This window comes from Mytilus trossulus, chromosome 12 (assembly GCF_036588685.1).
Source record: "Mytilus trossulus isolate FHL-02 chromosome 12, PNRI_Mtr1.1.1.hap1, whole genome shotgun sequence".
Taxonomy (NCBI): domain Eukaryota; kingdom Metazoa; phylum Mollusca; class Bivalvia; order Mytilida; family Mytilidae; genus Mytilus; species Mytilus trossulus.
This window is the reverse complement of record NC_086384.1, coordinates 36,127,301-36,271,479: the sequence shown is the minus strand read 5'-3', so window position 1 is coordinate 36,271,479 and position 144,179 is coordinate 36,127,301. Positions and strand designations below refer to the sequence as shown.

Genomic DNA, 144,179 nt, shown 5'->3' with positions numbered 1-144,179 from the left:
CAATATGCCTTGTATTTAACCTGTGTATAAGCCTTGTTAAAATAAAATTCAAATGTCGAGACAATGTATCGTTATTCTATATATATTTGTGCAATACAAATTCCATACATTGAAAGCATTTTCAGAAAATTACAAATATGTGTACAACCACAAGCTATAAACATAATCTTTACCTCAATAGAGATTTGACTATCCATATTGTTCGTGCAGTGCTGAGGGAAACTACTGTTGAAACGTGTTTCCGATGAAATGTTGCCAGTTCTCACCATACATACGAGGGCTACACTTAGGTTGAAACATAACGCATTTTGTAACGTAATGCCGACAAAAACAAAATATGAAAGTATCCAACGTTGAGAGCAGATGCATGGGATATCTAATAAAGTAAAAAAGCAATATGATTGATTCATTGGTTGATTAGTGATTAACTCCTCTATCATCACTACTGGATATTTCGTGCCGTTCATATTTTATTGATGGAGGAAACCGGAGTGGCCTGAGAAAACCACAGACCAGAGAAAAGCTAACAAAAAATATAGCAATATGATTTGCTGATATTTAAACATAGTTTTATCTCCTACCACTATTTATACATGTTCCATCATGCCATAACTGCTTAATCTTCATTTTTAATGATTTTTTGGAAATCATGTTCCACTGATGCAAGACGTCGAAACCTTCGACATAATTTATATTTACCGCAGTCTAGGATAATGCATAAATATAATGTGCGACTGTTGCAAGTTAAAATGAGTTATTTCACGTTTAAAGACTATGCAGTATATAGAACAATAAACAAATGCAACATAAGTAGGAAGTTTAGCTAGCTATAAAACCAAGTTTAATCACTCCTTTCTTCAGAAAATACCTCTACCAAGTTATAGATATGACAGTTTTTCACTCTGTTGTTAATAATCTTTGAAAATGCTAGAACACACCCGTGACATCGCGGGTCCGTGACTGAATTAAAGTATAAAACTATGCATGAGCCTTACTTTAATATTAGTATTGTCATCTGATAAAATCATGCCGATTATAAGATATACTGTGACAGTTTTCTCTGCTTTTAAATCCTTCTGTTTAAACCCGTCGAACTGGAACTTATCAATTATTGGTCATGATAAATACTAATTATTTGGAAAACAAAAGGCCCTGGAATGGAGTATTTTTTAATCAACAGCATTGTCCTATATTAGTTATAAATTAAGTTGAATTCTTTGATTCGCTGTTTTACGTCACTCATGCCCGCTAACAATAAACTATTGGTATCGGTATCGGGCTCGACCCGGAACTTCTTAATTATTGGCAATTTTAATTACGTGGAAAACAAAAGGACCTGGAGTGGTGTAATTTTTAATCTACACCTTTGTATTATATAAGTTGTATATAAAGTTGAATTCTTTGATTCGTCGTTTTCACGTGATGACGGCTGACAAATTGGACCTCGTAATTATAGTATTATAGATTTTTTACCAGTCAATATATATGACCAAATACCAATGCTACATTTGTTCTGCTGTTGGACTATTAGTCCCCGAGCTCGAAGGTATCACCAGCCCAGTAGCCAGTACTTCGGTACTTGCATGAAAATGTTATTAAAATTTGCTGTTACAAAATATTATAAATTAAGGAATGTATCTCCCTCATGCAAAGCTCTAATTCCTTTCACGGATTTGGCTATACTTTTTGGACCTTTTGGGTTATACTATGTGCACTTCATCTTTTATATAAGCTTTGGATTTCAAATATTTTGGCCAAGAGCATCACTGAAGAGACATGTATTGTCGAAATGCGCATCTGGTGCAAGAAAATTGGTACCGTTAATTTATTGTATATACGGATTGATTGATTTATGTTGCTTAACGTCATTTTGAATTCCACTTGCTTTATTGTGTCGCCAAAACGTAGTTACTCTAACGTGTGTTGTACTGGTTATCGGTTATAATGATATAATTATTGAATGTTTGTGGGATTTTTTACCAAATCTTTTGTTAGAAATTGTTTTTAAATATTTATCATATAATGAACTTTAAAAGGTTCATTTAGAATATTAACAAATACCCAAAAGTATTATCATCAGAAAAATAAGAATAAAATTATCTGTTCGAATATGTTTTAAGAAAATCGTCACAGACATTGATGATTCTCTTGTCGACTAGATATTTTTTCACATGGACCAAAATTCCAATGACGTAGTCACAAAGTGAATTCCAATAATAAGATTTTATGGAATATTCAATGTGGAATTCAAGTCATCAAAAGAGCTTTAGTATTTACAGGACATAATAACATTTCTTTATTTTGATAATCGTTTATAAAAAGAAGTTTGAGCATGCGCCAAACAGAAATGACAGGTTAAACGAGTCCTCCAAAAAAATGGGATATTTAATATAATACTATAAGAAGAATATTTGTATATAAACATGATAAAGACAACAATAGTATACCGCTGTTTGAAAGTCATACATCGATTGAGAGAGAAAAAATTAGGGTTACAAATACAAACTGAGGTAAACACATAACTTATAAGAGGAAAAAAACAAAACAACGAAACAACAGAAACACTTAAGTGCAACAAAAAACCAAAACGACAACGCAACACACACAGAAACGATATACAGGATAACTATTGCCAATTTCCAGACTTAGTACAGGGCATTCTAATAAATAAAAAAATTGTGGGTTGAAACTGTAAATGAGGTCCACGTTTGAGTTTACCGTAGATGGGTTTTGCAAAGCGTTTACCATTGCCATACAAGCGGAAACGTAGGCTAGCCACAAAACCAGGTTCAACGCACAATTTCTTTTTTAACTTTGTGCTAAGACATTTAAATGGCCATTGTTATATTTAAAGTTCGTTTCTGTGTGTGTTGCATTTTAGTTTTGTGTTTTTGTTGTGTCGTTGTTCTGAGAACAACGACACAACAAAAACACAATACTAAAAAACAAACATAAAATATAAGATGAAAATTTCCTCTTATATTTTATGTGTTTTCCTTAGTTTTGGTTTGTATCCCGGATTTGTTTTTTCCTCAATCGATTTATGAATCTGAACAGCGGTATACTACTGTGGTCTTTGTTTACTTATATTATGTATTTCCAATAAAAAAAAAATATTCTTACCTTCATGCCTGGAAGATTCCATAATCGTCATTTCATCTGGGAATTAAAAGTTTAAAACAAACAACCTTATTTATATAGTAAAACATATCAAAAGGTTATGTAATTAACTAAAAAAAATGAAACTTGCACGTTATAAATTTTTTGAGTCCGAAGCACATATCAGAATTTACCTTTCACAGAAACGCTCAAAGCTAAATATTTAAAAACTCAGGATGCATATAACTAATTTAATCAACCGGTGGTGATATATGTTTCCTTTGAAGTACTTATAATTATCTTTTCTGTATGAAAAACCATTTTGTATCCTTCAATTCCACTTTAAGATTGTCATAAAAGATAGTATATGAGTATCCATTTGTTCGTTTAATTTCAAATTATATCCTCGATCGTGACCGCCCTTGAAGCGACTGATAGAATGATAAGTCGTTACACGGTTTCTTCCTTATATGGTCTTAATCCAGAATTCGTGCTCTTGCAATGTTATGTAATCATTTTGAAAGTAATTCATTCTCAGTTGAGATATGTGACACTGTTTTCCGGCTTCGTTCGGAAATTCATTTCAATCTGACATTAAACCTCAAATATGTATTTGCTTTTAGTTTCAGAATTCCAGTTTTATTATTTTTATTACATGGGTAAAACACATTATTTTAAAGGTCTGGAATTGTTAAGAATATACATATATATACATCGATATGAGTTATTTAAGTTAAGCAGCTAATGCATAATTAATTTAAAAACATAATCCGTTATTTTCGGCGGACAATTAAAAGCCAAAGCAAAAGATGATTTCAGTTGGTATTCGTATAGTTCAGTAATTTGGCTATATTCATTTTGAAACGATATTTTACATTTCCTATCGTTCTTTTCTTCCAAGCGGGTGACTCACAATGAAGTATAAAGCCAATAGTCTCAAGTGATGAAAGCATCACTTCAAAAGTTTTACGAATGTCATGAGTTAGTCGAACGTTGAGGGATGTCTCTTTCACAAATGACGACGGATATTTTCCAGTAGTCGTATCCACAGTCCCATCCGGTTTTCCTCGAATGTTACCTACCGAATTATCACCATATTTAAATAAGCATTTTGAAGGCAACCACACGTACAGAGAATCTGATATCTCCCACATATTTTGTTGGGGTTCCTGTTGCTTAGACTAGTTTTCTACGTTGTGTTTAATATATATCGTTTATTTTCTGATGTTTTTTGGAGGATATTTTGCCTTGGCACTGTAAGTCTTTTAATCTACTTATGAATTTGAATATCCCTTTGGTATATTTTGCCTATGATTTGCAGTGTATAGCGTCTGCAATATAAATTTTTGAAAAATATTTCAAATGCATTCAGAAATTTTGTTGAAATGTTCAGTTAATAACAAGGAACCTCGATACGACCTTTTCAAAATTCCTCTAGGGGTAAATGAATAGAAAGACAATTTAGTGTAAAAGGAGAATGAAGAACGTTTAAACATAAACTGCGATCGGTATTTTTTTCAAATATCTCAAGACATTTAGATACGACATAATCTAAAACAACCATTAATGAGTTGCCTGACATGGGAAAGCAAATAAATATATAGCGATGGATTTTTTTATTTTAATTTTTGTTTAGATTAATACCTTTTTTTCCCCATTTTTATCGATTAATTGACTAACATATGGAAGCCATCAGAATTATGTTTACATTGAAATATGAATATACAACTGCAAATATTTTACAATAGTATGTTGAAACCAAGTATTGTGATATCAATTTGGGATGGCGAACACAGAAATAGTAAAAAAGAAATAACAAATATCGATATCATAATAGATATTAAAAAAGTGTACAAGAAAAAGTCTAATGATTATAATATCCAAAGTGATTTGTTGTCAGACAACAATGTCAAACGAAGTCCTTTACTTCTTATTTAGGAGTGTTTCCTATTTAAAAAAAAATTACCAACATAAACTTTAAGTTTCCCCTTTACACGCATTATTGAATAACATGGAAATGTCAACTTTGTACTTGCTTCCGAAGCTGCACAAAACACCTAATATACTGTAAATAAATTTTGTTCATGGATTGCTAAAAACTTGCATATTCGTTCATATTTGATTTCGTGGATTTGCCAATCTCTGTAAACAAAGCTTATTAAAAATAGGATATTCGTTGAACATTTCAATCCGTGAAAACACACGAAAATTGGTATCTAACGAAAGATAATGAATCCACAGTTCATAAATTTATTTCGTCTTCAAGCCAATGGTTAACTACTTAAGTGTCCTTTCTACTTACTAGTACACTTGGTGAAATCAAAAACCCGTTTTATAGTGTTCAAATATGGCATTTGAAAAAAGTAAAAACAACTACTTCCGGAGTATCAAAAGTCCGTTGGAATAAATTGCATGCTCATATCAGTGATTTCGAATATATATTTTTATTTAAATTTGAACCAACCGTTTTATCAGAACAAATACACTGGTTATATAGCAGTTTGACAAACACTTATTTTGATCAGTGAGAAGCTTAACATTCCCTTAAAAACACAACGTAATTAAAACGTTTAGCTGATTTTACAGAGTTATCTCACTGTAGTGTTAGGTACCACCTTTAAATTCTAATTTATATGTTCAAACTCTTTTATTTCATTTTAGTAATAACAAACAAAAGAACTATGTCAATAGGACCAGCTTTGATACGATAACTCTATTTGATGTTTTTATTACATAGATATCATTTTTGTTTGCTATGGAGATTCCGTATATTCAATGATGACTATTAAACTGGTTCACACTTATTGCGAACCTGTTTCTGTATTGATACTAGTTACAAATTATGACTAAAATCAGCAAACACTCGTCGAAAGAACATCTGATAAAAAGTTTAATAACACTTTAAATATTTGAATGATTTATTGGCTCTTAATTATTTTTTAGTAGCAATAAACAAAAAAACTATGTTAATTGGACATGCTTTGATACTATATATGCCCTTGAATTTTTACTAGATAACATTTTTGTTCGCTTTGGGGCTTCCGTGTATCGTCAGATTATCGGAATTCCAATGGGGACTAACTGTGCACCATTTATCGCGGACCTCTTTTTGTATTGTTATGAGTTACAATTTAGGACAAAAATAAGCCCAGACCCATCAAAACAACATCTGATAAACAAATTTAATAATACTTTTAGATATTTGGATGATATTTTGGCTCTCAATAATGACGACTTCAGTATGTATATTAATGAAATTTATCCTGGTGAACTTACTTTAAATAAAGCTAATACTAACAATGACCACTGCCCTTTCCTCGATCTTGATATCTATATCACTAACGGAAAGCTCAAAACTAAAATTTATGATAAAAGGGATGATTTTTCATTTCCTATCGTTAATTATCCGTTTTTAGATGGTGACGTTCCCTTGTCACCATCTTACGGTGTTTATATATCTCAACTTGTACGATTCGCTCGTGTATGTAACAATGTTTTAGATTTTAACGAGAGAAATTTATGCATTACTGAAAAATTATTACACCAGGGTTTTCGATATCACAAACTAGTCAAAACATTTACTAAATTTTATCATCGGTATAAAGACATCATTCGTAAATATAGCTCAACATGCAGACTTCTTATACGTTCAGGTATTTCACATCCATTTTTTTATGGAAATATTCTTTATAAAAGGTATTCACCTCATAAACTTACAAAACCTTTGAATATACTTATTAAGAAGGGATATAATTACGATACTGTTGTCAAGTCATTAAAGATTGCATATTTTGGCGTTAATAGTGAGTCACTGATAAGGTCTTTGCGTCGGAACTAAACACATTTGTTCTAAAACAGTTGTTGGCATGACACGGGTTATGTTCTTCTCATATATGTTATGATGGTATGATACTCCCCTAACGGGAAGGATAGTGCCTGATGTTCATATGATGAAATCATAATCTTTCAGTCAGTTTAATTGAAGTCTGGAGCTGGCATGTCAGTTAACTGCTAGTAGTCTGTTGTTATTTATGTATAATTGGCATTTTGTTTATTTTCTTTGGTTACATCTTCTGACATCAGACTCGGACTTCTCTTGAACTGAATTTTAATGTGCGTATTGTTATGCGTTTACTTTTCTACATTGGTTAGAGGTATAGGGGGAGGGTTGCGATCTCTCAAACATGTTTAACCCCGCCGCATTTTTGCGCCTGTCCCAAGTTAGGAGCCTCTGGCCTTTGTTAGTCTTGTATTATTTTAATTTTAGTTTCTTGTGTACAATTTGGAAATTAGTATGGCGTTCATTATCACTGAACTAGTATATATTTTAAGGGACCAGCTGAAGGACGCCTCCGGGTGCGGAAATTTCTCGCTACATTGAAGACCTGTTGGTGACCTTCTGCTGTTGTTCTTTTTATTTGGTCGGGTTGTTGTCTCTTTGACACATTCCCCATTTCCATTCTCAATTTTATCTTAATAATGAAGACTTTAGTAGTTATACTAAGGACATTTATCCTGCTGAACTGGCTTTAAGGTAACACGATACCGAATGACGTTACGCCACGAGTTATCGTTCCTGACGTTATCGGATAACGTTCACACATTCAAGCCAATGCATCAGGTTTTGCAATCACAAAGTGATAAAATTATAAAAAAAAATATTGGGTATTTATGTGACATATTAATGGTAACTTTTTCTGGATACTTGATGGAGTAAAGGAAAATAGTTCCGGAACGGAAACGATTACTGTACGGAGTTTGACTAATGTCCTGACAACCTGACAATGTCCTGACAGAAATGAAAATGCAAATTACTTTTTTTATTATTGGAAGGATTAACCTGAAATTTGCAACCAAGCAAGATGAGAATTTATATTTAATAAATAAAAGGAAAAAAAAATGAAAAACATATTTATAAGAGTTAGAAAACTTGCCCTGATCAAATTGACTTTGCAACTTCTTATGTCCTGACAGCTATGAACCAGCGATTTTTTTTAATTATTAACAGGATAGACAAACTCTATACCATGGCAGATTAAAACATTTAAAACAATAATACAAGAAAAAAAAAAACTTGACCTGACCATCTATATCTTTACCGTGACTAATGTCCTGACCGATGTAAATTGTTTATAACTTTTTTTTCTTTGAAGGATCGACTTCAAAGATATCAAGGAAGATTCTGACACAAAATGTAGAGATATAAGAAACGGGTCATTTAAAAAATAATAATTTAAGAGTTAGAAAACTTGACCTTAGCAATATCTCGACTCACGGGTAATTGTTGGTACTACATCTATTAATTCGTGTTAAAATGGTCGTCAAAAACACCGCTTGGGCAAAATGGAAAAAGGAAATTTATCTGGATGAGAATACGGATAAAATTAGGCGATAATGCACAATACAAGCAGACTTTGCAACTCATACAAAAATAGTGTGTTTGTATGGAATGTTAAGAAAGTGGTTTACTTGGTTATTTTGCCGAATATCTTACTCTATGTTCCAGTAAAAAAAAGTCTCTGAAATTCATTGTTCTGTACAGAGTAAATCCGATATAGTTTCGGAAATATTTTGAAAATAAAGTGCTAGATTTGTAATCCTATAGACCAAGTCTACACGGGATAGACAGCAGCATCGGAGTGAAGCCTGAAAAAGTTAACGTAGGCTGATAAATTCATGGGAACTTGATTCGGCCAAAATAAAATGAAAAAAGCAGGTCCCTTTACAGTCTGATTAAAGCCATCCCCAACAACCACTTGATTTTCGGGGGAGGGGGGGGGGGGGCTATGGATTTTTTTTCTGGACAAACTTTTTTTTTTGCATTCGTCGAAAGACAATTTGGTTTTTTGGCAACAAGTCGAAAACATTTTTTTTCTTTCAATTTTAGCATTAAATATAGTTGCAGCTGAGGATGAAACAATCGTTTTTTTCTGAGGGTCGAAAACAAATTATTTTTTTCTCCAAACACTGGATACAAACTTTTTTTTTCAAAAAAAATCCATAGCCCCCCAGAAAATCAAATGGTTGCTGCCTTATCGTCGGGAAAAGCCTGAGGAGTTTCAGTATTAAAAGGAGTTTTTAGAACAAGCATGCAACTTCCATGTAGATCTATATACATGTAAAAAAAGAATTGTATGCATTTCTTTCTGTGGATAAATATATTATATAAAAAAATTCATATACATGTATGTATATTGTAATACTAGTATAAAATGTATTAGCATGAGCTTTAGAAACACGATGGTAAGCGAGACTAACCGAGCTTTCCAATTGTTTCGTAGCAAGTGCAAAAACCTTTTATAATTCTGACAATGTATATTGCACATAGTTGCATATTTTATTTATATCTTACAATTTACACCCAAGGCCTATGGCGAATAGGGATAACAGTACGGTCATTTGGTCTTCTTCCGACCGACAGTAGAATGCTTCCAAAGCGAGGCGTCCATTTGGCTGTGCGGGATGTATTTTTTATTGTTAACTGCGTCTTGAACATGCATAAAATATTTGCCACTGGACGTAAAGTTACCAGCAATCAATCCTACATTTCAAAATCGCCACTTGAAACTAATAGAGCACGCACCATCATATTTTTTCATCCGTGTAAATTCGACCGTCAATCCCACACTTGCTTCAGGTTTAAATTGTGTACCTGTTTTTTAAAGGTGCGCATGACGTCTGAATTTTCTTATTTTTTTTTGTTCATGACAGGTTGCTTGATTATTATAAAGGCCCGCAGAGTACAGACTCCGGGTAACATCTCCTACATGTGGAATTTCAAGCTTGAACTTTTATGTTTCGCAGTTTGTGTTACTTATAAAGAATGCATACTAGGATATGATCTCAAGATTGTTTTATAAAAATAATTTTCCACGAATGACAGACTGTTGAACTAATAGTGAAATTTTGCATACAGTTTGCAATGTTTGTCCGACTTGCTGAGCAAGCAACTCACACATTTACACCACGCAAAGTACACTATACTAATGTACAAATGTACCTAGCAAGTCAAGAATATAAGTTTTGAATTTTTTTTTAGTTTCGTTATTTTATTTATCATGCATGAACTATTTGCCACTGAACGTTGAAAACCCCATCAAAAACAGAGCAATTATATCACTGTTAACTGAATCAAATTTTTAAAGTCCTATTTTTCTGCATGGATGAAGCAATGACACCACCATTGTCACAAAGGATGGAGTGAAAAACTCAGTAATTCAAATGAATCACACGTAAAAAAAATCATGTTATTTTCACTCGAATTTTACAAAAATATGAAGGTATTATGCTCGTTAAGTGTAAAAATCAGACGAGATTAATGTTAAATTCACGTTAGTGAAATTTCTCTGTGCAGGACGAAATAAATTATATTAGTAGAATCTCATATCACTAGGAAATTAACGGAAACCTGACATGGGAAACGAAATAAAATAAACACCCTTCAGATCCCGACACATTTTGTGTTTTCTATTTCTCTTATCTCTGAGGAGAATAACGTTACATTCTGTATTCAATAACGTCACACGTTTTCGGTCAAATTCTAAGGGTATCAATCAATTTTGAAGCCATTTATCTCAAAAACAAGGATGGTGACATATGATTTTCTATACATGTATGAATTCAGTTTGTAATTCTGAATATTATGTTAGTTTTTTGTTGTTCTCCGTATATAAGAACATAGCCATCCATTGGAAAATCTAAAAAGGTTAGGCGAAAAACAGGCATTTCCCCTATATACCTATGTAAATTTGTCGCCCAGATCGACGTTTTCCAATGAAAATACCAAGAAAACAAAAATGGTGACCCCCATTTTTTATTACATATTTCGATGTAACTCGGTACAAAGAACGCGTTTGCAAAAAAGTTTGGAAATCGGGAGATATGCCATTCGGTATCGTGTTACCTTAAGTAAGGCTATTACTAAACACAAACACTGCTTTTTCCTGATTCGCGATTTCTATATCTTCAACAGGAATCTTGATACCAGAATAGACGATAAAATAGCTATTGTTTTTTTAGCTCACCTGGCCCAAAGGGCCAAGTGAGCTTTTCTCATCCTTGGCGTCCGGCGTCCGTCGTCGTCGTCGTCCGTCGTCGTCGTCCTGCGTTAACTTTTACAAAAATCTTCTCCTCTGAAACTACTAGGCCAAATTTAACCAAACTTGGCCACAATCATCATTGGGGTATCTAGTTTAAAAATTGTGTCCGGTGATCCCGCCAACTAACCAAGATGGCCGCCATGGCTATAAATAGAACATAGGGGTAAAATGCAGTTTTTGGCTTATAACTCAAAAACCAAAGCATTTAGGGCAAATCTGACTGGGTAATATTGTTAATCAAGTTAAGATCTATCTGCCCTGAAATTTTCAGATGAATCTGACATTCCGTTGTTAGGTTGCTGCCCCTGAATTGGTAATTTTAAGGAAATTTTGTTGTTTTTGGTTATTATCTTGAATATTATTTCAGATAGAGATAAACTGTAAAAAGCAATAATGTTCAGCAAAGTAAGATCTACAAATAAGTCAACATGACCAAAATGATCAGTTGACCACTTTAGGACTTATTGCCCTTTATAGTCAATTTTTAACCATTTTTCGTAAATCTTAGTAATCTTTTAGAAAAATCTTCTCCTCTGAAACTGCTGGGCCAAATTATTTGAAACTTGGCCACAATCATCATTGGGGTATCTAGTTTAAAAATTGTGTCCGGTGACCCCGCCAACTAACCAAAATGACCGCCATGGCTATAAATAGAACATAGGGGTAAAATGCAGTTTTTGGCTTATAACTCAAAAACCAAAGCATTTAGAGCAAATCTGACATGGGTAAAATTGTTAATCAGGGGAAGATCTATCTGCCCTGAAATTTTCAGATGAATTGGACAACCTGTTTTTGGGTTACGGCCCCTGAATTGGTAATTTTAAGGAAATTTTGCTGTTTTTGGTTATTATATTGAATATTATTATAGATATAGGTAAACTGTAAACAGCAATAATGTTAAGCAAGGTCAGATTTACAAATAAGTCAACATGACCAAATGGTCAGTTGACCTCTTTAGGAGTTATTGCCCTTTAAAGTCAATTTTTAACCATTTTTCGTAAATTTTATATATCTTTTACTAAAATCTTCTTCTCTGAAACCGCTGTGCCAAATTGATCCAAACTTGGCCACAATCATCTTTGGGGTTTCTTGTTTAAAAAATGTGTCCGGTGACCTGGCCATCAAACCAAGATGGTCGCCACGTCTAAAAATAGAACATAGGGGTAAAATGCAGTTTTTGGCTTATAACTCAAAAACCAAATAATTTAGAGAAAATCTGACATGAAGTAAAATTGTTAATCAGGTCAAGATCTATCTGCCCTGAAATTTTCAGATGAATTGGACAACCTGTTTTTGGGTTGCGGCCCCTGAATTGGTAATTTTAAGGAAATTTTGCAGTTTTTGGTTATTATCTTGAATATTATTATAGATATAGGTAAACTGTAAACAGCAATAATGTTCAGCAAAGTAAGATCTATAAATAAGTCAACATGAACGAAATGGTCAATTGACCCCTGTAGGAGTTATTGACCTTTGTAGTCAATTTTCAATCTGCTTCCTTTGTTTAATATTCACATAGACCAAGGTGAGCGACACAGGCTCTTTAGAGCCTCTAGTTTCAATTCCTATTGTTTATTATCCCGTTTTAGATGATGAGGTTCCCTTGTCACAATCTAATTTTGTTTATATTTCATCACTTGTTCGATTCGCTCGTGTATGTAACAACGTATTTGATTTTAACGAAAGGAATCGCAGGATTACTGACAAATTATTAAACCAGGGTTTTCGATAATACAAACTTGCCAAAACATTCACTTAATTCCATTAGTACTATAACATCAGTTGTAAAAAAAAAAAATTTATCTGATTTTTAATGATTATCATAATAATTCTTTTTTTTTTCAATTAACCATTTGGACAATGGTGTTTAAATAAACATTATACTAGATCACTTCGCAGTCTAATAATTTCTATGACACAAGTTAGACCAATAACTTGTTAATTTTCTCACTTATATAGAAACAAACATATAATACGATTTATAATTGAACCTTTTTTTTTTTTATCTTAACGAGGGTGTTTTTAGGAAACTTACATTTTTAGCCATGGCGTTGTCAGTTTATTTTTGACTTATGAGTTTGACTGTCCTTTTGGAATCTTTCGTCCCTGTCTTACAGAAATAAACACATGCATATGTATGTGCCTGTCCCAAGTCAGGAGCCTGTAATTCAGTGGTTGTCGGTTGTTTATGTGTTACATATGTTTTACATAAATAAGGCTGTTAGTTTTCTCGTTTGAATTGTTTTACATTTTTTTATCGGGGCCTTTTATAGCTGACTATGCGATATGGGTTTTTTCATTGTTGAAGGCTGCACGGTGACCTATAGTAATTAATGTTTGTGTCATTTTGGTCTTTTGTGGATAGTTGTCTCATTGGCAATCATACCACATCTTCTTTTTTATATCGAAAATTATTTTCTAAACACAGTTGAGATTCGTTTTATGTCAACGTTGCTTTATTTTATTGAACACTATTTATGTTAACAATTTAATTAGTGTACACCACAGCATTAAATTTTCTTGATATATTTGTAGGACTCTTAAGTGCGATGAGGACGCTTTAGTACGATGGTCTACACTAAAGTGCAATGCTTCCATATGTTAAAGTGCGATGGTTCGCGAAAATCTAGACGTTAGAAACCGTAGTTTGATAATGACGTTACCAGTCGCTTATACAAATACATGTTGCATATTCCGACAATGACCGAATTTTGTATTTTTAATTTTCTATGACAAATGTAAGGGAGGTTGACGTATTATTGGTGTGAACGACAATCTTCAACAATTATTCAAATATTCAATACGCCCCGAACTGTTAAAAAATTTATTTTACATGAAATATAATATTTCCAAAACATAAATATCCTTTATAGCAATTTTTACTCGGTCGAACTTGTTAAAATTTAGAAACAATGATCACTTCAGCCTACCGGTAAATTGTAAAGCCTGTCACATATGTTATACCTTAGCATATAGCTTTTGCAAAAAAAAAATTAAACCTCGATGTTTTAATACTTTGAATCTTACCCTTTGGATCATTGCACTTAACCGTGATACACCATCGTACTTTAGCGAACAAACAACCATCGCACTTAAGCGTGCGACACCAAACGCACTTTAGCGGAGACTATCGCATTTTAGCGTGACCATCCATTTTAGAGTACCATTGCACTTTAGAGTCCTACATTTTAGATACAGGGTATTCTAGGAGAATATATAATACGAGTTAAATGATATTACATTACAGGAGTCATTCTTATTTATCCGATCATGGTTTTTTTATATTGAGATTTAAGTTCAGATTGGTAAATAATCATGTTAGTCATGCCTGCGACGAAAGTCGCAATATGCGAGACATATGTATTACATCCGATGGCGGCATAACCTGATTATGTAAAGCTTTATTTTCAAGCAGCTAGATGTTTCATAACTGTAAGTAGATACCTTATAATGTTATGAAATTATCATCTGTCATATGTTTATTGTCCTTGACCTTATTATTCTGGTTCAGCAACTGCCTGAAAAAAAATACCGGTTTGTTTTGTAGGGAAACTTTCCCGTATTATGAGTAGTAGAATAACTATATTTGGTAAAAACGTTAGTTGCAATGCCTACGTTTCCATCATACACGAACCCAAGACCTCGACCTAATTTCATCGATCAGTGATCAAGGTTAAAGGTACATGATAAGGTTCATTTTTTCAGATAATATAAGCAGTAGGTCAACTATGTTGTGTATGGAATAAAGGCAACAGTAGTAAATCGCTGTTTAAATGTCATAAATCGGTTGAGAGAAAGCAGATTAAAACCTAGGGACACACATAAATGTAAAAGGAAAATTAAGGAACAACAGAAAAACTGAAGTAAAACCAAAACAATCGCCAATTTTCATAGAAACGGACTATTTGATAACAATTGACATATCACTGACTTGGTAGAGAACATTTTAAGAACAAATAGTGTACTGGACCTGGTTTTGGGCTAATCGCTTATATGGCAATGTTAGAAAACAGAAATACAGTATTGACAAACAAATGAAAACCCAGCACAGAGAAACGCATATTATTAAATAAATAATATAAAAGAACATTAGTAACATGTAAACTGCAGTAATTATAAGGGGTAAATGTCAAACTGACAGGTTTCTTCTGACCTTGACCTAATTTTCATGGTTCATTGGTCAATGTTAATTTTTTGTTTTGGTCTATTTTTCATTGTGGCTTTCAAGCGATCAACTAGTCTGCCGAATCAGTTCGTGCGGGCTGGTGTGCGTGTCTTAGCTGATTATATCTTCTTAATAATATGGTAATAAACACGGCAAGAGCTGCCTACAAATGCATCTTTCTGATTAGTTTAAACATTTACACTTATTGTATTGCATTAGGGAAAAAATTGCCACCGACTTACTTTTATACCATTTGCTGGGGGGAAATATGTATCTAGATGATTTCATAACATCTTACTAATGACTTGTAGTTGATTAATATTTCATGATTTTTTATTTATATTTAATCTCCTATGACTTATAAATGTGTTATTACCTTTTAAATTGTCTTGATTAATGTTAAGTTAAAATGATAGATTTAAAACATGAAATATAATCCTTTACTAACAATTCCAACTGCATAATGAGCAATTAGAATTATATTATAATAGTTATTAGTAGGGTATTTGTAATTAAAGTATAAAACAACAGTGATACAGACATTGGTATAAAATTAAAATTTCAAACACTGTACTAGTTAGTTTAACTGAAGTTGACAAAATTAGCCACTCCAGTATCAGAATCTATGATAATAGTTATCAAATGTACCAGGATTATAATTCAGACGCGCGTTTCATCTACATAGTCTCATCAGTGTATTATTTTTAATTTTAGTTTCCATTGTACAATTTGGAGTTCATTATCACTGAACTAGTAAATATATTTGTTTAGGGTTCCAGCTGAAGGACGCCTCCGGGTGCAGGGAATTATCGCTTCATTGAAGACCTGTTGGTGACCTTCTGTTGTTGTCTGTTCTATGGTCGGGATGTTGTCTCTTTGACACATTCCCCATTTTCATTTTCAATTTAATAAAGCCTATAAAAAAAAAGTTATAGATAAACTCATCATAGAAGAGCATTGAAGACCCCAAGTAGCAATATACCAACTTCATCTGCGTATGATTAATACATTTCCCAACTGAAAAGATATCATAGAGAGTGCAGCTGCTACTTAGAATTTGTAAACGTCATCAGTGTATGACCAAATAATTAATGAAATGAACCAGGCTTTTACCAAAGTATATAAATAAACTCATCATAGATACCATGACTAAATTTTGTATATACGCCAGACGTGTATTTCGTCTACAAAAGACTCATCACTGACGCTCAAATCCAAAAAAGTAAAAAAACCTAATTAAGTACAAAGTTGAAGAGCAGTGAGGACCAAAATTCCCAAATATTTTGCCAAATACAGCTAAGGTAAACAATGCCTGAGGTAGAAAAGCCTTAATATTTTAAAAATACAAAATGTTGTAAACAGTTAATTTATATAATTACTGTTTGATATATCGAGAAAGTGTGTAATATATACGGTTCGTACTATAACAACTACAAAAGAACTTTTTCATCGTCGTCTTTGTCAACCACTATCAATAATAAAAACATTTTCATCGTTGTCTTTGTCAAAATACTATCAAATACTAAAACTTTTTCATCGTCGTCTTTGCAAAATACTATTAATAACTATAACATTTTTGTAGGCATCTTTGTCAACTATTAACTACAACACCATTATTTGTACGTCTTTGATAGATTTATTTGCATGTTTGTTTGGATGTTTTTGTCGGTTGAATGTAAATGTACACATTTTTGGCTACTGGATACCAATTATTGTCATATTCACATAATTTCTGTTTCAGTTCCTTATCTAATTTTGTCAATATAAGGGAACAAATATGTCAAAACTAGAATCATTGACTTTTTATGACTATGATAAGCCTTTCCAGTATAATTAAAATAATAATCAGCAAGAAAGATATACAAATAGAAAATAGATAGGTTTGACGACAACAATCAATCTTTTTTCCCAGACGTTTATGTTTTTGAATATCCTTTTATTTTTTTTATTTTTCGTGTATGCGACTTCAGTTATTCCCTTCGTTCAGACACCCCATATATATGGTCTACGTTGGCACAATATCGCGTAATAGTTTTAGTTACATACTAGTAGTGTGCTCGTGACCTAATACGGTTTATCTGCGGTCATTATTACATCAATAGCAAACTATGGAACGAATTTATCTTACCGACTATCTTTACGAGTGACATCTAGGCTAGTGACCTATCGAAATGAGCAAGTCTGTAATACTGTTAGCATTAAGAAACTACTTCCATTGATCCATCCTACAAACACAGATGCCAACAATAACAACTTGTTAGGTTTAAATGTGTTTAATGAATTTATTTCAATCTTAGTCATGTAAGCCTCGGTCACACCTTACCGGATAGCCCGAACGGACGCCTAACGGATAACTTTTGTTCAATCCGTTCATGTCCATTAGACGTCCGTTCTTATCCGTTAGACGTCCGTCCATATTCGTTGCATGTCCGTTAATCGTACGTTATATCCGTTGACGTCCGTTCTGTCCGATAGAAACTTTGAGCATGTTCAAAACTTTGAACGGACGTTAGACGTCCGTTTTGAACGGTACTTGTCCCTTTCGTTTCCGTTTTGTATCCGTTACGTGTCTTTTATACACCCGCTGGAGGTCGAGAAGATAAATTCACCAACGGACCTCTACCGGACGTTTAACGGATAATTAAAAACGGATGTTGAACGGATGAGAAACGGACTCATACCGGACGTATAACGGTTAAAACGGATGATGAACGGATCTGAAACGAATAAATGCCAATTGAAAATTTCGCGTCAGAAATGCCAATTGTTGGGGTGCGGAAGAAAATAAATAGTTCATGTAGTTATCGGATACATATCTTAATTTTCATTTTGAAGCGAATAATTATACAATTTTGGCTCTTATGTTCAATCAAAACGTACGATATCATATATATGAGCATCCTTATAACAAAAAGCATTAAATCTATATCATATCATTCTGAAATATACCTTACACATTACATTTTAACTAATTTGATACAAAACAAATCAAAATAGCAATTCAGAAATACAGAATTAAAAATAAAATGAATTGGTACACATGCGTTTTACCTAAAATTTCCCAAACCCGATACGTCATCATAGCTTCACATATTTTTGCTTAAGGAGCAATGCATGTCTATTGATAAGGAAAACCTCGATTAATCATTGATTTTTTGTCATATTTCGTGTAATGTTTTGTGCAAGATAATCTAGCTTTACATCTTTTATTATCTTGTAATGGTGTTTCTTTACTCATAAATTTCATTCTGTTCATAGAGTTTTTTCAAAGAAAACCAGCGTAGAAAATTAACACAGGTAAGAAATAAAGATCAATGTAATAAATCAAATATGTTTGTTTTCAAAAAGTAAAATCACAAAAATACTGAACTCCAAGAAAAATTCAAAGGCAAAATCAAATGATAAAACACATCAAACAAATAGACAACAACTGTAATATTCCTGACTTGGTACAGGCATTTTCAATTGTAGAAAATGGTGATTTGAACCTGGTTTTAGAGCACTCAACCTCTCAATTACATCTTCAACGATGCGTAAACAAAAAGACACAATTAGTAGCATTGTCATAATATTGGAATAGTAGTCATAACTGAGTCACAATATCAAAATAAACAAATGAAAACAAATATATAGCAATACTTATGTAACCTTATAAATCATATACATTTGTACAAATCACTTGTTCTATTTTGATAGTTGTACTGTGGGGTAGTGCAACAGTCTGTCATACTTTTTCACACTATCTTTAAGAAATGTTTATCATTTTGTTTTTAACTTTAAAACTTTGTATTTTCCTTCTTATCAATATTTTTCGGTTTTTCAATATTAACTTCAGTTTCATCTTTGGCCCATTCTTGAACTTCGCCACTCGCCAAGCATCCATAAACAACAATTCCAAGCAGGCATACTCCAGCGCACACATAAAACATGTTTCTCCACTCTTCAGCTGTATCCTACAAAAATAAAGTACGTTCAATGTCACACCTAGTACTAAAACAAATTAATCTTTGCAAAAATCTTTTATAGACTTTCTCAATGTTTACGGATGTACTCAGGTTAGGATTTGGAATTTGGGTCAGATGTTCGGACTCCTTCGCGTTTTTCCTTACGATACAAGGTACAATATTACCCCATAACACCCATTTATCTATTCATATAAGACTTAATAGCTCATAAAAAGTCCTTCTACAAAATTTAATCAGATTTTGATTTTCTTTCTTTTGATCTGAGACCCAAATAGTACCAAATGAATGCAAATACAAGGTAAAAGTCCGAGTCAGTCATACTTTATAAATTAGATATTTCGAAAAGGAGCTCCATAACCTATGAATATTTTTAGATTAATATTATCCTTAACTAGTACTCTGCAAGCTTATAGAATCAATTTGAAATTCTTGATTTATCTAACTTTACGTAAGATCACCTAGTAAGTACATTCTTTAATAAGTTAAACGTCTTTCTAGGTATATATGCACGGTATATCGAATCCAGAACCTCTAAACACAGTCATACTGAATATTTCCTAAAGTTTGATTCCTATAGATATACATAAAACCACAGTTACAAAAAAAATAGACACACAATTAAAGTTTTAAGACTGCTTAACATATGCATGATATATATGTAAACCATTGCAATGGAAGTGGTCTATGCACGATCCGCATGTTGACATTCACTTTTGCATTTTTGTTTAGGGTATAACGAACTTGTCTATCTTGGTAGTGTCCTTTATAACAGTTGAACTAGTTGCCATGTATTTGTGTGTGTATTTGCTACCTTTACATGTTTTATGAAAAACTTTTGCAGTATGTGTGTAGTTATGTGTATACAATTAATTGAAACATAGTATTCCCAATATCAAATTATCGAAACATCCGTATTTTTTCCTTTTTGTTCTTTATCATATATAAGTGTTACCATATAACTTACATTTGGTGTTAAAATACTTGTTACAATTGGTGCCACCATGCCAGGAACTGTAGCTAGTGTATTGGTCAGCCCAAATAAGGTGCCTGCATACCTATAAGTACATGTAAATTTTGTTACAGAAAATAAATCTCTTGCAACATTTATCTACTTTTTGTCTTGGATTAACATAAGATTAAGTTTTAAGATAGATAAAATGGTATAATAAATTATGTTTAAGAATGTAAAAGATACCAAATTAACAATAATTTGAAACTTATAAATCAAAAACAAACTGACAGCGCCACGGATTAAAGAGCTACAGACTAATAAAGGTAGATATAGTTTGACGACGTTTTAATTGCATCAATCAAGTAAAAAGATGCAAATGAAACACTGTAGATTTACAAACAAAATTCTGATATCTATCAAAGCAGCAATATTTTGTTTTCTTCAATATTTGTGTTTACAGATCTTATGTATTTTTTAACACGACAATCGAAACATGTTCATATGAAGTTAAAGCTTGATACACAATTTTATTACTTACTTTTGGCCTATATCTATATTGTTAACAAGGCATCCAGCATTGTGAAAACCAGCAAACAGAAAAGCTAATGACAACAAAACCACAGCAATTTCACGATCTTCACATGATGTGAAACCAGTTCCTATAAGAAACACTCCACTGCCAACAAAACCTGATAAAATAATGCAAAAACATAAGAATAACAGACTTTATTTTAATTATCATAATTGAATGACTATTATTTGTTTTGTTATTTATGAAAGTATATAGCGGAAAATCAAGAGTAAACCTTTCTAAAAACGTTTTTAAATTAAGGTGCTCCTTATTAACAATGATCCTGTTTTTTGTAAAGATTTTCATAAGAGGATTTGCTTCAAACAAAATAAATAGTCCGCACGATCATCGCTTTACCACTCAAAAAATTAATAAGAACTATTCAATTCTTTCACATCGATAATTATATTTATATGCTACAGCCGTGATATAGAAAAGGTTTCGTTTCTATACCTATTCATTGTTGTAAAGTTATCCACGGGAAAAAGTACCACAAAAATGGTGATTTCACATTAACAAAAAAACAACAGAAAATCCATAAAAACGGACAGAATGAAACGCTATCAATTATCGGATCAGTTGACAAAATGCCGTATTCGTGACTAATTGATCTTTGAACGTTCTCGATTGTTGTCATCTACCCAAAAGTGCGATTTTTTTCATGAAAAATAAAATTCCGGTCACATACAAAATCACTATTATATCTTTTTTATAACTTTATATATATATTACTTTTTACCTAGACAGGAACATAAGCGTCTTATTAGTGTAGTCGAAATTAAACTTCTTTTACGAAGGAAATCTACTAATTGGCTGAGCAAGAAACCAGTTGTTACTTGGCAAGCAAAAGGCAATGACGATAAAGCTCCATTCTGAAATGCAAACCATAGTAATTTGGTATGAAATATTAAGAAAAAATTTGATTACGCCAAATGACTTGATAAAATATGTAATGATATACAAAACAAATACAAAATAAGATTTTCATTAGCGCTAAAGAATTTATTTTTTTCGGATTTGTTATACATAAAATAATAAACATCGTAAACGAGTGGTCTTTAACATAATAGTTTCTCAACAATAATGTTATTAACGGAGACAGCTTAAAATAAAACCTAAAAATGTTAGAAGATACATCATGGACATGACTATATTACAAGAAGTCCAAACAAAGAAATTCAAAAATGTATTGCTTTGAATATTCAACTGAGCTCATAGTTTTGGGTTTTTTTTATTTTAAAAATAATTTCCAAGTACAATTTATCATTTCAACATTTTGCATGCCAAGTTTAAAATAAACACAGCTTAATATAAAAAATGTTTCAATTATTTTTCGCTTAAAGTTAGATAAGAATTTTGAAATACTCACACTTTTTATATCATATTTTAAAACTGTCTTCATAAAAATTGGAATACTTGTTACTAATGCATATAATACCCAGTTTACACAAAAGTGAGCTACGAGAATTGCGAGAAATGCAGGATTTGTCGCAATCTGACACCAGGGAACAACAGCAGTCTGAAAGGAAAAACATATACATGATGCATAATCAAAACGTATCTGAGTAATACTAATTTTTATAATTCAGAACAATTATTTCTCTTAATCAGAGGTTCACAATCTGAATAAAGAAGATACTCAAATCGTAATCTTCGTGTAACTATAATATTTTTTTCCGAAAGCTGATATGGCCATACTCTTGTTTAGATCATCACTTGAGCGGTTTTGATTTTCCTTTCAAGTGCACGTTTTGAGAGTATAAATAGATATAGGAAGATGTGGTGTGAGTGCCAATGAGACAACTCTCCATCCAAACAACAATTCAAAAATTAAACCATTATAGGTTAAAGTACGGCCTTCAACACGGAGCCTTGGCTCACACCGAACAACAAGCTATAAAGGGCCCCAAAATAACTAGTGTAAAACCATTCAAACGGGAAAACCAACGGTCTAATAAAGCCTTGCATACCATTTGTTTCTATTATGACCACTCAAATGACGGAAACATAATTTGTGTTCAATGTCGAGGATGCCAGCTTTTTGTGTCATCTGACAGCCTACTAATACAATAAAGGCAAAAGACGAACAAAAACTAAACACTGCATAACAAAAAAAGCAAAAACGACGAAATGAAAAACAACAGTCTCGAAAATCAACATATCGAATTTAAAAACTGAGCAACACTAATCAAATCAAAAACCGTGATTGAACTTACGCTAGAAAAATAAATAACTAAGTAGGAAGACAAATATTACCCTTTTGCTTGTGTCAAATTGTATGTTTGATTTGATATAATTTAGTTCTGCTTTGGAAATCCATTTATTTTGGTCTGGTGTATCGCGTGCAATTAAAAACCATGCTACAGCCCACAAAACGGTTAATCCACCTGTAATGATATATAAAATATGATTATGATCGACATTATCTTTCGAATGTTTTAAGTGACGTAACAAGACATACGATGTCATACTGCTCCGTGAAATATAGATCAATGAGGCAACGGATACTATGTTACACAAAGAGAATGGTTGTTCATAAAAAGAGAAACAGATTTGATCACTCGTAAGAATTGGACATCGATTATCATGATAAGATTAAGATTGTGAAAACAAAAACTCCAAGGCAAATTCAAAAGAAGTAAATCTTTAAAACTGATCAAATCGGGGGTTAAACCTTGCTTTATTTTTCTTTAAAAAAAAATCTCAACTTAATAGCGAAATGTCTCGTATCTCTAGAAACCACGTGCACATTAGTTGACTAAACTGAAATTTTGACATTTTGAATGAGCAGATACTTATGAAAGACGATACATGTATAGCGGCAGACAACTACGGGTCTAGGTTCCTTTGAAAATCACAAAACCAAGTTCAACCCACATTTGTTTCTTCTAAATGTCATGTTCCAAATCAGGGGTATGGCATTTGTTATCTATTTGTGAGTTCTATGTATGTTGCATTGTCGTTTGTGTTTGTTGCATTTCAGTGTTTCTGTTGCTTCGTTGTTTTCACCTTTAGCTGATGTGTTTTCCTCGGTTGTAGTTTGTAACCCGAATTTGTTCAAGCAATATGTGACTTTTGAACAGCGGTTTACTGCATATACAAATGTCGCCTTTGTTATATGGGGTATCAAATCAAATATATAAACGTGCACTGTGCATAACAAAACAATAATAAAATGTAAGCATTGCTTACCTGTCAAGTAGAAAATGGATCCCCAGCCATTATCAAAGCCATGCTTACAAAGGTAACCGGATGTTATAAATGACACCACAATACCAAATGCCACTCCTGTAACAGAGTTACTCAATTTTTCAAAATGGCTTCAAATCGGAATACTTATTTTCTAATTCTTAAGAAAGCAGAGTCGTATATAAACAATATTCGGTGTGAGCCAAGACTCCGTATTGAAGACCCTACCTTGACCTGTAATAGTTTACTTTTTACAAATTTTTACTTGGCTGGAGACACGTCAAACCATCACAACAAGGCAAACGTGTGCAATTACTATAAATTGAAATATTTGTCAATCGTCGTTTTTTACTTGTGAAGGGATGATTCCTGTGGATTTAATCAGTCAGGAGTATTTTTTGACCATCTTTCTCTTTAAATGTTGACATTCTTAACTTTTGATAGCTGAACACGCCTAGTTCATTATTTAACAATCTCGAACTGAGAGTTTAAATTGACGGTCACTAAAATACGTATTAAATGTGGTTGAATAATTGACTTGCAAATCCCTAATGCATCGCAAATGTTTTGGGGCTTATCTTGACAAAATTTGGATCAAACTGAAATCTTATATCGAGGTATTACTTCAAAAATTCCAACTATTATTGATACTTGAAACAGAAAGATAGATCCTTAATGTGTGTCTAAATAGTAGATTATGCTCCTTAACGTATTGACTGTTCACTTATTATTAGATTCAGTTTTTAATGTTATATGAGATAGTTTTCTTACATATTTAAACTTAAAAACCATAATTCAAATGCAAACATTGAATTTATAACTTTATTTTCATTTTGTATTTTGTTGTTGTAATGCAGAATAGAAGATTAAAGTATGACAGTAATTTACTTAAAAACCAATAGCAGATTTGAAAATAAGCTTTACTTTTTTGTAATTTTGGTGAAAATTCACCTAAATAGGACAACAAATTAGATTTTATAAAAAATCTTAGTTTTTGGATGAGAATTATATAAAAAATAAATAAAAAGACCAATATTTCGCTGTGATTTCAGAATGATTGTAATGTAAAACCAGAAGATGTTGGTCGTCCCAAATACCAAGTTTAACAGTACTTTAAAGCGCTGATTATAAAAATTGCTATAGTTTATTATTGTTCGGGTACAAAAACAAAACAAAAATAGAAATACAGCGGCGTTTTAGGAAATTATAACTAAAAGTCCTGCATGGAACATTCACAAGCAGTCTCTAGGACTTGTTTTGAAAATATACACAGCAAAAGATCTTTTTTAACGCATGGAGACTTAGAATTAGATATACAACTCACAATACATGTAATATACAAACATGTTTATTACCTAAGCATGCAAAAGACGTCAGTTTGCTCTTTTCAAAAAGAGGTGCCCAACGACCAATAATTGAATTGCCAGAAGGAAGAACAACTCCCTGTAAATAAACCAAAGTTATTCATTGTTATTGATCAAAGAATTGAAACGAAATATAGTATATGCAATCAAAATAATTAGTCAAACAAGGACAAAAACATCATAACTTTTAAATAAAAAGCTATATATTGAGAGAGTGTATTAAACTTTATATATTTGATACGAAAATGTCAATCAAAGTATATATATATAACATAAACAGACAAAAAGAATTGATTTTTAAAACTTCGACACTGTAAACAAACACCACCAACCAAATCTTTTATAAACATCAAAAACTAAAGATTTTGAAACAAGAATGCTCTCACAATACGAACTGACATTATACAGAAGGTTAAGCTGCTTCCGCTACTTTCTCCATAACAATTAGCAATAACGTAAAAAGAAGAAAAGACAGAAGCCTAAAAATGTAATACAGTCGTGATAATTGGAAACTGATAATATGTATGAAATAATAGAAACAAGCTTCGTTTGTTAAAATAATATTAGATTTTGACAATCTATAATGCCGATGATTGCTAAAAAACTAACTTTTTCAATGAAAGAACTCGGTAAAGATACTGGGCTTTTAATGTTGTAAGGCAGACGCACATTTCATGTAAAAACAAAACTCATCAGTTACGATTGAATAAACAAGGTAAAGAAGGGAGCTGAAGAGCATACTATGTATTAATACTCACTGAAGAAAGTCCTAGGATAACACGTGCTACAAATACTGCATACACAGATGTTCTGGCACAAACTGGTGTGACAAGTGAGCAAATACCAGATATTATCAAAGCAATGCCAAAAACTCGTCTACCGCCATATGTATCTGACAACCAGCCTCCAATAATTTGTGTGCATATGTACCCATAGAAAAAGGAGGACAGTAACTTTGCTTGAGTCGATTTGTCCCAATCAAATTCTGCATTCTGGAAATATAAAAAGATTTGACCAATGAAATACTACTACATGTACTGCTCAAAACTGGAAGTTTCAAGTAATGGTAATAACCTTTCATGGTAAACTAGATCATAATGGATCATTTAGTTGATAAAACGTGACACAAAATACCAAAAATGCAAGTGTCGTAACTTCAGCTTAAAGGACGAAACGGAAGGTGAAACCGTTTCATGTTTTCGCATTTACGTCTCCTGTTTAAATGACAAAATAGCCTTATCTATCTACCATTGTATTTTTTTCAAAAATGATTCAAGTTTTCATATTAGATCGTTTCTAAATTTCGTCGACTCTATCATTTTCCAGGGATGTCAAATGTGAAGCAGGATCTGCTTTCCCTTTAGGAACGCCCGAGATCATGATCACCCCCAGGTTTTGGTGGGATTCGTGTTTTTAGTCTTTAGATGTCTATGTTGCGTCTTGTGACTATTATTTGTCTGTTTGTCTTTTTATTTTTTAGACACGGCGTTGTCAGTTTATTTTCGATCTATGAGTTTGATTGTCCCTCTGTTTTTGATTTAAATTCTATTAAAACTTTATAACAACTTATATACATGATATATGAGATTATCAAATATGCTTATACTTCTCCGTTTTTTACTGTTATGTTAAATATGGCAAATCCATTTAACATCGGTAATGAAATGTGATATTTGTTTTTACATTTTTCAATGTTAATTGTCAGTATATCTGTCGAATTGAAACCTTACATGAAGATATTTTATTTATTGTTATTTACTATTACCATCACGTGACAATTACATACCAACATGTGTAGAGTTACAAATCACTATGCTATACATTAAGACAGTACCTCAATAGGAATTTGGCCATCTATGTGTAACTTGCAGTGCTCCGGGTAACTATTGTTTACACGAGATTCCGAAGAAATGTTACCAGTTTTCACCATGCATACTATGGCCACACTCAAGTTGGATCGTAAAGCATTTTGTAACGTGATGCCGATAAAAACAAAATATGAAAGTATCCAACGTTGAGAGAAGATACACGGTACATCTAAAAAAGCAATAGAAATAGCAAAATGATAATGGTAAAAGTTTCGTTCTAACCAATATTTATACATGTTTGACAACATAACCGTTTAAATCACTTTTAAAGTGACTCTTTGCAATCATGTCCAACAAATACGAGATATCTTCACTTTCGACTTGATTTATAAACATGATAATGAGTTATTGCATAATTTAGGTTTGCCTTACGCTGCCTTAGTATAAGAATTCTATATCGCGGCGATAGCAGTTTTAAAAGTTAGTTTTTGACGATTAATGCATATTTACAATGGGTGGTTGTTGCATGTTTTAACTAGAACTATCTACCTTTAACCGGATAAAGTATTAATTTAAATACCTGACATTGCAAATGTGCTGCACACACTGATTGATAGACTGTAATTAACGTAATTTGCATCACATTTGATTATAAAATGGCGTCAATGCAAGTCGTTATTGATGACGGAGCTCGAATTACATGTAGATAACCACAAACTGAAATGCATGATATGTATGCGAAATATGTCAGATACTTTACTCAAGTATCAGTTCAGCAGTAAGTCCAGTCGTCCCAAATAGGATTAAGTCATTAAGTCAGTGATTTTATTAATATTTGTTTATTATATCTATTTCCGGTGATCATCTTTAATTTTTTTTATATTAATATAGGATGAAATTCAAAATATCAAAGGTGTTTATGTAATTTATACCTTGCCTTGTGTCACGCTGTTGCGTATTTGTATCGTACGTTGCACTGGTTTTCGATTAAAAAAAATTGACACTGATGAAGCAAGGGAAGGATATAAAAATACAATTCAAATTTCCATTCTTTTGATTCAAATGGTTCCCTATCAGTTCCCAAAACAAGAAGTTGTTATTAGAATAATTTTGTATCATCCATGTTAATATAAATACTAAGAGGTAATATAACGTCACAATTCAAAAAAATCTCTGTTCCAAGTTTAAACATTTTTTTAAGTTCTGCAGTTTCTACTACTAAATTGGGCATGTACAAATCTAAAAAGGTGCAGTATATGCTAAATACGCATTTAATTGGCTTCTTCAATACAACACCTCCAGACTTACATCCTTCTAGTTTTTATGAATATATTATTCTGTTGATTGAAAACAAAAATTTACTACAAAAGAGATGATTTCAGCTTTCCAATTGTGAACTTTCCATTTCTAAGTAGCAACATTCCGGCAGCACTTGCATACGGAGTATATATCTCCCAATTGATACGATATTCCCGTGCTTGCATTTCCTATCATGATTTTCTTGATAGAGGGTTGCTGCTCACAAGGAAGCTATTAAGAGTTCCAAATGGTGAAGTTGAAATTATTCCTTCGTAAATTGTACGGACTCCATCACTAGTTGGTTGATCCTTTTCGGAATTACTGTTACACAAATGATATTATTGTGCGAAAAATATCTGTTTGTGCAATGGCTTTGCTCATATCTGTTATGTCAAAAACGTCAGTGCTAAAATGCCATTTTTGTCCGATTTGACCATTTCGATATTTGTGATAACGTAAAACATTTGTAAAAGGAACAACACAAGAAAAAATCTGTAATAAGTACTGAGAAACATTAACAATGTCATCAAAATAAACATAACATCGTATGGCTTGATGGATAGGTGAGCGTTACAAATATGTTTAACCTCGTCACATTCTGTATGTGACTGTTCCCAGGCAGGAGCATGTTGTTTATTGGTATATGTCATTTCATGTCTGTCATTTTGTGTTTTGTTATGTTTTGGTTATAAATCAAGCCATTTTATGTTTGAACGATTTCTTTTTGTCATGTCAGGGTATTTAATAACTAACTTTTCAGTATGTTGTGTTTAATGTCGAATAATGTGTATTGACTTTCATTTGTTTACGCCCGCGCCTTTTTTGTTTTAAAGTTATCTCATTTGCATTTCAACTTATCCTACATTGCTTTTGTATTCACGAATAAATAACAAAAAATGTGTATAAAGTGATTCTATGTATATCAGGTGCTGAGGGGTTGTTGAAATTAGAATACTTGTTTTGTGATTTTTTTCCAGCCACCTTTGTGAAATTGAAAAGGCTGTCATAAAAATAAAACATAACAATATGGTAAATTAAAATTGATAAATTACGTTTGCCCTAAATCGTTTAATTTAATTTTCATTCATATTAAATGTATAATTTCGCAATTATCCAGTCAACCGTAAGGTTAGTATGCGCATCTGGTGCAGGAAAATTGGTACTGTTAATGTCATTGTACATGTTATGTCAATAGCTGGTTCTTTAAAACAAATACATCATGTGTTACGCATATAATTGTGTATATAAGTTTGTGTCCTTTCTTTTCGAATATTTCAGGTCTCCATAACTTCCGTCTTTACTGTAATATCTCAAAAGGACAGATTTAATGAAACAGTTTCTCGTGGGAGTGTGTCTGATACTTGGTCCGTTTCTGTGTGTGTTACATTTTAGTGTTGTGTCGTTGTTCTCCTCTTATATCTAATTCGTTTCCCTCGGTTTTAGTGTGGTACCCCGATTTTGTTTTTTGTCCATGGATTTATGAGTATAAACAGCGGTATACTACTGTTACCTTTATTTTTCAATTTCCGTATTACTTTTACAATTTGATGTTTTATTTTGTGATATTTATCAAAGCGCACATTAGTGAATTCCTTTTCAATTCCTATTTTATATTCTTACCTTGCTTGGAAGATTCCATCATGAATATTCCATATAAAAATAAAAACGTAAAAAACAAACAAGCTTATTTATATAATACAACATTTTCTCTTTTGAAATATTATGTAATTAATTACCACTGTAATTATATCCAACTGGCCGTGATTAATGTATCTTTAAAAGTAGAAATGATTATTATGTTCCTGTTAAAACCATTGTTTAACCCCAAACTCCATTTGAATATTGTCATACGATGTAGTTTATTTTTCATATATTAGCATATTACAGTTTAAATCATTTCCACGAGCGTGATACAACTGCAAGCGACTGATACGGGATATGTCGTTTAGATGTTTGTGTTTGTCTCTCTCATTTATTTTCTTTAGGGATGGTGTTGTATGTTGAACATATTTTTTTTTTGTTGTTTCATTGCACACTGGTATCTAATCAACAATTTATTGTACTAATATGTAAACATTTTGGTAATAACGCTTATCATTTTCGATAGTTGACATTGTTTTTATTTTATTTTTTATTTAAATAAGGCATTGAAACTTTTGACTGTCGGTTCTCTTTCATGTCATATTTATAGTCATTTGGTATCAATTTGAAATCAACACACTTGATATATCTTATAAAAAATTAATTTGCCTGGTTTCAAAGTTTCATTTTAAAACATTTTGTTTTATTTATGTTTTAACCACAAAACAATTGTTATGATACATGTACCAAGTATATATGTAGGACTCTCAACTGCGATGGTAATCCGAACCGCGATTGTCAGTCTTAATGATTTTATATCGATGTAGATGTAGATGTCAATGTGTATGTTAGACAAAAGGTTCTAACTTATGTGCGATTGAGTGTCACATTTTCTAAATATATACCCGTCAACAGACAGACAGACTACCTGTACATGTATTACAATTGAACGAGAGAGGAGAAGAGAGGATTAAAGAACAGATAAAATGGTAATGCAGAAATATTTTGAAAAGTTTTTTTATTGTCCCAATGATTGTTTAGCTTCAATGGCATGATGATGTCATCTATGGGAAAATTTAATTTAATTGACGTGTTACTTTTTTACCCTATTCTTCTTATATCTGGTTTAAGCAGCAATTGTAAGCTTAATTAATTTTACCTTTGCAATTTGGTTTTCAGTTTTTGTTTTACAGATGACGATTGATATGTTCCATTTGTCGTATTCACAAACTTGTCCCTTTCTACCAATGTAGCCTATCGAATGGAATTATCTCCGTACTTACATGAACAAAACGACTAGTGTCATACGTGGAGCAGGATCTCGTTACCCTTTCTGCTGATTACCTGAGATAATCACGGATGTTTTAGGGGTTCGTGTGACTTCTTATTTGGTTTTTTTATGATGTTTTAAGAAATTGTTTTTCGTCTTCTTTTTTCTATGATGTTTTTTCCACTTTAAAGTTTTTCTCGTCACTTTTTTAGTTACTATCATAGACCATAAGCAATGTTAATTTGGCTAAAATGTAATGCACGCACATTAATTTCATCGATCAATGTCTTTTATTTTATAAATCATTGTTCATTTTTTTTTATTGTTAAGTGCATGGCATTTCACATTATAGTCACATTATAAACTGCAGAATAAAAGAAAGACTTTATTATTGTGTAAATGCTGGGTTAATGTTGTTGTCGTTTTGGCACATTCCCCGTTCCCATTCTCAATTGTATTCTTAATATTGATAGAATTGACATAGCGTAATTGCAACTTTATATTCAAAAAGGGGAAGTTGCTGATTTTAAAACATGTGTATATGTTTAAATATGTTAATATATTATGCAATAGAATAAAAGTTTTACCAATAAAACGTTGTTTGATAGAATTGGCAAAGATACTATGGAAACATTTGACAATGTTAGAACTATGAATTGTTATTGTCAGTTAACATTTTTTTCTTAAATGCATGGAATATTATCATTGTCAGTTATCATTTAATTCAAGCTGTCAGAATGTCTTATATATGTTCTTAAAAATTTCCCGTTTGCTCAATATTTCAAACATCACTTCGTTTCAAATTTCTAATGACATGCATTTTTGATAAATTATTGTAATAATAACATATTGTCTTTTATTTTGTAGAATCTAAAATAGCATCCTCAAAGTATGAATTATTAATAACCCTTGGTTATAAATAAATGTGTTAATGCACTTATCATGTATATGAACATGGATTTAATAGTACACGTAGAACCATTCATATGATAATTGTCTTGTTATTGTCAAGTTTCCCATTCCAGGATGTGACTTTAACGTTACAAATTTCCGTTATCCATATGTTAAATTTATAAATTACCTAACAATTAAATTTTGACACACTATTTAGCATGTTAACATGGTAAAGTATGTATAAATATTGTTTAAAGGATGAATGAAAAAGTTTATCTGCATCCGATTGAACCTAGATAGTAGCCAGCTTGATGAAGCTGCTTTTTTTAAAGATTCGCATAGTTAAATGAAAATAAACAAAAATATTGAACTCCGAAGAAAATTCAAACTGGAGAGTTCCTTATCAAATGGCAAAATTAAAATCTCAAACTTATCAAACATATGAAACGAATTGATAACAACTGTCATATGCTCTCTCATATTCTTTTTCATGTATGGAATTTCTGATTATACCTGTTTTTAAAGCCGTCTAACCCTTTCACTTGTATGACAATCGCATTATATGTTATTATGTTGACAACAATGTGTCAACGAAACACAGACGTAATAGTAACAATTGTCAAAATTTGAGGTACAGTAGTCAACATTGTGTTATAATCTTTATCACTATAAAAACAAAGTTTTACAAATTTGTCAATAAAGAAACACAAATATTTGCATGCTTATTGATATGGTATTTTTGTGATTTTTCTTTTAACATCGTTAGGAAATGTTATGTTCTGATATCTTGATATAATTGATCTTTGTACTACATTTACTCAAATTGACTCTTTTGTTATTTTATATTAAGATGGAACTTGTATATATACCAGCTTTGATTATTTGGAATATCTTCTTATATTCATTCTTACTACATTTGTATAAACTTCAAGATTTACCTGTTTTATTAAAACCGGGTTTTTTTTCTTCTTCAAAAGTTATAATTTTCGAAGGGTTAAATATTTCGCAGTGGTGTCTTGCAATTGCTTTGTTTGGACTTGTTTGTTTGCTTTTTGGCTTTGGATGTTTGTCCCTAATATGTTATTAGCTGTGCATTCGCTTTCAGATATCGCAGATCAAATTTGTTCGTTCATAGTGTATTAATTTACGTTTTTTTGATTGAGTTAAGCCTGCCAGTTGATATTTTATCGTGTGTTTGTCTATGTTGTGATGTTATGCTATTGTTTCAGAAAAAGGGAGAAGGTTTGGTACCATTAAAACGTTTAATCTCGGTGCAAATGTTTGCACCTGTCCTAAGTAAGGAATCTGATGTACAGTAGGTGTCGTTTGCTTATGTAATTTATACGTGTTTCTCGTTTATCGTTTTATTATATAGATTAGACCGTTGGTTTTCCGGTTTGAATGATTTTACACTAGTAACTTTGGGGCCCTTTGTAGCTTGTTGTTCGGTGTGAGCCAAGTCTCTGTGTTGAAGCCGTACATTGACCTTTAATGGTTTACTTTTTTAAATTGTTATTTGGATGGGGAGTTGTCTAATTGGCCCTCACACCACATGTCCCTATATATATTGTACATTTTGCATTGTAATTGTTATAGGCACTAATAAATATCAATCTATATATTTGTGTATATATATGCTGATTCAAGTTTTAAAGTATTATGATTTCATGTCCAAGAAATAAATATTCACCGAAAGATTTTTAAGCCTATTAAACATAATTAGAATTATATTTGTTTGAAGTAAAATTTGTGCGTGGTACATGTAAATACAAATAAGGCGCTTTGCTATGATCAAATGGACCGTGAAAGATATATCAAAGACCCACATTCGGAAGCATACAAGAGAACGATGCTTGAAATCTTATTAAACTCAATAAACTATTGCTTGGTGGCCATGGATGTTTTACGGAGACATTGTCACATATGTAATATATACTTCTTCTAAATACATGTGCGGTTTTTCGTAAATTTTTTGCTCTAAACAGTTTTTTTCTTAAAATTGATTGATACTGGTATGTTAGCTGGTTAATTATTGTAGCATCATGATCAGTGCCGGACTTGTAATACAAGCAGAAGTATAGAGAAACCCTTGCTTTATTATCTTTTCTGTCATGTCTGTTTTGGCCACTCTTACTCTTTTCAATAAATAAGTTCTTATCAGAAGAAGAAAACGTTATATCTGAACTTTTCAAATTCAAATACTGAAAACAAAAAGTTAAGAAACAAAAAATAGAAAACTAGGGTTTTGTGGTTATCACATGTGCTCCGGAAAGATAACAAGGTTCTGCTTTACATATAGCATGAAAAGTTTCGATTGATTACGAATTGAGTGCGATTCCATGTTTTGGAACAAAATCAGATATCCTCTTTTTCATGCAAAATATAATGTTTAGATTACTTTAAACTATTTTTAAGTGGTGTTAATAAAAAAAAAGAATTAAATGGATATGTGACCAGCTAATAGCATTTCAAGCTCTTCAAAGTACAGATGTTGATTTCTGTTTTTTACATACTAGATCAATTAGATATAACAAAACATCAAAGTCTGGTGACGAATTAATACTCAACAAATAAAACTATCTACAAACAATATTTAAGCGCACTATTTCTTGTAATTTTTCTGCGTGTTTTAAATCTTGAATGTAGACATAATTCTTTAATACATTTTGCTTATTTGTTTAATGGCTGTTGTGTCGGAAGAATTTCTTATGACCCACTGCCATTCACAGAAATCTGCAAATAGTTATCAAAGGATTATAATTTAATACGCCAGACGCGCGTTTCGTCTGCATCAGCCTCATCAATGACGTTCATATCAACAAAGTTATAAAGCCTAACAAGTACAAAGTTGAAGAGCATTGAGCAAAACGTTAAGTTAAAACAAAACATTAAATTAAAGAGTGAACATGTAAAAACATAAATGAGTACTGCATATAGTATGTGTTATACATTATTATTACTTACTTTACTCCTCACAATACACAATACATCGTTCTCAGCTTGGTGGCTATATTCAGAATAAAACCCCTAACTATAATCCAAAGATGAAGTTCGTGTTGTCCCCTTGAGTGAATATATTCTGAGCAACGGAAAATATCATAACGTCTGATATTTAATTTTGAAATCCCATGTTTTCTCTGGATTTTTTTTAAAGATCTGTAAAGATGAAAACAGCCAGCATAAGAGCCAATCCGGCAGAAAACCATGCAACATTCAAATAATCGTCCAAATCGACAAACACAACTTGACAAATTGTTTTACATCATCTTAATCCTTGACATCAAATAAAAAAAATGACCAGTTAGTTTTTCCCAGAATCGTATTTATTTTTAGTAACAGCCTCATTTGCATAAGTATGTACATTCATAATGAAACCAAGTGAATATCCAACTTGTTTGTGCCTTTTAAAAATTACCCTGAAGCATATTAAATGGGGTTGTTGAGTTTTTAAAGTAATGTCAGCTGGAACCCATTCATTTTACTATGTTATGAGCAATACAAATTAAAATTTAAACGATTTGGCACACTGCCAGGATCACGGGCACAACAGTGGTGTTTGTATACATGAATTTACGTACTTTTCATTCGCTTCCATCTTGCAAGACCCATGCCGGATGTGTTTGCAACTTGTATCGGTTTAAATTATTGTGTATGTTTTATATCAAAACAAAATATTAAGCTTAGTAAATGACTAGTATAAATTAATTTATGCCTTGGAAGATTTTAGTGCCCAAATTGACAAGTTTTGATTCTGATTTTAATTAAATTCTAAACACAATTGGTAATAAAATGGCTCATAAAATCATTTTAAAAAGTAAAATCAATTTGTTTAAAACATAAAATTAGACGTTTTTGTACTGCAAGTGCAAAATTCAATCAATTGTCTGAAACCAGAGAGTAAATCTGTTATGCTCTTCCATTAACTTATCTTTACATCATGAGTCTTTTGTAGACGAAACGCGCGTCTGGCGTATATACTAAATTTAGTCCTGGTATGTATGATGAGTTTATTCACTTCAATTTTGTATATGTGAAATTAGTAAACCTGTCAACGGTGGGGACGAAATGAATCATAAAAAAATGGTATGTAGATGGTTGAAAGTTATCTTTGTCACTCTATCTATCATTTTAGCAAGAAAATTTGCCTTTACAAATTTCTGTTCTAGGAATATTTAATGAATGATAGATTTACAATAACTCATTCCTTTAGGCACAATTTAATCTTTCAGTATCCCTGTCCCATTACACATCACTGATTTTTGAAATAGCATTCGATGAGAATATATCTAAGTTCTCGCCATCTGGAATCCATGTTTTTCACTTATTTACTCCATTTTGAATGAAAAACTTTGTTTTTCAAGTGGACCATCAAAGCACCTGTTGTTACAGTCGTCTGAATGGTAGCGTATCTTTATGAAATTCTTCTGATTAGGATTTGTCTAATTGTCTGACACAAATCTAAACTCTCCTAATACACACTCAATGAAAGCAACATCTCTGGACTTTCGTTACTGAAAATACTGAAAACATAGTAATAATTCTGAAATATGGAGTGTACAAACTGACGAAGACTTACTAGTATATAACATTTCTGTTTCTCTTCACAATAGTTCCAAGTAACTCTTAAGCATTGTTATTTTTTTTTTATCTAAGTTCAAATATAAACGTACCAAACCTTTATCAATCAGCTATTGCCATTTCAGGCACTGAACTGAATTTAAAAAAATTTAGATTACTTTATCACAAAACCAACTGATTATAAAGAGCACTTCACAAATTCAGCCATATATATATTGACGTTCTAAATACGCTTCTATCATAACTTAACCATCACTAGGAGCACCATATTTGTACCGTTCTCATACCAATATGCAACTTTATGTGATAAACATTCTGTAAAATGTAAGGATGGATGGATGGATGGATGGTTGTTTAACGTCCAGTGGCAAGTCAGATGCATATTCAGGACGAGAACATGATAATGATAAATGAATATTAACCCCGCTTTGTACTAGACCGACACGCTAAGCCGGATTTTTAACGTGCTAGCTCACAAGGTAACAGTTCGCAGGAAGACATGTCACCTTACCCGGACACATTATTCTGACTCCGGGCCGACCAGTCTTTGCTCTAACTCCTTAATGCCGCGTGCTTGGCGGAGAAGCAGCAAATACCAATTTTCAAGTCTTTGGTGTGACCCGGCCGAGGGTCGAACCCACGACCTACCGCACTCGAGGCGAGCACGCTAACCATTACACCACCGAGGCGGTCGTAAAATGTAAGGAGCTGATCACAAACCGAAACATTAAAATCAATATAGCATTGAAATTGTTTGTCTTAGGATGTTCTTAATATAAATGTTGACCTTTACAATTTACAAAACGAAAATATTCAGATTTTAATTAAAACTTTCATAGATATGAAAAGATGTGGAACGAGTGAAACATATGCAAATGAGACAGCTCCCCATCCAAGTCATGATGAATATGTTATATATCTTTTTTTATTGTTAAAGCTTTTCTAGATCTGCAACTTTGAAATTTTCAAAGTGTACTTGTTTTCTAAACGTATTAATTCATTTAAGATAAATAATATTTATTAAATATCATATAAATCTGTTTATCTCTGACTTTGGAATTGCAACACGTAATGGATTAATCACAAAATCAGCATTTTGAAATAATTATTGCAAATTTCAAAGAAGGTGAAAGTCCAAATGAGTTACCTAAAAAGGCTATAATTTAGATATGCAACTTTAGAAGTCTTTAGCAACTTAAATCCATTTTATCCAAAGGGTATGTCCATGTGACCATGCAAATGAAATAAGTCTACAATAATGTATCTTATCTTTTATCTATTATTGCTGGATTGATCAGTGGGGTTAACTGCTTGTTTCTGCGATTGGTATAATGTGTCCTCTAGTGCCCAAGTTGAATGCTTGTAATATGCTTTGGTATAGTTTTTGATGGCGTGGTTTTCAGCTTGTATTAATATTTTCTCTTCATCAAAATTTGATGCTAGATCACCACTCTCGTTCTGACGAACCGTCCTCCAAACAGCTGAGATAAGTTTATTTCTATTGTTATATCCAAGAGATAAGTCCAGAAAATTAAATTTAGGTAAATAAAATGCTATTTTCAAAACCATTTCTGCAGTTTCAGTAGAAAGGTGAGGAAGGACTTCAGAATCAAAGGTAGATATAACTTAGTTTCCGTTACTCTAGAGTTTAACGGATCATTCTGTCTTCAACTTTGCTTGCCAACACTAACATTTTTCAAAGCAAATTAAAGATGTTAAAATCAACGTTAAAATTAACAGTTGAAAGTTGTCGTCATTAGTTTGATGATGTGGTGTTGTTTAAATGGTAACTGCTTCAGTTATTTTATCAGGCAAACTAGAACATGTAGCGTCTCAGTCTTTATCTAACGCATTTGCATATACGTATGCAGAAGAAGTTCATCTTCATATTTGGCAAGAATGTCTATCATAGTTTATGCAATAATTGCACTTGTATGTAGCATGCTTTTCAGCTAAAGGTAGGACTCTGAATGATTACTTTATAGATTTAGTTCAATGTATATGAGATGGCAAGAACAAGAACCCGAATCAAATCTCACGATACATAGATAAATCTATGCATAATTATGAGAACTGTAAATTCGGAGAATTGTATAATTCGGGGAATTTTACCTACAATGCGACAAATTACATCAAATGGAAAACCATAAACCTTATAGGTTAAAAACATGTTGATGTTAACAAATAAATAACACAGTGTCACGTGTTAAAGTAAAACAAATACATGACAGTACTTACGTACTACTAATGGATATAAAAAGAGTATGTTTGACCGAAAAAAAGATATAATATCTAATAACTAATTGAGATATCTTAATATATATTATATAAATGAACTTTAAGTAATACTAGTATGTATCTTTTAAAGTAAGCAAGATACTTAAAATATTTTATCATTTTCAAATTAAATACAATATATCATAATTTGAAGAATAGAAAGATTTCAAAATTAAGGCAACAGTAGTATACCGCTTTTCGAAATTCATAAATCGTTTGAGAAAAAAATTTCCAGGTAACAAACTAAAACTGAAGGAAACGCATCAAATATAAGAGAACAGCGACACAACAGAAACACAACATTAAAATGTAACACACACAGTGACAGAAACGAATTATAATATAGCAAAGGCCATTTTCCGGACTTGGTACAGGACATTTTAAGAAAAAAATGGTGGGTTGAACCTGGTTTTGTGGCATGCCAAACCTCCCGCTTTGATGGCAATGTTATATATAACATTAAAATGACAACATTACATGACAGGACTACAATACAAATAAATAGGAGAAAATATAGGACAGAGAAACACACGAATAATAGCTATCAAAAGGTACCAGGTTTAAAATTTAACACGCCAGACGCGCGTTTCGTCCACACAAGACTAACCAATGACGCTAGGATGAAAAAAACTTTGATGTAGACAATATTTCTCATACCAACTACTCAGCATTTATTTACCTACTTAAATCACGATCCTATATCTTCACCATTGTATTTTGGGCCATACAACTAGCAAAATACCATAAAATGTTATTTGTCCGGCTTGTCGGATGAATAGAAATGTTTGACTATTCGTCCGGCTAGCTGGATGAATACCCATTGCCTACTTTAAATGAACTGATGTGACCTTGAAATAAATAAAATAAATGTAAAATACAACTTTTAGAAAGATACATTGTATGACAACTCGTCAGCACTTTGATGAATATAAACGTCGCAGCATCACAAACAGACACTACATAATTTTATTTTACATATGAACAAACTGATGTAGACGTCTAATTAAATTAAAGTTCGAACTTTTATTCAGAGTTTTAATATTATCCTGAAAAGTTGAGCTAAACATATTGATAATATTATAGAGTTCGTTTGTTACGCAGGTTCAGACTGTCTGAAATGAAAGAGAAAGTCAATTTTAGGATCGTGTATGAATTATTATCTAATAAATAGATTTTATTATTTTCATGTTTTTGAAATTTTGTAGGATCAACGAGAGGTGAGTAAGTAGATTTTCACCTGGACGGACGTGTTTACATTATGTCCTGGAAACTCGATCTCATAATGTCTGATGATGGCAGTGAAACACACCAACAACAGCCCATATTATCTGGTGATATCTTTACCATTTTGCATTTGTTAGAACACCAAACCGCCGACTGGGTTTCATCAGCTCGGAATGGATGTTACAAACTTACAGTAAAATGGACACCTGGGACGATAGCGGAAAGAGAGAGGTCGACATTACCACCGAAAAAGAAGTCATCAAAGGTCCGTTCGGAAAAAAATAACCGCAGGCTGAGGGTATATTGGGCCAAAAAGTCTGAGTCAACTGCAGAGATTGGAACTCCTGCTCAAATGTTAGACAATGACTCCTCAAAATCTGATGAGCTAGGCAATGCCGCTCAACCAATAGAAACAGATTCGGCAATGGACGCACCGGCTGAGCTAATCTCTAAGAAAGATGAAGCTCTTCCACTACCAACAGCCATATCATTGCCAAAAGGTCCCGCTTCCTCTATTGGTGCCGAGGGTACATCGACAACTGGTAGAGAAAGAAAGGAATGCTGCAAGCACAAAAAGGGGGAGAAAATCACACAAAACCTTCCACAAAAGACTTACCTGATAGAAGTGAAAGGAGAAACAACAATACTGAGAGCAAATTGTGACACATTAAAACAACCAGGACTGACAAAGAAACACGTCAATGAAGCCTTCTATAAGGATGTCAAGCGAAGCAATGACCATTGGTTAGATATCAGAGATAAGAGGAACTTTCTCTACTCAGAACAGCGAGTGAAAGACATTGAAAAGCTAGCTGAACAGAATAACTTGTATTTGAAATTATTTAAATAAAGGGCGAGATAATCCAAGCCCTATTAGATTGTTATATATATTTTTTTTCATTTTGAACTTGCAAACATTGGTCATAAATTCTGTGTTTAATATAATTTAAATTAACTTTAACATAATTAAAGTTATTGATGATATAAGACATTCCAAGTCCATTCAAAAGACTCTTGACCTTTATGACCCAAGGGTTTGAATCTACAGATTTAGTGAATATATCATATTGCCAAACTTCAACTTCATCCTACTTACCACTTGGAACTCTTGGTTTGATAGCTTAGTAACCCTCTATGAAGGAAATCATAATAGGAAATACAAGCCCTTGAATATCAACTGGTATATATAAACTCCGTATACAAGCGTTGTTCGAATTCTGAGACACGAGAAATGGAAAGTGTACAATTGGATGATTGGAAGCTTAACACTAGAAAAAGTAAAGATCCAGAAATGAACCTTGATACACTCCACTGACCATTGGAATTTGACTAGATATACTTACCCCATGATTGTACCTCTCTTTCAAAACCAACCTGTCGCATGTTGTTGTTAAAGAAAGTTGAGACCCATTTCGAGAAATGTCCAGCTTCCTTAAGATGTATTTGTGAGGAGCTTAACTGTCATATTCCTGGCTACAATATTGATATTGCCTTGATAAGATTAGTGGCAAGCCACAGGTAACAATAAGAGCCAGTATCAATTATTCATTTAAATGTTATTAATAAAGCATTTTTTTTATTAGGAATTATTTTTTTAATATTAAGATTTTTTTTTTTTAATATTAGTAATTGAATTTTTAATATCAGAAATTGATTTCTTTAAAATAATATTAAGAATCAAATGTTGTTTTTCTTTGTTAATGCTAGTTATATATTTTAGAAATTCATTTTTCTATATTAGCATGCCATTAGGGAAACAGATTGCCATTATTCAGTCTCGGAATTTTTAAAACAAAATTTGAGGTTAAGTTACAGTAAATGGGCGATATCATGCATATCGTCAATTTTGGCAAAATTGCATACAACTTTACTCGTTAAACTACAAAAATATACTACAAGTTGTTTCATACGTCGTAACTACAATCCCCTTCCCTTTTCATGAATGTGACCTATTGAATTATACTATACCGGGTTTGTAATAACATGAGCAACACGACAGGTGTCACATGTGGAGTAGGATTTTGCTTACACTTCCGGAACACCTGAGATCATCCCCAGTTTTTTTGGTGGAGTTCGTGTTAGCTTAGTCTGAACTGAGTTTATGTTGTTTCTTGTGTACTTTTATTTGTCTGTTACAGTTTGTCTTTTTCATTTTTTGCCATCGTCACGTTGTCAATTTATTTGTTTTTTCAATGGTATCTCAATTTCGTCCCCCCTTTTCAAGTTTGTTTTAACTAAAAGTCTTAACCTAATGCATGTATCTCTGTAAATTTCTGGAGATATGTAACATGAAAAGCATACGAAATCGGCAAAAAAGTTCCAGACCTGCGTCAGGGAGTCATCATATTCATCGTGGGACGTCAATATATGAGTTACCGTAATATAATTTAGAGTCGAAATTTAAGTCTTCTATTTGGCGTTACTACTTTGACGAAAACTACTGTATGTTATACTAATGACATAACATTCCCTGTTACATGTAATGTGATCGTGGACGCGTTATATATACTTCATGGGCGTGAACTTTAATACGAATTTCTCACGTGGAATTTCTTAAGATGAGGTTCTCCAACCTTAAGGAGGAAGATTAGTGAGAAACTAATTCAATCATCTACGATACTTTCCCCTGTGGGAATCCTACCTTCATCATGTTTGTTAAGTTTACTGTCTGAACTGTTTAAACAGACTTCCCACTATGTTGTCATCTTAACAGATTTGAGATGATTTATGCAGTTCATTACATTTTATAGATCAATTGTTTATACTACACGGTAAGGATATTTTAAAGCGCAGAATGTAAAATTTCTGATTATTCAAAATGGCCGCTGGTACACGCCTGACCACCACGTTGGCGTTGAGGATGCTATCGCCGTAAATCGTCCTCAAATTCGCATCGGTGTACTCCTACAACAGTTTATTTGTTGCATATTATGCAAAACAAAGCCATCATTTTGATTCAATATGAATGTCAGTAACAGAGTAAGGAAAAGCAAGTTTTATAGGGTAACAGCATGTTTTTATTTTACCAAACAAAGTAATCTCAGAGTAAAATACGGTTTTAATGATCATATCTATCTTGCAAAAAAATACATCAGCTAGAGCAAGAAAAATACAATTAGATTATTTGAAGTGAAGTGCTTTTGTATTATTTTACTTCCTACTTAGTCCAAATAATTATGACGTCTTGAAAGGCTATTATAATTTTTTTCTTTGACGGCTTTAATACTTCGTCTTGAAAGGCTATTATAATTTTTTTCTTTGACGCCTTACTTCGTCTCGAAAGGCTATTATAATTTTTTTTCTTTGACGCCTTACTTCGTCTTGAAAGGCTATTATAATTTTTTTTCTTTGACGCCTTACTTTGACTAAGTAAGGCGTCAAAGAAAAAAAATATAATAGCCTTTCAAGACGTCATAATTATTTGGACTACTTCCTACTGTAAGCATACAATTTGGTTAAAATTTTACCGTGATCTATCAAAATCTGATTTGTTTAAGTGTGAAATAATAATTGTTACTGATGTTTTTGGACTAAATTTAATGTGATTTGTCAAAATCGGTCAATCTTTTATCCCCTAAACTAGTCCAAGATTACTCTGACGTCCAACGGCTATTTGCCAGACAAGCTGGGTCCGTGGGACGCCAGCTTCCTACTGTAAGCATCCAATTTGGTTAAAATTTTACCTTGATCTACCAAAATCTGATTTGTTTAAGTGTGAAATAATAATTGTTACTGATGTTTTTGGACTGAATTTAATGTGATTTGTCAAAATCGGTCAATCTTTTATCCCCTAAACTAGTCCAAGATTACTCTGACGTCCAACGGCTATTTGCCAGACAAGCTGGGTCCGTGGGACGCCAGAGCTTGTCCCATATCAAAAAGTGGATCTTTGTCCACCCAAAATAGATGCGCTACTTTGTCGCTTCTAGTGCAGACTATATTATATTTTTCACCTCCTTTATAGGAGATTGATGTTTAACATTTAGTAGCCAACCACGATTTTTCACCTCCTTTACAGGATATCGGTATGAAGCATTTAGTTCCAACCATGTTATAATCGGAAGCTCTCAGACATTTAGATAAATTGCATCGTAAATGATAGACAAGGTGTTACATTATGGTCATTTGCATAAATCATCACTGTTTTCTCGTGGTCACGTGATAATCTTTGAAAATGAAAGGCAAAATGCCGAGATCGATGGGTCATTGTGAAAATTGTCTTATTATGAGAAAATAAAGGTTAGCAGGTAAGTGAAACTTACAAAAATGAAGAAATTAATGAAAAATAAACCGATTGATGCCTGATTTAAATAATTCCAAGGCCCTCAGTCGTCACAAGAAGCGACGAATCAGCGCATCCATTTTGGGTGGGCAAATATCCACTTTTTGATACAGGACTAGCTCTGATGTCCCACAGCCCCAGCTTGTCTGGCAAAACAGCAGTTGGATGTCAGAGTAATCTCGGACTACCCCTAAACATGCATGACATGCTAAAAGAAAGTCTTCATTTTATTGTCATTTACCAAAAAGTTATACTGTTTTGCAAGAATTTTTACCTGTATTTGTCATGATGGTACCCCAATCACCAAACTCTTTTTTGAATTATGTTACTATTTTTTTTTTATGGCACTCTGACATAGAAAAGTCAGAATTATCTGAGAGTGTCTAAACATAACGGTCGCCCTATGCGACCAGATTTTCGTCAGGGCAAATATATTTTTCATCCTGTTCGCCAAGCTAGCAACAAATAATATTTTGCATTGTATCCTCCAGCTGGCGACACATAATATTCATGATATTTTGCATTGAACATGTTGAATCCACCAGCTGGCGACAAATAATATTTTGCATTGAATCTATTTTCTATCCAATAAATGGAAAAAGTCACAGGAAAAAAAGTCACAAAATACCTAGGAAAAAAAGTAACAGGAAAAAATGTCAGAAGAAAAAGGGTCGCAGGAAAAAAGTCACAATATACAATTTTGAGTAAAAGTATGTTGGAATGCACATGAAATAGTCGCTATGTCCATGCATGCAATGAATAATTAAACTGGAGTTTTTTGGATACAATTGCTTTCCATTAACTTATATGCGTACCAAATGACACAGCCCCTAAAACCACTAATGTAAAACATGTAAAATAATAGACCAATTTCGAGTTCATCTGTCACTGGAAAAAACTTGTCAATTATACACACCTTTATGACGTCATTTACCAGATAGAGGGGGTCACCTGTATCCCTGCACTATTTACATTCATCAAGCGTCTTAGTGATCATCATTGTGTAGGATAAACTAGAAATAATGGTTGTTCTGTAGGTACTTAATGACAATTCCCTAATGACAGCAGTGCTGGTTGTCAATTTTGAGAATTCAATTTGCCGAATAATTGGTACAATATAGAATTATAGTTTTCCAACCACTCGCTCAACATTGGAATGGAAGTGACGACGCCCCTAAACGCACAAATGACGGTGATAAAGACGCGTATAATTGACGAGTTTTTTCCAGTGATGGATGAACTCGAAAGTGGTCTATTAAAACAAGAAAATTCATGATATCTAATTTGTGTAAAAATTATGAATAGAAAAAAAACAAATATTAAATATACATGTATATAAATTACACTGCAAAAATACAACAACATTAACCAACTGTTAATTAGTACTTTGTTTCAAAGCTGTAATCTGTTTTATTTTTTATACTTTCAGATTTCATGAACATGAATCAATCCAAGATGTCTTCATTATCTTTAGTTTTTATTGGTACATTTTTATCATGATCATGTCCTTGAAGATGGAAAATCCTTTCTTATTCTAAGGATATTAGTCAGGTAAATAATACTGATTGCAAAACTAGGAAAACATTCTAAACATTAATTATAAATGATATGAGCAATTCAGCCCTAATTAATTACTGATAAATCAGCATGTGCTATACTGTCATGTAGTGTTGTTCCGATGATCGGAATAAGTCGGAAATCAGTTGGTTGGGCCTTGCGATGTCGATAATCGATTGGGATTTTGTTCAATCGATTGTCGTTTTAAATTTCCGGACCTTTAGCTTGTCAACTTCCGGTCTGTTTTACGGTTTGCATTTTATATGCGCAGTCAAACAATATTAACCAGTCGATGACAGTAACAATGTCAAACATCCAATAATTAAAGAATAAACCAATTTCCTTCTTTATAAACGTGACAAAAGCATTTGCAGATTGATGGAAGGTTATTTAACATTAATAACTTTGTATGAAATACTTTCTTTCATTACCGGTACTTGTTACTTGAGAGCGGTACAAATCATTCTGATTTTAGACAAAATAATTTCGTTGCTTCATTAGAACGTGTTGCAAATTGCCTTTTAGAAATGTTTATCCATGTGTTGCATCAAAAACGTCATAATATTCCTTTCCAAATTGTTTGCCAAACATCGTTTATTGTTGTAAATTTTCCGAAATTTGTCCGCCATTTATAAAAATATAAGAATCACGAATCGGATACGGTTCAACTATGTAATAATTCCGCATTCTTACAATTATAAGTTCAGACGTACGAATGACACAATTGACAGAAATTAATGATCACAAGAGTGAAAAAAAGCGTTCTTCACGAATTAACAGACAATGGCTTAATACCCTTTGTATACTGTATATCTTATAATGCAAATGCATTATTTTATTTTTTTGTGTTAATTTTAAATTTCTAAAAATTAAAAACTTTATATATCTTTTCCTAATTAGAAGCATTCAAATGTTCATACAGCTATTAGGTTATTGAAATTGTTTTGTGAGTTACACCATTGAAATTTAGAAATGTAAGTGTCACTGTTGGTTATAAATGTTGTAATTATGAGATAAAATATGTTCAATATGAATCTTGATTCTTATCAAGACATTTCATTGTTTTAACTGCTGAATAGATAATTATCAAAGGTACCAGGATTATAATTTAGTACACAAGAATATGAAAAGGAAACAAAAGATCAAATATGAATATATAAACTCTGCAATGATATTGAATGTACACCATGTACACATAAGACATGTACAATGAGACTAAATACATGATTTCCTTTAAAAAAAAAGGGCAAGGTATTATGATCCGATTATAACCGATAGTCGGTTGGTTGCTGTCAACCGATTGTAATAGATAATCGGTTGGTAATTTCAACCGATTATCCAACACTAGCAATGCCTACAGCCATGACACTGTCATGGCTGTAGGCATTGCCTTGTTGATTTAAATCGAGAGTTGATGTTGCTTTTCAAACAATCCTATAAGCATTAAGCAAATAATAGTCAATCGAACAACAATCAAATGAATGTGAAAATTTTGGTTGCTGTACATGTGTATAAAACTTCTATTTTTTTTATTTTTGAGGATGCCAAAATCGAGAAGAAATTGTTTCGGTCTTCCTTATCACAGACGAAGACGAAGGGCAAGAAATCAGGTAAATACTCACTTAAATTTAATGAAATTAGATGTAATACATACAAGTAATTTTATGATCTCAATTTATCTTGTCTCTTTGACACATTCCTGTCCATTTTCAATTTTATATAAAGACAATAATAGTGCATCGACTTGACTTATTAACGATATAAGAATGAGGCTAAGAAACGGGGAAATGCGAGGCTCTGCTGACCTTTTTCTTGTTTCTGACTGAATCCTTACATCGTTGATATGACAAGTCAATGCACTATTATTGTCTTTATACATGTTATACCATGTAAACTGCAATTTAAAAAAAAAAGATTTTCAAATGTTGTTTAGTATGTTAATGTTATATATTTGATTTAAATATTGGAAAAAATCCCCCTTCAAAAAGGCCTCCAATCACACAGGCGGAGAAATATTCAACATGATGAAATGTACATAACATGTTAAAAACCACAATCGATGATGAAAGAATGCGTTTGTAAAAATACTAAAATATCAACAATAAACATAAAACAAAATTATTTATAGGTTTCAAACAAAAATATTAACAAGTGAAATATTATGGTTTTCTAAAAATTGTAAAAGAAACATGTTTTGAGTTGTTCAACGCATCGTTGTTTACATTGGTAGAACAGGTTGAAGAGGTCGTGTGAGTAATTAAATATAATTTTGTGTATAAGACATAGAAATATACATTTCAACGCATTTTGACTGCTCAAATAGAACGAGTGCAGTATAAATATAAGTATAAGGTCTAGTACATAACTTTCATCATTTCAGTAGTCAGTCACTAGGTCTGAGACCACAATTGTCGTCCCTTGATTTTCATTGTTCACAAATATAGTCCCTAGTCATGCTAGTGTTGACAGTGGGTTACTTGCCATAAAATTGTATACCCCTTCCAAATTTATTTCTCCATGTTTAATGTCTCAAATTGCAAGTAGGGAAAAGGAGGGGGGGAATTACACTGTAAAAAATTTTGGGTCCAGAATTTTAAAGCTCCAGCTGAAAAAGGTTTAAAATTAGCAATTCGGAAGCTGTCAAAAAATTTCAAGATACCCTAAACATGGGACCAAATCTTTACTAAATATGTTTGATGGGGCCAAATATTTACAAAAACATGTTTTGATGGGGCCAAATATTTACAAAAACATGTTTTGATGGGGCCAAATTTTTACAAAACATGTTTTGATTGGGCCAAATCTTTACAAAACATGTTTTGATGTGGCCAAATCTTTACAAAACATGTTTTGATGGGGCAAAATCTTTACTAAACATGTTTGATGGGGCCAAATCTTTACAATAACATGTTTGATGGGGCCAAATTTGTACAAAACATGTTTGATGGGGCCAAATCTGTACAAAACAAAATAAGAAAAGAAAGAATAAACTAGTATCTCAATTGTTTGTAAAACAATTGAAAGGTCTTTCCTGTAAAAGTGATGATTTCATAATGTACTTTGTACGACCTTTCGTTTGATATACGACAAGCATACCTTCTGAAACTTTTTACTTTTATCACTTAATGACCTCATCCGCCTACATTTTTGAGATCGGAATTATTATATATGTAACATAGAGTAGATGAGCTTTCATTTGATATGCGACAACGCCATATTCTAGAAAGTTTGATTTTTGCACTCAATAACCCTATCTTACTAATTTTTGGAGGTCAGGAATTTGCTATTTGAAATGTACACATCATGACCTTTCATTTGATATACAACAACCCTACCTTAAAAGAACATTTATTTTTTGCACTCAATGACCCCATCCAACTCATTTTTGGGAGACGTCAATTTGAAATTTGAAATGTTCGCTTTATGTTCTTTCATTCGATATGCGACAACCTTACCATCTGAGAAATTTGAATGTTTGCACTAAATGACCCCACCCGTCTCCCTTGGATGAAAAGGGGGTTTCAAATTTTCATTTTGAAGTAGAGTTTATTAAGACCTTCAATTTGATATATCAGATGACCCCATTTGACAAAGTGCAAATAATGATGCAATATCAACTATATAAATAGAAATTATGAAACTTACAAAGGCAATGCAAAACATGAAAATTTCAAATTGAATTTTTGGTGTTTTCTTCCATGGAATGTTCTTGGTATTTGGTCAAACATATAACTATGTCAACCTCTTCAATTTCTTAAACATTTTAAGTGGTAAGCTCTTGATGATTCAGAAATACATGCCTCCGCTCGCAAAACTTAAAACTGCATTATCTCTAAAACGACAATAGATATCTCAAATCTGTTAAATAATAAATGATCTACAGTTAAAGGACAACATTATAGAAAAAGAATTAAGACAATTTTAAAGTTCACTAAGGTCTCAATTAATCATCAAATATATGATGCAATACAAAACTTGAGAACCGGAAGTCGTAAAGACATGGGACTATCACCATTCAACTCAGGACCACTTGACCTTTTAAATATCACAAGGTCAAGGTCATAGTATATTGTGAAGGTCAAGGTGAAATTTCATCATGACCTGACATTGACCTCAAATTGAAGGTCTTGAATTACTGATCATCTTTTCAGTTTATAGTAGGTTGATATCTGTTACCTTTAAAAAGATATACACAAAATACTATACTTTTAATAATCATCCTGTTGTAACTTTTGAACAGACGGTCGGACATTTTTGGGCTTATTATATAAAATGTAGAGTTCGTCGAGAGGAACATTTTATACGCTGTATGTAGGCAGCAAAGTCTTATCGTTTTCCTAATATGTAAGCTTGAAATTGCAGCGTAATTTTTTTTTGCACTCTGTGACCTTTGACCTTGGGCGCATATTGAAGGTCACATGAATTAAAGATTATTGGTGAAGGTCCCAAGTCTCTACGACTTCCAGTTCTTGAAATAGATTTTTTCAAAAATTGTATACAATTTTTCAAGGGGAATAACTCCTTATAAGGGTTAATAACAAAATGATTGTATATGTTCATTAACATTGCCATCTGTTCCTGTACATGTTGCCGTTTTCAAATCGATTCTATCTTTAACATTTTTTGAGAAATGATCAAAGGAAAGAAATTGTTTCAAGGGGAAATAACTCTCAAAGGGGATGATGAAATTCTATGCAGCCTCATATGGTAATACATCATGATGAGATGTACCTATTGTCCAAATAAGATCATGATATCTTTAAAAACAACGAGGGGGGGCCATGTTGAAAAAAATCAATAAAAGGGAGATAACTTCTAAAGGGGATGATGAAATCCTACACAGCCTCATCTGGTAATACTTCATAATGAGGTCTACCGATGGTCCATATTTGGTTTTGATAACTCCAATAGAAACGAGGGGAGGCCATGTCAAACAAATGCTGGATGAAAAAAAAAAAAAAAAAAAAAAAAAACTAGTATCTCAATTGTTTGTAAAACAATTGAAAGGTCTTTCCTGTAAAAGTGATGTTTTCGTATTGTAATTTGTACGACCTTTCGTTTGATATAAGACAGCATACCTTCTGAAACTTTTCGCTTTTTACACTTAATGACCTCATCCGCCTACATTTTTGAGATCGGAATTATGATACTTGGAACAGAGTAGATGAGCTTTCTTTTGATATGCGACAACACCATGTTCTAAAAAGTTTGATTTTTGCACTTAATAACCCTATCCAACTAATTTTTGGAGGTCGGGAATTTGATATATCAAATGTACACATCATGACCTTTCATTTGATATACAACAACCCTACCTTAAAAGAAAATTTATTTTTTGCACTCAATGACCCCATCCAACCAATTTTTTGGAGACGTCAATTTGAAATTTGAAATGTACGCTTTATGTTCTTTCATTTGATATGCAACAACCTTACCATCTGAGAAATTTGAATGTTTGCACTAAATGACCCCACCCGTCCCCCTGGGATGAAAAGGAGGTTTAAAATTTTCATTTTTAAGTAGAGTTTATTGAGACCTTCAATTTGATATATCAGATGACCCCATTTGACAAAGTGCAAATAATGATGCAATATCAACTATATAAATAGAAGTTATGAAACTTACAAAGTCAATGCAAAACTTGAAAATTTCAAATTGATTTTTTGGTGTTTTTTTCCATGGAATGTTTTTGGTATTTGGTCAAACATATAACTATGTCAACCTCTTCAATTTCTAAGACATTTTAAGTGGTAAACTCTTGATGATTCAGAAATACATGCCTCCGCTCGCAAAACTTCAAACTGCATTATCTCTAAAAGGACTATAGATATTTCAAATATGTTAAATGATAAACGATATACAGTTGAACAACAACATTATAGAAAAAGAATTGGGACAATTTCAAAGTTCATAAAGGTCACAATTTATCATCAAATATATGATGCAATACTAAACTTAAGAACCGGAAGTCGTAGAAACATGGGACTAGCACCATTCAACTCAGGACCACTTAACCTTTCAACTATCACAAGGTCAAGGTCATATTATACTGTGAAGGTCAAGGTGAAATTTCATCATGACCTGACATTGACCTCAAATTGAAGGTCTCGAACTACTGATCATCTTTGCAGTTTATAGTAGGTTGATATCTGTTACCTTTAAAAAGATATTCACACAATACTATACTTTTAAGAATCATCCCGTTGTAACTTTTGAACAGACGGTCGGACATTTTTGGGCTTATTGTATAAAATGTAGAGCTTGTCGAGAAGAACATTTCATACGCTGTATGTATGCAGCAAAGTCTTATCGTTTTCCTAATATGTAAGCTTGAAATTGCAGCGTAATTTTTGTTTGCACTCGGTGACCTTTGACCTTGGGTGCATATTAAAGGTCATATGAATTTAAGATTATTGGTGAAGGTTACAAGTCTCTATGACTTCCGGTTCTCGAATATAAATTTTTGAAAATATATTTTTAATTTCTAAAGGGAAATAACTCCTTATAAGGGTTAATAACAAATAAATTGTTTATGTTTATAAACATTGCCATCTGTTCTAATACATGCTGTCATTTTCAATTAAATTCTATCTCTAATACTTTTTGAAAAAAATGCAAATAAAAGAAATTGATTCAAGGGGATATAACTCTCAAAGTAGATGATGAAATCCTATGCAGCCTCATATGGTAATACATTATGATGAGATCTACCTTTTGTCCAAATAAAGTCGTGATATCTTTTAACACATTTTGGGGGGACCATGTTGAAAAAAATCAACAAAAGGGAGATAACTTCTTAAGGGGAAGGTGAAATCCTACAAAAGTTCATCTGGTAAAAGTTCATGTTGAGGTCTATTGATGGTTTAATTTTGGTATTGATAACTCCAATAGAAGCGGTAGGAGGGCGAGCCAAACAAATGCTGGAAGAAAAAAAAGAAAAAAAAACATTAGAAAAACAATAAGGTCTTTCCTCACGGAGAGGAAAGACCTTAAAAAACTAGTATCTCAATTGTTTGTAAAACAATTGAAAGGTCTTTCCTGTAAAAGTGATGTTTTCGAAATGTACTTTGTACGACCTTTCGTTTGATATACGACAAGCATACCTTCTGAAACTTTTCACTTTTTACACTTAATGACCTCATCAGCCTACATTTTTGAGATCGGAAGTATGATGTATGTAACACAGGATAGATGAGCTTTCATTTGATATGCGACAACGCCATGTTCTAGAAAGTTTGATTTTTGCACTTAATAACCCCATCCAACTAATTTTTGGAGGTCAGGAATTTGATATTTCAAATGTACACATCATGACCTTTTACTTGATATACAACAACCCAATTGTAAAAGAATTTTTTTTGCACTCAATGACCCCATCCAACCAATTTTCGGGGGACGTGAATTTGAAATTTGAAATGTACGCTTTATGTTCTTTCATTTGATATGCGACAACATTACCATCTGAAAAATTTGAATGTTTGCACTAAATGACCCCACCCTTCCCCCTGGGATGAAAAAGAGGTTTAAAATTTTCATTTTTAAGCAGAGTTTTATGAGACCTTCAATTTGATATATCAGTTGACCCCATTTGGCAAAGTGTCAAAAATGATGCAATATCAACGATATAAATAGAAGTTATGAAACTTACAAAGTTAATGCAAAACATGAAAATTTCAAAATGATTTTTTTTGTGTTTTTTCCCATGGAATGTTTTTGGTATTTGGTCAAACATATAACTATGCCAACCTCTTCAATTTCTTAAACATTTTAAGTGGTAAGCTGTTGTTGATTCAGAAATACATGCCGCCGCTCGCAAAATTTCAAACTGCATTATCTCTAAAACGACAGCAGATATCTCAAATCTGTTAAATGGTAAATGATCTACAGTTAAAGGACAACATCATAGAAAAAAATTGGGACAATTTCAATGTTCACCAAGGTCACAATTAATCATCAAATATATGATGCAATACCGAACTTGAGAACCGGAAGTCGTAGAGACATCGGACTATCACCATTCAACTCAAGACCTCTTGACCTTTCAAATATCACAAGGTCAAGGTCATAGTATACTGTGAAGGTCAAGGTGAAATTTCATCATGACCTGACATTGACCTCAAATTGAAGGTCTTGAATTACTGATAATTTTTGCAGTTTATAGTAGGTTGATATCTGTTACCTTCAAAAAGATATACACAAAATACTATATTTTTAAGAATCATCCCGTTGTAACTTTTGAACAGACAGTCGGACATTTTTGGACTGATCATATAAAATGTAGAGCTTGTCGAGAGGAACATTTTATACACTGTAAGTATGCAGCAAACTCTTATCGTTTTCTTAATATGCAAGCTTGAAATTGCAGCGTAAATTTTTTTTGCACTTGGTGACCTTTGACCTTGGGTGCAAATTAAAGGTCACATGAACTTAAGATTATTGGTGTAGGTCCCAAGTCTTTACGACTTCCGGTTCTCGAGATACAATTTTTCAAAAATTGTGTATATTTTTTCAAGGGAAATAACTCCTTATAAGGGTTAACAACAAAATGATTGTATATGTTTATTATCATTGCCATTTGGTCTTGTACATGTTGCCGTTTTCAAATCAATTCTATCTTGAATACTTTTTGAGAAAAATGTAAAAGAAAGAAATTGCGTCAAGGGGACGTAACTCTCATAGGGAATGATGAAATCCTTAGCAGCCTCATATGGTAACACATCATGATGAGATCTAACTTTTGTCCAAATAAGGTCATGATATCTTTTAAAACATTTAAGGGGGGCCATGTTGAAAAAAATCAATAAAAGGGAGATTACTTCTAAAGGGGATGATGAAATCCTACAAAAGTTCATCTGGTAAAAGTTCATGATGAGGTCTATCAATGATCCATATTTGGTCTTGATAACTTCAACAGAAAGGGGAGGAGGCCTTGTCAAACAAATGTTGGAAGAAAAAAAAGAAAAAGAAAAAAAAACATTAGAAAAACAAAAAGGTCTTTCCTCACGTAGGGGAAAGACCTTAAAAACATGCGAAAAACAATAAGGTCTTTCCTCACGGAGAGGAAAGACCTTAAAAATACATATATATATACATACAGCAGCAAACAACAACCACTGAATCACACAAAATGACCTTAGATTTCCTCCGAATAACCTTTTGACGTCGAGCAATAATCACCTTTTAATTGTGACGTCAATTTTTGGGAATTGTTATGTTTCGGGAACCTGTAATGGCAGACAAATTTGCATTCAAGTGTAAATACGTCTTTTGAATAGGCATGCACATGTATACAGATTGGGTGAGGTTAACCATGTTTGGCAGGAACGGGTTATGTTCTTCTCATATTATATGTTATGATGGTATGATACTAAACCCCTAACAAGAAGGATTGTGCCTGATGTTCATATGATGAAATCATAATCTTTCAGTCAGTTTAATTGAAGTCTGGAGCTGGCATGTCAGTAAACTGCTAGTAGTCTGTTGTTATTTATGTATTATTGTCATTTTGTTTATTTTCTTTGGTTACATCTTCTGACATCAGACTCAGACTTCTCTTGAACTGAATTTCAATGTGCGTATTGTTATGAGTTTACTTTTCTACATTGGTTAGAGGTATAGGGGGAGGGTTGGACCCAGCCGCATTTTTGCACCTGTCCCAAGTCAGGAGCCTCTGGCCTTTGTTAGTCTTTGGAAATTAGTATGGCGTTCATTAGCACTGAACTAGTATATATTTGTTTAGGGGCCAGCTGAAGGACGCCTCTGGGTGCGGGAATTTCTCGCAACATTGAAGACCTGTTGGTGACCTTCTGCTGTTGTTTTTTTATTTGGTCGGGTTGTTGTCTCTTTGACACATTCCCCATTTCCATTCTCAATTTTATTGCTTAATGCTGGCGCCAAATTCTGTGTTTCACCCTTCAACAATGACTTAAACTCTTACCATATAGTATTATATTAACATGATCATGATAACATGGATAAAAGGCTAGCAAATGTCCTATGTTAAGCAATACTGTGAATTCAGAAATTATGTGATGTTTTCATGTAAACAAAATAATTTAAATTCCCATTATAGATTTTGTATATGAATTTAAGAGGATTTTTCTCAACATTGCCAAAATTAAAATAGCATTTTAGTCTGAAAGAAGAAATTGCAGTGGTAAATGCATGCAATAATTTCTGAATTTACATTATTTTAATGAGAAAACTAACTGCCTGATTTATTTACTAAACAAAAAACAAATATAATATATACAGCAGCAAACAACAACCACTGAATAATTTACAGACCGCTGAAAATGGGACACGCATTAGCAGAACGTGTCAGGGTTAAACATGCTTGATGGGGCCAAATCTTCCCCCTTAATCTTGGACAGTGGTGTTACATGTGTGTAACAGTTCCACATAAACAAGCCTATAAAAAGTTTAAATTGGCTTTGTGATTACTGTGGATTCATTTGTATTCGTTGGATACCAATTTTACGTGGATTTCGTGGGTACAGGGAAACAACGAATTTAAATGTTCAACGTAATGCATATTTTCTAAAGGAATGCATGTGAATTTTGTCAAAACCACGAATATAAATATCCACGAATATGCAAGTTTCCCTCTGTCCACGAAAATTGGTACCCACGAAAATAAATGAATCCACAGTATTTTAGTTTTTCTTGTTTGATTTTTTTTACATTTGTCATTTCAGGGCCTTTTATAGATGAATATGTGGTATGAGCTTTACTCATTTTTTAAGTCAGTATGTTGACCTATAGTTGTTAATTTCTGTGTCATTTGGTCTCTTCTGTTCTTGTGGAGAGTTGTCTCATTGGCAATCATACCACATCATTTTTATATTGATGTTTATCTTTTGTATTTTAAGCTTCAGCAGTTAAAGTCGTCGAGAAAGAAAGCGTTGACTTCTGCAAAACCTGAGGAGTTTACTGTTGAAGTAGCTGATAGTGGTGTTGTCATAGGAACAGGAACAATACATGATTCTTATTGGTCAGTAACTATTCCTGAAGATGGCAATCACTTTGATGGAGATTCTAATAATAGCACTACACAAGACATTTTTAAAAATGAACATACTAATTTAGAGTTAGAAATTGATGTAGATGAAAATTTGGACAACGAACATTGTATACAGATAAATGATGAAGAAGAAAATAGTTTTGAAAAAATAAATAAAGAAGGAATTGGTTCCAAAGAACATAGTATTATAATAGATGAAGAAGAAAATAGTTTTGAAACTGTTCAGTATGTTGGAATTGGCAATGAAATGGTTTCATCTGAGAGCAATGAACTATCCAGAGTTATTTCCCCTTCAGCATCATATAATGATAACAATTACACCACTGTTCAAACTGTTGGATTATGTGAAACAGTTCAATATGATGAAATTGGCTCCGAGATGGTGTCATCATCTAGCAATGAATTATCTAGAGTTGTTTCCCCTTTATCATCATATATTGACGACAGTTGCAACACTGTTCAAACTGATGGAATAATAAGAATAACTGGAAACGAGGAAAATAGTTCTGAAACAGTTCAATATATTGAAATCGGCTCTGAGAGGGAGTTATCTAAGAATAATGAATTATACAGAGTTGTTTCCCCTATTACATCGTATATTGATAACAGTCACAACACTTTTCAAACTGATGGTGTAAGAATAACTAGAAAGGAGCAAAATAGTTTTGAAACTGGTCAATATGTTGAAATCAGCTCTGAGATGATGTCATCAGGGAATAATGAATTGCACAATGTTGATTCCCTTTTTCCATCATATAACAGCTATAGTGCTGTTTTATATAACAATAATAGTTACAACACTGTCCAAACTGACATAGGTCAACAGAATTGCAATGATGTATCAGAGAGGAATGAGTTAGGGGGAGTTATCGCCCCTGTTACATTATTTAACAATAACAGTTACAACACTGTTCAAACTGATGCAGGTCATCAGGATTACCGTGATGGATCAGACACTGATAGCACTGTATCAAAAGATTTTGTTACTGTCAAAGTTGAATTACCTGATGGAACTACCGAATTGTTAGAAACTATTCCAGTCGAAAAGTACCCAACAGTTCAGTCTGAACATGCTGAGATAGACTTGTATGGTTCATATACTGACAATGTAAACAATCACAATAATAAGATTATGTCCGAGTCAGAATTGTTCAGAATAACACACAATGTGAATGCTATTCCTGATCAGTCAATGGCAGGAACATCAATTCAATCTTATATTCCTGCAAATGATCATGTTCAGTTTGAGGAAGGTGATGAAAACTGTAAGGAGTGGGATATTGGAATGCTTCCATTTGTTATGGAGACGATGAAGGAACAAGAAAATACACAAAGTAATCGTAATGCTAGGCTTTTTTTTTTTAATTTTCAAACATATTTTTTTAAAGGCATTTTAATTTTACTATCTGACTATAAGAGTTTTTTTTTAACAAAACATGTACATCAACTAATGCATTACAAATCAAATCAAATATTTATTGTCATATTAAATTTGAACAGTAAGTTTGTGACAAATAATGTAAGCATACACAAAATACATTTAACAAACAAAACCATACAAACACAAAAAGAAAAAAAAGGAAAACAATATCGTTTTTAGATATAAATATATTTTATAAATAAATCTAAAGTCCCCTGTTCCAGTTTTATTCTAATCTACAGAAGTAATGTTAATTTATGATGACAATTTTTAGTTCCAGAAAGTTATCAATGTGATTAATGCTTAGAAATTCAAGTCACAAAATGATGTTATACTTTTATTATTACATATATAATTATAGTTCCAGTCATATAAATTGGTAGCCTGGTGCATGTGTAGTGTAACGTTCAGTTAGACGTCACGATTTTGGCATAATGTATAAGATTTTAAAACTCTATTTTAGTTATTTTCCCCTTGGAATATGTTTACGAAAATTATACCAATCGAAAGAGAATCATTTGTAGATTAATTTCATCTGTTTTTTTAATCAACATTTGTAGATTAACACTTACGTTCCAAATGTTAAAACTCGGCGACGTTTCCGATATTTATACGCGGTATGAAAGTTAGACAGCGTAAATTTAGAGCGATCTTGAGTTCTGACTAAATTTGCCACCTTCGCCCGTTTGTTTACACATTTAAAATTAACATAAAACGGAAGCACGTGTTTTAAGCTTTATTTTCGTATAACTTTCTTGAAGATAGTATAGCTGTATAAAAAATTTTAATTTAAAAAACAATTTCATTTAAAATTTTCAATATTAATTTTATAAAAGTTTTTGATGAAAGTTATACGTGTAAAAAATTTAGAACTTGCTCTTTCCAAACAGTAACTAGTCAAAAGATGCGAAACTAAAGCGATACTGACTTTACTTCGTTGAAAAAAGGTCATGACCTTCAAAATTTTCTGAAAGTCGATAACGTTCCAGATAAAAATGAATTCGATTTCTGTAGCCGCAGCGCAAATAAATGGCGTGTTTAAATCAATAGAAGACGCGTGTAAACGTGAAAACATAGGTAATTTAGCACAGTAATATACGGATAAATGTTTCTTTGCTAAAATAAAGAACTTACGGACAACGATAACATGAATGAACTACGTGAACAATTTGTAAACAATATGAAAATCAAATTTCACTTTCGATTTTACGCAATTCTAAAATAAACATAGTTTCCAGAAATCAAATAAAGTAGATATTTGAAATGAAACTTGATTAATTATTAAAAATAAAACTTCCCATACGGTCAAGAAAAAGTGTGATCTAATTTTTATATACAGATATAATAATGAAATATAAGGCAATAGAGGGGGGATGGGATTTTTTTTCTCAATAAATGTAGGTTCCTTTTCATTGTTTTTTCAGGGGAGTATTATGCTTTTCTGATAAGATATTTAAAATAAAAAAAAGATTTCTGCTTGATAAAGATATTTAAGAGAGACAATTTAATATCCTACTCATTCCTAGTGTAAGACATGCAAGAGGGGTAGGGGATTTTTTTTCACAAAATTGTAGGTTACTTTTTTTTATTTTTCAGATATAAATTATGCGTTCGTGATTCAGTTAAGAGATATTCTTCGATACGAACAACAAAATATACAAGAAAAGTTACCGGGTCTTCTTAAGAAAGTAAACTCAAGAGTAAAGATACCAAGTAAAATAAGTGATTTGATAAGGAAGATAGAAAACAAGTTTGATAAAGCAAATACAGAAGAATTAAAAGAAAAAGTTTTAAGAGAAGTTCTATTGTTGTCAGAAGATTCAACTGTCATAGGAATTCATTGTTCAAAATTCAGAATTTTTTCAAATAATTTGTATAGTTTTGTCTGTGATCAAGTCACAAATGGTGTTGTATATGAACTTGAAAAGTTTCGTAGCTCAAATAATTACACTTTCACAGAATTAACAAAGTGGGTTCATAATATAGTGGGGCTTAAAAGCGAAACTTTTTCAGAACATGCTATGCGTTACTCGGTTAAATCTTTATTAAAGAATCGTTTAGATATGAGTAGAAAGGGCTATAGCTTTTCGGAACAGTTTTTGAATGAAACATATACATACCCAAAAATGGGTACTGATAAAGCAAGCTCAACAGACAACTTGGCAGAGGGTTGTGACAATCCTAAGTGTTCAAAACAGAAATTAAAAACAATAAAGTGCTGTCAACAAATTCAAAATTTAAATTACCAACTTCAACATGAAAAAGAAGAAGTTGAAGAAGAACTTACACAAGAATATAAGGAAAATCAGCAATTATCTGATCAACTAAATAAAATCATAAAAGATAAAACAATATCAGACAAAGAACTTTCAGACTTGAAACTAAAATATGAAACTGTTATTAACAAACTTCAAAAGTATAATACTAGGAACATTAACAAAAAAATCCAGAGAAGAGACACTAAATTAGAAACAATAAACAAAACTTTAGCAAATGAAAAAGAAAAATCTTCCTTTATGGAAGAAAGCGTAACGCAAAGAGAAAAAGACATCATAGTCTTAAAAGAGGATAAAAGAAATTTACAAAAAAAAATATCATATCTTAAGTCAAAACCAGAACTTTTTGAAAATAAACACAATGAAAATTTTTCTAAGTTGCGCGATGAAAACAAGGAACTTCAAGAATCAAACGCCATCCTACAGGAAATAATTGAAGAATGCACAAAAATACCTATTTTTAAAACCAGAAAAGATGGGTCGCGCGAGTTTTGTGATGAAATGAAAAAAACATATATGGAATTAATATCATTAGGTGTAAGCTGTAACATGTGCAGCAATGTTATTAAATCAGTCATAAAAAATATGACTGGTCAAGAACTGCATGATATGCCAGAAGTTACATTTGCTAAAAGAATGGCTCTGCAAGCTAATTTGATGGCAAAATTTCAATTGGCAGATACTATTTTAAGCAAGGACTCTGAAAATACGTTGCAGTTTGATGGCACAAGCAAGTGGGGGGAACATTTTTTTACTTTTGACATAACAACTTCAGAAAAAACATATTCAGCAAGTTTGATGGACTTAGCAACAGAAAACAGTGCAACACAATTAGATGCAACAAAAGCATTGTTTAATGAATTAGGTGAAATTTATGTATCACTGACTAATGAAAAAAATCCTGAAATATTAACAAAAGTCATCAGCAAAATGGTAAAAACCATTCATAATACAATGAGCGATAGAGGTCCAACAAACAAACCGTATGTTAAGCTTTTTGAAGAATGGCGTAAATCATTATTACCCAAAGCTTTAGAAAACTGGGAAACTTTAAATGAAGAATGTCAGCAATCAATTATAGATATTCATGATTTTTATTGTGGATTACATTTACTAACAAATTTTGCTGATTATTCTAACAAATCATTGAAAAAATTTGAAGAAATTAGTACAGCAGAAAAAATTGGTATGAAAACTTTATCACAATTTAGTAATTGGGGTACAAGGAGTGAGTCTGCTGCGCAAAGATTAATACGCTCGTGTTGTAACTTATTGCAAATACATGGTTGTGAAACTGCGGGAAGGCCACAGCAATTTAATGCCTATTTATTTGAAAATGGTTTAAAAAATTATCTTGTACCTTTCCGTGGGAACAGGTTTAACATTTTATTTCAAAATGCAAGAGCAGTATATGGTCATTTGACACATATCCAAGATTTTATTGAAATGTATGGGACAGGTAATAATCTGTTACTATCTGTGAATGCTGACATTGAATCCAAAATTGCTCTTGCTGGTGTTAGAGCTCTTGGTTTAGTTGATGTCCATATCAATCGTCCACTATGGAAACTTCTTGATTGTAATGATGTATCTATAACTGACATGTCACAATATTACCAAAAGTTACATGATAGTATTTCAAATTTAGTACAAGATTCTTCTCCGATGTTTGATGAAAATTATCAAATGTTTGAAAATTACCCTCCTGAAAAAGATTTGTTTGGTTTCTTTGCTTTACATGCTGTGGAAGAAAATAACGAAGAATTGGATGTTTTAACGACACAGGCTTTAGAACTTATATTGGCCAGTATTTTAAGCGTTATTAAAAGGCAGTTAGTTGATCACTTAACTGGAGGGAAGCATGCTGATCCCAATGAGGATTTGATGCTGATTAGTCAATCTGTTCCTAAAACAAACCAATCAAATGAATCAAATTTTGGTCAGTTAGACAGAATTAAAAGATTCAAACCTAACGCAACCACGGCTCACATTGAAGGAATGGTTTTATATGTTAATAATAAAACTTCTGATTGGCTTGACACGCAATGTAATGAGCCTGATATTATGCAAAAGGTTTCGAAACTGTTGCCAAAATTTATAGAAAAGTGGCGACAAAGATCCAAAGATATAAAAAACAAACGAATTGAAATGTTACAAATAAGAGCCGAGGAAATCAAAAGAAAGAAAATGAAAAAAATTGCAGAGAAACAAAAGATAATTGATAACATATTAAGATATGGACAATGTAAATCTGAAACTGATGTAAAAAAACTTTTATCAAAATTTAAAACTTCACATCTGAAATTAGTTGCTTTAAAATTTCAGTTAAAGTATTATAAATGTGTTTTGTGTTTTGAGGCAAATAATGTGTTTTACAAATTTTCAACTGAGGGAAAGGCATTTAGTATAGACATGTTAAAAAACAATCTTATCAAAATTATTCAAAAATATTCCTCTAATATACATGTTGGTGTAGACATTGATTTGGATGTCCCTAGAAAACAAGAAATTTTAAGACCATTAACAGAAAGAAACAATTTATTAAATTCAGAAAAGGACAATTTGAAAAATGTCAGGGTTGTGAAAAAACAAAGCGCAGTTATAAACAAAAATGGTCTACATAATTCGAACAAAACGAGGAAACGAAAGCTTGAAAATGAAAAGGAAGAAACTTCAGCGGTTAAAAAACCTAAGAAAAGCCGTGATGTAAAAGTCAATACAAATATATCTTTTATTAGTAATTACAAACATTTTAAAGTTAATCAGTGGATTGCTGTAGCAGGTCAATCAGATTGGTATATAGGACAAGTTGACAATATCTTATCAGAAGAAACTGCTACAGTAAATTTTATGGAACGTTCGATTACAAATACATGCACATTTAAGTGGTGTTCACCACCAGCAGTGGAAACAACTTATATCAAAACTGTAATTCATTTTGATTTTGATAATGAAATCGGACCAAATGATTCTTCTCTTCGATCATGGAAGCTGGAAAAAAAATGTTTGCAATCAATCACTACAAAATATATAAATTACTGCTCTAGTTGTAACTAAATGTTCAAGTCTTGTGTTTTTGTTGATAGTGTTGTGAAGTTCTTCTTACTCACAGGTCTTATTTATTATAAATTATTAATAAATATTTGGTAATTCAATTTTCTGATTTTGATATGCATTTTTTTTTAGGTTTTGCTTTGAAAAGAGTATTTTAAAAAGGTGACAATTGACAGTACATGCACTATCACAAAAACAAATATATACTAACCAACTGCATGTGCTTTGAGAATATACTTTAACAATGTTAAATCATGAAAGGAAACATTCAAAAAGTCATTATAAACCAAAAAAAATAAAAAATTCATATATTTGCAAATGGACAACCATCTACCAGAGTCAGTGACAGAGATTTATCCGCATACTGATACAGCTTTCAACAATAAGCAAACTCAATACAACAATTGTATCAATAAATGTCACTCAGTCAGTGTTTCTTATATTCTAGCTGTTTAGATTCATTAAAGATGTATGACGATTTGGTCGTAACAACTTGATTTTTTTTTACAATTTCAGAATTTATACTGTTGCTATGGAAACATAAATACATATATTATTATATTTAATAAGCATTTTTAATTCTAAAATTAACATAAAAACAGTGCTAATGTTTTGTAGTTACAGAAAAGTTTCCACATTTTGAATTTTATCATTTGAGAAGAAATTTTCACAAAAATTCGAAATAATGCTTTCTGTTGCCATGGTAACTGAAAATTTTATAATCAAATATTCAAAATTAACAGCAGAAATTGAACCTCTTCAATTGTTTTATCAATTAACTAACAATTCCTATAAAAAAGCTGACTTATGTAGATACTATTGCAAGTTAAAAGCCTTTAAAGCAGTTATTTTCATTTTTTTCTGTTTCGTTACCATGGTAACTATGGAATTTTTTTCAATTTCAATACAAAAAAAATAAAAAATTCTTATACTCATTTAAGGTTCTTATATTTTTTTATATGTATTTAAAATTTTACGTCAATTGGTTGAGGCATTAAAAAGTTCTGTTATTTTCATTATTTGAATCTTGCTTTTTTAACTGTTTTCAGTGCCATCTTACTGTATTAAAGTTATCATAGAAACGGTCTAAAAATACAACATATTCAACACTTTCAAAATGTCGTACCTCAAAAACTATACATCCAATCTCCATGAAATAAAATGTAGGATATTTCTATTTGAAAGATCTTACTAATGCATTCAAGACAATTTAAATATGACCAATGAAATATTTGGCTGCACCAGGCTAAAATTGGAGTTATCTTCCTTTATCCAAAATTGTAGTTGAATAAATTACAATCAATGCTTTATTTGGATTGCAATATTTGATTTTATTTACCACTGATAAATTAAAACAATCTTTACACTACAGTGCTTACAAGCACTTTGAGTAATTAGTGTTTCTGTTGAAGTGTATTTGTACAATGAGTTGTTGTTTTGTTCAATGGATTTACATTATTTTTGTATTTTTTCAGGTTTACTTGACAAAAATATACAAAAGGCCAAAAAAAAGAAAGTCCATGAAGCGAAATGGAAAGCTGGTATATGTAGTTCTAATAAGTGCTGCCCAGGATGTGATACTTATAATACAAATTATGTACGGAAGCCACCGAAAACCAAAAAGACAAAAACTACTAAAACTGATTCAGGTAATTAATGATTTCTTAACATGCTTAACTAAATTATTTGAGCCATGTCAGATAGAAAATCGACCTTTTGCAAATGCAGGAATACAGGTACATTTAACATACTGTGATTTTGAAACATTTAAATTGAAAATGAAAGATGATTTTTTATCTATTTTGTCAAGTTTGTCATTGTTAGAAAGGTTCTTATATCAACTTAATTTTCCGCTTAAGCGAGATATCAATCTTGTTTAGATCATTGAAGATAAAAAAAAAACAAGGTAATAACATGAATGGTACACAAAAAACCAAGGTAATAACATGAATGGTACACATAAACAAGGTAATAACATGAATGGTACACAAAAAAACAAGGTAATAACATGAATGGTACACATAAACAAGGTAATAACATGAATGGTACCCAAAAAACCAAGGTAATAACATGAATGGTACACAAAAAACAAGGTAATAACATGAATGGTACACATAAACAAGGTAATAACATGAATGGTACACATAAACAAGGTAATAACATGAATGGTACACAAAAAAACAAGGTAATAACATGAATGGTACACATAAACAAGGTAATAACATGAATGGTACCCAAAAAACCAAGGTAATAACATGAATGGTACACAAAAAACCAAGGTAATAACATGAATGGTACACAAAAAACAAGGTAATAACATGAATGGTACCCAAAAAACCAAGGTAATAACATGAATGGTACCCAAAAAACCAAGGTAATAACATGAATGGTACACAAAAAAACAAGGTAATAACATGAATGGTACACATAAACAAGGTAATAACATGAATGGTACACAAAAAAACAAGGTAATAACATGAATGGTACACAAAAAACCAAGGTAATAACATGAATGGTACACAAAAAACAAGGTATAACATGAATGGTTCCAAAAAACCAAGGTAATAAGATGAATGGTACACAAAAAACCCAAAGGTAATAACATGAATGGTACACAAAAAACCAAGGTAATAACATGAATGGTTCCAAAAAACCAAGGTAATAAGATGAATGGTACACAAAAAACCCAAAGGTAATAACATGAATGGTACACAAAAAACCAAGGTAATAACATGAATGGTACACAAAAAACCAAGGTAATAACATGAATGGTACACAAAAAACAAGGTAATAACATGAATGGTACCCAAAAAACCAAGGTAATAACATGAACGGTTCCAAAAAAAAACCAAAGGTAATAACTTGAATGGTATCAAAATAAAAACAAAGTTGTTTACATTCATGGTACAAAAAAAACAAGGTTATAACATGAATGGTACCCAAAAAAAACCAAGGTAATGACATGAATGGTACCACAGAAAAACAAGGTATTGATTTAAATGGTACTAAAAAAACAAGGTAATAACATGAATGGTACCAAATAAAACCCAAAGGTAATAACTTGAATGGTATCAAAATAAAAACAAAGTTGTTTACATTCATGGTACCAATATACAAAGGTGTTAACATTGATAGTACTTACCAAAAAATACCAAAGATGATTTATCATTTAAATGGTACAAAAGTACAGATGTAAGGTAATAACATTAACATGATAAATGGTACAAAACAAACAAAGGTAATGACATTAATGGTATCTAAAAGTCGATCGTGATAGCATCAACATGATCAATATCTCATTCGTACTTATATTCTTTATTAGCTTTAGGTGAGGAGAAAAGTCGGAGTCCAAGCGGTTATAGACGCAAATTTCCTATGGAAAGATGTGATTTTTGTCCTATGGTATTTAGAGGCGCTTGGCCAAAATATAAAAAGCAAAATCATATCATCGCTGAACATTGTTCGAAAGGTTTGTATAATTACCTATTGTAAGAATAATCCTTAATTTTTTCATTAAATTCCCATAAGTAAATGGTATTTTGTATGTATTGGCATTTTTAATTTTCACTGAGGTTATTCAGCCCTGCACGAACAGTAAAGGTTCATTGTCTTTCAATGTTTCGCATAAATATATAGATTCCACAACTGCAACAAGTGTATTACTATATTTCTCCACTCCAGACAGTTAAATTTTAATATTTAAAGCGTGAGGCTTGCCAAGCATTTTGAATAATTAAAATTTAACTGTTGAGAGTGGAGAAATATTGTAATACACGAGCTACAGTGGTGGAATCTGTTTCTCTTATGATTTTATATCCTTACTTTCAAAGATTTGAGGAAAGTTGTGTACTTTTGATGTGACGTCATCAGGCATGGTCACCTTTTTTCATGACATCACATAAAGAAAATTCAGAAGAAACAAGAAAATTTAACGTCACAATGAAATGAAATTTTTCACAAGGGAGGAGAAATATTTTTCTCACACCTGTAAGGAAATGTGAAATAGCACAAAAAGTAGAGAATATATTTTAAAGTACTGTGGATTTAATTATTTTCTGGGTACCAATTTTTGTGTATAAAGGAAAACTTGTATGTTCTTTGACATTTAATTTCATGGTTTTGCCAAGGTCTGCATTCAATTCTGTAGAAAATTGGACATTCATTGAACATTTAATTTCATGGTTTTGCCAAGGTCTGCATTCAATTCTGTAGAAAATTGGACATTCATTGAACATTTAATTTCATGGTTTTGCCAAGGTCTGCATTCAATTCTGTAGAAAATTTGACATTCATTGAACATTTAATTTCATGGTTTTGCCAAGGTCTCCATTCAATTCTGAAGAAAATTTGACATTCATTGAACATTTAATTTCATGGTTTACCAATACTGATGAAATCCCGAAAATTTGTATCCAACGAAAATTAATGAATCCACAGTACTACTTATTGCCATTACAAAATTTCAACATTTTATACATACTATCAAAACAGCATTGAGGCTCAACATTATCTCTGTGACAACATTTTGTCATATCTAGTTAATATATCAGTCATCACATAACTTTGGTGACACTACACATCACCTATATCATTTGATTAGAAATGCACAGGGGCTTTTAGGAATCAATAAAATTACTTGAAGCTCATGATAACAAAATCTTTGCATAGTTTAGTATACATAAAGAAAATTATAATATCAATAGAACTTGTGAAAAAATTAACAAAATAAAATGTGTATATTGTCCCTTTAAAACATGTAACATACAAATGTTATCACAGTATTTTGATATTTTAGCATGCAATAACGACATGTTTGTTATTTTTATGGCCCTGCAACAAGATTGTCGGTGCCATATAGTTTTACACTTGTCTGTAATTCCGTAATTCCATCATTCCGCAACAAACCATTATACAAAGTTTTTGTCTTAAAGCCTTCAAATATTGAGCTGAATTTTGGTGTGTGAGTTAACCATGATGAGTTACAGATCAAGTGCAAGTTTCGTTCCGCTCTACTAATGTTTGCCGAAATTTGGTGCTTTGGACTTTGATAAATTGTTGAAAATCACAGTTATACAGACTTTTTTCTAAATGCTTTCAGATATTGGGCTGATTTTTGGTACATGAGTTACAGATCATTTTTTTTTCTGCTCTGATAATTTTTGCCAAAATTTAGGGTTTACAACTTTGAAAATTGTAAAAAATCACAGTTATACAAAGTTTTTTTCTGTACGCCTCCACGTTTTGAGCTGATTTTTGAAATATATGTGAGACTACCAACATGTTTGTGTCCACATGTGTTATTGAAATTGCAGATTTTTTGAGACGGGGCCATTCATGTCTCTTTGACACATCTAGTTCTCTAATAACTTATTTAATTTAGACCCTTGACTGTCTATTTTTAATTTTTGATAGTAAATTTAAACATTTGTTTTTATGAATTTTATAAGAAAAAAGGGTTGTTAAAAAAAAATCCATTGAATTTGACAGTTATAGGTAATCAAATAGAAAATTAATTTCATTGCAGTAAAATATTTCTGAGTCATAAACATATATCTTTGGTATTTCAAAGCACTTTTATTTTTTTCCCTGGATTTCTATAGAATATTTTGGATCCTTGAGATTACCAGATATGGTTACTAAAGCTTGCACCCAGGTGAAAAAACAACTTTAAGTTATGGTTATTTTGCTATGAAATGTTATGTGAAATTTTGTCTGTGGTACTGGACAGGAAAAAACTTATAAGTATTTATTTTTTGGAAACAAAGATAAATTCTGCATAATTTTTTGAAAAGTGCTAAAATAACAAAGACTAATAGGGAAAAATCAATAGTGGTATCACACCCATAATCACAGACATTTGAATGAATTATTGATGCCCCCACTGTAGAGGAGGGGGCATTCAGTTTTACCCTTATTTTCCTTATGTCTGTAGGTTCCATAGTTGTTCTTCTGTTCTCTTTATTTTTTACAAATTTTCAATGTAGATGTCCAGGAAGAGCTCCGGAAAAGGAAAAAGAAAAATGAATTCGTATCTGAACCTAAACCTAAATTTGTGACGTACTCGAAGCTAAAGCATGAAACGATTAGACTAAATTTAGAGTTTCCAGATAACCTCTATGGGATGGAATGCATAGAATGTAATAAAGTTATAAGAGAGGATCATTTCAGGTAGGTGCTTAAGGTACAAGTATTTTCCCTTTATCAATCTTTGTTCAGTATATAAGAGGCACGAAATACACCAGAGGGACAGTCAAACTCATAACTCGAAAATAAACTGACAACGTCATGGCTAAAAATGAAAAAGACAAACAGACAAACAAAAGTACACATAACACAACATAGAAAACTAAAGAATAAACAACACGAACCCCACCAAAAACTAGGGATAATCTCAGGTGCTCTGGAAGGGTAAGCAGATCCTGCTTCATATGTGGCATCCGTCGTGTTGCTCATGTTATAACTAATTCAGTAGGTCACATTCATGATTCAATAGGAACATGAACTTGTATGAATGTACATGATTTTTAAAAATATCAGCCAATTACGAAGGATAACCTACGATTTCATCCAATGCTACTTCTTAAGCATGAAATTATTATTTACGGACATCTCAAATATTTTGTTTTTTGAGATTCAAACATGAATTATGATTTTGCAAATGTTTACTGAAAGACATCCAATGACATCACATTATTTATACTTAAATGACTTAACTTTATTTTTTTATTTCAGAAAATTTTTAAAATGTACAAAATGCAACTATTACTCGATGTGTTCACGGGCTTATATAGAACACATGATTAATATGCATGGAACAAAAAACAGAATTACAAATAAATATGTTCCATGTTCTTCAAGATTTATGGAGTGTGCATGTGGCTTTGTTCATATTGAAGGCAATAAAATGGGTAAGGTTTATATATATATATATTTTGATTTAATTTTTGAAATTTGAGTGCCTAATTTTCATACATACAGATGGGTGCGGTCCTAGCCTTGACAAAAGTTAACTTAGAGTTAACTTGTTGACTGCTTTCTAAGTTAACTTGAGAATTTTTAAGCAGTCAAGCAAGTTAACTTCGTCGTTGGTGGACCAGACCTACGGTCTGCTTTTTTAGGACTGCTGCAGACCTATCGACAAGTCTGCTCCAGACCAGACCTGTGGACAAGTCTGCTTTTGACCAGTCCTGAGGACAGGTCTGCCCAGACCAGACCTGTGGACAAGTCTGCTTTTGACCAGTCCTGAGGACAGGTCTGCCTCAGACCAGACCTGTGGACAGGTCTGCTCCTGACCAGACCTGAGGACAGGTCTGCTTTTGACCAGACCTGTGGACAAGTCTGCTATTGACCAGACCTGAGGACAGGTCTGCTTATGACAGATTATCGTTATAAGAGTTTTCATATCAGACTTGAGCTTTCAATAAAATATGTAAACAATTCAACATTCGCATTGTTTTTCCACAGATATCATTTATTATTTACTCGCTAGACTCTACTAGATATTATACAAATGCTCTCTTTTATTTGATATACATGTATTCTTATATAAATAAAAAATGGCTATACGATTTTATTAGAAGGCGGATAGAAAGGTTATCCAACGCATCGGAACACTATTCTTATATCACGGGATATCGGCAACATTGTCTACGTTACTTCGTTCCCCGTTGTTTACCTGTCCCTTCCTAAATTTTACTTTATGCATAAATTTATACTTGCATGGATATTTCATTGATATTCAACTTGTTTGCATTGGATTTACTATTCTATTTCCCGCAGAATATTCTAACAGAAATTGTACAGTGTCCGTAAGCATACGGTGTGGTAAAACTATCAACAATCTCGTCAAATTCGTCATATTTATCGAGAGATTTGTCATTGCCGATATTTATATGGGACGTCCTAAAATTATACTTAATGCGCACTTTAATGAAATAGTTGCCACTTGACGTTTAACTATAAACAAAATCAATCAACCGACATAATAGATTCCAAGAAGAGAACCTCGTATATTTTTTTTTTATTAAATCATTGTAAATAGTACAAATGAATTCAGACATGTCAGTGTTGGTACTTTGATGATGTGGCATAATAGTTTTGTTTTACACGTACACCGTCATGAACTCCTATATATATAATGTGACTGTTATTATGAATAAAGAGATGAAATTCTGACATTCTCAATTTATTCAGAATATTTTTTGCATTAATAGTTTTCTAATATTATTGATTACGTGTACATTTACGGTATTACTAAAATGCGAACAGGAGCGCCAGGAAAAGACATTAAGGCGCTCGGTACAATGGTATGCCGGTATATAGATTTGCAAATAAAAGTGCACATATGATCAGTTTTGGTCAAATAGTTTTGTTTTCCAAGTCAGCATGAGGTATTAAAACTACTGAAATTTTGTTACGTATCAATATTTTGAATAAAAGGAGGACACACTGGTATCCTAAATTTATGCGAACAAAAAATTGTTGTTATTAAATTGCAATATTGCTGTCCATTGTCATGATTGTATTATACATTAAATCGTGACATAAAAAAAAAGACTGATTTACTGTCCGGGTATAAAGATTTTCAAATTAAAGTGCACGTATGGTCTGAGTTTTGGTGGATGCGGTCAAATAATTTTGTTGTACAAGTCAGCAGGAGGTATCAAAACTACTGAAATTTTGTTACGTATCAATATTTTGAAGAAAATGAGGACATGCTGGTATCCTAAATTTATGCGAACAAAAATTCGTTGTTATTATATTGCAATATTGCTGTCCACTGTCATGATTGTATTATACATTGAATCCTGACATAAAAAACATGGCTGATTTACTATGCGGGTATAGATTTACAAATTAAAGTGCATATATGGTCAGTTTTGGTGGATACGGTCAAATAATTTTGTTGTACAAGTCAACTGGAGGCATCAAAACTACTGAAATTTTGTTATGTATCAGTATTTTAAGTAAAAAGAGGACATGCTGGCACCCTTAATTAAGGCGAAAAAAAATTTGTTGTTATTATATTGCAATATTGCTGTCCATTGTCATGATTGTATTATATACATTGAATCCTGACATTAAAAATAAGGCTGATTTACTATGCTGGTATATATATTTACAATTTAAAGTTCACATATGGTCAGTTTTGGTAATATGGTCAAATAATTTTGTTGTACAAGTCAGCTGGAGGTATCAAAACTACTGAAATTTTGTTACGTATCAATATTTTGAATAAAATGAGGACATGCTGGTATCCTAAATTTATGCGAACCAAAATTTTTTGTTATTGTATTGCAATTTTGCTGTCCATTGTCATGATTGTATTATACATTGAATCCTGACATAAAAAAATATGGCTGATTTACTATGCAGGTATATAGATTTACAAATTAAAGTGCACATATGGTCAGTTTTGGTGGATGCGGTCAAACAATTTTGTTGTACAGGTCAACTGGAGGCATCAAAACTACTGAAATTTTGTTACGTATCAGTATTCTAAGTAAAAAGAGGACATGCTGGCACCCTTAATTTAGGCAAACAAAAATTTGTTGTTATTATATTGCAATATTGCTGTCCATTGTCATGATTGTATTATACATTGAATCCTGACATAAAAAATATGGCTGATTTACTATGCAGGTATATAGATTTACAAATTAAAGTGCATATATGGTCAGTTTTGGTGGACACGGTCAAATAATTCTGTTGTACAAGTCAACTGGAGGCATCAAAACTACTGAAATTTTGTTACGTATCAGTATTTTAAGTAAAAAGAGGACATGCTAGCACCCTTAATTTAGGCGAACAAAAATTTGTTGTTATAATATTGCAATATTGCTGTCCATTGTCATGATTGTTTTATACATTGAATCCTGACATTAAAAATAAGGCTGATTTACTATGCTGGTATATAGATTTACAATTTAAAGTTCACATATGGTCAGTTTTGGTAATATGGTCAAATAATTTTGTTGTACAAGTCAGCTGGAGGTATCAAAACTACTGACATTTTGTTACGTATCAATATTTTGAATAAAATGAGGACATGCTGGTATCCTAAATTTATGCGAACCAAATTTTTTTGTTATTGTATTGCAATTTTGCTGTCCATTGTCATGATTGTATTATACATTGAATCCTGACATAAAAAAATATGGCTGATTTACTATGCAGGTATATAGATTTACAAATTAAAGTGCACATATGGTCAGTTTTGGTGGATGCGGTCAAAAAATTTTGTTGTACAGGTCAGCTGGAGGTATCAAAACTACTGAAATTTTGTTACGTATCAATATTTTGTATAAAATGAGGACAATGCTGGTATCCTAAATTTATGCGAACCAAATTTTTTTGTTATTGTATTGCAATTTTGCTGTCCATTGTCATGATTGTATTATACATTGAATCCTGACATAAAAAAATATGGCTGATTTACTATGCAGGTATATAGATTTACAAATTAAAGTGCACATATGGTCAGTTTTGGTGGATGCGGTCAAACAATTTTGTTGTACAGGTCAACTGGAGGCATCAAAACTACTGAAATTTTGTTACGTATCAGTATTCTAAGTAAAAAGAGGACATGCTGGCACCCTTAATTTAGGCAAACAAAAATTTGTTGTTATTATATTGCAATATTGCTGACCATTGTCATGATTGTTTTATACATTGAATCCTGACATTAAAAATAAGGCTGATTTACTATGCTGATAGAAGATTTACAATTTAAAGTTCACATATGGTCAGTTTTGGTAATGTGGTCAAATAATTTTGTTGTACAAGTCAGCTGGAGGTATCAAAACTACTGAAATTTTGTTACGTATCAATATTTTGAATAAAATGAGGACATGCTGGTATCCTAAATTTATGGGAACCAAAATTTTTTGTTATTGTATTGCAATTTTGCTGTCCATTGTCATGATTGTATTATACATTGAATCCTGACATAAAAAAATATGGCTGATTTACTATGCAGGTATATAGATTTGCAAATTAAAGTGCACATATTGTCAGTTTTGGTGGATGCGGTCAAACAATTTTGTTGTACAGGTCAGCTGGAGGTATCAAAAATACTGAAATTTTGTTACGTATCAATATTTTGTATAAAATGAGGACATGCTGGTATCCTAAATTGATGCGAACAAAAATTTGTTGTTATTATATTGCAATATTGCTGTCCATTGTCATGATTGTATTATACATTGAATCCTGACATAAAAAATATGGCTGATTTACTATGCAGGTATATAGATTTACAAATTAAAGTGCATATATGGTCAGTTTTGGAGGACACGGTCAAATAATTCTGTTGTACAAGTCAACTGCAGGCATCAAAACTACTGAAATTTTGTTACGTATCAGTATTTTAAGTAAAAAGAGGAATTAAACTATTGCTGAATGTGGATGCATAGTTCAAGGATGTATAACTAACAAGGACGTATACACCTAACATCAAATATACTTCTTTTCAAAAATATACATAATATGATTGAATTTGATCTCGGAATATATATATATTCAGTGCCTGTTATCATTGTAACCGAGATCGTTTATATAATAGATAAATTGTCAGATCACAGATAAATTTGTGTTACGTTCTGTGCGTACTTATTTTCAAATATTTGTATTTAATCCTGTTCATAAAACGGAAGTATTAATTTTCAAATTACTTTATTTTCGATGTTTATACTACGAAACAAAGATATTATTTTTTTTTAAATCAACGAAGAGCGGTCCTGGTTACAAGTTAACTTAGAGTTGAGCAGACCAGTCAAAAGTTAACTTGGGAACAGGTCTGGTTTTGATCGGATTTGTCCAAGCAGAAGTTAACTTTGTGGCAGGACCGGTTTCCAAGTTAACTTATGTTAACTTTATGACAGGACCGGTTCCGAAGTTAACTTATGTTAACTTATGACAGGACTGGTTCGAAGTTAACTTATATCAATAGCGGACCTGTTTCCAAGTTAACTTTTTGACAGACATAAAATCAGTCCTAGGACCAAGTCCGCTTTTCAAGTTAACTAGATTTTGGTCCTAGGACTGGTCAGAGCAGTCCTATATTCGGTCACAGGTTAACTTTGACCAGTCCAAATGACTGGTTATCAAGTTAACTTGCTGTACAGGTTAGGAGTGCACCCATCTGTAACAATATAAATAAACACAAATTTGTATTAAAAAATGGTAAACAATGGTCAAATAATACATCAATAGTAAAATCTGATCAATCTGTTTAAAAAGCTTGGCAGGTTGTAAAATGAGATGTATTTGTAATTGAATGACTCTAAAATGCATAGAAAATTCTAGTTTGATGTTTCGGATATAAATGAAACTACAGTCAAAATTTTTATGGAGCAATGTCGGCAATCTTCTGTCATAGATAGTTTTATAGTTTACATTTATTATCGCGAGATTTTTATGAATGCAAAGCAGAGCTAGCGTGAAGTAGTCACATATGCAGTGGAATGAACATCCAACACAGATAATTTCTAAGTCCGTGGAAAACTTACTCAATAAGCTAGGAACAGGAAACAAATCTATTTTTGTGGTAAGTTATTTCCATCAATCAGTCAAAGCATTAAGGTGGTACCAAATACTACAAGGAGATACATGTAACTCTGTAAAAATTAGCTAAATGTTTTAATCACAGTGTATTGTAAGGGAAATATTAAGCTTCTTAATGACCAAAACTAGTGTTTGACAAACTGCTATATACATGATATAACCAACGAAATTTTTTCTAAATAAGTTGTTGGTTCATATTTTTAGAAATTTTATATTTATTTTTTTTCAAAGGGTCAAAGTAATCACTTTGACAAAACTTTATGAAATTTAAACAAGCCAAATAAATATAAGTCAAGGTATTTAGTACCACCTTAAATGTTAAACTTTGTAAGAACTGGAAACTTAATTATTTCTTCAGCAAATTTTCAAAAGCATGTTTTATCATTTTTGTTTTTTTTCTAGATATTTTGAACTTTACACAAAGTTAGCAAACCTTTTGAGATTGTGCACACATTCCATTATGAAGTTGTTGAAAAGAATATTTTTAATACTTTCGGACACCAAATTAGCACTAATCATGACAAAACAGTACTTTTATTACTGTTCTTCGTCTGAAAGTCACAATTTTGCACACGAAAATAATCAACCAAAAAATGGAAAGGTATTGTATTTTCTATTGTGTATTTACTACATTCATTTAAACATTATTAAACAAGTAATTCATCAAAATTGTATGAAACAGTGGATAATTGCCATCATTGCTCTGATTCTGCTTTTCCTGTTTGGTGATTGATATCATTTAAATTCTGATCATTCTGCAACTTTTGGTCAAATGATAAGCGCATAAGCTTAAATAACGAGGAATATATAAAATGATTTACAAAAAAAATGAGCTGTACAGATAAAAATTTTCAGATAAAAACAAACTGCTTTATAACACACCCAAAAATACTTTCAAATTATAATTTTACTTTCATCCTAAATTTTATACTTGCCATTTCTAGTAAAAAATGAATTTACTTGCTTAAGGTGTTAGACCTTGGTTCAGGGAGATAACTCTTTAAATCAGTTATGTGTTTGTAAAAGTCAAGTTTCATCAACGTATTTTAAGCATTTACCTGAAACAGATTGAAAATAATCTATGTAAAATAGAAGCTTAGAATATATTTATGAAAATGGTTGACACAAACGTACTGGTGATTTTAAGAGTTATAATTTCCCTTAACCTAGGTCTACCTCCTTAAGCAAACGTAGAGAGAAAATCATAGATCTTCTAAGTTACAAATATACAGAACAAATTATCTGCAAAACAATGTTAACAGTAGTACCTAAGGTAGACAGAAAGGCCAATAGGTCTTCAACACTAGAAAATGGATGTGTTAGTTATGGTAGAAAAACACCTTTAGGCTGGCTTCAACAGGCACCTAAGCAAAAAATGTGTACTGGTTCAGTAAAAATGGATGTCACATCAAACTTCAAAACATATATATGAATCAAAATTAGTTCCAATTGCAAAATTTTATTCCAAACTTTTCATACCAGAGGAAGCTTGCAATCCAACTGTATGGATTGTTTTTGAAATGTCATCAGATAAATTATAAGTTTAACCATTTCACAATTAATATTGTTTTAAATAAATATACTTTGAAATGCAAAATATTAACCCCTATATGATGCACTTGAATTATAAATAAATTCATTTATTTCAGCTAAACACATAAATTTATGTCTGCAAGGGAAAAAGTGTTGTGAACTGCTGAACATGAGCTATAGTTTTCCAGGTAATTTCATGGTACAATAAAACCTGATATTTCTCTAATTTTTGTGCTATTTTCACATTTCCTGACTGGTGTGAGAAAAATATTTCTCCTCACTAGTGAAAAATCTGTTGTGATGCATGAAAAAAGGCTACAATGCCTGATGACATCGCATATAAAGAGCACATTTTTCTGAAAATCTTTGAAAAAGAACGATAAAAAGCAATTAGAGAAACAGATTCCGACACTATAACTCGTGTATTACGATATTTCTCCACTCTCGACAGTTAAATTTTATTATTACTATTTAAAGGGCTCGGCAAGCCTCGCGCTTTAAATAATAAAATTTAACTGTCAAGTGGAGAAATATCCTAATACACTTGTTGCAGTGTAAGAATCTATATAGGTCACCTACATTGTACACGGGTAAATTTCATTCACCTGAATAGAGTTTCACAAGAAACTTGAATTGATTCCATGTGAGTCTCAATTACAACTCATATGAAAATCACATGAATTTGTATTCATATGAATTTCGCAAGACTTTTCCAAATAGATTTATTCAAATAACATCCAAATTTTAAATTTCAAATGAAATCTGAAAAATATTTTTTTATTAGTTCATGTTAAATTTAGGGGGAAAATTTACATAAAATTCTTGTGACTTACAGGTATAAAGATATAGGAAGATGTGGTGTGAGTGCCAACGAGACAACTCTCCATCCAAATAACAATTTAACTAGAGGCTCCAAAGAGCCTGTGTCGCTCACCTTGGTCTATGTGAATATTAAACAAAGGATGCATTTGAATTCATGACAAAATTGTGTTTTGGTGATGGTGATGTGTTTGTACATCTTACTTTACTGAACATTCTTGCTGCTTACAATTATTTCTATCTATATTGAACTTGGCCTAAAAGTTTTAGTCGAAAATGTTAGTTAAAATTTAAAAATTTTATGAAAATTGTTAAAAATGCACTATAAAGGACAATAACTCCTTAAGGGGTCAATTGACCATTTTGGTCATGTTAACTTATTTTTGGGTCTTACTTTGCTGTACATTGTTGCTGTTTAAAGTTTATCTCTATCTATAATAATATTCAAGATAATAACAAAAAACGGTAAAATTTCCTTAAAATTACTAATTCAGGGGCAGCAACCTAACAGCAGGTTGTCCGATCCATCTGCAAATTTCATGGCAGATTGATCTTGACCTGATAAACAATTTTACTCCCTGTCAGATTTGCTCTAAATGCTTTGGTTTTTGAGTTTTAGCCAAAAACTGCATTTTACCACTATGTTCTATTTTTAGCCATGGCGGCCATGTCGGTTGGTTGGCCAGGTCATGCCACACATTTTTTAAACAAGATACCCCAATGATGATTGTGGCCAAGTTTGTTTTAATTTGGCTTGGTAGTTTCAGAGGAGAAGATTTTTGTAAAAGATTACTAAGATTTACAAAAAATGGTTAAAAATTGACTATAAAGGGCAATAACTCCTAAAGGGGTCAATTGACCATTTTGGTTATGTTGACTTATTTGTAGATCTTACTTTGCTGAACATTATTGCTGTTTACAGTTTATCTCTATTGATAATAATATTCAAGAAAATAACCAAAACAGCAAAATTTCCCTAAAATTACCAATTCAGGGGCAGCAACCCAACAACGGGTTGTCCAATTCATCTGAAAATTTCAGGGCAGATAGATCTTGACCTGATAAACAATTTTACCCCTTGTCAGATTTGCTCTAAATGCTTTGGTTTTTGAGTTATAAGCCAAAAACTGCATTTTACCCCTATGTTCTATTTTTAGCCATGGCGGCCATCTTGGTTGGTTTGGCGGGTCACGCCACACATTTTTAAAACTAGATACCCCAATGATGATTGTGGCCAAGTTTGGTTTAATTTGGCCCAGTAGTTTCAGAGGAGAAGATTTTTGTAAAAGTTAACGACGACGGACGACAACGGACGACGACGGACGCCAAGTGATGAGAAAAGCTCACTTGGCCCTTCGGGCCAGGTGAGCTAAAAAGTAAACCATTATAGGTTAAAGTACGGCCTTCAACACGGAGCCTTGGCTCACACCGAACAACAAGCTATAAAGGGCCCCAAAATTACTAGTGTAAAACCATTCAAACGGGAAAACCAACGGTCTAATCTATATAAACAAAATGAGAAACGAGAAGCACGTATATATTACATAAACAAACGACATTTGACGTGGAAATTTTATTCATGTGAAAATTGAAAGTTTAATTGAGCAAAATTTGCCTGTGTATATTCAGTGAAAACCTCTCTTATCACCTTGTTACCCTCTTCTTTTATTTATCAGTGCGCAATTGTCCTAATAGGGGAAATTCTAAAAATGTGAAAAAAATGTTTTTATTAAATCAATGTGATAAGAGGGATAATTCAAATTCACTTAATGAAAAATTGCACTGGTCATGCTGGTATTTAATAGGAGAAAATCAGTCAATCTAATTTGGAGAAATTACTCTGAATCAGGATGATTTGAATATGAAAATTGTTGTGATATAAAATCAGAAAATTGTTTAAAATGGAAAATACTTGATTCAAAGTTATAAGGGAGATGATTTCCAATTGGCTTTATCAAAAATTTCATTTATAATTTATGAGGACAACATCAACCAATTCAACTGGAAGAAACTACTCTAAACCAGGATATTAAATCGTTTGTGTTTAGGTTGTGTTAGTAATGGTAGAAATTGAGGCAAATTATATATTCTAATGAAAAGTGAAATGTTAATCTTCTTTTTATGCCCCATCTACAATAGAAGAGGGGCATTATGTTTTCTGGTCTGTGCTTCTGTCTGTTTGTTCGTCTGTCTGTCTGTCCTGCTTCAGGTTAAAGATTTTGGTCAAGGTAGTTTTTGATGAAGTTTAAGTCCAATCAACTCAAAAATTAGTACACATGTTCCCTATGATATGATCTTTCTAATTTTAATGCCAAATTATATATTCTGATGAAAAGTGAAATGTTAATCTTCTTTTTATGCCCCATCTACAATAGAAGAGGGGCATTATGTTTTCTGGTCTGTGCGTCTGTCTGTTTGTTCGTCTGTCCGTCTGTCCTGCTTCAGGTTAAAGATTTTGGTCAAGGTAGTTTTAGATGAAGTTGAAGTCCAATCAACTCGAAAATTAGTACACATGTTCCCTATGATATGATCTTTCTAATTGTAATGCCAAATTAGAGGTTTTACCCCAATTTCAGGGTCAACTGAACATTGAAAATGATAGTGTGAATGGGGCATCCATGTACTTGAGGCACATACTTTGACAGTTTAACCAACATTGGTACAAAGTTATGTTCATTTGGTCCTAGCTGTACGGAAAATATTGATTATATTTTGCAATCTTTGATTCTGACTAATGTTTTCAATTATTTTTCTCTGCAACTACAAAATAAAATGTTTTCAAATTTGTTAAAACCAAAAAAACAGTACCAATGGTAATTTGATATTAGCAATTTTGAGATACAATTGCCAAATACATGAAATAAGGAATCATATTTAAAAATTAAAAATTAAAACCTTTAGAAACGAAGGGTTACAAAAAGTCTGGATTGAAGGAAAATGTAAAGTAAACATTGACCTGTGTAAATCTTAGTGATGACCCTGATTAACCTATGATAAAGTACACTAGTGATCAACAGATTAAAGATCATCAAAGGTGTCAATTAGGCCATAAACATATGCAAGTCACCTAAAGAAACATAAACAAATGCTATAAACGTATCTTGAATTGTCAAATAATTCTTATCAAAATCAAGCCCAGCATGAAATTATTATTTCCCATATGTACGAGAACTATGAAGATATAAAATAAACACTTCATCATACTAGCATATAAATACTGGAAATCTGATTTTCATTGATCAAAAATTTGCTATGAGAATTAATAAATCAAAAGTTGTACAGTTAAGGTTATTAAAGATTAAATGATTAGACCGTTGGTTTTCCCGTTTGAATGGTTTTACACTAGTAATTTTGGGGCCCTTTATATCTTGTTGTTCGGTGTGAGCCAAGGCTCCGTGTTGAAGGCCGTACTTTAACCTATAATGGTTTACTTTTCAAATTGTTATTTGGATGGAGAGTTGTCTCATTGGCACTCACACCACATCTTCCTATATCTATAATCCTGTATGTGGTTGTAGTTCTGTTACTGCCATTAAAGCATTCTCAGATTTGGCGTTATTCAATATATTCTCTAGATCATATCAGTAGTCAAACCTACCGATGGGGATCTTTCCATGTTTTGATTTAGACAATGGTTGTTTTATTTCCTTGGACATTTAAATTCTAAGGATAAAGTCATCCACGAAAACCACGAAAAATTGATACCCCACAAATACAAGTACTTTGTACTTTCACAGTACATTGGTCAATTAATATATATACTATTTGGAAACCATTTACCTGTTCTGTAACCTAGACCCCAAAAAAAGAAAATCTGTCATTCCAATTTAGTCTTGAAAACAATATGGTTGTAAGGTATTATTATGTTGTATTCTGTAAAAAGTTTTAACTGTAATAGGTGCTTCTTTTCGAAATTCAGATGAGATGACACACCACAAAATGAGACTGATCAAGATTTTTTTTTAAATATGAAAAGCATTCTAGGGTCAATGGGTTTATTAACTTATGGTCTGTTGGTTAAATGGAACCACAAGTCATATTTTTTTTTATATTTGCCTTATCATATTTCATCATTTAATTCATTGTAAATACCATTTCAGTGAAGCATAAACATGGTAAAAAACGAGGCAGGAAACCAGCCACCCACTCTCTAGTAGAAGGTGACCAGGCATCAAAGGAATTTGATACAACGAGAATGAAAATAGAAAACGATGCAGGAACATTAGTTAATACAACTCTTCAAAAAGGCAAAGCTGTGGACACTTATAGCATTACTCATAGTAGCTCACCTGATCTGACAGAAAAACAACATGTTAAACAGGAGAAGGAGCAAGTAGAACCTGATCTGACAGATATACAACATGTTGCAAAGGGGGAGGAGCTAGTAGAACCTGATCTGACAGAGGAGCTAGTGAAATCTAATTTGTATAAACAATTCTTAGATAAAGATCATCTCTTAAACACAAACTCATCTATAAAAGCTACACAAGTTATAAATGGGCAAAGAGTTCACGAACAGTTGCCACATCATATGCTTCAACAAAGTGAAGATAAATTTAAAAAAGTAATAAATTATTATAATCCTTTGTTTTACCATAGCTATAGCTTACCTTATTGGTGTGAACCTGAAAAGTCTAAATCCTCTAATCAAAAGGAGTCAATATCTACTGATACAAATGAGTCCAAATCTTATTTGTTAAACGAACAGAACTTATTGATACCATCACCATCGGCTCATCTGAAGGATGTAGAGATAACAGTTGTAACATTGAACCAATTATCCAAGACGACGAAAAAATATTCTTCTGAAGGAGACGAGAATGACTTCAAACAGGTATCTATAATCCCAAAAATTAATGAAAAAGGACAATTGGTATTAGCGATAGATAAGAAAGGTAGTAAGATGAAGATAAAAGATACAGAAGATAGTAAGAAGAAGATGATAGATTTGGAAGAGAGTAAGAAGAAGAAGACAATGTTACGCAAGGTAGTAAGAAAAAGAAAACCGTTGCCGTACATGATGATCCAACATTATTGACTAAAGCTAAGAGGCTTGTACTATGGCCACAAAGAAAGAAGAAAGTGACAACAATTGATCTTGGCTACAATGGATACGAAGATTGTTAATTGGCCACCAAGAAAGAAGGGAGTAAATCCATATTTAACAATTTATAAAAAGGAGATGATATGCTTGCATTAAAGAATTCAAAACAGAATTTATTGCAAATTCAGAAAAAAGAAAATTGATTTCTTTTACTTGCAAATTTGCAAAATAACCTTTAGGATTGTTAAAGCAAAAAACATAACTGTAAATTCAGAAATTATTGTGAGGTTTTTATTAATGTGAATAATGTGACTGGGTGAGTATCACAATAATAAAAACTTTTATTCTGATATCCCCTTCCCCTTCTTCATTTGTTATCTCATAAGCAACACGAATGGTGCCACATGTGGAGCAGGATCTGCTTACCCTTCCAGAGCACCTGATATCACCCCTAGTTTTTGGTGGGGTTCGTGTTGTTTATTCTATAGTTTTCTATGTTGTGTCATGTGTACTATTGTTTGTCTGTTTGTCTTTTTCATTTTTAGCCATGACGTTGTCAGTTTATTATCGATTTATGAGTGACTGTCACTCTGGTATTTTTTGTCCCTCTTTTATGCATATATATATCTGTGTGCAGATTTACCTAATTTCGCCATAATTAATCTCACTTCATCCATTCCTCAAACATCGTAATAAATTAATGCACGCAATAAATTCTGGATTTACAGTATGCAAATGAAGTTAGTAAGCTAGTAAGCATGAAGAGACTAAGGATAGCGATATGTTACTATAGGGTAACAGACCGGGGAATATTTTACCTTGGAATATTTTACCTGGAAATTGGGCAGACTTTATTCAAAAATCCTTTTCATGATGTGAAATAAATTATGAACAGAATCCTTTTTTTATTAATATACCGGTATGTTATGGAACTAGTCTGAGCAAATTAAAAGTTAGTGGCCTTGGGGGTTGAATATACTGTAATAGGTCAAATTGCCCATCTTTTCCAGGGGTGTGGAAATATTTGTTGTGAGCACTTGTCCCCGGGCAAGTGAAACCTAAAATTTTACTTGTCCGGAAAAAAATTTACTTGCCCTGATGATCCCAATAAATATTGAAGTATTTCTTGTTAGCTAATATTGTATTCTTACTTAGCACTGTTGTGCATCACAAACAAATGAAATCTATTTGTTTATATGTGTCAAAAATTAGGTAAGTAGGAAATGGGTTGACATCAATGGGACAGAAACCTAACAGCAAACCAACAAATGAAATGACATGTAAACATCGTTAAGGACAATTTTGCAGCACTTTTTGAATAATAATTGGAGCCAGTACATATACTAAATTTGAGGACAGTGATTGAAGAAATGTAAACTAAATTATAGATAAACTATTGATTTTGTCAACTGACACACTTGGTTTTTTTTTTTTATTATTTATTATTGTCTTGATGGGCAATTAAAGCGTCTCTTTTATTTTCCACTTTGACAATAAATAATGTTGACCTTTCATTTATAAATAAGACTTCATCTATAAATAAGACAAAAACTTAATTTATTCTCCGAATTTCCATAGATAGCCAAGGGCAATCTGTTATCCATGATGTTTGAAATTCTCGCCTCCGTTTTTTAGCTCACCTGGCCCGAAGGGCCAAGTGAGCTTTTCTCATCACTTGGCGTCCGTTGTCCGTCGTCGTCCGTCGTCGTTAACTTTTACTAAAATCTTCTCCTCTGAAACTACTGGGCCAAATCAAACCAAACTTGGCCACAATCATCATTGGGGTATCTAGTTTAAAAAATGTGTGGCGTGACCCGGTCAACCAACCAAGATGGCCGCCACGGCTAAAAATAGAACATAGGGGTAAAATGCAGTTTTTGGCTTATAACTCAAAAACCAAAGCATTTAGAGCAAATCCGACATGGGGTAAAAATGTTTATCAGGTCAAGATCTATCTGCCCTGATATTTTCAGATGAATCGGTCAATCGGTTGTTGGGTTGCTGCCCCTGAATTGGTAATTTTGAAGAAATTTTGCTGTTTTTGGTTATTATCTTGAATATTATTATAGTTAGAGATAAACTGTAAACAGCAATAATGTTCAGCAAAGTAAGATCTACAAATAAGTCAACATGACCAAAATGGTCAGTTGACCCGTTTAGGAGTTATTGCCCTTTATAGTCAATTTTTAACCATTTTTCGTTAATTAAAGTAATCTTTTACAAAAATCTTCTCCTCTGAAACTACTGGGCCAAATTAATCCAAACTTGGCCACAATCATCTTTGGGGTATCTAGTTTAAAAAATGTGTGGCGTGACCTGGTCAACCAACCAAGATGGCCGCCACGGCTAAAAATAGAACAAAGGGGTAAAATGCAGTTTTTGGCTTATAACTCAAAAACCAAAGCATTTTGAGGAAATCTGACATGGGATAAAAATGTTTATCAGGTCAAGATCTATCTGCCCTATAATTTTCAGATGAATCAGTCAATCGGTTGTTGGGTTGCTGCCCCTGAATTGGTAATTTTGAGGAAATTTTGCTGTTTTGGGTTATTATCTTGAATATTATTATAGATAGAGATAAACTGTAAACAGCAATAATGTTCAGCAAAGTAAGATCTACAAATAAGTCAACATGACCAAAATGGTCAGTTGACCGGTTTAGGAGTTATTGCCCTTTATAGTCAATTTTTAACCATTTTTCGTAAATTAAAGTAATCTTCAAAAATCTTCTCCTCTAAAACTACTTGGCCAAATTAATCCAAACTTGGCCACAATCATCTTTGGGTTATCTAGTTTAAAAAATGTGTGGCGTGACCTGGTCAACCAACCAAGATGGCCGCCACCGCTAAAAATAGAACATAGGGGTAAAATGCAGTTTTTGGCTTATAACTCAAAAACCAAAGCATTTTGAGGAAATCTGACAGGGATAAAAATGTTTATCAGGTCAAGAACAACTGCCCTGAAATTTTCAGATAAATCGGTCAATCGGTTGTTGGGTTGCTGCCCCTGAATGGGTAATTTTGAGGAAATTTTGCTGTTTTTGGTTATTATCTTGAATATTATTATAGATAGAGATAAATTGTAAACAGCAATAATGCTCAGCAAAGTAAGATCTACAAATAAGTCAACATGACCAAAATGGTCAGTAGACCCCTTTAGGAGTCATTGCCCTTTATACATGTTATAGTCAATCTTTAACCATTTTTCATAAATCTAAGTAATCTTTTACAAAATCTCCACTGAAACTACTAGGCCACAATCATCTTTGGGGTATCTAGTTTGAAAAATGTGTCCGATGACCTGGCCATTCAACCAAGATGGCCGCTACGGCTAAAAATAGAACATAGGGGTAAAATGCAGTTTTTTGCTTATAACTATGAAACCAAAGCATCTAGAGCAAATCTGACAAGGTGTTAAATTGTTAATCAAGTCAATATCTATCTGCCCTGAATTTTTCAGATGAATTGGACAACTGGTTGTTGGGTTGCTGCCCTCCAATTGGTAATTTTTAAAGAAATTTTGCCGTTTTTGGTTATCTTGAATACTATTATAGATAGCAATAAACTGTAAACAGCAATAATGTTCAGCAAAGTAAGATCTACAAATAAGTCAACATGACCTAAATGGTCAATTGACCCCTTAAGGAGTTATTGCCCTTTATAGTCAATTTTTAACAATTTTCATTAATTTGGTAAATTTATGTAAATTTTTACCAAATATAGTTCTCTGTTACTAATGGGCAAAGTTCATGATAGATATAATTGTAAGAAGCAAAATCGTTCAGTAAAGTAAGAACTTCAAACACATCACCATCACCAAAATACAATTTTGTCATGAATCCATTTGTGTCCTTTGTTTAATATGCACATAGACCAAGGTGAGCGACACAGGCTCTTTAGAGCCTCTAGTTTTTTTAAATACTCTGTGTCCTCCATTTGCATTTAAGGTTTTCTACTCGACTCATGACTCTTTTTATCTTGCTTGCCCACCTTTTTATTAAGGATTAATCAATCTGAATCTCGATACAAAATTTAAAGAAATGACACTTCTGATAAATGATGGATAAAACGTAATCGACGATCCCGGGTAAATGGACAAAGCCAATGCAATGTTACGCAACTCAGTTCGCATATTTATTTTGGTAATCGATCTATTTCCGGTATCATGTAATATTTATCGTCATGAACATTGATGTTTTTACTTGCTGAACATTGGTTTCTTTTACATAAATTAAACAACTTTATACGTTTTGAAATTAATTTTATGTTTTTGTTGGATTTGAACTTTGTCTTGTATATTTTTTTACTTGTCCACGGGCAACCAAGACAAAAATAATTACTTGTCCGGTTGTTCAAATGTACGAGTCGGGCGAGTCGGGCATAGCATTTCCACACCCCTGTTTTCATTTATGTCATTAGTCAAAATTCAATTAAAATATTAAATTTTCTTGCTTTCCTCTGAATGATGCCATTAAAAAATCACATAGGAAGAACACATCTTTATTCAGATCTTTTGAGAAGATGCAAAAGTTTGCCTGTATACTGCATAAAAATCATAAGAGAAACTGATTCCACCACCAAATCTCTTGAAATTCAATATTTATCCACTCTGGACAGTTAAATTTTACAAATTTAAAATGCTTGCATGCCTGGTGTTTTAAATTTGAAAAACTTAACTGTCTCGAGTAGCTTTATATATAGTATCACACTCAATGCAGTGGGAGAATCTATATTTAGTCAACAACATTTTAGGGTCATTTTTTAATAAGAATATTTGGTCCAACAATACCTATTACTAGTATATTATACAATTACTGTCTTTTGATGAGGTAAATATGCGGTTTTATTGACTTTTGAAAAACTGATATTCACTGAGGCTGACAGCCGAAGTGAATATCAGTTTTTCAAAAGTCAATTAAACCCAATATTTACCGAAACAAACGACATTAATTGTTTTATTCCATATTCCAAGAAAAGAAAATGATTTAATGACAAACATATTATACCAAAACAAAGTGTACATGAAACATTTTACCGTAACGTTGCATGTAAAAGCACGTGACGTTATGAGCGGTGAATAACACTTTCTCAGGTGAACATGCTTTCTAATTCAAAATCGAATTCGTATAGAGAAACCTACTAAAATAATACCAATATGTAATAATATACAATTACTGTCTTTTGATGAGGTAAATGTGTGGTTTTATTGACTTTTGAAAAACTGATATTCACTGAGGCCAACAGCTGAAGTGAATATCAGTTTTTCAAAAGTCAATAAAACCACATATTTACCGAAACAAAAGACAGTAAATGTTTTATTCCATATTCCGAAAGAAATGAATGTAATAGAAAATATTTACTAAAAGCAATTGTAAATCAAAGTTTTTTTTACCAAAATTGTACAAAAAGCATGGGACGTTTTGCGCGGTGAATATTCTTTTTCTGCAGGTGAATATGCTTATTTATTCATAATCAATTCATATAGAAAAACCTACTAATAGTTTATAAATATGGAATAAATATGTTTATTTTGTAAAGGGATACAAATAAATGTAAATACAATATAAGTATTTTTAAATTTGCTCATTAAGTTATATATAGGTTTTGTAAAGATGTAATCATGTTTGATCATAATTCTTTTAGTATTTTCAAAACATTAAAACTTTCATTTCTATTTTGTTTAATCAATCTTATCATACAACAAGAAATGATGTTCAAATATATATTGTTTATATTAAACTAAAGACTTAATAATTTATTGTAACTCAAACTGAATAAGTTGATGAATAGTTGTCAAATAAATATATATATAGCTGACTATACTGTATTGATTTTTTCTAATTGTTGAATATGAAAAAAGAAGAAGATGTGGTATGATTGCCATTGAAACAACTCTCCACAAGAGAAATTTATAAACTCACATGATTGAGAATCAAAATGCATCTGATTTTTTTTCCCAATTGTTGAATATAAAAAAGAAGATATGGTATCATTGCCAATGAGACAACTCTCCACAAGAGACCAACATGATACAGATATGAACAACTATGGGTCACTGTACCACCTTCACAATGAACAAAGTCCATACCGCATATACTAAGCTATAAAAGGCCCTTAAATGACAATGTAAAACCATTAAAACAAGAAAAATATACAGAGCTCTATAGTTTTGTACATGCACCTTGTATAAACTCTGGTAGATAGTTGTCTCATTGGCAATCCTATCTCATCTCCTTACTTTTGTATTGAAAAAAAAATTCAGATGCATTTTGTTTCTCAATGCTCTTCAACTTCGTCCTTTTTAACTTTTTATTTGAATCGAGACTCACTGACTGGTCTGTTGTAGACAAAAAGTGCATCTGGCGCAAATTAAAAATTTCAATCCTGGTATCTATGATGAGTTCTTTTTACATACATTTGAACAGCTTCATCATTTGACTCATTGAGTTAACATATTTGGGCAAGTTTAACTTATCAGATGCTATCAATTTAGAACAATTAACATCATGTGAGTTAGTAATGAATCAAATATCGACCAACATGTTAACTCAAAGCATTGTGATATAAACATGATCAAATATACATTCAATACAATCAGATTATTACCTTTTCAATACTAATAAGGACAGAAGTTTTATTTACCATCCAGCTTCTTAGAGTTGATGTTTTTTGTCATAAATTTCAAACAAAATAAGGACTTACAATAATAAGAGTCACTGATTTAAAAGGTCTAACTTTGATATGAAAACTTCCATCATAAATAGATTTTATTAGTAAAAGTTCATAACATTGTTTTATATGTCTATAATTCATAGCCCTATTTTTCATTATTGTGTAATTGTAATTTGGATATTTTGTTCTAAAACTTAAATCTGCTACAAATATTTAAAGAGAAATAATTTACATCTATACGATTTTATCAGCAAAATTTTGTTGTCTGACAAATATCACCTTCCTTCAAATTATAAGTAATGTTTTTGTAAATTTATTTCCATGATTATTAAACCATAATCCTCTGTTTGTGAAAATTATTTTTAGAATGAATAAAATTGGAAAAAAGCCGCTAAAGACATAAATAAAGGCAACCGTAGTCAAAACTCATAAATCTATGGACAAAAAATTAATTTGTGGTAAAAAACTAAGACTGAAGGAAACGCATAAAATATAAGAGGAGAACATCTTCACAACATATTATGGAACACATTCAAAGCTCTATAAATCATGCAAATTATCTGTATTTAATTGAGAAGACATCACCATTCTAGTAGTCAGCAATTCTATATTGATATGGTAATTTTATAGACTGTTTTGCAAAACTTTTCCTTGTTCAAAGTACTAATAATTGTCTACCCCTGAGGATTTAAGATAACTTATGAGCATTATTTGGCAGAACCTGTCCTAATATTGTGTCCTCAATGCTTTACAACTTTTTCATGTTCTTACTAATTTGACATTCCCATTTTTAGCTCACCGGGCCCAAAGGGCCAAGTGAGCTTTTCTCATCACTTGGCGTCCATCATCCGTCGTCCTGCGTCTGTCGTCTGTCGTTAACTTTTACAAAAATCTTCTTCTCTGAAACTACTGGGCCAAATTAAACCAAATTTGGCCACAATCATCATTGATGTATCTAGTTTAAAATTTGTGTTTTATTACCTGGCCAACCAACCAAGATGGCCGCCATGGCTAAAAATAAAACATAGGGGTAAAATGCAGTTTTTGGCTTATAACTCAAAAACCAAAGCATTTACGGCAAATCTGACATGAAGTGCAATTGTTTATCAGGTCAACATCTATCTGTCCTAAAATTTTCAGATGAATCAGACAACCCATTGTTGGGTTGCTGCCCCTAAATTGGTAATTTTAAGGAAATTTTACTGTTTTTGGTAATTATCTTGAATATTATTATAGATGGAGATAAACTGTAAACAGCAATAATGTTCAGCAAAGTAAGATTTACAAATAAGTCAACATGACCAAAATGGTCATGTTGACCCCTTTAGGAGTTATTGCCCTTTATAGTCAATTTTTTACCATATTACGTAAATCTTAGTTTACTTTTACAAAAATCTTCTCCTCTGAAACTACTGGGCCAAATTTTACCAAATATAGCCAGAATCATTTTTAGGCTATTTAGTTTAAAATTTGTGTTTTGTGACCAGGCAAACCAACCAAGATGGCCACTACAGCTAAAAATAGAACATAGGGGTAAAATGCAGTTTTTGGCTTATAACTCAAAAACCAAAGCATTTAGAGCATATCTGACAAAGTCAAATTGTTTATCAGGTCAACATCTATCTGCCCTGAAATTTTCAGATGAATCAGACAACCCATTGTTGGGTTGCTGCCCCTAAATTGGTAATTTTAAGGAAATTTTGCTGTTTTGGGTTATTATCTTGAATATTATTATAGATGGATATAACTGTAAACAGCAATAATGTACAGCAATTTAAGACTCAAAAATAAGTCAAAATTACCAAAACGGTCAATTGACCCCCTAAGAAGTTATTGTCCTTTATAATCATGATAATCAATTTTTAACAATTTTCATAAAATTTTCCACTGAAACTACACGGACAAGTTCATCATAGATAGAGACAATTGTAAGCAGCAAGAATGTTCAGTAAAGTAAGATGTACAAACACATCACAATCACCTAAACACAATTTTGTCATGAACTGTCTGCTTCCTTTGTTCACATATACCAAGGTGAGCGACACAGACTCTTTAGAGCCTCTAGTTTTGAAGTCTTATTAATGAATCTTTTGCAGGAAAATCATAAGCCTGGTATCATTGAATTAAATTTTTGATATACAATAGCTCAATCAAAATTATATCCCTTAAATGCCAGCAAATCAGTATTGTTTATAGAAAATATTTCTCTTGAATAATTACACAACTTTTTCGTATATTAGTAGACATGGAAGACAACACTATAAAATATTGACGTACAAAACAATGTTTTGAATTATTTAATTATAAAAATGGATTTATGATAGCAGTGTTAATGTTAAAGTTAGACCTTCTAAATTTGTGACTCATTATATTTAATCCTTATTTTGTTTGAAATTCATGAAAAAGACAACTAACAGGAGCTGGATGGTAAGTATAACTTTTTATTTCACAGCACTCACTTGAAACTAACATCCTTTTCACTTTAGCAATCTGTTTAAATATTTTACTAATTGATCAGAAAGTTGGTAAAGAATTCAAACTGCAATTTGGTAACTGTTTTAGCCATTGCTAATGATATATCAAAAGGTTACTAGATAAGCACAGTTAAAACATGTGGGATTTTTTTTCGATTCGGTGAACAAGTTAGATTAACATATTATATTCGTTTCCCAGACCTCAGACTTCAATTGACTAAATAAAGGCAACAACAGTCTGAGTAAAATCAGCCCCCACTATCAACTTGTGTAGTAGGTAAGTGGATAGTGAGGGCTGGTTTTAATTAGACTGAGGCAACAGTAGTATACCCATGTTGGAAAACCATAAATCGATTGAGACAAAATCAAATCCCGAGTAACAAAGTGAAACCAAGGGAAACACATCAACTATAAAGAGGAAACAATGAAACAACAGAAACACTGAAATGATAACAAAAAACAAAAAAACAATGCAACACACACTGAAACAAACTGGAAGATAACAACTGCCATTTTCCTGACTTGGCACAGGACATTTTAAGAGAATATGAGGGGTTGAATCTGGTTTTGCGGCTAGCCAAAAACTCAGATGTTAACTATTTAACAAAACTTTTAAGAAGATTATGTTCTCAATGCTCCTCACCTTTTATATAGCCTTTTGAAACTTATTCATCCAAGCGTCATTATTAAATGAGTCTTGTCTATAAAATGTGCGTCTGGCATACCAGATTATACTTCTGGTTACTAGGATAAGATTACATAGAATATGTCAACTATAAATAGAATGATTGTAAGGTTCATGTTCTTCAGAGGCAGACAGAGTCATCTGACCTTGAATCTATTTTAATGGTTTATTGATCAATGTGAAGTTTCTGTATTTAGGTCTGTTTCCCGTACTTTAGTTTAAAGTATTTGTGTCCATCTGGCGTTTATCTCACTTTAGGTTAAAGTTTTTGGTCAGGGTAGTCTTTGATGAAGTTGAAATCCAATCATCTTGAAACTTAGTACGTATGTTTCCTATGATATGGTGTTTCAAATGTTAATGCCAAATTAAAGTTTTGACTGCAAATTCAGGTTCCACTGAACATGGATAATGAAAGTGCTAGTTGAGCATCCGTGTTCTTTGGAGACATTCTTATTTTTAGCTCAAGTGAGCTTTTCCCATCACTTGGCGTCCGATGTCATCAGCGTCCGCTGTCGTCATTAGCTTTTACAAAAATCTTCTCCTCTGAAACTACTGGGCCAAATTAAACCAAACTTGGCAACAATCATCTTTAGGGTATCTAGTATAAAATGTGTGGCGTGACCCGGTCAATTAACCAAGATGGCCACCACGGCTAAAAATAGAACATAGGGGTAAAATGCAATTTTTGGCTTATAACTCAAAAATCAAAGCATTTAGAACAAATCTGACACGGGGTAAAATTGTTTATCAGGTCAAGATCTATCTGCCCTGTAATTATCAGATGAATCTGACAACCTGTTGTTGGGATGCTGCCCATGAATCGGTAATTTTAAGGAAATTTTGCTGTTTTTGGTTATTATCTTGAATATTATTATAGAAAAAGATAAACTGTAAACAGCAATAATGTTCAGCAAAGTAAGATTTACAAATAAGTCAACATGATGGAAATGGTCAGTTGACCCCTTTAGGAGTTATTGCCCTTTATAGTCAATTTTTAACCATTTTTCGTAAGTCTTAGCTATCTTTTACAAAAATCTTCTCCTCTGAAAACTACTGAGCCAAATTAATCCAAACTTGGCAATAATCATCTTTGGGGTATCTAGTTTAAAAATGTGTGGCGTGACCCGGTCAACAAACCAACATGGCCACCATGGCTAAAAATAAAACATAGGGGTAAAATGCAGTTTTTGGCTTATAACTCAAAAACAAAAGTATTTAGAGCAAATCTGACATGGGGTAAAATTGTTTATCAGATCAATATCTATCTGCCCTGTAATTATCAGATGAATTTGACAACCCATTGTTGGGATGCTGCCCATGAATTGGTAATTTTGCTGTTTTTGGTTATTATCTTGATTATTATTATAGAAAAAGATAAACTGTAAACAGCAATAATGTTCAGCAAAGACAGATTTACAAATAAGTCAACATGACCGAAATGGTCAATTGACCCCCTTAGGAGTTATTGTCCTTTATAGTCAATTTTTAACAATTTTCATAAAATTTGTAAATTTTTATTAACATATTCCACTGAAACTATTGGGCCAAGTTCATTACAGATAGAGATAATTGTAAGCAGCAAGACTGTTAAGTAAAGTAAGATGTACAAACACATCACCATCACCAAAACACAATTTTGTCATGAATCCATCTGCTTCCTTTGTTTAATATTCACATAGACCAAGGTGAGCGACACAGGCTATTTAGAGCCTCTAGTTTAGATATAGGAGAGTCATGTGTAACCATCATACATCAAGAAAGGATATTTTCAAGTTTTCTTCTTTTCCATTTGCAGCCGAACATTTACTTGTATGTGAATACAACCAGTTGAGTTGTAAGATAGTTAATTCGAAAGAAATCAGCAGCCGACATGAAGATGGTGAGTTTTATTGTTTGGTGCAAAGATAAATTATTGTGGATTTGTTATTTTCGTTGGTACCAATTTTCATGGATTGTGGAACACTTGCCTGGCCCTCTGCATTAACCAAATTGAAATTTGTATTTAGTTAAACATTTAAATTCATGGAACACCTGTACCCAAGAAAACCAGGAAAATTGGTTTTCAACTAATAATAATGAATCCACAGTAGTGGAAAAAGTGCACTTTATTTTCTTTCTTCGTATAAAGCAAATTCCTAATCAACACGTTAATATGAAAAAAAAGGTAAAACTAGCAAATTTCAAAAACGGTGTTATACTGTCAAACTGGTTTACATTTGCCTGTTTTTCCGTCCTTCCCATACAAATGTAGTCGCGGTTTTCTCTTCAAATCAAAGCTACTCAAATTTAGGTATAAACCTTCATGTGAGCTTATATTATTGTGTGATATATTTGTAGATTTATCACTCACAAGCTCCTTGATTATTGAATAGTGATGTATTTTCATAGAAGCAATTCTGTGGACTCATTTATTTTCATGGGTACCAATTTTCGTGGCTTGAGTAAAACTTTCATTTTCGTGGATATTTGAATTCCTAATTTTTGCTAAGGTCTGCATACATTTATATATAACATTTGCAATCATGTAATCATGAAATTCACGAAGATTTTTTATCCAATGAATAATATATTGAATTCACAGTGTGTAAAATTTTCATCCAATTTTATTTTGCTTGGGAACTTCCAAGTTGGGTCTTTATGAAATTAGGAATTAACCTTGTGATCATGTAAAAACTCAGTTCAACATTTTAATTTTGATACTTATATTCCTTTACAACATGTTTATAAACTAAATAACAAATCTCACTTGAACATTGATTGAAAAAGAATTGATATTAAAAGGCAGGTGTATCACTAATGAATTGGGCGATTCAAAATCTTAGGAATAATGGGTAATTTCATTATTTGTATCCCAAAATGAAAAGAACATCACTCATTGGTTAAACTTCCGTTGTTTATGACATTTTTAACCAATCATGAAGTTCTGGTGTACACTTTTGAAAATATAACCCATTCTGAAAAGGCGAATTAACAGATGACATCACTCACTGACTTAATTATTCTAACAAATTTCACTGGATTGCTCTTTGAGATAATGTATAAATGCCATGAAATGTTGGGTATAGTACAATGAAAGAGCAACCAAACAATACAAATGACCATATGGATACCAGTCATTCTTTTCTATATTTTCATGACATTTTAGACCCGGATGTTGACGTAATTACCATTGAAGACTACATAAATGAAACATCTCAGGAAATAGAATTTACAGAAATCAGTGATGATGCGGCACTTCAAAAAATACCAACACTATCAAAACTACTTCATAATTATAAGACACATAAATGCAGCAAGTGTCTTATTATACTTAAAAAACAAATTGAAGAAGAAAAACAACGACAGGCGATACAAGAGCTGAATGAACACCATAACTACAGTAAACCATCATGCTTATCACTTCAAGCTGATTCTAAAGATGTATATGTCTGGGCACCTCGCTTCTCGTCTGGTATTCCAATAGTCGTTGACGAGTCACTTAGTCCAAACCGTCAGATTTCACCAGTCGCGAATGAGTCACTTAGTTCAAAAAGTGAGATTTCACCATTTATAGAAAATCAAGCAATACAATCTGTAAGACAGTGTTCTTGGTCTATGGAAAATTGTACCAATCGTCAACGAAGGAAAAATGTGAAAGAATTGATTCAGGAAAGACAAAATTTGGAAATATTGATTCGGCAAAATTGGAAAGCAACAAAAACAAGTAGAGTTACTATTCCTAACAATTTGGAACATGTATTTGGGTCAACACCAATAGAAACAATTAATAAACTAAGTAGAAATAACGATATTGACCGTGAAAGTTTGCCAAAACCAACACCAAAAAAAATTATTACAGTAATTAGAAGCACAAACCATAATGTTTTGGAACGTGAAAGTAGGCGAAAAATGGCTGATCTTTTCACTGGATTGAAGCATAGTATTCCAAAATATTCTGATAAAAAACAGTCTATACCAAAAATTAAGATTTTGCAAGAATCAGAAAAATATATAATAAGTCTTAGGAAAGAATCATCTGACCTCGAACATGAAAAAGAACAGCTGCAAAGGCAAAACTTTCTACTCAATGAATATTTAAAGCATTGTCACAGTGAAGATGTGATAACTGTTTTACCATTAACTTGATCTTTACATCAAACATGATTATTACAAGATCACTGGTATCTTTCCTCAGTTGTCTGACTACATTCTCCTTTGAGTGTTAGTAAAAAAAAGACTAAGAAAAAATAAACTTAGAATTTATTTTTTTTGGATGCAAAATGTACAGTTGTACAGATATTAAAGTTCTTGTACTATATAAACAGATAAACGTTTGATGTGTTCATGTTCAGAAGCATCTTATTCTTACTTTTCAAACCATAGACATAATTTTTCATTTATTCAATTGAAAAGGACATAAGAATATGAATTAACAAGCTGTTATGATTAGTTGTGCTTGATATCCAGATAAATAATGTGCTTTATGATATATGGGATCCTCCTTCTGTTTTTTTTAATTATGTGATTACGTAGCCATTTGTACAGTGATTATTTGAAATATTTCATGTTTATTTTTATAATTTCTAGCACTATATTTTTGATTATTTGATTATTTTGTTAAAAAAAATACTGATTATGTGACTCTATTCAATTTGGCAAAAACAGTTATAATTATGTGATATACTGTAAACCAACTTATTTTCGAGGATACTTGATTTTGAGTTTTACCCTTTCTTGACCACTTCCCGGCTATCTAATTTCCCGATTTTCTAATTTACTGGATGAAGTTTAAAAGGAAAATCCAAGGTTTGCATATTCAAGACGATTTATATTCGCGTTATTTTTCTACTTGCGAAATTGGTGACAATAAATCGCTCACGAAAATAATTTGATTTACAGTGCTATGTCACCCATATGAGGGGCCTCAAACATACAAAGGAGTAGGTCCCGTAAGGACCGATTTTGGCCTCAAATTTCAAGTTCATCTGACGAAAGATTTTTACCACTTTTTAAACACTGAAGTGTCTATTTCATTTGATTCAATTAGTTTATGTGAAAGATTTTAACTGATTAGGCAATAAAAAACGATCCGATTCAAGCTCAAATATGAAAAATTTAACGAATATGCCGAAAAATGTCACTTTTCGGATGTTTTTTGTCAAAAATGAAAGTGGCCGCATCCGTGTTCATCCTCAACCTTTACATATGTTATGTATTATCATCAAATACAACTTACATTTCAATATTATGGATGAACACGAATGCGGCCACTTTCTTTTTACACAGAAACCGTCTAGAATTTAACTAAAATGATAGAATTTTGAAGATTTCAGTAATTTAGCATGACTTAATGGTGCTACAACCCGATATATGTGCATTGTATTGTCAAAAACAGCCCATATTTATGTAGCAGAAGCATTCAACTGTCCAATAAATAACTAAAAGTTTACATTTTAACAATTTTGTAAAACTGTTATATTTTGGGGCCAAAAAGGGGTCTTACCGGACCTACTCCTTTAGCAACTAAGACCAGACAGGAAGATGTAAGCATGCAATCACTTGCACCTGTAGTGTTAAACTTGTTTTCATTTTTGATTTAATTAGTTGAAGAGGTATTGGTTTGTCAATGATGTTTTATTTTAATTTGTATTATCATAATACAATGGAAAATGGTAGCTTAGAAAGTATTCGTCACCTGCATTTTTTTGCTACGTATATAATAACACATTTTTTTTTAAATCGATTTTTTTATGGTTGTATTTTTATCACTAAGGCCTTAAAAGATGAAGAATAGTCCAAAGCATGTTTGTTTATTTAGTGATAGTTTTGCCTTATGGTGCTTTTGTTTTCTTATGATGTGAACACATACACTAACAATTTATAATCTTATTTGATTGAATATTTAGCGAATTTCTGAACAGAAAATAATAGTTTTGTTATCTTGTGGAAAGGAAATTGATCCACAAATAAATATAACCAAATAAACATGTGACAATTCTACTTCTATTGGTACCATATTGATTTGAAATCAACCTAAAATTAAAAAAAAAAATATATAAATTTATTTTTTTTACAATATATAGCGAAAAATCTCAAGTGAAATTGCCACACTCTGTATCTATATAGTTAATTGCTAATGATAAATCCATGATATATGGTATACAGATGTTAATGCATTTAGTATATGTCATTTTGTTGTGTTTTGTTTTGTTGTTGCATCCTCAATCATGGTCTATAATGTATTAGAATTATTATGTATAATTTTTTATTGTATTTGGTAATTTACAGTTTTATCAGCATTGGTGCTTGTTATTAACTCAGAGTGGTTGAATATCCTGCAATGATTGTTTTATATGTAATTTACAACAGGGGGCTAGTTAAACTTGTCATTTTAAGTTAATGACAGAGCTTTTTTTTTAAAAGATTAGGAACTCTGGTACATTTAGGCAATGAGTGTTCCTTTCTTCAACGAGGATAGAACAAAACTTTTTGACATAGATTTAGTTTCCAATGGACTTTTTTTAATGTAAATTATCAAAAAACATACAGACAAGACCTGCTTTTTGTGTGTCAATATTTTTTTTTTTCTTAATATGATATGAACATACAGTTGCTTCTGAGATACAAGGTAGATTAATTCCTTTGTGCACATTGTTGCAGATCATGAAGTTTGTGGTCATATGTCCTGTATTTTGCAGATCATGAAGTTTGTGGTCAAATGTCCTGTATTTTGCAGATCATGAAGTTTGTGGTCATATGTCCTGTATGTTGCAGATCATGAAGTTTGTGGTCATATGTCCTGTATTTTGCAGGTCATGAAGTTTGTGGTCTTATGTCCTGTATTTTGCAGATCATGAAGTTTGTGGTCATATGTCCTGTATTTTGCAGGTCATGAAGTTTGTGGTCATATGTCCTGTATGTTGCAGATCATGAAGTTTGTGGTCATATGTCCTGTATGTTGCAGATCATGAAGTTTGTGGTCATATGTCCTGTATGTTGCAGATCATGAAGTTTGTGGTCATATGTCCTGTATGTTGCAGGTCATGAAGTTTGTGGTCATATGTCCTGTATTTTGCAGGTCATGAAGTTTGTGGTCATATGTCCTGTATGTTGCAGATCATGAAGTTTATGGTCATATGTCCTGTATGTTGCAGATCATGAAGTTTGTGGTCATATGTCCTGTATGTTGCAGATCATGAAGTTTGTGGTCATATGTCCTGTATTTTGCAGGTCATGAAGTTTGTGGTCATATGTCCTGTATTTTGCAGAATAAAATCTGCTTAATTGGTTACTGTTATTTTGTTATGATACTGCATGTTTTTCACTCAAACTTTCCATGTAGAAGTTTCATTTGTTTTTAGTTATTACAGTTTTTGTTATTTGTATCACTTTTTATTATGACTTTACATATGGTTTTACAATGAATTTTAATTGTATTACTTTGAAAAAGAAATAATTCAAAAACGACCAAATTGTTTTAAATTGTTTTTTTTTTTATTATAAGAAAATTTGTTTGTAAAATATATATACAGCGTCATTTAATGTACAAACCTTTGTAAAAATACTTTGCACTCTTCCATGGTATTTTGTATTATTTTTTAGCTTCAATACTGTGGTTTTATAAAAGGTTCACACATTTGTTTGTTTTAGATTTATGAGTTTGAGTGTCCCTTTGGTATTTTTCGTCCCTCTTTCAATTGAAAACAGCACTGATGTGAAACCATCTTAGGAGAATTGTGTCCGAAAACTGTGTATTTTTGCTCTCAGTATCACTCATAAATAGAAGTTGCATGTTCATTATGTATTGTAAACTATTTTTATTTAACTTGTCTGTTAGTGCCAAATCATTTGTTTTTGGAAATACAGCTTTTTATGCCCCCGCATTTAGTTTCACCTTATGTCCGTCTGTGTGTATGTAAGTCCCAAAATTGGTTTCCGTTCTCTAACTTTAGTTTGTTTCAATCAAAAGTAATGAAACTCGTTCTAGAGTTAAGCCCTTTTACAAATGGAAAAAATGCTGATTTTATTCTGATTTGGTTTTGTTTTAGTAAACATCAACCAAAGGTCATGAAATTTGTACACAAGGCCATAATAAATAATAGGTTTGTTTGCCCAAACGCTACCTACCCAGAAAAAACCTGCCTACTCAAATTCTTTTATTGTCCTGATTTGAAAAAGTTTTTTTTTTAATCAAATAGGCATGAAGACTAATAAACATCTGATACTTCAATTTCATTTATTTAAAAAAAAAAAAAAAAAATGCCTACCTACCGACCCACTGCCTCAACCTTTGGGTAGGGTTTGGGCAAACCAAAATATTTTTAAGTGTGGCCCAATGCTTCTTACCACAAGTTAAAGGTCAAATTTGAATTTTAGTTGTGTCACTTTAAATGTTCTAGAGTAATGCCTCCTTACAAATGGAAAAGTCATCATCTTATAATAATAATCCAAAATAAAAATATTTTTATCTGTAAAAAGCTGCTAATGTTACTTTGTTGAGGTAAATTAGTATTTGCAACTAGCATCATAAATAATTTTAAAAGACTTTGAGAAACCTATCCGTAATTTCGACCAACCATGAAAACTTGTTAACAACGTTGAGATTAAATCGACACAATAGCTTTGGCTGACTATACCATGAATTCTCGGTACTTCTAAAAGGAAACCAGCAACATTAATGTGGGAACCAATTCAGTAATGAGGAACCATGCATATAAACAATCACTTAGAGGAAAGGCACAGTTATATAAGGAAGCATGTCAAGTTGACAACCATTCGTACCAAAAATATACATCCTTTTACAAAGGCTCCAGAAGATCCTCTACGACTTTCATTGAAGATGCACAGAAACATAAACAGGCTTTAACAATGAATAAATCATTTTTTTCAAGGGGAATTTCTAGTCCATGGATACTACGTCCAAGCCATCATCCTCCATACAGAGGGTTGATAGATATTTTTTTTTGTGTTTCAACAATATTTGCTACATGTATCGAGAACGTCGACAATCATATACAATTAAGATATATTTTGTAGGAGTCATCTTGTCTTTTTGCGAGATGCGAACTCTAAAATCTGAGCAATGTCTGAATAATGATATAATTTATGTTTATGTTTATGGACCACTCTGCCACCGAGACCCCCTTCCACAACACACATAGAAATTCAACAATATTGTGCAGTGTATTTTATTGACATTTTGCAACAGTCCCAGTTTATTTGTATATTTTTTTCAATGCATTACTGGTTTATTTTATAATTATTGATTGGGTTTAATTTAAAGTTAATTTAAAGAATTTATAATGCGGAATGAACCCGTATACCATATAGCGGGTTATTTTCGAAAGGTGTAAATTTTTTGCTTATTTTCACTTAAAAAACAAAATTGCTTACATAAATTCCACCAATTTAAAAGTGCACATGCAAAGGTATTGAGAAAAGCTTTGAATCCACCAAAATAATAACCGCCAAATTCTTTTGAATATCTTATTCAACAACAATCGCGAAATTATACACTCGTGAAAATAACCCGCTATACGGTAATACAACTTGAGTGTCTGTAATGAAAGTTGTATCTGATGCAAATATATTTTTGAATACATAACGTGGCGATTTTATCCATTTTTGTCGAGCCTCCGACTTTAGTCGAAAAAGCGAGACTAAGCGATCCTACATTCCGTCGTCGTCGGCGGCGTCAACAAATATTCACTCTGTGGTTAAAGTTTTTGAAATTTTAATAACTTTCTTAAACTATACTGAATTTCTACCAAACTTTGACAGAAGCTTGTTTATGATCATAAGATAGTATCCAGAAGTAAATTTTGTAAAAATAAAATTCCATTTTTTCCGTATTTTACTATAAATGGACTTAGTTTTTTCTGCGGGGCAACAAAACATTCACTCTGTGGTTAAAGTTTTTAAAATTTTAATAACTTTCTTAAACTATCCTGGGTTTGTACCAAACTTGGACAGAAGCTTGTTTATGATCATAAGATAGTATCCAGAAGTAAATTTTGTAAATAAATAAATCCATAGTTTCCATATTTTACTTTTAAATGGACTTAGTTTTTCTGCGAGGAACCATTACATTCACTCTGTGGTTAAAGTTTTTAAAATTTTAATAACTTTCTTAAACTATCCTGGGTTTGTACCTAACTTGGACAGAAGCTTATTTATGGTCATAAGATTGTATCCAGAAGTAAAGTTTTTAAAAAGATGACTCCGTTTTTTCTGTAATTTACTTTTAAATGGACTTAGATTTTCTTACAATCATAAAATAGTAACAAGAGGAATATTTTTATTGATTTTTTTCCTCATTGTTGTTGAGCCTGCTATTTACAGCAAAAATAGGCGAGACACTGGGTTCCGCGGAACCCTTACAAATTTTTTATTACATTGTGTGTCATTTCATACTAGGGAAAAGTATTTTTGTAAATCTTTGTTAATTTTATATTAGTCCTCATTGATGAAATAAATTAAATGAACAGATGCCTTAATTTTACTTTTTTTCAAAATATTAATCCGTCAATATGACTAATATCAGTCAGGGGCATTACTTAAACAAGTAATGTTGAAAACGAGGCTAATTTAAATATAACTTATATAAGTTATTTTTCTGAATATTATTTTTATAGGTGTCCAAGAATACAGATTTTACTAGTTTTAAATAATTTTCACAGTTATCTGGTTATTTTTCCCTTAATATATAAAAACTAATTCTTCAGAAACACTAATTAACTTTCCGACGCACTTATCTTTCATACTGAAGCTTCTGAGTCAAAGATTGGTCTCTTGGGACTATTAAATTATCATTTTCCTCTAAAATCTTGAAGGTAGACTGATATAAATAGGTAGATACTTGTGAATTAATTAAGACCTGAAGTTATTTATAATTTGTAACCTTAATCAATTGCATATGTGCCTTAGATAAGTGTAATTGCTATTTTTTTCAAAAATGTTTAAAATAACTTATTCAAGTAATATTTTTGTCATTATTTTCAAAGTAACCCTTTATCTCTATACTCCTCTCAAATCTGATAAATTCTTTATTTTATGATATGAAATGTTGTTTAAAATCATGAAAACTACATTTAGTCTATGTTTCTTTTGAAAATTAAAATAACTTTATTAAGTAATTTTATTATTTTTAAAATAAAAAAATACTTATATAAGTAATTAAAAAAAATAACTTGTTTAAGTAACGCCCCTGACTGAATATCATTCAATTGTTAATTTGAGGGGCATACTTTGTAACTATAATCACATGTAAATAATATATGTCCCTTATTATTGATTTTACTGATCTATGAAAGTCATAATCACTTTTCTTTTATTTTCATGAAATTTTAGGTCTTGTTACTGGTGCACGTAACATTGAGAAATCGAACACTGAAACCTCTTCTTGGAAAAAGAAATCAGCAGGATTCATGGATGGTGTTACACTTCATGAAATATCAAAAGGAAAGTTTTACGGGAGCTTCTCATCAAAACCACTTAAAAAATTTAGAAGACATAAATGCAGCATTTGTTATGCAGCCCTCAAAATACGTATGGATGAACAACAACGTTTACAAAAAGCAGTATTAGAGGTTAATGAATACCACAATTATAGTAAACCAGCATGGTCTTCACCTGACACTAACTCTGAAGGAGCACCAGGATGTTCTCCATCTAGCATTAATGCAAACGGAGCGCCAGTATGTTCTTCACTTTGCACTTACGCAAACGGAGGACCATCATGTTCTCCATCTAGCATTAACGCAAACGGAGCGCCAGTATGTTCTTCACTTTGCACAGACACAAACGGAGGACCATCATGTTCAGCACCTCACTTTTACACAAACGGAGCACTATCTTGTTCTTTGCCTTGCACTCACGCAAACAGTGGACCATCATGTTCTGCACCTTGCACAAACGCGAATGGACCACCATCAGGTTCTTTGCCTCACACTAATGACAACGGAGCACCATCAGGTTCTTTGCCTCGCAGTAACGCAAACAGAGCACCATCATGTTCTTCGCCTCGCACTAATGTAAAGGGAGCACCATCATGTTCTTTGCCTTGCACTAATGTAAACGGATTACCATCATGTTCTTTGCCTCACACGTACGGAAACAGAGCACCAGCATGTTCTTTTCCTCTCATTTACGGGAACGAAGCAGCAGCATTTTCTTGTCCTCATACTTACGGAAATGAACCCCTAGCATATTCTAATCCTCTCACTAACAAAAACAGAGCACCATTGAACGGAGCACCGTCACTTGTTAAAAGTGAATTGGATAATGTACCCTCTACATCTGATGATCAACATATCTGTGATGAGTCACATGATTTACAAGTTGAAAATGATCAGGAACCGAATTACCCTAGACTTAATTCGTCTAAATCGTTCAGCCAAGATTGGGTCAGCAATAAACTATTTAAACAATTGAAATTAAAAGATACCGAATTGAATGAGCAAAACAAGAACAAAGAAAAAGAAAAGAAATGCAAACCAAAGAGAAAAAGAGGCAAGGGAGAGGCAAATAAAGCTAATCCAAAGAGAACATGTAAAAATGAAAAGTTGGATTGGAAACCAATGGCAAAGACAATACATAATATAAAAAACCGTTCAGATAGAGAAGTTCTGGCAAAGCTCTACCATAAATTGATATGTTGTGTTAATGGAAATTCTTCCGTTAATAAGCAGAATAAAAAAATTCCACACAAACATATTTTGAAAATGTCAACGGACTCCATAAAATGTCTTACAACAGAATCTTGGAAACTTGAACTAGAAAGAAAATGGTTACAAAAAGAGAATTCGCTGCTTGTTGAAAAGTTACAAACATTGCAAAAAAAATAATGTAAATTGACTGATACTATAACTGTTGTTTATTTAAGTAAATTGGATATTTTTTACTAATCTTTACAGGATCGTGTCTTTAGATTACATCTTTTGTATTTCCATAACATTCAGAGAGATGTAATATGATTGCCAATGAGATGACTATCAAGATCTATCAAGTAGAGACAAAGGGACATAGGTTAAGCATTCAATAAAACTTGTCATTTTAATAGAGACAATCAGCTTAAAGAAAATATTTGAAGCTACATGGTGAATACAATTAAGTATGTAGAATACTGGTGAATAACATGACCAGTACCAATTAAGGATGTATACACCTCTGAGGGGCCAAAAATTTCTAGAATTAAACTTTTTTTCTTAATCTGATTTTTGGGTTTATAAGACGGTGACAAAATAATTGGGGAAGAAAAAAATCATATGGTGGTGCACTTCTTTTTTTGCTACCACCCTTTAAAAAATGCCCAATTTTGATGATTTTCCCATTTTTCATCGAATTTACCTATTTTTGGGCTATTGTCGTGAAAACAAATCACAGTTTCACAATTAAACTTTTTTTATACTTTCTATAAAGATGTATTGGACCAATCTGAATAAATTTTACTTATAAAAACTATAGGTAGGTGTTAATCATGTTAATATAAGAAAGTTTTTTCATATTTTGACGCTATTTTGTGTAAAATTAACCATGCTGTCAAGTTTGTATTTTTGTGACTAGTTTTGAGAAAAAAAATGCATATTATTTTAACTTTTTTGTTACAGATGATTGAAAAAATACATATCTAAGAAATTTGAAAAGACCAAAATAATATGGGATGTACATGATTCTTGTAAAATCATTTTTTGTGTCCCTTACCCATTTTCTCAAAATTTTGGCTTAAAATACTGACTTGATTGGATGTAAAATTTGAAACTGAATTACTCAAATACCATTCCTTGTAAATACACAATTTTTTCACAGAGTTATGTTTGATAAAGGTATTTTAAAAATTCATTAATATTTTCCACTTATATCACATGATTTGCAAATAATTCAAGAACGAGATTCCAAGGAGACGGAACGAGACTGGAAAACCAGAATAATACATCCTTAAGATGCACTAGATTATAATCCAAACAATTATGTACCTTCGATGATGCTCAATGCAAACCAAAAATCAAAATCAAAAACTTCACTCAAACGTTAAAGACATTCTAGCAATGCTTGCATATATATACATATCACCCAGTTAATCCAACATTCAAGATCTTGCATTACCTATAATGTTTGATTAGATGTTACTCACCTAACAGCTATTAAACCAACAGTACCAAATTGTTGTACTTTATTTGCTTTTTTAACATTTTTTTATTCGAGAGACACGAATGAGTCTTTTGTAGACCAAACGCGTGTCTGGTGTAAATAGAAATTTCAATCCTGGTATATCAATTAGCTTATTTGTATCCGTTTGTCATATGTACACATTGTGTTCTGTTTTCGGATCCTCAATGCTCTTCAACTTTGTACTTGGTTTGGATTTTTAACTTAATTTATCTGAACGTCACTGATTAGTCTTGTTTGTTTTAGTTGTATTTTCTTTGTTGTCGGTATATTTTTTTTGTAAGAAAACTGCGACACTTGGAATATTGAGGGTTAACAGCAATCGTGTTTTCTTTGTGGCGTCACTCTGACTCAGACATGTTCTACTGTGATGGCACAATTATTTGGGAACCTTTGTCATGTTTGTGATGTCAAGCAATCGCATACACATATTAATAATGTGTTGTATTTGGATATTACTTGGTATCTATAGTTTCATTGCTTGATGAGCAGATGACATCAATAGATACAAACAAAAAAAGAATCAGTATATATTTAATTTGGGCAGATTTCTAAATGTTCGTATAATTTAATATCTGGTGCAGAAAATTTGGTACAGTAAGTTTTGTTAAGTAATGCCGTTCAATTGGTTTTACAAACTGTTTGTACTTGATTGTATAGAATTAAATTACATTTATTTTACCGAATATACAAAATCGTTAACAATAAACTTTTCATTGTTAACGATTGAAGATACAACATGTTTTTTATATTTTATAATTATTCGAATGAGTCACTGTTTAATGATATGTTATTCGCTGAACCTTTTTTACAAGTAATGAATAAATGAAAGTGTATTACCAGTGTTGAACCTGTTCATGTTGTAGATATTGCAAATTATTGTAAAGAATCGTTTATGTAGTATCATTGTACATGTTTGATTATATTGAGGTCATTTGTAAATAAAATGTCGAAACAGTAAATATTTGTTTTAATATTAGCTATTATATGTTTACACTTTACCTACTAGACATACACATGATTAAAATATTGGTCTAACAATTAAGGCAGAGGAACACAAGGAACAAACTGTTAATAGCTAATAAGTACCTGTCTTGTTGTAGGGAGTTAATATTCCCTTTAGTACACCACAGAATAATAAGACTACTGACTGTTTCTTAAACTGCTGATAATAAATTATATGTATGTGCTGATTGGTTTTAACGTCCTTTTGACTGGTTCAAATTAGATCAATTATAAACCATTGGCAATGGACCGAAACAAAACAAAACATGAAAAATCTTTCAGCTTTTCTCCAATGTCATAATTTCAGTGATGTTTTTCTATAATCCATATAAGGAGAAAACGGATGTTACGAAAAGAGGGACGAAAGATACCAGAGGGACAGTCAAACTCATAAATAAATAAAAAACTGACAACACCATGGCTAAAAATGAGAAAGACAAACAGACAAACAATGAATAGTACACATGACACAACATAGAAAACTAAAGAATGAGCAACTCGAACCCGATCAAAACTAGAAGTGATCGCAGGTGCTCGGAACGGTAAGCATATCCTGTTCCACATGTGGCACCCGTCGTGTTGCTTCCAATCAATACTGAGAGAAGTAATGCAATAAATTTATTTTAATTTTGTGAACCCTTCAAAAATTACCATATCAATGAAAATTCACGTCAACACAGTAGTGCTGACTCCTGGGCTGGTGATACCCTCGAGGAATTAAAAATCCACCAGCAATGGCACCTACCCAGTGGTTGTAAATAAACTCATCATAGATGTCTTGCCTGCGACGAAAGTCGAATCATGCAAGATAAGACGATTATAATCCAGCGACAGCGCAATCTATTTATATACAGCTTTATCATATTTATATTAATGAAGGTAGAAAAAAGTAGAATCACATAAAATACTGAACTCCGTGGTTAATTCAAGACGGAAAGTCCACATTCAAATAGCAAAATCAAAAGCTCAAATACATCAAACAAATAGATAACAGCTGTCATATTCCTGACTTTGTACAGTCATTTTCCTATGTAAAATGTTGGATTGAACCTAATAGTACAGCTAGCTCAACCTCTCACTTGTACGACAGTCGCATCAAATTCCATTATACTGACAACTATAATGTGTAAACAAAACAAAGGATATAATATAGGTAAACATGTCACAAATAGGGATACAGCAGTCAACATTATATTATTAAATTAGTCAATATAAAACAAACAAATATGTAATAACGGAAAACATATAGGCACATTAGCAAAAATAAAAGATAAGAATGTAAACACTTACAAAAGCACAATAATACAATGACGAAATGTAAGGGTATAGAGCCATTTATGCGTCATACTTGGTATATAGATACATTATGTTAGGAAATTTCCTTCTGTCATAATATGTCTATCGCCATTGACCTCATTTTGATGGTTCATCGACTCCTTGAAAAAAGACGAAGTAGAATTTTATGTTCGCGCTATTTGTAAGTAATATGAAAACTTAATTAACTGAATGGGTTCCTTGCAATTTCTACGTTGTCGGTAGATAGTTCTCCGATATTTTAAGCAGAAGGTTAGCTACATAAATGGTGTGAATTCAAAGATTGTAAGTTGAACATTTCTGTCTAGCCGGTATCATCATGACCTCATTTTAATGATTAATTTGTCAATGTTATTAAGTTTTTTGGGTTCTGTTTGTTTTTTTCAAATTATAGTTGCAATAGGTCAGCAATACTGTTTTAATGTAAGGTTAAAATGTCTGTCTGGCAGGTTAATCTTCATAGTTCACAGGCCAGTGTTAGGTATTTGTGTTTTATAATATATATTAAATTCCCATAAGCCAGGTCAACTATATTAAGTGTATGGAATTATTGTGAGGTGAAAATGTCTGTATAAGTGGATTGATCTAAACTTGACCTCATTGTCTTGGATTTTTTAAAATGTAAAAGTTATCTGATACGTTAAGTAAACCCTTTATCTTTGGGACTCCTACATGAAAACAATGGTTAGCCTATAGCAGGCAAAATACGTCAGCGTGTTTCCTCTGTTTACAATACCGCTTAGAATTAAAGCATTTTTCGGATCTTTTTAAAGTCACATGTGCCATCCTTAACATCGCATCTGTCTTGATATGCAAATGAAACGAGTGAGTAACAAAATCCATACTGAAATTTTAATTGCCTATTGCTGGTATTAACAATTTCCTCATATTTATTTTACCTAAGAAGCCAAGTACTAATGTGGTTAAAACATTCTAGAACATGATTATGAAAAAGCTTAGGTATTAACTAAACAACAAACCGAACATAGAGCAGACAACAGCCGAAGGCCACCGATGGGTCTTCAATGTAGGGAGAAACTCTCGCACCCTTTAGCTAGCCTCTTAACAAATATGTATACTAGTACTAATACATTTATCAGCAAGACTGCAATTGTATTGAACGCAAAGAATTGTCATTGAATTGAGCCTTGAAATATATTTACAATTACATTTTGTTGTAAAATTTTACATCGAATTAAACTAGGTTTGATTGGTTAACTGACTGATATGTAACGCCATTTTGACTTAATTATTTTGTCACTGATAGTTTTAATTCATGAAAGAAGCCGAAGTGCACGGTAGGAAAACTCAATATGTATATGTTAATATCAAGAACGGAGTAACCTGCCACCTGCGAATCAAACTGAATTAAGTCAGCTTTCGAAATGTAAAGCAGCGTTACTTCATATAGAATATTTGTTTGAATTGCTTTTAATATGACCTACTAATTTGTTTGTAGATCTAATGTGTTCTTTGTAAAACATATTACATATTTAAATGTAATTCACCTGTTGAAATGAATGCATAATGTCTGAACCCCTATGAAAACAAACGAGACTATGAACATGTGACTGTGGTAAAAGATTTTAAAATTACCCTTGATGTGAACCCGATTCAAGAGAAACTATCCCTTCATTCTTTGCATTCCAAATGCCGGTACCAAGTCACGAATATGACAGTTGTTATCCATTTATTTGATGTGTTTGAACTTTTGATTTTGCATTTGATATGGGACTTTCTTTTTTCCTCGGAGTTCAGTATTTTTGGGGATTTTGTTTTATACTCATAAGTGTTGAAACTCTGTTTGAGGACAATGGAATTTATACAATAGCCCTCTTAGGTCATATTTAAATCTTAAAATGTTTAACTTTTATGTTTTTTATATGGGAACTTTGTTTGAGGACAATGCAATATGTACAGTCCAAACAGCTCATTAACATTTGTGAAATTGTTAGGGTTTTGTAAATTGTAGATGTATCTTATTTTTGGGAGAGATCCGTTTGCGCCAAAAATGCGTCCTTTTGCGCCACAACTTTTTTTCTCCGATGCTACGTTTGCGCCATCTGTTTTAAAAATAATATGATATCATTACGCCGAAATTAAAATATTCGATTGCGCCAATTTAAAGAAAAATGACTTCAATGTTATTGTCTTTTGGCATATCCTGTATCAAATCTTCAGCAAAGCAATCACCTACTTCATCTGGGTTCAGAAAAATATGGTGTAACCACTTAAGCTTGTTAACATCACTGCCAATTTTTTTATACTCTTTTGCTAGTTCAAGATTTTATATTTTCCGATCCCATGTCTGGGCAAGGTGAAAACGACATGCCTTGATGATAATTCTTGGGAAAAACTCTTTAACGACAACGTGCATTCTTTCCTCAAAATCTACATGCATAGATGTAAAATTCATTTGAAGATTAAATCTTTCACAACATTCCTAAAGCAAAGAAACCATTTTTCTATAACAGTCTCCTAATTTGGAAGGCAAAAGGCAACATAAAAGTGGAATATAATGTCCATTCCTGAATCAATGTATTGTATATAATTGCTGGAAATACTTCAGACATCACTTTTAAAAATGTTCCATCAGTAAAAACATATATTTTATATTTGTCACTGAAAACTTTTTATAATTAGTGTTTACCAGTTTGTTAATATCCATACCTTTAGTTTAATAGAAATCCTATTATTTATTACTCACCTTTCCCCAACAACAGTAACAATTATTTAATGAATAAAGATTTATAAGACAAAAAAATGATACTAAATATAATATATTAATCTTTAATATGAATACGAATACTTTTGTGTTCAGGTAAATTGGCGCAAATGAGTTCCGAAAACTGGCGCAATTGATACATTTGAGAGAAAAAAATATTGGCGCAAATGATACCCCTGGAAAACAGTAATTGGCGCAAAAGGAGTGCTGCCTTATTTTCCTTGCTTCCAGTTTGAAACAATATAATGAGACTTGTGCACATCAACTGTAATAAGGTATCACGCTCAACAAAAGATATCCTTTAAATTACATTCTTATAATTTTTTATTTCATTTTTTGTTTGCATGAAAACATATTGGAAGGAATAAATAATTAAGATATGCATTTTCATTTAATACTGACGATTTTTCACCAACCAGATGTTGCCGAGATTAATTTGAAACATCTTGAATCTTAAACTCTTTGTGTTGTTCGTACTTTGCAAAAGGAAAAATACAAACGGAGAAACAGAATATATTTTCTTTTACTTACAGCGAATTTTCATTAAACAGTTATTATTTCTGTTATATCGGGAAAACATAGACAATAAAATTACCGAATGACAAGAAAAAATATTAAGTCGGAAAGTCCATCATCAAATTGCAAAATCATAAGTTCTTCCCACAGGCACTTGTCTCAGAAAAAAAAATCCTATATACCTTTAGTCTTATTAAAACGTGTTATAATAAAGTATATAGGAAATTTTTTTTCTGAGACAAGTGCCTGTGGTTCTTCCAATCAAACGAATGGAAAACAACTGTCATTATTCTGACATAGTACAGTCATAATATTCCATTATATTGACAACAATATGTGGGGAAAAACAGACATAATAAGGAAAAATGTCAAAAATAGATGTACATCAGTCAAACATTGCGTTATAATATTAATCACATTAAAAACATATATCTCAACAAAGAAAAACAAAATGGCATGAAGAAAAATCATACAAACAAACACTGTAGGAAAAGAATACAAAAAAAACAATTCACCACAGTACAAAAATACATTGGCTGAATGATAAGTACCGAGCCACAACAAAAGGATATAACCAAAAAAGGACTAAACGGTAAAGGTTACAAAAAATGTACATAAACAAATAAAAGGTCTTGGTATTTTCCGATAACCATGGTTCCTGACTACTTTTTTAACAAACACTGGTGACGTCTCATTAAATCTGGGTAGCAACTGCACACTCTTGAGGACTAGATGAGTTTGGAAAATGTTCATCCCATACGCAGGTGAAGTTGGGTGTTTTGCTACAAAGGTGTTGGAAATTGATAATTTCACAAATTACATCGTCTCGTTTGTCCAAGAATAAGTACAGAAATTACTGTGTATTTCAAATTCAATAAAGAATGCAAAAAAGTGAGGCGATGGAAGCCGTGTCTGTTGATTCTTTAATTTCTAGTTACTGAGGATATATTAATTGGAAACAAAAAAAATGGCTTGATAATGAAAAGAACATCAGCAATATCTCTGAATGTGAAATTGAATATTCTAAACTTCTTTGATCTTCTTGTTTAAACAAATGTCTGAATGAACTCCGACTCATATGAAAATAAGAAGAGGTCGACAAAGGAGAGACGCATAGTTTGTTCCCATAGGAATCCCGATAAATTCAACAAATATGTTGACAATGAGAGCCTCAGTATGAACTGCTAGGAATATAGTGTTCGCGTGTTTTAATAAATACATTTGATCTTTTTTTGTGATAATTTTCATATCATACTTCTCGCTTGAGATGGAATAATTATCACTAGAAACTAAGGAGGCCACGTGGCGTTGCTAACGAAATTGACATGAACATGATGCAATTGACAACGTCGTCATAGGTAAAATAGCGATAAATAGATTATCGTTGGTCATCTCAACTCGATTGCTTTTCTCACTTTCGCTGTACCAGCTCAAGCGAGAAAATCAATCTCGTTGAGATGATCAACAATAATCTATAAATACTGCATTCCTTCTATTTCAGCTTTCAAAATGCTTTGACCGTATATTTCTATGTCATATACAGTAACTGACATGATATCACTTTTCCTCATGAATATTTAAATAGAAATTTCCGAAATTATAATTTATTATTCAAACGACCCATTCAACCGGTTCTTGTTTTCAGTGTTTACAACGACTTAAACTTATTTCTTTTGCAATTTATATAAAAAAAAATATATTTCTTGTCTGCAAACTATAAATCATTATCTTTTATGCTTATTGTTGATAATTTAGTTCATTTAAAAAATAAACGATCACCATCGATTGCGAATTTCCACAGGTAATGTACATTTCAACGTGTTGCTTATTTCTCAGCCTGCATTATATGAGGCCTTTTTATAAAAGGGGGAAGTTTCCCATTAATTAAATCAAATGGTAAAATAAACACATTAAACAACAATTGAAAATGTATTTTTTAGATTGCAGTATAGAGACAATAATAGTGTATTGTCTTGACATATCAACAAAACGGGGAACAAGCTCGGCATAGTCTCGCATTTCCCCGTTTCTAAGCCTCATCCTTATATCGTTGATATGTCAATTCAATGTCTATATTCACAGTTCACTCCGGTAAATAGTGGTGGTATTTTCCGATCTTTGATTTATCGACCTTAATATGTTTATATTTGTATTTAGTACATATAAGGCATTTCTGAAGTATACACAAGCGTTGAAAGTCTATTAAATTTTAAGTATTAATAGAATGGTTTACACAATCGCCAAGCTTTTCGTATATGGTATTTTATTCCATTGACGTTTAGATATAATATTTATCGAATTTATCTAATGAATAAGGTCAACTTCAGCTGATGGAGTTGAAAGCTGAGTTTCATAATAATTTCTTATTCTAAACTTGTAAATGGATTTTTTTTTTTTTGGGGGGGGAGATATGTTATAAAACATTTTGAGTACCGAAACACTGACTGCATAGCTAGAGATATTACCCTCGGGAACAAACAATACACCAGCCAGAGTATCGAACAAGAGCTAATAAATTAAAATGACACTGTGCGTGTTAAGCGATAAAAGATTAACTCAAATAACATTTTTTATATAAGCAATGTTTATCCCGGATGATAACACTGCTTACAAATAACACATTGTTTGTTTGGATCACATATTAGGAAATCTAAAGTCAAAATCAGAACACAAGCAAATTTCAAAATATCTTATCTCATTGTAAAACAAACGGACACCATTCGCGCTTTTTGCAACACTCTGCGCTAATGGGATTTGTAGTGATAAGTTGATACTGACGTTCAAAAGGAGGTGCACCATTTAAAGAATATACACGAAGATATTGTACTCAAAGTAAGTATAGTAAAGTAAGGGCGATATTGAAATATCTAGCAGAGGCAGATTTAGGGTGGGAAGGGGTCCCAGGCCTCTTTTTGTGAAAAATTAAGTTGTTTGGGACTCACCAGAGCGGGCCCCCTATGCTGGACGTCAGTGGCCTCCCTCCCCTTTTGTTACAATTTCTGACTCCTCTCCTTTGTCTGTTTTTGGATCATGGATGCACTGACATACTTTTTTTTAAAACAATTTGTAAAATAATCGGTTGCAGTTTCAAAAGGTGGAAGAATTCATAAAAATATGTCTGTAAAATAGATGTTTATACTTCAATCATATTGCACATTAAGGCAACGAACAAAATGCAAGGAGCGAGAAAGTATAACAAGGCGTCAAATAAAACTACAACTATTGAAGATGAAGGCACGTTAACACTTTACAATTTTAATTTTCACTTTTCTAATAGATAGATATAGGAAGATGTGGTGTGAGTGCCAATGAGACAACTCTCCATCCAAATAACAATTTACAAAGTAAACCATTATAGGTTAAAGTACGGCCTTCAACACGGAGCCTTGGCTCACACCGAACAACAAGCTATAAAGGGCCCCAAAATTACTAGTGTAAAACCATTCAAACGGGAAAACCAACGGTCTAATCTATATAAACAAAACGAGAAACGAGAAACACGTATATATTACATAAACAAACGACAACTACTGTACATCAGATTCCTGACTTAGGACAGGTGTAAACATTTGCAGCGGGATTAAACGTTTTAATGGATCCAAACCTTCTCCCTTTTTCTGAAACAATAGCATAACATCACAACATAGAAAAGCATACAATTAAATATCAATTGGCAGACTTAACTCAATCAAAAAACGTATGATTAAGACTGCATTTAAAGCGTTTGTGTTTATTTCCTAAAAAATGGTTAATTTTATAAAGAAAATACTACTGTAAGATTTGTAAATTTTGTACAATATTTGGTCGAACACAGGCAACAAATTAAAAGATGGAGGAAAGATACGAAAACTAACTGACAACGCCATGGCTAAAAAAGAAAAATACAAACAGGTGAATAATAGTAGATCATTGTACATAAGACACACCATAGAAAAGGACTTAATTCAAGACTATGCAACACGAACCTCATCAAAAACTGGGGGTAGTGCTGGTGCTCTGGAACGGTAAGCAGATCCTGCTCCATATGTGACACCCGTCGATTTAATCATGTTAATACAAACCTGGTAAATAGTCCTAATTTGATATGTCATATACGTGCCTTTGAAATGGAAACATCAGAAATATAGACCCCTATCAAGACCTCGTTAATCAAACAGGGTTTTATTAAACATTCTGATGAATTTCGTCATTTCAATGCGGTTAATCTAATTAAAATATTATATAAATCTCTGATTTTGTTATCCTCATCTGAGTTATAAGAGCATGCGAGTTATATATGATATGACTTTTGATTAGATTGAATGTGTCTTAATATAATTGTATTTTCTAGGACGGGGTGGTTTTGGTATTATAGGATTGGTCCTCTGTACAGCCTCTGTACATTCTAGTTGACATCTTGGTGTTTTATGAGGATTTCGATAATTCAATTAACCGCTTCAATGTAACATTGAATATTGTTGTTTTTATAGTGCAACAAACAACAGCAATCCACTGGAAGAGGGGACTACATGTATAAATTACTTATTTGTCCAAGGTAATACTGAAATTATCTTATGAATTAAAAGAATACAGTGCGTTGGCAATAACCTATAAGGGGACAACCATTTAACTTCAAGGGTGTTATGTTTTTTTATGAGTTAAACAATTTAACACTATAAGGTATTGGGGAAATCTGCATTCAGAATATTAGGATTGTGTACATTGCACGTGTCATGTCACAATGAAGTAAGCTTTGATTGTCATTTTTAATGTGATTAACTATGCTTAATTTGTTTTACACTTGCACTCTTTAAATGTTTTGTCTCTAATCTGACGATTAAACGCTCAATAGAGCTTACGGTTTTTGTATGCTATATAATGCATTAAATTTTAGAGACTTGATCTTGACATAGTTGTCGTATGGGATTGGCCTTGGTGTGTAGAAAAACAAGGTGCACAATATATAGTCCAGTCGATTTGTGTAATGCGAATGTAAGCAGTCTCCTGGCAGATAGAACACTACTAATTGACAATAAATACCTAACGAACTGCAATGTTATAAAATTTAATGCTATTATGAACCAAAAACAGAAATCTAAACTCCAAAAATTGTGCAAATTTATCAGAATTAAATATGTCAAACTGGATTCTCTCTGATGTTAACCTGTCGACTATACTGATCATACCGTTGTAAAAAAAAAATATCAATATATTATTTAATGCTTCCTCAACAAATGTACTTATATGTAATGTAATGTAAACTAATGTGTTTTTCTGTATACCTTTGTCCAACTTAGGTGATATCAGAATAAAATGATATATATCTAATGTAGATGTTTTACAAAATTGCTCAGATTGTGGTAAAAGCATGAAATTTGGCATAGCAGTAGTATATGTCATGGACAACATTTTAAGCTATGGACCCACTCTGAAAGTCTAAAAGACTTTAATACCATGTTTATGTTATAAAAATGTTGACATAAATGTAAAATATATAGTTTGTTGATATTATCGTTTACGGCACCTCTTACTCATCTTGTTGACAGAACAGTTTTACGAGGGACAAAATAAACAGTTTCTATTCGTCCAACTCCTTAGTCATTTAAAGATTATTTCTGACAGATTGTAAACAATACCTTATTAATATTCAAAGCCCATATAAATAATTTATGCTAATTTAATTAATTGCACGTTAATACAATTAAAATCTTGCAATTATTTCATATGTATTCTTAATTTAAATGATTTTCCTAACTGTTTTGTTACCCGCTGGGTAATTTAAATAACAATAATTTTTCACCTATTCAGAAATTATAGAAACTAAGACAGGTCGAAATATGTAACTGGACATCGGTCAAGCTTAACCCGTTTCCAATGTAAACAAATACAAACATTATATATTGATTGTACAATAGATAAATGGTCACTCTCTCATAATCTACAACGGATAGTAATCATGAACCAACAAAAAGGTAAAACATTTTTTAAAGATGAATATTAAGCAAATTGTTAAAATAAAAATCCTATTTTTTGGATTTTTAAGGAATATATAAATGCTGCACAATGTTAGACAAACAAGCCATTAGGCTGAAATTTTGTGAATATTTTTTTTACATGTAGTATACTATTGGCCACATATTGATGCAACGGAAAACCCAAATGTTTGCAATTACAATATATCATAGCTTCATCTACCATATTCTCGACATAGATGTAATTTATATCCATATGAAAAACAGAAAGCGATATAGCAGCAATCAATGCATTACCAATCTTCATATATTAGGCAGAATTTTATCGATTTTAATAAATTACAATTCATGGAAACTTATTAATTTATTTATATGTATTTAATGATAAAAATGTGATAAAAATATATAATGGGATAGTCAGAAAACATGGGAGTGGAGAACGGCTGTTGAGGGTGTTTAGAAGCGTCACCCCTCTTTTCGCAATTTATAACTGAAATGTGTGTCTTCTGCTCCTTTTATTTGTTTCTATGTCCCGTTTTGCACATTCTTGATCCACCACTATATTTGATGACAATTTAAAATCATACAGATCATGTCTGAACGCATAATTAAACAAACTCAAAAACGATTGTTTGTATTCAAAAATCGGCCAAATATCAACTTGAACATTATTAGTATTATGGTATTACCGCATATAGAAAATAATTCAAACGTAATCCCATATTTATACATTTAATTTAGTTATGTATTTACATAGCATATTATATTATTTCTATGTGATGGGATTGCGAGAACATCGATACAATTTTTTTTTTTTTTTTTCAAATCAAACAAGCTACATATAATCGGTAATTACAACTATCGATTTTGAATAAATTCCACTTCATTGAAATTTATTTCTCTATTAACAAGTATTTTTAATGAACAATACTGAAATTTAATATTATAATGCATGGGAGTGCCGCACGGCATTTAGAGTGTCGAGAAGCGCCACCCATTTCTGTTCCGTACACGAATATATAAAAATTATGGTTTCGGGGAGGGAATCTTGATAGTTTACAAGTTCTTAAACAGGAGGGCTGGGGTGACAATCAGGGACTCCCCTATATTTCATTTGATTTTGTTTAATTTTCCTATACAAAAATATGTGTAACTTTAATTTGTGTTTTCTATTTTTTTAGTTCCATATCCCATTGTTGCCAAGATATTAAAATATGTATGTAATTTATTTCAGTACATCCCGGACAAGATGGGTCGCAGCCACCAGCATATACCAACCAACAACAACCATATACCAACCAACAACAACCATATACCAACCAACAACAACCATATACCAACCAACCACCAGCACTGCCGCCAGGTTTGTAGTTATTATCTGAGTTTTCTGACCGTCAGAAGCCACCAGGGTTGTTGTTAATAGCTATTCGTTCCCTGACCATGCTCTAAACGTTCTCCTATCGCTCTCTGGTCGTTCTCGTTAGAAGCTACCTTGTTTGTAGTTATTAGATATACCGTTCTCTGGTCGTTCTCTTGTAGTTCCGTTATCGTTCTCTTTAGACAATTACCCACCGAAGCACACTTCTCCGTTCAGAAGAATAAAACAGTCATACAAATAACACGTGTATGCATACATGAAAACATATTATTTTTTTTACATTGTTATGCGTATATTCTTCCTTTGTAATATAAATGTATGAAGTTAAAACACCGAACGATTTTTATTCATTGTAGTTAGAAAATGAAGAAAACAATTGCTCCTTGAATTTCACTCAGTCTTTAAATTATTTTGATGACCTCAAATTGTCAATTTTCGTTGTGTTCGATATTGATTGCGAAATCACCCCTGCTGGTGCTCATAAAGTTTTATAACTTCGAATTGTCAGTGTTTGTTGTGTTCGATACTGGTATCGGAATCATCCCTGCCAGTGCTCATTATGGTTGAAGCTAAGAAATGTAGTTTATCTAAAGTGGAAAAATTCATTACAAGATGAATTATCAGTTAAACAATTGGGGTATCAAGCTTACACAACAACATGTGTATATGTCCCTTATACAAATGCATTAATCGTTCAAAATGGGGGTCCAACGCCCTCCCCTCCCCTGAATCCGCCACTGTACTCGAGTAATTTAACCAGTCTTTGTTGTTGTATCGTTTGTATCACAGGGAGTACGTATGGACATCTTGCTATACAAATCCTTGTGGAAACCAAGTTGAATTTCTTGCGAAATATCACTGTATAAACAGTTACTATTTATGGCGTAAGGTAAAAAAGGTTGGCTTTATAATTATAAAAATTAGTAAAAGGAGTAAGGCATTTATTACTAGCCAAGTGTGTACAAAGGAATTAAGAATTAAAATAAATATTTGTGAAATAAGTTTTGTCCAGCGCTTTTAACTGTTTGATCACTTGTTTTAAATATTCTATTTGAAGTATAAAGGATTTATAAATGGACTTTAAGTTTAACATGATCTAACATGATGTTTACATTAAAATTACAATGACGTATTCGCAAAAAAATCGAATTAAAATTACGTTATTTAAATTTGATTTTTATAATTATAATAATTTTTTCTTGTAATGGATAGTTTACCTTGAAAAATCTCTTAGGGCCATATATTTTATTGTTGTGGTGTAATGCAGCCATGTTTTTCCCCTATTAGTCTTTGATAGATTTGCAATTTTCAAAAACGTTGGCAGTTTATTCATAATTATTTCAAATGAATAAGTACACGTAATTAGTAAAGGTTAGAAATAGCATGGGTATTGACATCTTTTGAATTAATATTTGTGTTGTTCATAAGCCGATTTAGGAAGAAAGACGAGAGAGCCCGGGCAGTCAGTGCACCTTCCCTAAAAAAAATCTGGATCTACCACTGTTGCTCAGAGCGGATTGAGAGGTCTTTCCAGGAGCCACCCCCTTTTTTGTGGGGAAAAATTGTTGATTATATAGGGAATCACTGAAGCATGACTGGAGGGGGCTCCCTCAGTCTAAAGCATTCAGTGCCCCCTCAATCCTTATACAATTTATGAATCCATCACCGTTGCTCATCTCGTGTCAATGTTACAAATTTGATCACATAATGTGGAAGTGTCCCCTTCAGTCTGAGTGACTGACATTTGTGTAGAACTTTATTTCTGTATCTCTGAATAGATTTGTTTTATTATTTTAGGTTTACCTCAAGCTAACCAACAACAATGGATGCCGGCTGTAGGTGCTACCGCGGGCTGTCCGTCTGGACTGGAATACTTGACACAGATTGACTCAGTTATAATTAAACAGCAAGTGGATTTAATTGAAGGTATTTTTCATTTATAGTCAATTTAAAAACTATTTTGTTAACTCATGTACAATGCAGTAAACATTTAAAACAAAGGTGCTGAGCAGAACGTAATGCTAACACTTATCCGTTTTCTACAAAAATAGACCTTTATTTGTCAGTTACGGTACTAGATAATATAACGTCAAGTAGGTACAAAAAAATGATGCGACTGTCATAAAAGTGAGAGGTTTCGCTAGCCATAAAACCAGGTTACATCCACCATTTTCTACATTAGAAAATGCCTGTACCAAGTCAGGAATATGACAGTTGTTAACCATTCGTTTGATGTGTTTGGACTTTTGATTTTGCCTTTTGATTTTTGATTTTCCTTTTTGAATTTTCCTCGGAGTTTAGTATTTTTGTGTTTTTACTTTTAGTATATTGTTCATAACTTTTCGAGGACAGTACCAATATATAAATTTATTACTTAAAGTATTTTCACAAAAAATGTCTGTAATAGTCTCATGTAAAAGAGGGGCGAAATATACCAGAGGGACATTCAAACTTCTATGTCCAAAATAAACAGACAACGCCATGGCAAAAAAAAAATGCTAGCAGACAAACAAACACAAAACACAACATAGTAAACCAAGGACTAAGCAACACAAACTACACCATAACTGAGAGCTAGTGATCTCAAGTTCCCCGGAAGGATAAGCAGATTAGTTTCCACGTCATGTTGCTCATGTTATCACAGTTGGGAACAGAGTTCTGGCCTCACGGTCATAAAACTTTTAAGCATGATTTTTGTACTCAGACTCGAAAATCAACCAATCAAATTGCTGGATTTCATGTTTCGAGCATTATTTTTGTGCCCAGAGCACTGAGCAAAGTTTTATGCCTTCAAGGTCTTGATTGTAGTTACATCTATGACACGAATATTCCATAAAGTAAAATTTAAAATGTCTTAGAAATATTTTATGATGTCAACTTTACTGTTGACAGAACTTCCTGTTTTACTATACCTGAAACCATTATTATAAACAATTAATGCTACAATATGTGTTCATGTGTTTATATCCTTTATTTCACCAGGAACAGTACAATGTTGTATTTTTTTGTCCAAGTGGAAATGAAACTAAAGTATTATCTTCTTTTATTATAAAGGATTGCAAAGAAGTTCAATTCCATGACACGGTTTAATATATCTCAAATGCATTTTCTAGCAAAATAATAATATTTTATTTATGCTGTTTTTCTTTGTAGCCTTTGTTGGCTGGGAGCAGGCAAACAAATATCAAATTACCAACAATCAAAACCAACAGATCTATTTTGCTGCTGAGGGTAAGCTTTATTTCTAATTATTGTTTTGCTAAAGTATGCATTCCCTTTTTAACATTGTCTTGTTGACCTTACACTAACTATTATTAGAAAAATAGAACATGTAATACTAGTACATGTTTAATAACCAATGAGACAACTCTCCACCCACCAGGTGACACAGTAATGAACTGTAGGACATCGTATGGCCTTCAACTATGAGTATAAATACACCACATGGAAAGCTTTAAAAGACTTCGAAATGTAAAACAATTCATCATAACACGTACACAACAACAAACGAAAAGCTTTATTGGCAACTAAGTAATTGTTCATTATTGTGAGAGAATAGTACAGAATAGACAGAGACGGGGTTGTCTGTGATGCTCAAGTCACATTAGGTGGAATCGCAACGACAGCTACCGGGGAAAATATTGGTCGTTCAGTAGTTGGTCTATACTTACATGTACATTCACTTCATTTAAACTCTGGTGGATATTTGTCTCCTTGGCAATCACATCACATCTCTTTTTATATTTTAGTGTTTTGCAAGTATCTATTTCAGAGAGGCATAAGATGCCTAAGGATATTCAATTTATAATTCGAAAACTAAATGACAATGTCATGGCAAAAAAAAAAAAACACAACACAACATAAAAAACTAATGATTTCAGCAAGGTGAACCAATATGTAACATTGTAATAATCAAGAATTATAAGTTTGTGAAGCTCGCTGGGGCAAAATCGTTCGCACTATGTGTATTTTTCAATCATAATTTGAGAAAAATAAACGCTATACATGTATTTTGTTTGTTAGTAAAGATTTGTCTTGAACATTTATATGATCAAAACAGACAAACACATGATTAATTTTATTGTACAATTATCGTTGTAGAATCATCTATGTTACAAAGACAATGTTGTGGACCAAGTAGAGGATTCACTATTCACATAACAGACAACATGAACCAGGTAGATACCATATTACTTTGAGGGTCTGGATCAGGGGTGCATCATTTCTTTTAAAAAAAAATAATCATTTTCTTTACTCTTTATTTGTTTTGCCTATTTTTCTCTATTCTTTATGGTATTGGCCTATTTCTTTCTCTATTCCTTGTTTTTTGCCATTTTTTGAAAATTTGTGTCCATTATTGTCCTTCTGTAAATCACGGAACTTCCAGTCGTAATTTATCAGAATTAGAATTATAAATACATAATAAAAAATTGAGAATGGAAATGGGGAATGTGTCAAAGAGACAACAACTCGACCAAATAAAAAAAAAACAGCAGAAGGTCACCAACAGGTCTTCAATGTAGCGAGAAATTCCCGCACCCGGAGGCGTCCTTCAGCTGGCCCCTAAACAAATATATACTGGTTCAGTGATAATGAACGCCTGAGTGTGGAATAATGACATAAATCTCAGAAAGCCGTAATTTGTGGTTAAACTTTCATTTTTAAATGTCTCAAGTTTACAAATTTTAATACATTCTAATTACCAGCAGCATATAATAATTCAATATTATATTACTTATTTTCAGGAAGTATTACGGCTTGTAAGAGATTTCAAAATGTTTGCTGGATGTTGCTGGTGCGCAACCGGAAGCTGTAACTGCTGTGCACACGAAGTGCGTGTGGAAGCACCAATTGGACATGTTATCGGATACGTACGACAAGAGTAAATAACATTTTTTTACAGCTTATTACATAGAAAATATTATTTTTGTTTGTAGTTTTGAATTATCTTTCATTAGTTGTCCCAATGAATCAACTCACAAATCGGATCAGATGTGATCCTAATTAATGTTTATAATACCGTATATTTTCTACTTGAGCAGATGCAAGTATAGTTTAAGGGTACATAGTTCCAGCTGAAAATGTTTAAATAGCTAATTCCAATTCTGAACATGGTAGAACCAAATAAATATGTTTTTGTATCTGAATTCTTGAAAAAAAAATATGTTCAAAGGCTAATGAAACATAACTTGCCGTTGTTGTTCGAATGCTGGACATTCCACGAGAAAATGAAATTCATCTTCATTTTAAACTGAAGATATAATGTGAAGTATTTATTTATCAAAATTTCTATTGTTTAACAGACAGAGTTGCTGGGCTCCAAGATTTACAATAAAAGACGCTGACCACAATGATATACTGAAAATAAATGGTCCTTGTTGTGTACTTAGTATGCCATGCTGTGAAGATGTTTTTATGGTAAGCAAAACAAATTATGACTTTCTTATGATATATAGATCTGTATGTATATCTAGAGAGGAACTTTAGGGATATACGCCTTGTAAAATGAACTGTTGATGTAGCAAAGAATGTGTTCCCTACTTTTCCTAATATTACCGCTTTTTTGTTTTCAGTTAAGTGTTTGTTTTCATTTCAATTTTAGTTGATATATATAGATTCTTACATTGGTACCAGTGGATTATCGGATTTATCCAATCAAGATAGTTAAATTATCATCGAGATTGGATAAATCCGATAATTCACGAGTAACTATGTAAGAATTTGTTTCTCTAATGATTAAAACATACATTTTCTTTTTTTGTTAACCGAATATCCCCCATTCGAGTACCTTTCACATTGCACGAAGTTGTCAATTTCATTCACACCTGTTATTGCATAATTTGAATCATTCCTGTTGGCTAAAAAGGTCATGACCCTTACAATCATCCAATGATCTTCTGAGATCACCAGCAACCACACGTTGATTAAATTTTTTTATACAATGGGTTCAGAAAGGGATAAATTTACATCGAATTAGAGAAATAATAATTAACTTATAGCAGACTACATATATCACTGTATTATCCTTTATCTGTTAAAATTCAAAATTCATCTTGATACATATTGTACATTGTACCTATATAAATACAAGCTGTTAACAGGCAAAATAAATAGAATTTTACATTTTTTTTAATCTTTTATTTTCTAGCTTAAGAATGCAGAAGAAACAGCAGATCTTGGAAAGATTTCGAAAAAACCAGGCATGGCAGAAATATTTACTGATGCAAATACATTCGGAGCTAACTGTAAGTACCTTTAAAGCGCGTATGAATTTCCAATATTATATGCCCCTTAGGCAAACGAGCATAATTTTTTGTCCACCCAACTATACATTCTTATAACTTAAAAAAAGCTTTTGTGTTGCAGTCTTTATATTTTAGTATTTTCAGGGTGTGAATAAAAATGAAGAGGTATTTAGCCTTCATGGAAGTTTTTGTCGTGTCGAGGAAACTTACAAATAAAGTATCAAGATTCAAACAAAATATCTATATTAAATAATAAGTATAATTAATCAACTTACATATATATAATATTGTTATATTGTAATTGCAGTTCCCATGAATCTTGATGTGAAAGCAAAGGCATGCGTTTTGGGAGCAGTTTTCCTGATCGTAAGTTTTTATTTTTGATAAAAAAATTCACACGAGAAAACATTCAAAAATTACGGATGCATCTAATGTGAACAATTAAAACTTCAGAAAATTGCAAAATTAATGAACAATACCATGTAGAACTAATGAGACGTTGTTGGGTTGCCAATGAGACAACTATCCACCGCAGTTCAAATGAAGTGGATGTAAGCAATTATAGACTTTCAAGAATGAGAAAACCCAAACGGTATAGTCTTTGAAAGGCACCGACATGAAACATGAAAAACAATTCACACGACAAAACTTACAGAATATTAAAATATGACTTTGCAATGATTGAGAAATAAGTTATATCAACTTATATTAATCGCTTTCCACTTTGCGGGTGAGATACTGAATTTTAGCGGCATTAGCCTGATCTGTTTTCAAGGGTGTCTTTTACATGCAAGAGATATGACACGGGTCAGCCAGTCCTTGTCCCCTTTCTCCGGACTATCATCGTTACTCAAGACCATACTTGCAAATGGTGTCAAGGGAGAGCCGAAAGTTCAGTCCCCGAATTTTTTTTCCCGGCACGTGGATCGAAACAGGAACCATTGTGTTAGAAATCCGATGCGCTAACCACTATACACCACAGCTTTCTGGGTGAATTAAATGTTCAATTAAATTTACTCTAAAATTGTGGGAACAAAAAAAATATTGAATGATGGTAAAAAACCAAGTTCTATATATAAATAAATTATAGAAAACTAAATGGCATTTTTTTTGTTACAGGATTTCATGTTCTTCGAAGGAGCTGGTAACAAATTGATGAGCTATAATTAGAATCAAAAGTGAAAGTGAAAAGACTCTTATTCAATGCACTGTAATGCTGTTTCTTTGATAACATTTTCATTGTCTAAGAAAAACAATGTACAGAAAAAGTCAAGTTGTATTTAATATATTTATTTTGAACTAGTGCTTCATATGTATTATGTAAAATGAATACTCCGCTGTTCCAATAAATTTCATTGGTTAGAATTAATCGTATTGTTGGTCTCCAACGAAGAGTGTAATAAGTGTAGCTCTTGTCCATCTGTATGTACATGTACGTCCGTACCTACGCCCGTATGTCCCAAAATTGGGTTCTGTTCTCATCATGAGTTTGTCTCAACCATATGCAATATATGATATATGAAACCTATCCACAGTTATAGGTTATCGTTGGTTATCTCAACGAGATTGATTTTCTCGCTTGAGCCAATCACTTGAGATGACCAATGATAATCTGTTATCGCTATTTTTAACTATGACGATGTTGTCAACTTCATGTCAATTTCAATAGCAACGCCACGTGGCTCCTTAGTTTCTAGCGATAATTTTCCATCTCAAGAGAGTAGCATGATATGAAAAATTATCACAAAATAAGATCAAAGGGAAAATGCATGAAATAGCGATAATTATTTTTAGCATTTCATCAAACATAGATGAAGTCTAAAATGCAATGGCGTCACTATTACCGTTCTACTAGGGTTATGTCCTTTACAAATAAAAATAATGCTAAATTTTTCGTTTCCATTCTCTAACTGAAGTTTGCCTAAACCAGATGCTATTGAACTCACTTAAGTTAGTTATATATATACAACGCTTATTTCCACAAGAACAGTCACTTTTACCGGTTTTAAGTTGTGTTTTTTTTTCTAACGTTTTATGCAAACAAGGGCATCATCTTTGTCCCATGGACACATTTTTCTTATGTTTTACAGGCGCGCATCCAGAACGGGGGTCCGGGGGTTGGAACCCCCCTTTGTTTGGACGATCAATGTATTTGAATGGGAACATGTGATTGGAACCCCCCCTTTTGCCCTGGGTTAGGAACCCCCTTTTTAGCTCACCTGGCACAAAGGGCCAAGTCAGCTTTAACTTGGCGTCCGTCGTCGTCGTCATCCGTCGTCGTTAGCTTTTACAAAAATCTTCTCCTCTGAAACTACTGGGCCAAATTAAACCAAACTTGGTCACAATCATCATTGGGGTATCTAGTTTAAAAAATGTGTGGCTTGACCCCGTCAACCAACCAAGATGGCCGCCACGGCTAAAAATAGAACATAGTGGGTAAAATGCAGTTTTTGGCTTATAACTCAAAAACCAAAGCATTTAGAGCAAATCTGACATGGAAGTATAATTGTTTATCAGGTCAAGATCTATCTGCTCTGAAATTTTCAGACGAATCGGACAACCCCTTGTTGGGTTGCTGCCCTTGAATTTGTAATTTTAAGGAAATTTTGCTGTTTTTGGTTATTATCTTGAATATTATTATAGATAGAGATTAACTGTAAACAGCAATAATGTTCAGCAAAGTAAGATTTACAAATAAGTCAACATGACTGAAATGGTCAGTTGACCTCTTTAGGAGTTTTTGCCCTTTATAGTCTGTTTTTAACCATTTTTCGTAAATCTTAGTTATCTTTTACAAAAATCTTCTCCTCTGAAACTACTGGGCCAAATAAATCCAAACTTGGCAACAATCATCTTTAGGGTATGTAGTTTAAAAAATGTGTGGGGTGACCCGGTCAACCAACCAAGATGGCCGTCATGGCTTAAAATAGAACATCGGGGTAAAATGCAGTTTTTTGCTTATAACTAAAAAACCAAAGCATTTAGAGCTAATTTGACATGGGGTATTATTGTTTATCAGGTCAAGATCTATCTGCCCTGAAATTTTCAGACGAATAGAACAACCTTTTATTGGGTTGCTGCCCCTGAATTGGTAATTTTAAAGAAATTTTACTGTTTTTGGTTATTATCTTGAACACTATTATAGATAGAGATAAACTGTGAACAGCAATAATGTTCAGCAAAGTAGGTTTTACAAATAAGTCAACATGACCGAAATGGTCAGTTGACCCCTTTAGGAGTTATTGCCCTTTATAGTCAATTTTTAACCATTTTTCGTAAATCTAAGTTATCTTTTACAAAAATCTTCTCCTCTGAAACTACTGGGCCAAATTAATCCAAACTTGGCAACAATCATCTTTGGGGTATTCAACTTAAAAAATGTGTCCGGTGACTCGGCCATCAAATCAAAATGGTCGCCACAGCAAAAAATATAGAACATAGAGGTAAAATGCAGTTTTTGGCTTATAACTAAAAAAACAATGCATTTAGAGCAAATCTGACATGGGGTTGTATTTTATATCTCATCAATAACTATCTGCTGTACAATTTTTAGATGAATCTGACAACTCGTTGTTGGGTTGCTGCCCCTGAATGAGTAATCTTAAGGAAATTTTGCTGTTTTTGGTTATTATCTTGAATATTATTATAGATAAAGATAAACTGTAAACAGCAATAATTTTCAACAAAGTAAGATTTACAAATAGGTAAAAAAATGACCGAAATGGTCAATTGACCCCCTAAGGAGTTATTGTCCTTTATAGTCAATTTTTATAAATTTTTTATAAAATTTGTAAATTTTTATTAACATTTTCCACTGAAACTACTGGGTCAAGTTCATTATATATAGAGATAATTGTAAGCAGCAAGACTGTTAGTAAGATTTACAAGCACATCACCATCACCAAAACACAATTTTGTCATGAATTCATCTGCTTCCTTTGTTTAATATTCACATAGACCAAGGTGAGCGACACCGGCTCTTTAGAGCCTCTAGTTTTAAAGTGGCATACTTATACTCATACATGTATGCATTGAATGTGTCTGACTTTTTAGTAATTGCGAGGGACATTCAAACTAAATCGAAAATAAACTGACAACGCTATGGTTATGAAAGAAAGTACAAACAGATAAACAATTACAGTACACACAACGCAACATAAAAAAAATCAAAGACTGTAAGCAACACGAACCCTATACCGATGTGAAAATACCTAATTTAAGCACCTCATATACGATTTTAATTTGAGTGAAAATAATCCGAATCATACGGAGCGAGACCAATATGTACATTGACAGGGTAAGCAACATATGCCATCACATACATGCAGGAGCATAGGTCTGGAGTGAGACAAAGTGCATCGGTATGGTCAATATCTCCGAAGAATAGTACGTGTTCCTCATCCGTCACATAAATTATTGGTAGAATACGGAATAAAGTAGCAAAACAAAGAATATTACAAAATCAGCTGTTTCAGACTGAATTAAAAAAAATCTTGACATACTCTTTGGTAGCCTTCTATAAACATGTATGTCTTTTTTTCAAATATAATTTTGGTTCATTTATATGATTCGCGATCGGAGTTTAGTTTGTCGTCCGTTTTTGCTGAACTATTATACCATATTGTTAAGGGTCCAGCTGATGTCCGCCTCTAGTTACAGGATTCTTCTGTTGGTGGTCTTGGACTGTTTTGTGCTCTTTGGCGGGGTTGTCTCTTTGATACAGTCCTCGTTTTATTTTTGTAAGATAAATATTGACGAGTGGTTTATTAATTAATCCCAATGGCGACCGTATAATGTGTTAAAACCGATTGCATTGAGTGTGTAGGTTAAGGTTCATGTGGACCCTATGGCTAAAATGGCCGTATTTTCACCTCAAAATTAGTTCAGACAAACCTACGCACCTGTAAAAAAAATCAGGCATAGCATGCCCTAGATAAATGAATTTAAAGTATGTTTTATGTTTTAGATATTATGTTTTAGAAAAATAAAAACTTACAAGGATTTTGTCGTGCACTTTTTTTAATTCCTCCAGAAGGTGCCAAAATAAACTATATATTCCCAACAGGTTTGAGAACTTCCCCACAGGTAAAAATTAAAGTGAGCATTTTTAATTGACATGGACATTAGATGGACAATAGATACCTGACAATAAATGGCTATTTAAACTGTGTACCTGAGTGGACCATATCAAGGTAAACTCAACTGTTTGTTAATTTTATCATCTTTTGCAGAGACGAAAAAAAGTGTACGGCAAAATCCAGTGAATTTTCTAAATCATACAATGCATTTGAATTCTATCAAGTTATCTAGGGCATGCTATGCCTTATACTTTTCAAGATGCACAGGTTTGCCTGTACTCAGAGACAATTTTGAGGTGAAAATACGGCCATTTTAGCCATAGGGTCCACATGAACCTTAAGGTTATATCTTTGGTTAGCTTGCTTGTTAGCTGAATCGTGAAGTCGTTATTATGTTAGGTAAACTACCCTCCTTCAAGAGTACACTAGTACGGCAGAAAATCAATTTATCTGTCTGTAGGTCTATACTTCTTTGAAAAGAACCTAGTATAATTATACCCAACATAATAAAGAACAAAACAATTTACCAAACAACAAAAAAAGTATGACGGACATGAACAATGGGACGACAACTACTGAACTACAGATACTGACTACGGACAGACGCATACCAAAAACAAAGTTGTGGTTTTAAACATATTTGTCAGTTCTGAACCCTCACAAGAGACAGTACTAGTGGTGAAAAAGCAAAACACAACCAGATGCTCCGCAGGGCGTAGCTTTATACGACCGCAGAGGTTGAATCCTGAACGGTTGGGGCAAGTATGGACACAACATTCAAGCTGGATTCAACTCTAAATTTGGATTGTGATTAAATTGTTGACACAGCATAGGTTTCTCACACAGAATGAATGTGTTCTAATGAACTTAAAATTTTTGTTTTCTCTTAGAGCAATTCACTATGCTGTTGAATATTAATCCTCTCAAACAAATGTTTGAAGAAATTTTCTTTTTATTTATGAAATTTCAAATGAACCCAATTTTTTAATCACATCCCCCTTTCCCTTATTCCAAAACTAATCTCAATTAAAATATTCTAATGGAGTTTGCAACAATAACTACTCATTTAAATACATCATAAATATTAAGATGTAAAAAAACTGCTTGTTATCACTGAATGGTAAAGATTATTTAAATTTATCATTTGGTAGTAAAAAGTGAATATACATTGTATATTGTATATAACAAAGATTTAAGTTGATTCTGGACAAAGAAAGATAACTCCAATTAAAAAAAATTCTTGCAATAAGATATTTCTTGCTGACTATTCTGGACAAAGAAAGATAACTCTAATTAAAAAAAAAATTGTTATTTCACAATATAGTGAAATTAGATATTTCTTGCCATTGCACAATACTGTGCAATTGAAAAGACTTGCTATTGCACAATACTTAATATAATAATTTTAGATCCTGATTTGGACCAACTTGAAAACTGGGCCCATAATCAAAAATCTAAGTACATGTTTAGATTCAGCATATCAAAGAGGCCCAAGAATTTAATTTTTGTTAAAATCAAACTTAGTTTCATTTTGGACCCCTTTGGACCTTAATGTAGGCCAATTTGAAAACGGGACCAAAAATGAAGAATCTACATACACAGTAAGATTTGGCATATCAAAGAACCCCATTTATTCATTTTTTTATGAAATCAAATAAAGTTTAATTTTGGACCCAGATTTAGACCAACTTGAAAACTGGGCCAAAAATCAAAAATCTAAGTACATTTTTAGTTTCAACATATCAAAGAACCCAACCGATTCATTTTTTGTCAAAATCAAACTAAGTTTAATTTGGACCCTTTGGACCTTAATGTAGACCAATTTGAAAACATGACCAAAAGTTAAGAATCTACATACACAGTTAGATTCGGCATATCAAAGAACCCCAATTGATGAAATCAAACAAAGTTTAATTTTGGACCCTTTGGTCCCCTTTTTCCTAAACTGTTGGGACCAAAACTCCCAAAATCAATACCAACCTTCCTTTTATGGTCATAAACCTTGTGTTTAAATTTCATAGATTTCTATTTACTTATACTAACGTTATGGTGCGAAAACCAAGAAAAATGCTTATTTGGGTCCCTTTTTGGCCCCTAATTCCTAAACTGTTGGGACCTAAACTCCCAAAATCAATACCAACCTTCCTTTTGTGGTCATAAACATTGTGTTTAAATTTCATTGATTTCTGTTTACTTAAACTAAAGTTATTGTGCGAAAACCAAGAATAATGCTTATTTTGGCCCTTTTTTGGCTCTTAATTCCTAAACTGTTGAAACCAAAACTCCCAAAATCAATCCCAACCTTTCTTTTTTGGTCATAAACCTTGTGTCAAAATTTCATAGATTTCTATTAACTTAAACTTAAGTTATAGTGCGAAAACCAAGAAAAATTAAATGCTTATTTGGCCCTTTTTGGACCCTAATTCCTAAAATGTTGGGACCAAAACTCCCAAAATCAATACCAACCTTCCTTTTATGGTCATAAACCTTGTGGTAAAATTTCATAGATTTATATTCTCTTTTACTAAAGTTAGAGTGCGAAAACTAAAAGTATTCGGACGACGACGACGACGACGACGACGCAGACGACGACGACGACGCAGACGACGACGCAGACGACGACGCCAACGTGATAGCAATATACGACGAAATTTTTTTCAAAATTTGCGGTCGTATAAAAACGAAATGTAAAGAAATAATTTGCAATCAGCTTAACTCATTAAGAGTGACATCACTTGGATTTTTTCGTGGTTTAAAACAATACTCGGAAGAGGTGTGCCCACATCGGCAGAATTTATATAACAGATGACTGCGGATTACTCCATGCTCAATTTTTAAAGCTGTTGGGTCTTGTGCTTATATATTTGTTTACTTCCTGAAAATGAGGACACTACCAAATATACTTTTGATTTTTGACACATACGATTGAATAACGATCACTATTAAGTGTATGAAAGTTATTGGTAAGTGTCTCTCATCATTTAATTGTTTCAATCACCTTAAGTGTTATATAATGTATAAACTTATTTTCCTGGGTTTTTTGTCACCAGTGAATTCGAAGTTATTATAAACTTACATTTTTTTCACATCTTTTGTCAATACTCCTTGTATATACGGTATGGTATTTAGCGGAACCCAGGACCACATCGCTCAACAGAGTTACGTAATATTAAAATAGTTCACAATAATGTATAACGATTTCTATTTGGAAAAGAAAATCTATTTTATTCTCTTTTTGGTACTTTACATTGATAAATAAGTACAAACACTTGTGGGTAATATTGCATGATTTATATGTACAAACTTGTATTTGTTTGGGGCTAAATCCCCAAAATCTTTAGGATTAGATCTTTTTTTAAGCCACATCTGACAAAACAATATATATTTTAATCAAAACGTTAATACTTCCCGCTGTATTTTTGGGGCACATGCCCCAAAATAAGTACATGATATAGTTTGTTTGATAAGTATTTGGAAAAGAGAAAATATATGTTATTCTCTTTTTTTCCCCAAGACTTGAATCACAAAGTACATAGTTGATAACAAGCTTGAAATTTTGCCCCAAAATAAGTACATGATATAGTTTGTTTGATAAGTATTTGGAAAAGAGAAAATATATTTTATTCTCTTCTTTCCCAAGACTTGAATAACAAAGTACATAGTTGATGACAAGCTTGAAATTATTTTGGGGCAAAAGCCCCAAAATGAAATGAAGCTTTGCCTATACAGATCTCAAACATTTTGGGGCAAAGTCCCCAAACTGAAGTGCTTACAGAACTTATTTCAAAATGGTTACAGTTGTGTTTGACAAGAATGAACTGTAAAAAAAACACACTTTGACCGGTTTTGGGGCATATACCCCAAAATACAGAGCAGTGCTTACAAACAGTAGAATGTCATTGGATAGGATCTGCAAGAACATATCATCGTATATGCTCTGTATGTGGGTAGATATCCGGTCCTGTGAACATGGTGAATACATAGTTTAACCAATTTAATTACGTCTATAGAATAACGTTTTGTTGATATACTTGTGGCCTTTTTCAATTGATTTTTATAGTTTGTTCTTATATTGTACTGTTATACCAATGTCCAAGGTTAGGGGAGGGTTGGGATCCCACTAATATGTTTAACCCCGCCACATTATGTATGAATGTGCCTGTCCCAATTCCGGAGCCTGTTATTCATTGGTTGTCGTTTGTTTATGTGTTACATATTTGTTGTTTGTTCATTTTTTATACAAATAAGGCCGTTAGTTTTCTCATTTCAATTGTATTACATTGCTCTATTTCAGGGCCTTTTATAGCTGACTTTCCGGTATTGGTTTTGCTCATTGTTGATGGAAGTACGGTGTTGTTAATTTCTGTGTCATTTTGGTCTCTTGTGAACGGTTGTCTTATTGGCAATCATACCACATCTTCTTTTATATATTGTGGACGCATCTTATGTTTTTCTTTGTAATTCAAAAATCCACTATAAACTTCATTGTGACAGTAACTACGATATAAGGGAGCTACAATTTGATTTGTATGGGGGGCTAGGATGAAATTTGAAAAGAATAGGCATTTGCACCTGTCCTAAGTCAGGAATCTGATGTACAGTAGTTTGTTTATGTAATATATACGTGTTTCTCGTTTCTCGTTTTGTTTATATAGATTAGACCGTTGGTTTTCCCGTTTGAATGGTTTTACACTAGTAATTTTGGGGCCCTTTATAGCTTGTTGTTCGGTGTGAGACAAGGCTCCGTGTTGAAGGCCGTACTTTAACCTTTAATGGTTTATTTTTTAAATTGTTATTTGGATGGAGAGTTGTCTCATTGGCACTCACACCACATCTTCCTATATCTAATGACAGGAGTTTTGAGTAAAAAACAAGGCAGGATGAGACACTTGCAAAAAAAAAAAGTCAGGACGACAATTTAGGTAAAAAAAAGTCAGGATAAACTAAAAAAAGAAGGCAGGACCGAACAGAGTGAAAAATAAAAAGGCAGGACAGAGATTACAGCTGAAAAAAAGGCAGGACAACAGTTTTCATCAAACCCTCCTCCCCCCCCCCCATGAAAATCAAATGGTAGCTCCCTATCAAAGGAAGCCTCTGTGGGAAAACTACGAATTAAAAGTTGTATGTCATGTAGTTAAAATTAATGAAAATAATTCTACAGAAATGATAAGTTGTTAAACTCTTTTTGTGTATGGATGACTGTAAGAATATGGATGTCTCCAATGATATTGTTTGATATATTTATTTTCTTAATCATATTTATAACATTCTAGAAAATTAATATTTGTTTGGAGTGGATTTAGTGTTGTAGTCTGTCAGCCTCCTCAACGTTGTCTTTAAAGATCTTTGGAAATTAAAAAAAAATAAGCAAGGCATCATTAGAAAATGTGAAAAGAGTTAAATTTGTGAGTGTCTGGTAAGGCGTTAATGTTTACCTCTAGAAAAACACTCATTTCAAGTTCCCTGAATATCGCAGCATAAAGAAAATTTTAACGCTTGACGACATACGAAAAATATAAGAGACAGAAGAACATTGATCTCTCAGCACTGTTTTTGTTTTGTTTTCTTGTATCGTTTTGCTGAATTCGCAGAATCTGTTCATATCAAAAGCTCAATAACACATACAAATGAGGTATAAATTTTGTTATTCTATTGTGAAAAGTTAAATTTATTTTTCTTTATTCTAGGTCCATCTACTGCATGGAATGCTTTAGCAGGTACTTTGTCGTTGTCAACTTCAACATACTCCCAATATCTCTTTCGATCAGTTTCTAAAATATAAAAAGTGAAAAAAATGTACATCTTTTCATCGATACAATAGAAAAATTATATATAAATTACACTAAAAAAACTATTTGTTATATGCACTAGATAGTTTGATTTTCAACTGCCTATGCTGTTTAATTTTAGTAAAACTAAAACATGTATTTGTAGTTCATTGAATAAAACATTGATCGAACCAAATGGGAATAAAATTTTCGAAATGAAAAAGATCACATAATTATATGCACGCTTAAATGAATCGCCTTTTGACTTGCAATCGATATTATGTTCAACTTGATAGTCCTAAATATAACGTTTTACTACAAATAAACTTAAAGTTTAATGTTTTACCATTTTGGTCTCCTAATAAACACAACACAAATAAGGACAATCAAAAAGTTAACCAACAAAACAAAATACACAAGATAATAAAAAAACACTTTGATTGATATCTTCGTATTGGGTGGATATACAAATAGAAGAGATTTTGAACACTAAATTATTTTTTGCAAAGTTCCACTTGGTGAGCGATATTTTTATAAAGGATTTATTTCAGGGGAAAATATTTTCTTTTCATTATCAGTATGAGGAGTACTGGTGCGTTATTCCTCACTATTCTTACCTTTGTTTGTTTCTAGTATACATGTACGGTGATACTGATTTATATGCTACGTCTAGAATGTATCATTAACAAATTTCTTATCGCATAAATGATAAATCACAAATATGTGAATTATTCAATTCTTTGACCATGTTGACTCTGTCTACAAAAAAAAATAATTAAAGTAGAAAAGGTAGGTTAACACATACTCACAAAAGAATCGTCGCTTCATATGTGTTATAATTAGAGGTCAGTCATTTACAAACGTATCAACCGTATCGTATACGTTGACGTATCCGCATCTGCAGGTACATGTATAACAAAAAATATTATGTGATCCCGAGCTTATTAATAAGACCATTTTTTGTTTTTAAAAAAGAATTAGAATCTCTTCGAACCAATCAAACATACACTTTCAATATTTGTAATAGTGGTGTTTTGTAAAAAAAAAATTAAGGGGTTCTATCAACTACTTTTACATGCCCTTAAAAAGGAGCCAATTTAGTGCAGGTACACGCATATGATATTGTACACAATCCTTTAATAAGCTAGTTAAAAAATATTTCAAGATCTTACATGAATAAACACAAAAAAAATCAAATGCACTACTTATATACATGTAAGGAACTTTGTTCATTTGCATTTTTTCATAAAAGGTAATAGAAAGTAAAAAAAAAAAATCAAATAATTCACAAGAATTCTGGAAACTATTAAAAAGTGTGAAAAACCGGGAGCAACCCGACATTCCCATGGAAAAACTTTTTGAATTTTTTAAATCTTTAAACGAGGAACCAAATGACAAGCAAGACATTAACATACCATACATTGACCCTTACGATATTAATAGTCTGAACGAAAGTATAAATAAAAACATTTCAAAAGACGAGATTAAAAAATGTATTAAAAAACTAAAAAACAATAAAGCCGCGGGAGAAGATTTGATTGTAAATGAATATATATATCAAGTCAACAGAAACTATATTTTTAGATATTTACGAACAACTATTTAATATCATTTTTGTAACAGGTGTTGTCCCAGATGGTTGGCTGATTGGAAATATTAAACCGTTTTTCAAAAACAAAGGTGACAAAATGGACCCAAAAAATTATAGACCAATTACAATTTTAAGCTGCCTCGGGAAACTCTTTACTGCAATTTTGAGTGAGCGATTAACTAAGTTCTCAGACGAATTTCTTATCTTGAACGAACATCAATGTGGATTTCGTTGTGGATTTCGTAAGGGCTATTCAACAATCGATAATTTGTTTATAATTTTTAACTTTTTTGAAATTCTAAAAAACAAAAAGAAAAAAAATGTTTTGCGCTTTTATTGATTTTGAAAAAGCTTTCGATAAAGTTTGGCGGGATGGACTATGGTACAAGTTGCTAGTGAATAATATGAATGGTAACATGTATAATATAATTGTAAATATGTATAACGGTACAAAGTCTTGTATTTCTTATAATGATTGTAAGTCAGAATTTTTCCCGTGTAGTAACGGGGTACGCCAAGGGGAAAATTTATCACCATTTCTTTTCGCCTTATTTATGAACGACCTCGAGTCATATTTATCAAACTGTAACTTAGATGGTCTCCAAACGATAACTAACGAAATTGAAATCAAACTTAATACATATTTGAAATTATTTGTAATTTTGTATGCTGATGATACTGTGCTAATGGCAGAATCAGCTGCAGATCTTCAAAGGCAACTTGACTCATTTCAAGATTACTGTACTTTATGGAAACTGAAAGTAAATGCAGATAAAAGTAAAATCATGATATTTTCTAAAGAAACACTTCCAAGAAACCTACATTTCAATTTGAAGGGAACAGAATTAGAAATAGTGAATAGTATTAATTATCTAGGAATAGACTTAGCTCGAAGTGGGAATTTTAAGAAAGCGAAACAGTCCATAACTAATAAAGCTACGAAGGCTTTCTACGAGGTTCTAAAATTAGGCAGAAACCACGGGCTTTCAATCAAAACGCAACTAGAATTATTCGATAAGATGATAAAGCCTATTTTATTATATGGGTGCGAAGTATGTTTTTTTTTAGCAATAATGAAATAATCGAAAAAGTCCACCTAAAATTTTGCAAATTGCTTTTACATTTAAAATCTTCTACACCATCATATATGATATATGGCGAACTTGGAAGATATCCTCGAGAAATTGACATAAAAAATAGAATGATATTCTGGGGTAAAATTCTTTCTGGAAAGGAGTCAAAATTGTCAAAAGTTGTCTATAACTTATATTTTCAATTGTCATTTGTAAATAGAGATAAATTTTTATGGTTAGATAACATAAAAAATATTTTGAATGAATGTGGCTTAACATATATTTGGAATTCACAAACTTTTATTAATTTGAATTGGCTACGTCTTACAGTTAGTAGAAACCTTAAAGATCAATTTGAACAGAATTGGCACTCACTGTTAGAAGAATCACCAAAAGCTATAAATTACAAAGTATTTAAAGATAGTTTTAGTTCTGAACCTTATTTAGATATTTTAGATAACAAAAATCTAGTAGAATTTCGCAGATTTAGAACGACTAATCATAAATTACCCATTGAAGCTGGTAGATGGCTAAACACCAGCAGACAAAATAGAAACTGTACTCTGTGTAAAAACAATGAACTCGGGGATGAATTTCACTTTATTTTGGAATGCAAATTTTTTGAACAGGAGAGGAAAAATTACATTGAAAAGTATAGCTACACAAAGCCAAATATTTTAAAATATAAATTATTAATGTCATCAAAAAAGAAGGTTAAGTTGAGTAAACTCTGCAAATTTATCAAAATTATAAATAAATCTGTGTGAACTCCTGGCTTTATCTAGTGTGACGCCACCCTATTAATTATTTTTGTAACATGTCTTTTACTAAATGTATTTATTGAATATTGTATATATTGTAAATATTGTACATAATATTGTGTATTTCTCTATACCTTGTCAAAATGATGGTTTATTGAGAATAAAGATATATACTGAGTATCACTCTAATTGTCAATTACCAATTTGGTTCTATGTGAGCACAAGTTCATACACAAACAAACGATTTTACCGTATTCACTCATATCATGCCTGTAAACTGTTCCAACTATCCGGAATATCTTTAAAAGTAGCGTTACATATTCCACAAAACTCGATATTTCCTTATTTGTTTGTAAATTTCTGCATAAGAAATTGATCAGTCGCCCATTTGCATTAATAAAAGTACATAAAATTAAAGCTCGGAACCATATACTTTTTTGTGGATATCTGCAGATGCGGATACGTCAATGTATATGATACGGTTGATATGTCTTTAAATGACCGACCTCTATTGAGGCATGCAGAAGCTAACGTAAAGATCTTTTCAAATTACAATTTGATGAACGAAAAAGGTATAGTTAAGAATCAAATATCAATTTTCAAAATGTAATAAAAATAAAGACAACTGCATTTTTTAATGAACAATCAAATTTTATGCTACATTTTAAGCTATATTTATTCAAATTGGTACAAAAGTTGAACAGATTTGCTTGGTTTGATTTGTGTTACTTTTGAGGAGGTAAAATGGAAACAAGTGAAAGAATCTCTTCATGATTTTTTTTCTACATTAAAAAATATACATTTATAACAGCAGATAAACGCGTACGGTGACACCATTATTTTTGATATTTGAAAGAATTTTATTTAAATTATCTTCTCTTATTTCAAGTTAAAATTCCATTAATTTCACATAGAATCTTTATTTCTTATGAAAACCAAGTTAAAAAGCCACCGAAATATATTCTTACATGTAATAACTAACATTTTTTGCAAATGAAAAGTTTTTACAAAACGGACATAAAACTAAAGGCTACAGAGCCTGTGTCGCTCACCTGCTTTTACTTTGGTTTTGGAAATCATGTAAAAAAAAATAAAATCATATCGGATTCCTTAATTATGATTGAGACCAAACTTGGTTTAATATTCAATATACAGTTATTCTATAAAAAACGACATCAGTTTGTATTGTAGATAGGGTCTTATTGTTCAACTTACAGGGATTACTGCCATAGCACAAGTCACATCACCAGCCCCTTTACATGTATCAATACTAGTGAAGCTATTAACAACTGGCTCTGTGCGTGCTGTGCGCTTCCGGCTTACATACTCTCCTTGCCATACTGACATGCAGCAAAAAACAATGAAAATTCGTCCAAAGATTGAATATCTCCTGATTTAATATTTGGCCAATCTAATGCCTTTTTAATAAAGGCTGAGGCCATCACATCTGTATCACCATATCGTTCTTCAAGATGACGCATTTACGCCTTATATGCTCTATCGCATGGCAGGTGACTGTAACTAGATACTACCTTATGTGCTTCTCCAAATGTCAGCTGCTCGAGGTAATTAATCTTCTCATCATCTTGTTCACAGTTCAAAACAACCTTTGACTGAAATTGTCTTAAAAACTTCCTATATTCCAAAGGATTTCCACTAAATTTCCTTATTTCCGGTGTCGGTTTTCTCAAATGCTGTACCAGGATTTGGTGATTTGTTCTTCGCTAAATTCTTTACCTTTATCAGTATACTTTCTTGGCCTAGCTCCGCCTATTGCCTCTGAGGTCTTCTGTTCTTCCTGTTCATCCGTTTTATTTGTTTCACAGTTCTTATCCATATTTGATTCTAGTTGTACAAAATCTCCTAACTCTGTGTCCACACTTTCAAATTCTATTAATATACTGGGTTCTTTCTTCTGTGACGTGCTCATATCTGTCAAATTAGTCAATGAGTATTTCCCACTAATATCAGACGTAATGAATATACCACAATTCACAGCTCAAGTTTATTTCAAAATATTCCAAGTTACAGTGAAGTGACTGGATCCAAAGTATAAACAGTAGGATGAGATTGACTACAAAGAAAATGTAATCTTCATAAGATGTTGTACCAAAAACAATGTTCAAAACATTCACAAAATTTAAACATACGTGTGAAAATATAGTAACAGTTATTGTAACATATAGGATTTACACAAGAAATGAATAAAGTTCGTATTATCGAAAATAAACAATTATCAGATCGGCAATATTTGTCATTGTCTCAAGTTCACATTAACAGCATTGAAATAGTTAAATTAACTTTCATATTATCACGAAATGCATAGAATAATTGTAAAAATCAACATACCTTATAGTCCAGTCAATCTAGCATAAATTTTACCATAACCCGAAAGTAATTGCAACAGAAGATTTGTATGTTTTAATCTTTAGCATTATACCTCAAATATACACAGAAAAAAGTCCCATAAAATCTTACTTGAGGAAGACTAAAAAAATCATCATTTAACATTCCTATGGAGATTTGCATGGAGAAGGGAGATAACTCTTGCAAAAAAGGCAGAAATAGCTATAAAAATTGAGACAAAATTATAACTTTACCGCTTCTATTCATCAGAATGTATTGATTTTTGATTTTTTAGCGGTCTTTAGAGTATAACAAACAACTCTAAAGGTGTGTTCATATTTATTATCAAGCTATAATCTAGATTTTGTAATTCATTAGTTGCCCATTTATTGAATTTTCAACATGTCAAGGTAAAGAATCTCAAATTTAATAAAAAATAATTAAGCATGTATTCTTCTTTTTGTGGTTTAAGGTTTCTTTAGATAAGTAAGTTGCTGAAAAAATATAATATACAGATATAAACGATACCAAATTTTCACATTATTT

The 144,179-nt window shown here is 32.1% G+C and overlaps 3 protein-coding genes across 6 annotated transcripts; 2 read left to right on the top strand and 1 right to left on the bottom strand.

Annotated features, from left to right (window-relative positions):
* Positions 1–19,030: 19,030 nt before the first annotated feature.
* On the bottom strand, positions 19,031–30,416 carry LOC134691996 (sialin-like). The gene is made up of 11 exons (XM_063552319.1): positions 30,132–30,416; positions 27,239–27,441; positions 26,163–26,396; positions 25,396–25,483; positions 24,044–24,139; positions 23,108–23,238; positions 22,221–22,370; positions 21,591–21,723; positions 20,819–20,969; positions 20,293–20,383; positions 19,031–19,316 (listed from the first exon to the last, which is right to left on the bottom strand). The coding sequence occupies exons 1-11, from the start codon at positions 30,151–30,153 to the stop codon at positions 19,140–19,142; spliced, it is 1,476 nt and encodes a 491-aa protein (XP_063408389.1). The 5' UTR covers positions 30,154–30,416; the 3' UTR covers positions 19,031–19,139.
* Positions 30,417–42,950: 12,534 nt separating this feature from the next.
* LOC134691995 (uncharacterized) lies at positions 42,951–108,844 on the top strand. 3 transcript variants are annotated; one of them, XM_063552318.1, is made up of 10 exons: positions 42,951–43,106; positions 46,047–46,168; positions 47,715–47,784; positions 57,046–58,531; positions 65,423–65,596; positions 67,270–67,416; positions 69,932–70,115; positions 70,680–70,855; positions 95,533–95,616; positions 96,883–98,647. In XM_063552318.1, exons 3-10 carry the CDS (start codon positions 47,716–47,718, stop codon positions 97,860–97,862), a joined length of 3,300 nt encoding a protein of 1,099 aa, XP_063408388.1. In that variant the 5' UTR covers positions 42,951–43,106; positions 46,047–46,168; position 47,715; the 3' UTR covers positions 97,863–98,647. The 3 variants fall into 3 exon arrangements, with proteins under 3 accessions (XP_063408388.1, XP_063408385.1, XP_063408386.1); XM_063552315.1 differs by lacking the exon at positions 96,883–98,647 and adding an exon at positions 105,066–108,844 and having other exon boundaries at positions 42,952–43,106; XM_063552316.1 differs by lacking the exons at positions 42,951–43,106; positions 96,883–98,647 and adding exons at positions 43,201–43,338; positions 105,066–108,844.
* A 10,401-nt stretch (positions 108,845–119,245) lies between these two features.
* Positions 119,246–128,381, top strand: LOC134691991 (phospholipid scramblase 1-like). 2 transcript variants are annotated; one of them, XM_063552308.1, is made up of 11 exons: positions 119,246–119,393; positions 120,628–120,696; positions 120,739–120,756; positions 122,569–122,697; positions 123,925–124,002; positions 124,873–124,949; positions 125,517–125,653; positions 126,075–126,189; positions 126,920–127,016; positions 127,324–127,382; positions 128,136–128,381. In XM_063552308.1, exons 1-11 carry the CDS (start codon positions 119,378–119,380, stop codon positions 128,184–128,186), a joined length of 846 nt encoding a protein of 281 aa, XP_063408378.1. In that variant the 5' UTR covers positions 119,246–119,377; the 3' UTR covers positions 128,187–128,381. The 2 variants fall into 2 exon arrangements, with proteins under 2 accessions (XP_063408378.1, XP_063408377.1); XM_063552307.1 differs by having other exon boundaries at positions 120,628–120,756.
* Positions 128,382–144,179: the final 15,798 nt, after the last annotated feature.

Coding starts and splice junctions, on each gene's coding strand:
- LOC134691991 (XM_063552307.1), top strand. Junction 124,003..124,872: donor GATCTATTTTGCTGCTGAGG/GTAAGCTTTATT, acceptor TTATCGTTGTAG/AATCATCTATGTTACAAAGA. Junction 127,017..127,323: donor AAATACATTCGGAGCTAACT/GTAAGTACCTTT, acceptor TTGTAATTGCAG/TTCCCATGAATCTTGATGTG.
- LOC134691995 (XM_063552315.1), top strand. CDS start 47,716: ATGCCAAAATCGAGAAGAAATTGTTTCGGTCTTCCTTATCACAGACGA. Junction 58,532..65,422: donor GGAACAAGAAAATACACAAA/GTAATCGTAATG, acceptor GTATTTTTTCAG/GTTTACTTGACAAAAATATA. Junction 95,617..105,065: donor CAGCAGCCGACATGAAGATG/GTGAGTTTTATT, acceptor ATGAAATTTTAG/GTCTTGTTACTGGTGCACGT.
- LOC134691996 (XM_063552319.1), bottom strand. CDS start 30,153: ATGATGGAATCTTCCAAGCAAG. Junction 20,970..21,590: donor ACGCTTATGTTCCTGTCTAG/GTAAAAAGTAAT, acceptor TTATTTTATCAG/GTTTTGTTGGCAGTGGAGTG. Junction 20,384..20,818: donor AATATAGATATAGGCCAAAA/GTAAGTAATAAA, acceptor ATGTACTTATAG/GTATGCAGGCACCTTATTTG.